Raw genomic sequence first — 136,479 nt, 5'->3', positions numbered from 1 at the left:
AGCCAACAATTACCCACTTTTGTTGCAGAACCAGCCACTCAGTCAAACTCGTTTGTAGGGACTGAAGAATACATTGCTCCTGTACGGTGATGCACTTGACGTTTCATCTCTTGAAATCTTTGTTTGCATCTGTATCTTCAGTGTGTGTGTCAGGGTTTTGAGTATTCTATTCATGGTTTTTATCATCTCAGGAGATAATCACGGGTTCTGGACACGCGAGTGCTATTGATTGGTGGGCACTAGGTAGAATCTTCCCCCACCTCATTATGGTAACAACTTAGGTTATAGTCTGTTGTTAATATGCTGATGTGTGTATATTTGTTATAGGTATATTGTTGTATGAGATGCTTTATGGTCGCACACCTTTCAGGGGTAAGAATAGGCAGAAGACGTTTGCCAACATCTTGCACAAGGATCTCACCTTCCCCAGCAGTATCCCTGTGAGCTAACTATCTTGTAACAACCTGTTGTGTCTTTCAAATCGCCCAAATAAAAAAAAATACTAATTTAACCATGTACTGGTGCAGGTAAGTCTTGTATGTAGACAGTTGATTAACATGTTGTTAAATAGAGATCCAAGCAGCCGGTTAGGATCCAAAGGTGGGGCTAATGAGATAAAGCAGCATGCATTCTTCTGTGGGATCAATTGGCCTCTCATACGGGGCACGGTAGGACTATAACTAATATAATATCTTTTTATGTATCACATTTGTGTTTTGTTGGGCTAACTTATGTAGAGTGATCGCAGGAGCCTCCACCATTGGATGCACCGTTGCGTATAACAGAGAAAGATCCGAATGCAAAAGATATAAAGTGGGAAGATGATGGAGTGCTTGTGAATTCGATGGACATTGACATTGATCTATTCTAAACACTCACTCTTTTACCTTATTCTGTCTGAGCCTCATTTTAATGCAAAACTCTTCTCAATAAAGAAAAAGGTGGTGTATTCTAGTTGACATTGTTAGACCATTTGTGAATGTAGCATAGATCGCAACTTTTGGTGTGGATTGATGACTGAAATAGTAGGAATGGTCACATGTTTTCTGATGAACCAAGTGATAGTGAGTTAGCCTCTAAGGCCTACACAAGAAGATTTTTCGACCACTTATAGTATATAAACCACTAGGGTAGGGGGGGGGGGGGCAGGTTAATAAATAATAAAAATACATTTATATAAAATATATGTTTACTTTCATTAAATAGTTGAAAAATAAAATGTTATTCTAAAATAAAAGTTATGGTGTAAAGTTGAAACCAATTTTCTTTTTTAAATTACATTGTAAATTTTGATAAGCATTTTAAATAATAGGTTAGTTTGAGTTAAAACTAACATTAATATTCACTATTATATTTTGTTAGAAAGTAGAAAATTATATGTCCATTTAAAATTCCAAAAAATGCAACGCTTATAATTTTTTTATTGAGGTAATTCCTTTGTTGCAAATAATAATATACACTGAAAAGAATGTACATCATAAATTATTATAATGTTTTTTATTAAACATAGTTAAAAACATTAATCTAAAATTATGATAACTAATATTCTATTTTTTTGGAGGAGTTTCAAGTTTAAATATTGTGTATGCTAATTATTTCTTTCACCATAACGTAACAAAATTTGATAAAATAATAAAATTTTAAATTTTAAATACCATATAAATAGTTTCAGTAATACTGAAATAATAATTATATTTTTTTATTAAACAGAAAATGATGTTTGTCTCAATTCATATTTAAGTTTCAATTTTAATGGAATTTGATTAATTTTACTGTTTCTACTATTTATGTTTTGAAATTATTTGAGCATCGGTTGAACTTCGCTTTATACCAAAACTATCTCTTGAAAATTTATCTGATGCTATTATAAAATACTAGTAGTTTGCCCGCCCTACGGGCGGATAAGTTACACAAACTATTTTGTAATATAATTTTATGAAAAATTAGAAATTTACTTTAAATTGTAATAATAAATATAAAATGTTTTCTAAAATCATATTGTAAATTTTATTGGTTTAATTTGAGAGGACCACTAAAATTTATTTTTTCGTCAGAAAAAACAAAATTATTAAATTTAAAAATTCAGGAAAATGTAATGATTTATATTTCTTATTCTTGATTTCTGTTCACTTTGATATAGTTGAAAAAAAAAATTCTAAAGTAAGAATAACTAATTTTTTCTTCTAAATATTTTTTTTAAATATTCTTACGTTAATTGATTTTCTCACTATAGTAAATTAATCCACCTCCAAGCTAAATCATTTGAAAATATAATGTAACGTAATAAAATTATAGAAGTAATTTTACAAAATAATATATAGATAGTTTCAATAATATCATTAATAATAAATATATATTAATTAACAACTAATGATGTTTATAATATATGTTTATAGTTATATTAGATTTTCAATTTATAATGAATTTTTCTTTAGTTTTTAGTGTTTACTAATTATTTTTTGTAAATTATTTTGGCATTTTTAAACATTTATGACAAAACTAAGTTTTCTTCCACACTACGTGCGAATAATTACTATTTAAATTTTACTAATGATTTTATTGTGTAAATATCAAATATTGTAAAATATTTTCGTGTTCATAAATTTTCTAGGGTGTTGGATATATTATAAGAGAAGAGACATACTCTGATATTTGTTGTTTGAATTTTGCATATATCTTTATTTCTCGCATTTTTGTAATAAAATATTTCTATTAGTTTGATATATACCAAAATCGAGTTCAAAATACATAGACAGCTCGTATGATGTTGCACGGAGTTGTGTTTTCTCAAGATAATCTTCTCAACTTTAGATGGAAGGTCTATCTCAAACTGATGTATTGATCTGTAGATCACTTTGTCATCATCTCAAATCTCGAATTGGTCTTACACAATTGTGTTTAGCAAAGCAAAAGATGGCATTTATTGTCCATTGTATGTTAAATTTATTATTTTATAATCTTGTGTTTTACAGTGTATTTGAATTTATTTTAAATTTTAAATTTGAAATAAATAACATTTTAAAATATAATAGCTGAATTATTTGACTGAAAAAATATAATAGCTGAATTATTTAACTGAAAAATATAATAGCTGAATTATTTGACTGAAAAATATTTTTTCAGTTACACTTAAATGAATAATTTTATTTTATTTCCTATAACTTTAGCAAAGTTTGGTTTATAATTTGTAGATGTGTTACTTTGTAGTCAAAATTTAAAAAGTTTCACTCTTGGAATAGGATATGTCCAATACATTTTCTTACTTACGTATGACCAGTGCTAAATAACAATCATAGATAGCTTTCACGTACTCTCCCGAATCTTACTGCATGTACATGAAACTTTATAGCCCGAATATGAGAAACCTCTACATGATCTATACGAAGTAACTTGATAGCTACCCCATGCCATCATAACGATAAATACAACACATACACTCCTCAATCAAACCAACAGATGAGTCTGAGAGTTAGTCTTTCTTTTGTTTCTCATACAAACCCTTCTATTTGTACATCATGTGGCTGCAACACTCTCTGTTTAAGGTAGGGAGCTGACACAACACCTACAAAATTTTTAACTTGCACTTGTTTAGTATGTTAAATAAACATCTACAATAATATAAGCGAGTTGAATACCATTCATCTAAGTTGTAAAAAAGAAAGCTAAAATTTGAGAAACCATGTAAGCTATGTATCGTATCATTCACACAATTTGGAGACAATACTTAAGAAAATATTTGTGATTTTAACAGAAAACATAATTTAAAAAAATTATGTAGCTCATTAGCTTTTGACGTACACATTATTTTGGGTCTATACAATGGAGTTTTGAGTTAGGATTTCAGAACCTTGTAGCCAGAGATTTCTCAGCCGATGCATTTGACAATGGTTCCATCAGGGTTTTGCCGATGAGGTATTTCAACTCGATCTCCCCGGAAAACCTTCTTATTTTAATGTAAAGAACACCTGCAAAGAAGAATCATTGGATTGAATTAGCTTTACTAAGTTTGACACTGATACGTTTGGCCTTTGGTACAATAGCAGCACATAAAGTGATCTGATATTGCACCCATACATTCTGTAAGTGAACTAACCGATTCCCAATTGCAGATAGCTTCAGAGACCCATGAGTTTTTTAGAAATGACTGCAGGAACTTACCGAGAAGCCAACTGGGCCCATATCTATTTTTCCTCACAGGACCATGCAGGAAGGTGTGCGATTCCAATCATGGGAAATATATGCTCACATCCCATTATGAGACCAATAACTCCAATCTGAGCACCTGTCACAACCTTAGCTAAAAGGCTTTTCGGCCACCAGCTCTAATAAAGGAAAAGCTGTCTCTATCATCTTCCTCATGATTACTGCAGTTCCCTTAAATCAAAATAAGAAGAAGAAAATGAACACTAAGAATCTGCGTATCCTGGAGGAGTACGCATCAGTGTACCAGTTACATGACCCAAACTTATGCTTGAAAACTATTGGCATGTATGAATTTAGAGCCATTGAATGGTTCTTGAAGCACTCCTTCTCGAGTGTGGTGGGCTCTCTCGGATATCAGGTGGAAGGTCAACAACTTCAAGTCCTACTCTCCATGCCAGATCACACAGTTTGTGCTCTATTGTGCCTGCACACATTGACACCAGTTCGCTACAAACGGTGAGATTCACTGACACATATGATTTAAAAGAAGGATTTGTCACTGACACACCCAAAAAAAAAATATCACTTTTTACATATGGGATGATGCTTATACCTAGATCTAATTATACCTGTCGTATCAAAAAATATATCACATTAAACATTAGTCTTGCTTCAGTTTCCTTTTGCTAATCAATTGAATTGTCCATTATTTGGTTAACTGGAACAATTAAGCTTGGTGCAGAGATACAAACGATAAGAGGAAAAAAGTTTTTTGAGGAATGATAACCTTATAGATTTTTTAAGCTGAAGCCAGTTGCCATAGATATAGAGATGGTTTCCTAGAAGTGATTGTCACTTACACTTCCGCTGCTGAAAAATAGTACTATAATTTTGCAGTCTTTTAAGAATTAAGATGGAGAATGACAACATCTGAAGGAAATAAAATAATACATTGATTAAGGTATACACATAAGCTAATCAATAGTCTAAAATCCATTACGTCTACCTCATAAGATTAACATAACACTTGATCCTTTGGAACATAAAATTTAAGGAGGATCTATTCTTTATAAACACCAAAACAAATTATATATACTGATCGAATCATAATAACAGAGGAAAAGGATATTCTTATCGCTTTAAAGAAAAATATAGAGACCATACCTGCAGATCTTTTAAATGTCATTATTCGATTTTAGAGAATCTTGCAAGGGTCTTAGACTTTTAGTCTATCGATCATTAGGATCGTGGAAGGAAGGATTTAAAGAGATGATAAATATGAGGGAGAGGCAAATAAATATGAGGGAGCGGCCATTATAATCATAATTGAAGTTGGGGAATCACGATTAGAAAATGGAACTGCTGATTTTTGTAGATGTGAGGAGACATCAATCTCCAAGGAATAAGAACCGTCCAAATTATTTTGTTTGAGATATTTTACCAAAGTTATAAGAATATATGTTTGTTGATATATATAATTTTATTGACTAATTATTTTAAGTAATGCGGACAAATTATTGTCTGAAGTGGACAAATTAGTTAAAGTCCACACTGAATAACCTACACTGAGAGTGAAATTGATCGATTTGGGCTAAGGCAAAATAAATTAAGCCCACACGGCGAAATTGATACGACGTGGCAATAAACTTGTTTCTGATTGGTTAAATTTTTTATATGATGTGGACCATCTCTCTGCTCACCATATTCCCCTTTTAGTATAGGTTAGATTCTTACAAATTAATAATTTAGAAAAATAGATAAAATTGAAACTAGTGGTTTTGGTATAAAGCGAAAACAAACTCCAACGTCCATTTGTTTGTCCTAGACTCTTAGTTGAGTATTTTTTTTTTCATAAATATTATTCATATTTTAAATAACAAAGTCTCTTGATCTATTTTAAAATAACAAATCTCTTTATAAAAATTTCATACTCGTGTAGTTGTGAAGGCCAACTACCTAATATATCTTAAATTTCCAATCAATTGATCGCTTGTTATATTAAAGAAAAAAAGTAATACACAAATAATCTCAAAGAAAATATAGAGAACATCCGTTGTTGATTTTCATTTTTCCATTTCAACGTGTTTAAGGAATTATATATCTCTCTTCCCTATTCCTCTCGTTCCATTCGTGGAGGGTCCTTGGTTCAGCATGAACACATTACTTAACGATTCCAAGGGGTTCCTTAGCCATAAAGGTCAATTTGGTTCTGCTCTTCGTTTATTATTTTTTTTTTTGGTAACTCTGGTATCTGGGTAGCCACATTCCCAACTATCCTCCCGTAGGGGGTCCAGCGCCCCAACGGAATGGATGTTAAATCCGTTATGGTCAAGGTTCGAACCCGGATGGCGGGCAGTACAGCTGTACCTCCTTTACCACCAAGCCACGAGCGCTTGGTTTGCTCTTCATTTATTTCAACCACAATAATACAAATCGTCTTAGTATTCTTTAGTTGCCCTACTAGAACTTATTGTTGTTGTACCAGTAATTTTAATAATAATAACTTTATGGGTTGAACTTTTTATAGTGACTGTGCTCACCTCGAAAGGCCACCTCGCCAGAAATCCCCGTAGAGATTTTTTAGCTAACCCAGTACCACCCCGCTTTCTCCGAGTATCGAACTGGCGACCTCAGGTAGTCGTGTGTGAGAAACGTTCAGTACTGCCGCTAGGGGTTCTCTAATTTTAATAATACATACTTTGCTTTAGTCATACTATAATTGTTTTAATAGTACCTAAATTTTTTAAGTTTAGCTTCGATTTAATCTTTTTACATGACAATGAACATGTTAAACAACGAACATATTTTCTAACACCAGTGTAATGGTTTTTGTTTGTTTCAAAATCGTGTAAAATAAACCAAATCATCGTCCTTAAAATGTCATTTTTATATTTGTTTTCAAAAACTCCGGTTTCATAACAGAATTTTAATTTCTTACATTACCCATATCAAGTATATAATCTATTAATAAGATAATTTCACGAAAATGACAAAAATTTACCTTTAAATGGAGGTTCAAAATTGTCAAATGTAGAATGGTGGGTGAGGAGAATTATGGCGAAGGGTGAAGAATGTTAAGATAGTGGAATCCTTGTTGAATTGTTGATGAATATTTAATTTGAAGTTTAATTTTTAAGTTTAATATAGATAATAGGTAAGATGTCAATTATATTACAAAGAAAAGAATAGGTCATGAGAAGAAATAAATGGTATAAATCCCCTATATATTAATTGAGAAGCATTTGAAAAATTAGAACCTTAATTTTGTATTAATTAAAAAAAACCTCAAATCCTAGGTGGCACTCTAAATGCCTTCTAAATTTTATTTCAAAGAATTCTAGAGCATCTAATATAAAGTATAGTTTAATCTAATGGTGTCACATTATTCCATAATTATATAACACTAGAGAAATTATATTAACCTAAAATATAGGAAGTGTGTATTCTTTCCTTAAATAAAAGCTATGGAATTACCTAATATGATCTACATATATATGGCAATTAATGATTATGAATAATAAAGATTTGATAACAATTTATGCATCCTTCTTCATTTTTGTTTAAATTTATATTATTAAAAAAAATTAAACAATCACATTAACCATATAATAAAAAAATTAGATTTTTTCTTATATGTTATATTTTGAATTTCTTAAAATGACTTTAAATTACAAAAATAAGGAAACCTTATATGTTATATATATATATTTTTTAAAAAGACTTTAAAATACAAAAATGAGGACACCTTATATGTTATATTTTTCTTATATGTTAGAATTTTCTTATATGTTATATTTTGAATTTTTTTAAAACAACTTTAAACTACAAAAATGTAAGTTTTCCTTAAATATACGACTAAAAACATTAAAATGACATGTATCAATTCGATGGTTGATTTGAAAGCTTTCAAAACCATTTGGAAGATAAAAGTCAAAATAATTTAACTGTGGAAACAATACTGTTCACTTTTTTCAAGAATGTGTTCGATGGAAAAAATAAGGTTTTTATGTCATAATTTGTTTAATGTCCACTAGAGAACATTATATTAACCTAAAATATAAGAAGTGTGTATTCTTTCCTTAAATAAAAGCTACAGAATTACCTAATATGATTTACATATATATGACAATTAATGATTATGAATAATAAAGATTTGATAACAATTTTTGCATCCTTCTTCATTTTTGTTAAATTTTATATTATTAAAAAAAATAAACAAACACATTAACCATATAATAAAAAAATTTGATTTTTTCTTATATGTTATATTTTGAATTTTTTAAAATGACTTTAAATTACAAAAATGAGAAAACCTTATATGTTATTTTTTTTAAAACGACTTTAAAATACAAAAATGAGGACACCTTATGTGTTATATTTTTCTTATATGTTAGATTTTTTCTTATATGTTATATTTTGAATTTTTTAAAACGACTTTAAATTACAAAAATGTAAGTTTTCCTTAAGTATACGATTAAAAACATTAAAATGACATGTATCAGTTCGATGGTTGATTTGAAAGCTTTTAAAACCATATGTAAGATAAAAGTTAAAATAATTCAACTGTGAAAACAATACTGTTCACTTTTTCAAGAATGTGTACGATGGAAAAAATAAGGTTTTTATGTCATAATTTGTTTAATGTCCACTAGAGAACATTATATTAACCTAAAATATAAGAAGTGTGTATTCTTTCCCTAAATAAAAGCTACGAAATTACCTAATATGATTTACATATATATGACAATTAATGATTATGAATAATAAAGATTTGATAACAATTTTTGCATCCTTTTTCATTTTTTAATTTTATATTATTAAAAAAATAAACAATCACATTAACCATATAATAAAAAACTAGATTTTTTCTTATATGTTATATTTTGAATTTTTTAAAATGACTTTAAATTACAAAAATGTGAAAACCTTATATGTTATATTTTTTTTAAACGACTTTAAAATACAAAAATGAGGACATCTTATATGTTATATTTTTCTTATATGTTAGATTTTTTCTTATATGTTATATTTTGAATTTTTTAAAACGACTTTAAAATACAAAAATGTAAGTTTTCCTTAAGTATACGACTAAAAACATTAAAATGACATGTATCAATTCGATGGTTGATTTGAAAGCTTTCAAAACCATATGGAAGATAAAAGTCAAAATAATTCAACTGTGAAAACAATACTGTTCATTTTTAAAAGAATGTGTTCGATAGAAAAAATAATGTTTTTATGTCATAATTTGTTTAATGTCCGATCCGATCAACCCATGATGTATTAATTATAGTTTTGTTCCATTATTTTTAATAAAAATTGATCCGATCCATCGGAAAGAAATTATATAATAACAACAAAAAATATTTTATATATATAAATAAAATGATCAAATATATAAAAGAAACTATCGATAATATATACAAATAAACTCACTCTCCGCAAGGCGCATGTCTTATTCTAGTAGTAAGATTATTAAGGAGTAGTGAGATTAAAATGTTTCCTATTAAGGCATTTTAGTTACTTGTCCATTATTTTTGCCTTTTGGGTTATTATGGACCCATAATAAAGATTATTTTATTATAATCCAAAAATAAATCGACTTTTCAATCCCTATAAAGAGTTTTCCATTCTCTGCTTCTTCTCTCATGCAACTCGTCGTGTCTCTTTGGGTCTTGAGAGTGTCTTACGTAAACCTTAAGTTACTTGCAGGTTTGTACTAAAACATCTGAAATTTTTCTCTCTCTCACTCTCCATCCTCCTTTTCTATTTTGTTCGATTAGTTTCTTTTATCTTGTTGTTGAAATCTGAGTGTAACTTTTTGGGTGGTTACGTACGGTTTTCCTCCTGCATACATTTCATGACCAATAATTACATAAAAAATTGAAACTTTTGTACTGTATGCTGTAAACCCTAATCTTTACCCATTACTTGCGTGGTTTGTGGTCTTGGAATCAGCTTCTTAATTAGCTATTTACTCTTTCTTCTTCTTCTCTTTGTGATTCTTGCTTGATATGATATGTCTAAACTTAGAATGTCTGAACATGTAATTAATTGTCTGAACATGGAGATGTGTGAACTTGAAATGATGTGTGAACTTGGAATCTGCGAGTAGTGTTTGGTCTTTTAGGCTAACCAGTAACATATTTCCTTTTTCTTTTTTTTTGTGCAGGTTGATTTACTGATTCACTAAACCACAGCTGTTTCATATGTCTGAATTAATGGAGCAATTCTTGGCGCTCTCAGTGTCTCCTCCTCTGATTCCGTCACTTCCAGACGACGTCACCGTTGATATCGTAGCTGCTCGGGTACCCATAAACCATTACCCGGCTCTCTCCCGCGTTTCCAAGAGTTTCAGGAAACTCATTGCCTCTCCTACGCTCTACAAGAGGCGATCCCAGCTAGGCATCACCCAACACCGTGTCTATGCTGTCCTCCACAGCCGCAAAACTCGTGCTTCCAGTTTCTACATCCTCCACCGGAAAGTCGACGACTGCAGTAACCGCTTGGTGGTTGTCCGGTCAATTACTCTCAAGTCTTTCTGCGGAAACTATGTCCCGGTGGGTTCGAAGGTGTATGTGTTTAACGATCTCGATGCGCTCAGCATTGACTGCACCTCTCACACGTCTCAGTCCATCCCTGAAATTCCTCAGCGCATGGCTTATAAAGTGGTTAACGTGGTTGACGAGAAGAAGATTTATGTAATCGGTGATTCGGTTTGTCATGTCGTTAAGGAGAAGGGTGGTATGTTGCGGGAAACGTGGAAGAAGGCAGTCACGGTGTTTGATACAGAAACCCAGTTGTGGGAGCCTAAGTTGGTAAAGGAAGACATGTTTGTAGGTGTCCTTTGGTCTGATTCTGTGGTGATGGATGGTAAGATTTACATGAAAGATTACAGCAAGGGCAACTCTTTTGTTTATGAACCAGATGAAAGGAAATGGGAATTGATGGACGAGGTGTTGAATTCTAAGGCCTGGGAGGGTGCATGTTGTTGACATGAAGAATTAAACAAAGGGAAGTAGTGGAGGAAGTGGGAGAAGTGGCCATATCACTTACCAAATGGGGAGGAGTGGCTAGTCCACTATTAGTTAGTGGAGGAAGTGGGAGGAGTGGCCATATCACTTACCAAATGGGGAGGAGTGGCTAGTCCACTACTAGTTATTTATTCTTCCACCATTGAGTGCTTATTGCTTTTGTTTCCTTTAAATACACCATGTATGTTACACAATTAAACACACAATTCAATACAAACATTTCTTTCATTCTCTCAATCTCACAAATTCTCTCATTCTCTTAAATTCTCAAATTTCTCTTCTCTCTCAAATACTTACGGTTACTTCACTCCTTTTTTACTTTGTTCGTGTGCTTCATCACGGTTAAAACACTTAGAAGCTCTCATAATCCCACAAATTATCATGGTATCAGAGCAGCAACAATCTTGAAACCTTTCTAAATTCCGCAAAATCAAAACTTTGTTTCTAGTTCTTAAACTCTACCTCTGGCCAAGTAAATCTCCAAGATGGAGAACAACAACAACAATAACAACAACCGCATCAGCATACCTGTGACCCTGAAGGGGATTAACTACCTCTTGTGGGCCAGGATGGTGAAGATTGCCCTTGGAGGAAAGGGTTTGTGGAGTCATGTCTCAGCAGAAGCAGCTCCAAAACAAACCACCCAAAGAGAAGATGGACAGGAGATTGTGGTAGCTACTGATAAAGACAAATGGGCTCAGAAAAAATAAGGTTTTTATGTCATAATTTGTTTAATGTCCACTAGAGAACATTATATTAACCTAAAATATAAGAAGTGTGTATTCTTTCCTTAAATAAAAGCTACAGAATTACCTAATATGATTTACATATATATGACAATTAATGATTATGAATAATAAAGATTTGATAACAATTTTTGCATCCTTCTTCATTTTTGTTAAATTTTATATTATTAAAAAAAATAAACAAACACATTAACCATATAATAAAAAAATTTGATTTTTTCTTATATGTTATATTTTGAATTTTTTAAAATGACTTTAAATTACAAAAATGAGAAAACCTTATATGTTATTTTTTTTAAAACGACTTTAAAATACAAAAATGAGGACACCTTATGTGTTATATTTTTCTTATATGTTAGATTTTTTCTTATATGTTATATTTTGAATTTTTTAAAACGACTTTAAATTACAAAAATGTAAGTTTTCCTTAAGTATACGATTAAAAACATTAAAATGACATGTATCAGTTCGATGGTTGATTTGAAAGCTTTTAAAACCATATGTAAGATAAAAGTTAAAATAATTCAACTGTGAAAACAATACTGTTCACTTTTTCAAGAATGTGTACGATGGAAAAAATAAGGTTTTTATGTCATAATTTGTTTAATGTCCACTAGAGAACATTATATTAACCTAAAATATAAGAAGTGTGTATTCTTTCCCTAAATAAAAGCTACGAAATTACCTAATATGATTTACATATATATGACAATTAATGATTATGAATAATAAAGATTTGATAACAATTTTTGCATCCTTTTTCATTTTTTTAATTTTATATTATTAAAAAAATAAACAATCACATTAACCATATAATTAAAAAACTAGATTTTTTTCTTATATGTTATATTTTGAATTTTTTAAAATGACTTTAAATTACAAAAATGTGAAAACCTTATATGTTATATTTCTTTTTAAACGACTTTAAAATACAAAAATGAGGACATCTTATATGTTATATTTTTCTTATATGTTAGATTTTTTCTTATATGTTATATTTTGAATTTTTTAAAACGACTTTAAAATACAAAAATGTAAGTTTTCCTTAAGTATACGACTAAAAACATTAAAATGACATGTATCAATTCGATGGTTGATTTGAAAGCTTTCAAAACCATATGGAAGATAAAAGTCAAAATAATTCAACTGTGAAAACAATACTGTTCATTTTTTAAAAGAATGTGTTCGATAGAAAAAATAATGTTTTTATGTCATAATTTGTTTAATGTCCGATCCGATCAACCCATGATGTATTAATTATAGTTTTGTTCCATTATTTTTAATAAAAATTGATCCGATCCATCGGAAAGAAATTATATAATAACAACAAAAAATATTTTATATATATAAATAAAATGATCAAATATATAAAAGAAACTATCGATAATATATACAAATAAACTCACTCTCCGCAAGGCGCATGTCTTATTCTAGTAGTAAGATTATTAAGGAGTAGTGAGATTAAAATGTTTCCTATTAAGGCATTTTAGTTACTTGTCCATTATTTTTGCCTTTTTGGGTTATTATGGACCCATAATAAAGATTATTTTATTATAATCCAAAAATAAATCGACTTTTCAATCCCTATAAAGAGTTTTCCATTCTCTGCTTCTTCTCTCATGCAACTCGTCGTGTCTCTTTGGGTCTTGAGAGTGTCTTACGTAAACCTTAAGTTACTTGCAGGTTTGTACTAAAACATCTGAAATTTTTCTCTCTCTCACTCTCCATCCTCCTTTTCTATTTTGTTCGATTAGTTTCTTTTATCTTGTTGTTGAAATCTGAGTGTAACTTTTTGGGTGGTTACGTACGGTTTTCCTCCTGCATACATTTCATGACCAATAATTACATAAAAAATTGAAACTTTTGTACTGTATGCTGTAAACCCTAATCTTTACCCATTACTTGCGTGGTTTGTGGTCTTGGAATCAGCTTCTTAATTAGCTATTTACTCTTTCTTCTTCTTCTCTTTGTGATTCTTGCTTGATATGATATGTCTAAACTTAGAATGTCTGAACATGTAATTAATTGTCTGAACATGGAGATGTGTGAACTTGAAATGATGTGTGAACTTGGAATCTGCGAGTAGTGTTTGGTCTTTTAGGCTAACCAGTAACATATTTCCTTTTTCTTTTTTTTGTGCAGGTTGATTTACTGATTCACTAAACCACAGCTGTTTCATATGTCTGAATTAATGGAGCAATTCTTGGCGCTCTCAGTGTCTCCTCCTCTGATTCCGTCACTTCCAGACGACGTCACCGTTGATATCGTAGCTGCTCGGGTACCCATAAACCATTACCCGGCTCTCTCCCGCGTTTCCAAGAGTTTCAGGAAACTCATTGCCTCTCCTACGCTCTACAAGAGGCGATCCCAGCTAGGCATCACCCAACACCGTGTCTATGCTGTCCTCCACAGCCGCAAAACTCGTGCTTCCAGTTTCTACATCCTCCACCGGAAAGTCGACGACTGCAGTAACCGCTTGGTGGTTGTCCGGTCAATTACTCTCAAGTCTTTCTGCGGAAACTATGTCCCGGTGGGTTCGAAGGTGTATGTGTTTAACGATCTCGATGCGCTCAGCATTGACTGCACCTCTCACACGTCTCAGTCCATCCCTGAAATTCCTCAGCGCATGGCTTATAAAGTGGTTAACGTGGTTGACGAGAAGAAGATTTATGTAATCGGTGATTCGGTTTGTCATGTCGTTAAGGAGAAGGGTGGTATGTTGCGGGAAACGTGGAAGAAGGCAGTCACGGTGTTTGATACAGAAACCCAGTTGTGGGAGCCTAAGTTGGTAAAGGAAGACATGTTTGTAGGTGTCCTTTGGTCTGATTCTGTGGTGATGGATGGTAAGATTTACATGAAAGATTACAGCAAGGGCAACTCTTTTGTTTATGAACCAGATGAAAGGAAATGGGAATTGATGGACGAGGTGTTGAATTCTAAGGCCTGGGAGGGTGCATGTTGTTGACATGAAGAATTAAACAAAGGGAAGTAGTGGAGGAAGTGGGAGAAGTGGCCATATCACTTACCAAATGGGGAGGAGTGGCTAGTCCACTACTAGTTAGTGGAGGAAGTGGGAGGAGTGGCCATATCACTTACCAAATGGGGAGGAGTGGCTAGTCCACTACTAGTTATTTATTCTTCCACCATTGAGTGCTTATTGCTTTTGTTTCCTTTAAATACACCATGTATGTTACACAATTAAACACACAATTCAATACAAACATTTCTTTCATTCTCTCAATCTCACAAATCCTCTCATTCTCTTAAATTCTCAAATTTCTCTTCTCTCTCAAATACTTACGGTTACTTCACTCCTTTTTTACTTTGTTCGTGTGCTTCATCACGGTTAAAACACTTAGAAGCTCTCATAATCCCACAAATTATCATGGTATCAGAGCAGCAACAATCTTGAAACCTTTCTAAATTCCGCAAAATCAAAACTCTGTTTCTAGTTCTTAAACTCTACCTCTGACCAAGTAAATCCCCAAGATGGAGAACAACAACAACAATAACAACAACCGCATCAGCATACCTGTGACCCTGAAGGGGATTAACTACCTCTTGTGGGCCAGGATGGTGAAGATTGCCCTTGGAGGAAAGGGTTTGTGGAGTCATGTCTCAGCAGAAGCAGCTCCAAAACAAACCACCCAAGGAGAAGATGGACAGGAGATTGTGGTAGCTACTGATGAAGACAAATGGGCTCAGGAAGATCTCATGGTTCTCACAGTGCTCCTTAGCTCCCTAGAACCCGCCATCATGGAGTCTTACTCCTACTGTGAAACTACCAAGCAGCTGTGGGATACACTCTACAAAGTGTATGGAAATACCTCCAACCTTACAAGGGTCTTTGAAGTAAAAAGAGCTATCAATACCCTCAACCAAGGAGATATGGAGTTCCAGCCTCACTTTGGCAAGTTCCGGTCTCTTTGGGCAGAGATGGAACTACTCAGACCACATACTACCGACCCCGCCACTCTCTTAACCAGGCGTGAAGAGGACAGAGTGTTTGGACTACTGCTCACGCTTAATCCATCTTATGGGAGCTTAATCAAGCACATCCTGAGAGCTGACAAGTTACCTGACCTGGATGAAGTATGCGCTCAAATTCAGAAGGAAGAAGGCTCTGTGGGCTTATTTGGAGGCAAGGGAGACTTAAACATGGCACATCAAGCTGAACGAGCCGTGTCAAACAAGGCAGCTTACAAGCTAGATGAGAAGAAAAACTTGACCTGCGATCACTGCAAGAAGAAGGGCCACATGAAGGACAAATGCTGGATACTACATCCGCACCTCAAGCCCAACAAATTTAGGGACAACCGCCCTCAATACCAAGATGCAAGAGCCAACTTCTCAACTGATGGTGCTGAGCCAACAACACCAATCACCATGGGTATAAGCAACCTAGGTGTGGGAAGAGCTACTGCCTCCACATCAGGCTATGCCACGCCAAGAGCCAATCTAGATGAGACCATCAAGAAGTCTGACTTAACCGCTCTCATCAAGGCTCTCAAGGAATCTGGTATATCTAAAACTCTTGGTATCTCCCTTAATGCTTCTCACAATGCAAATGGTTCTATGAATAATTTTAAATCGGCTAAGCCCTTAGTTATAGACTCTGGTGCTTCTCATCACATGATAAGTGATTTAGAACTGATTAAGAACATAGAACCGGCTTTAGGAAATGTGATGATAGCAAATGGAGATAAAATTCCAATAAAAGGTGTAGGTGAACTTAGATTGTTTGATAAAGAATCTAAAGCTTTCTATATGCCTACATTTGCCTCAAACCTACTGTCTGTTAAAAAAGTAACTAATGATCTCAATTGTCAAGTTACTTTCACGCCTAACAGTGTATACTTTCAGGATATTGATTCTAGTAAGTTGCTTGGCAAAGGTGTTACCAAGGGAGACTTGTACTTACTTGAGGACACAAGACCTGTATCTCAATTATCGTGTGTGTTTCATTCTGTTTCTGAATTCCCTAAAGATGAAATCTGGCATGCTAGACTAGGACATCCCCATTCTCGTGCCTTGAACATCCTGTTGCCTAGTATTTCTTTTAAAAATGAGTGTGAAGCGTGTATATTAGGAAAACATTGCAGAACTGTGTTTCCTAAATCAAAAACCCAATATGAAAACTGCTTTGATTTGATTCACTCTGATGTGTGGACTGCTCCATGTGTATCTAGAGAACAACATAAATATTTTGTGACATTCATTGATGAAAAATCTAAATACACATGGATCACTTTGTTGCAATCTAAGGATAGGGTGCTAGAAGCATTTAAAAATTTTCAGAACTATATTACTAACCATTTCAATGTTAAGATTAAAATTCTTAGATCAGATAATGGTGGTGAATATACTAGCACAGCCTTCAAACAACATCTAGCCTCACATGGAATCATTCAACAAACCAGCTGTCCTTACACACCCCAACAAAATGGTGTGGCTGAAAGAAAGAATAGACACTTGATGGAAGTGGCAAGGAGTATGATGTTCCATACAAATGTACCCAAGCGGTTTTGGGGGGATGCAGTAGTCACAGCCACCTACCTAATCAACCGCACACCTACAAGAGTCCTCTTTGATGCCACCCCATATGAGGTACTAAACAAATCTAGACCATCAATTGATCATTTGCGTGTGTTTGGGTGTGTGTGCTTTGTTTTGATTCCAGGAGAACTAAGAAACAAACTGGAGGCAAAGAGCACAAAGGCAATGTTCATTGGATACTCTACGCACCAAAAGGGGTACAAATGCTATGTACCAGAGACAAGGAGAGTCCTAGTATCCAGAGATGTTAAGTTCATGGAATCCAAGGCCTATTATGATGAGAAGAGTTGGGAGGAACTCAAAGATCTATCTCATTCTGCCTCGGACAGAGCTAACAACCTGAAGATTCTTATGGAAAGACTCGGCATTAACCTAGAAAAGGAACCAGAGAAAGGCCGGGACACTACTCCTTATAAAGAGACCATGGTTCATAACACTGAAGACTCTCATCCTGACCATGAAGGGGGGAATGAAGATCAACCGGCGCAAGCTCAACCTGAAGAAAACCCAGTATTATCTCATGATCAAGATGAGATGGGACAACCAGACACTGAAGCTCAAGAAGGAGAACCAAGCAGCAGTAATGAACCTGAGCAGACACAAGTCCTAAGGAGAAGTACAAGGATCAGAAGACCAGCCTCAGATTGGGTTAAAAATGATTTTGTTTACTACAATGCTCAAGCTGTGGCACATCCAGAAAGTGGATTATGCTCCCTAGCTCACTATCCAGAAGAACATCAAGTCTTTATGAGTTCATTGGACCTGGAATGGATACCAAGAACATATGCAGAAGCTATGGAAGATGATGAATGGAGGAAATCGGTGGATGATGAAATGAGGGCCATGGAGAAGAACAACACCTGGTATGAGACAGAACTTCCAAAAGGGAAGAAAGCCGTGACCAGCAGACTCATACATACCATTAAGTATCTTGCAAATGGGAAGCCAGAAAGAAAGAAGACCAGACTGGTGGCAAGAGGATACACACAAGTGTATGGAGAGGACTATCTAGACACCTTTGCACCAGTGGCCAAGCTTCATACAATCCGGATTCTACTCTCATTAGCAGTGAACCTAGAATGGGACCTTTGGCAAATGGATGTGAAGAATGCTTTCCTGCAAGGAGAACTAGAAGATGAAGTGTATATGAAACCACCTCCGGGGATGGAAGAAATGGTGAAACCAGGGAATGTCCTTAGACTCAGAAAGGCAATCTATGGCTTGAAGCAATCACCAAGAGCTTGGTACCACAAGCTAAGCACTACATTGAATGGAAGGGGATTTGTGAAGTCTCAAGCGGATCACACACTCTTCACTCTCACCAGCAAGCAAGGAATTACGGTAATTCTAGTCTATGTGGATGACATCATCATCACGGGTAGTGACAAGGAGGGGATCAGTTTAACCAAGACATTTCTCAAGGCCGCATTTGACATCAAAGACCTGGGAGAACTGAAGTACTTCCTTGGCATTGAGATGTGCAGATCAAAGGAAGGATTATTCATGTCCCAAAGAAAGTATACCCTGGACATATTAAAGGAGGCAGGAGATCTTGGAGGAAGACATGCCAAGACACCACTTGAAGAAGGTTACAAGGTATTGCGAGAGGGGGAGTATGAAGACACTCCATTTGAAGATGTCAAGCAGTATAGACGGATGGTTGGGAAGCTGATCTATCTAACCATCACTCGGCCAGATGTGTGTTTCGCAGTTAATCAAGTGAGCCAGCACATGCAAACTCCCAAGGTTCATCACTGGAACATGGTGGAGAGGATTCTAAGATACTTAAGAGAAGCGCCAGGACAAGGTGTATGGATGGCTTGCAACAAGAACACTGAGGTGATAGGATACTGTGATGCAGATTGGGCTGGAGATAGAGTAGACAGAAGGTCAACCACCGGTTATTGTACATTCATTGGAGGGAATCTTGTCACTTGGAAGAGCAAGAAACAGAAAGTAGTATCTTGTTCAAGCGCAGAAGCAGAGTACAGATCAATGAGGAAGCTAACCAGTGAGCTTATCTGGATAAAGGGGCTTTTAGGCGACTTGGGAATTGAGATCACCTCTCCCATGACCATGCACTGTGACAACCAAGCCGCAATACACATTGCATCCAACTCAGTCTTTCATGAAAGGACAAAGCACATAGAAGTAGACTGCCACAAGGTCAGACAAGCAGTGGAGCAGCAAGTGATTCTCCCATGTTATACAAGAAGTGCGGATCAGCTGGCTGACATCTTCACCAAGGCGGCCAGTAGCAAAGTTTGTGAGTCCATTCTTCCAAGACTTGGACTCATAAACCTTCCATGTCAATGATCTCCTCACCGTGGAGTATTCTACTCTTTTTCCTTTGCTTGGTTTTTATCCCAAGTGGTTTTTCCAAGAAAAGGTTTTAATGAGGGAATACTTCATGGCTTTCCAAGCTTGACACTCACTACTGTCAAGCTTGAGGGGGAGTGTTGACATGAAGAATTAAACAAAGGGAAGTAGTGGAGGAAGTGGGAGAAGTGGCCATATCACTTACCAAATGGGGAGGAGTGGCTAGTCCACTACTAGTTAGTGGAGGAAGTGGGAGGAGTGGCCATATCACTTGCCAAATGGGGAGGAGTGGCTAGTCCACTACTAGTTATTTATTCTTCCACCATTGAGTGCTTATTGCTTTTGTTTCCTTTAAATACACCATGTATGTTACACAATTAAACACACAATTCAATACAAACATTTCTTTCATTCTCTCAATCTCACAAATTCTCTTATTCTCTTAAATTCTCAAATTTCTCTTCTCTCTCAAATACTTACGGTTACTTCACTCCTTTTTTACTTTGTTCGTGTGCTTCATCACGGTTAAAACACTTAGAAGCTCTCATAATCCCACAAATTATCACATGTGTGGTTGACAACGTCTTGTACTATCACGATTTGAGGGCGTTGAGGGCGTATGATCCAAAGCAGAGCTGTTGGAGTGTTGTCAACGGTTTGGGAGATTTTTTGGTGGCTAAGACTGCTCGTTCAAGGTGGTGCCATGCGGTGAACTATGGCGAGAAGAAGCTGGCTCTCTTCTTTCATAAAAACCATGAAGGCAAAGAGGTCATTTTCTGTGCAGAGATTGCTTTGGAAAGGCGCCAAGGAGGAGAGATTTGGGGTCAGATGGAGTCGTGTGATGTTGTGATTGAGGATGGGCTGTTTGACATGGTCAAATTTGTTTCGGTTTCCCTTTGATGCAGCATACTAATTAATATCTCTATTTAGATCCCTTCGTATTTTAAATTATCCTAAATGCCATCTCTTGTGGTCGTAAGTTTGCTAACATCGTTTATGTTAGACAAAACCTTGAGTGTGTTGTTTTATGTTTTCGTTTAAAACTTTGGGCTATGATCTGTTAAATTGCTATGTTTTATTCTTGGATAATTACCTTAGACTTGAAGTTTCCCTCATCACAGCCTCTTCACAGGTTAAATTTTACGAGATATTTATGTTTGGTTCCCATGTTCAACTATGATGCAAGCAGTTAATAGAGATGAATTAAAGAAAGGGAAACATAAGAGTTTGAGATGAAATAAAAACCTTAAACAAACATACACTTACCATGTGACTAATGAGAACTCCATGTCGAAGAGATTCTTCAAACGGCTGTTTCCTCCTCCTCCTCCGGCTCGACGCATCATCATGAGGCGGCATGGCTCCTTGAAGCGGAAGAGGGCGGTGTGGGTTTGGATAAGATCTGGCGATTCTCTAAGAGTTTCTCTAAAAAGTACGAGCTTGGTTATGAAGTTTGTCGTGGCCATTAACCAGCTGCTAATGTTATTCACAAAGCAAATGTTACTGCTTTTTGATTTAATGTCTTCTGGTTCTGTATTAGTTATGAGATCTGTTAGATTGATCAAAAATTACAAAAAAATATTGATACCATCTATCAATAAAAAATCTTGTTATCCTAATTTCTAAATCACAATCCAAAATGTACAAATTTTTCTAGAAAAATGATAACTTTCCCAAAATAATAGGTTTTGGAAAATTTATTTAAACATTACATCTTATTGATAAAAATTAATAAAACTACACCCATCTATCAACAAAAACTCTTGTTATCCTAATTTCTAAATCACAATCCAAAATCTACAGTTTTTTCTACAAAAATGATATCTTTCCCAAAATAGTAAGTTTTGAAAATTTTATTTAAACATTACATCTTATTAATAAAAAAATTATATAACCATATCCATCTATCAACAAAAACTCTTGTTATCCTAGTTTCTAAATCACAATCCAAAATCTACAATATTTCTATGAAAAAATGATAAATTTCCCAAAATAGTAGATTTTGGAAAATTTATTTAAACATTGCAACTTATTGATCAAAAACTCTAAAAGCATACCAATCTATCAACAAAAACTCTTGTTATCCTATTTTCTAAATCACAATACAATATTTCTCTACGAAAATGATAACTTTCTAAAAATAGCAGTTCTTAGAAATTTTATTTACAAAATATAACCTATTGACCAAACATTACAAAAGCATACCCATCTATAAACAAAAAACCTTGTTATCCTAATTTCTAAACCACAATCCCAAATCTATAATAATTCTTTACAAAAATGATAATTTTCCAAAAATAGCAGGTTTTCAAAAATTTAATTTAAAATGATAACCTATTGATAAAAATTTTTTAAAACCATACCCATCTACCAACAAGAACTCTTGTTATCCTAATTTATAAATAACAATCCAAAATCCTCAATATTTCTCTAGAAAAATGATAACTTTCCCAAAATAGTAGGTTTTGGAAAATTTATTTAAACATTATAACTTATTGATCAAAACTTCTAAAAGCATACATATCTATATAAAAAAATTCTTGTTATCCTAATTTATAAATCACAATCCCAAATCTACAATATTTATCAACAAAATTTATTAAAAAAAAAATTATAACCTATTGATCAAAAATTCTTAAACCATACCTATCTATAACCAAAAACTCTTGTTATCCTAATTTCTAAATCACAATCCCAAATATACTATATTTCTCTACGAAAATGATAATGTTCTAAAAATAGCAGTTCTTAGAAATTTTATTTAAAAAATATAACCTATTAATCAAAAATTAGAAAAGCATACTCATCTATCAACAAAAAGTCTTGTAATCATAATTTCTACATCACAATCCCAAATCTATAATATTTCTCTACAAAAATAATAATTTTCCTAAAATAGCAAGTTTTCAAAAAATTAATTTAAAATAATGACCTATTGATAAAAATTATAAAACCATACTCATCTATCAACAAAAACTCTTGTTATTCTAATTTCTAAATCACAATCCCAAATCTACAATATTTCTCTACAAAAATGATAACTTTCTAAAAAAGGCAGTAGAAATTTTATTTACAAAATATAACCTATTGTTCAAAAATTACAAAAGCATACACATCTATCAATAAAAAAAATCATTTTATCAAAATTTCTAAATAACAATCCCAAATCTATAACATTTCTCTACAAAATAATAATTTTCCAAAAATAGCAGGTTTTGGAAAATTTATTTAACATTAAAACCTATTGATAAAAAAATATAAAACCATACCCATCTATCAACAAAAACTTTTGTTATCCTACTTTCTAAATCACAATCCAAAATCAACAATTTTTTCTCTAGAAAAATGATACCTTTCCATATTAGGTTTAGAAAATTTATTTAAACATTACATCTTATTGTTAAAAAATTATAAAACCATACCCATCTATCAACAAAAACTCTTATTATCCTAATTTATAAATAACAATCCAAAATTACAAAAGCATACCCATCCATCAAAAAAAAACTCTTGTTATCCTAATTTCTAAATCACAATCCAAAATCCTCATTATTTCTCAAGAAAAATGATAACTTTCCCAAAATAGTAAGTTTTGGAAAATTTATTTAAACATTATAATTTAATGATCAAAAATTCTAAAAGCATTCCTATCTATCAACAAAAATTCTTATATCTTAATTTCTAAATCACAATTTCAAATCTGAAATATTTATCAACAAAATTACAACTTTCCAAAAATAGCAAGTTTAGTAAAATTTAATTTAAAATGATAACCTATTGATAAAAAATTATTAAACCATACCCATCTATCAAAAAAACTCTTGGTATCCTAATTTCTAAATCACAATCTCAAATCTACAATATTTCTATACAAAAATGATAACTTTCTAAAAATAGCACTTCTTAAAAAATTTATTTATAAAATATAACATATTGATCAAAAATTACAAAAGCATACCCATCTATCAACAGAAAATCTTGTTATCCTAATTTCTAAATGATAATCCTAAATCTATAATATTTCTCTACAAAAATGATAATTTTCCAAAAATAGCAGGTTTTGGAAATTTTAATTTAAAATGATAACCTATTGATAAAAAATTGTAAAACCATACCCCCTATCAACAAAAACTCTCGTTATCCTAATTTTTAAATCACAATCCAAAATCTACAATATTTATATAGAAAAATGGTAACTTTCCCAAAATAGTAGGTTTTAGAAAATTTATTTAAAAATTACAACTTATTGATCAAAAATTCTAAAAGCATACGCTATCTATCAACAAAAACTCTTTTAACTTAATTACTAAATCACAATCCCAAATCTAAAATATTTATCAACAAAATGACAACTTTCCAAAAATAGCAGGTTTAGTAAAATTTAATTTAAAATGATAACCTATTGATAAAAAATTATAAAAGCATACCCATCTATAGCCAAAAACTCTTGTTATCCTAATTTCTAAATCACAATCCCAAATCTACAATATTTCTATACAAAACTGATAACTTTCTAAAAATAGCAGTTCTTAGAAATTTTATAAAATATAACCTATTGATCAAAAATTACAAAAGCATACCCATCTATCAATAAAAAATCTTGTTATCCTAATTTCTAAATCATTATCCAAAACCTACAAACTTTCTCTAGAAAAATGATAACTTTCCCCAAATAGCAGGTTTTGGAAAATTTATTTAAACATTACATATTATTGATAAAAAATTATAAAACCATACCTATCTATCAACAAGAACTCTTGTTATCCTAATTTCTAAATCACAATCCAAAATCTACAATATTTATATAGAAAAATGATAGCTTTCCAAAAAAAGTAGGGTTTGGAAAATTTATTTAAACATTACAAATTATTGATCAAAAATTCTAAAAGCATACCCTATATATCAACAAAAACCCTTTTTTATCCTAATTGCAAATCACAATCACAAACCTACAATATTTATCAACAAAATGACAACTTTCCAAAAATAACAGGTTTTGGAAAATTTATTTAAAAATTAAAACATGTTGGTCAAAAAAATTTAAACCATACCCATATATAGCCAAAAACTCTTGTTATCCTAATTTCTAAATCACAAACCTAAATATACAATATTTCTCAACGAAAATGATAACTTTCTAAAAACAAAAGTTCTTAGAAATTTTATTTATAAAATATAACTTATTGATCAAAAATTACAAAAGCATACCCAACTATCAACAAAAAATCTTGGTATACTAATTTCTAAATCATAATCCCAAATCTATAATATTTCTCTACAAAAATGATAATTTTACAAAAATAGCTGGTTTTGGAAAATTTAATTTAAAATGATAACCTATTGATAAAAATTTACAAAACCATACCTATCTATCAAGAAAAACTCTTGTTATCCTAATTTCTAAATCACAATCCAAAATCCTCAATATTTTTATAGAAAAATAATAACTTTCCCAAATAGTAGGTTTTGGAAAATTTATTTAAACATTACAACTTATTGATCAAAAATTCTAAAAGCATACCCTATCTATCAACAAAAACTCTTTTTTATCCTAATTGCAAATGACAATCACAACCTACAATATTTATCAACAAAATAATAATTTTCTAAAAATAACAGGTTTTGGAAAATTTATTTAAAAAATTATAACCTGTTGATCAAAAATTCTTAAACCATACCCATCTATAGCAAAAAACTCTTGTCACAATCCCAAATATATAATATTTCTCTACAAAAAAGATAACATTCTAAAAATAGCATTTCTTAGAAATTTTGTTTATAAAATATAACCTATTGATCAAAAATTACAAAAGCATACCCATTTATCAACAAAAAATCTTGTTATCCTAATTTCTAAATCATAATCCCAAATCTATAATATTCTCTACGAAAATGATAATTTTCCAAAAATAGCAGGTTTTGGAAAATTTAATTTAAAATGATAACCTATTGATAAAAATTTATAAAACCATACTCATCTATCAAAAAAAAATCTTGTTATCCTAATTTCTAAATCACAATCCAAAATCCTCAATATTTCAATAGAAAAATGATAACTTTTCCAAATTAGTAGGTTTTGGAAAATTTATTTAAACATTACAACTTATTGATCAAAAATTCTAAAATCATACCCTATCTATAAACTCTTTTTTATCCTAATTGCAAATCACAATCACAAACCTACAATATTAATCAATAAAATGACAACTTTCCAAAAATATCAGGTTTTAGAAAATTTATTTAAAAATTATAACCTGTTTACCAAAAATTCTTAAACCATACCCATCTATAGCCAAAAACTCTTGTTATCCTAATTTCTAAATCACAATCCTAAATATATAATATTTCTCTACAAAAATGATAACATTCTAAAAATAGCAGTTCTTAGAAATTTTGTTTATAAAATATAACCTGTTGGTCAAAAATTACAAAAGCATACCCATTTATCAACAAAAAGTCTTGTTATCCTAATTTCTAAATCATAATCTCAAATCTATAATATTTCTCTACGAAAATGATAATTTTCTAAAAATAGCAGGTTTTGGAAAATCTAATTTAAAATGATAACCTATTGATAAAAATTTATAAAACCATACTCATCAAACAAGAAAAACTCTTGTTATCCTAATTTCTAAATCACAATCCAAAATCCTCAATATTTCTATAGAAAAATGATAACTTTTCCAAAGTAGTAGGTTTTGGAAAATTTATTTAAACATTACAACTTATTGATCAAAAATTCTAAAAGCATACCCTTTCTATCAACAAAAACTCTTTTTTATGGAAATTTTATTTAAAAATTTATAACCTGTTGATCAAAAATTCTTAAACCATACTCGTCTATAGCCAAAACCTCTTGTTATCCTAATTTCTAAATCACAATCCCAAATATATAATATTTCTCTACAAAAATGATAACATTCTAAAAATAGCAGTTCTTAGAAATTTTGTTTAAAAAATATAACCTATTGATCAAAAATTACAAAAGCATACCCATTTATCAACAAAAATCTTGTTATCCTAATTTCTAAATCATAATCCCAAATCTATAATATTTCTCTACGAAAATGATAATTTTTCAAAAATAGCAGGTTTTGGAAAATCCCTTATATACTAAATCACAAGTCATTCTACCAATCAAAATGTAACATATGGTAAGTGTTTACAAAATTAAAAAAAAAAAAAACAAATAACAAAAAGTTTATTGGATCATAAATATTTTAACTGCTGACAAAAGCTATTTTTTCAAACTAGCATCATCACACGTTCACAGAAGTTGTGTAACTTCAAGTTATGTCAAGCAGTTTCATACGGTATATAAATTTCAACCAATTTTTTTAGAAAATTGAGTCAATCAATTTTTCTGCATTTTTATTCTAAAAAAAAAACTTTTCTGAATTTTTATGTCTTTTTATCCACAGTTCATCTTCTTTGGCTTGATTTTACAAAGAAATTCTTTCATAATTTTTCATAAAAAAAGAATATAATATTGTATTCAAATTCTTTCTTAGTTTTTCATAAAAAGAATACAATATTATTCAATCTACATGATTTAAACTGACGATGTTATTAAAATGTATTTTTATTATGTAACATTTCTTTAAAAAAATTTGAAAAAATGTTTTGGCAACTCGAGTCGCTTTGTTTGAAGGTAGTTATTTCTAAGTTTATATAACAATGTGTTCGGTAGGTTTAGAAGATATATATAACTATAATAATAATTTGTTACTGATAAGTCATTGCAATTTTATGATTGTATAATTTGGAAGACAATAAAATTGGTTCGTGCTTAGCACAGGAGGTTATACTAGTTTAATATAAAATGATAACCTATTGATAAAAAATTATAAAACCATACCCATCTATCAACAAAAAGTCTTGTTATCCTAATTTCTAAATCACAATCCAAAATCCTCAATATTTCTATAGAAAAAATGATAACTTTCCCAAAGTAGTAGGTTTTGGAAAATTTATTTAAACATTACAACTTGTTGATCAAAAATTATAAAGCATACCCTATCTATCAACAAAAACTCTTTTTTATCCTAATTGCAAACCACAATCACAAACCTACAATATTTATCAACAAAATGACAACTTTCCAAAAATAGCAGGTTTTGGAAAATTTATTTAAAAATTATAACCTGTTTACCAAAAATTCTTAAACCGTACCCATATATAGCTAAAATCTCTTGTTAACCTAATTTCTAAATAACAAACCCAAATATACAATATTTCTCTACGAAAATGATAACTTTTTAAAAACAGCAGTTCTTAGAAATTTTATTTATAAAATATAACTTATTGATCAAAAATTACAAAAGCATACCCATCTATCAATAAAAAATCTTGGTATACTAATTTCTAAATCATAATCCCAAATCTATAATATTTCTCTACAAAAATGATAATTTTACAAAAATAGCAGGTTTTGGAAAATTTAATTTAAAATGATAACCTATTTATAAAAAAATTATAAAACCATACCCATCTATCAAGAAAAACTCTTGTTATCCTAAATTCTAAATCACAATCCATAATCCTCAATATTTCTATAGAAAAATGTTAACTTTCCCAAATAGTAGGTTTTGAAAAATTTATTTAAACATTACAACTTATTGATCAAAAATTCTAAAAGCATACCCTATCTATCAACAAAAACTCTTTTTTAATCCTAATTGCAAATCACAATCACAAACCTACAATATTTATCAACAAAATGACAATTTTCTAAATATAGCTGATTTTGGAAAATTTATTTAAAAATTATAACATGTTGATCAAAAATTCTTAAACCATACCCATCTATAGCCAAAAACTCTTATTATCCTAATTTCTAATTCACAATCCCAAATATATAATATTTCTCTACAAAAATGATAACATTCTAAAAATAGCAGTTCTTAGAAATTTTGTTTATAAAATATAACCTATTGATCAAAAATTACAAAAGCATACCTATTTATCAACAAAAAATCTTGTTATCCTAATTTCTAAATCATAATCCCTAATCTATAATATTTCTCTATGAAAATGATAATTTTCCAAAAATAGAAAGTTTTGGAAAATCTAAACTATTAAAACAGGAGTACATTTAGTACTTGACCCTAAGTTTTCCTCAAAAATTACTATTCTATGCCATTACTGTAAAACACGGTCGTTTTACATTAATCGCTAACCAAATCGTTTTAATTCCTAGACTATAAATTCGCTAACCAAATCGTTTTACATTCCTAGACCATAAATTCGTTAAAAACCATAACTTTGCACTATCTACTTATGTGTTACTAAAACAATTAATGCAATCGTGACAAGACCTCGGTGTCTCTTGGTCTACTTAATCAAAACCATCAATAAATACATTTATACATACATTTTCATAACATGACTAAACCATCAATTTCCATTGGGATAATAATATTCTAATCTTGATCTGCAGAATCAAAACCAGTATATTAGATAGATACAAATTCATTTGATTACATTAAAAACAAAGTTGTGTTCATTGGTCTATTTGTTTGTCATATTATGATCGTAACATTATCAACAACATGTTTCTCATATAAGTTTTGTTCTCAATTCTCATGTTCCTTTGTATGAACAATCGTATGGTTCATCAAATATGTATAAAATAATTTATTTGGTTCTATATACTTAATTCGGTTAGTTAATACCTAAAATAATATAGTGCATATCATTATATATTCACGGTGAAAATATTTAAATTAATCAATACTAATTTTTTTTTCCTTAATAACATTCTAAAAATATTCCTATTTCTACGCAAAAATAAAAAACAAAAACGATATCAATCAATTAACACAATTTTATTATTAAGTTGACAAAACTTGCAAATCAAGTATGGATAATCTCTAAAAACAAATATACTATATATAATTATTATTTCTTAGTTAACTCAATAACATTCCAAAATATACTCCTATTGCTACGGAATAACCATAACAAAAACGTTATGAAGATGTGTGGGTAATCTTTAAAATCGCATATATTCTTTAAAAGGAACGTATATTAAATTACTGAAAACATATATTCTCTTTTGAATGCATTCAAATCATATCATAACTAACTAAATATTTTGTTATAATTTCTCATTTACCCTACACTTTCCGATGCCAACTATATACATCTCATATCTATTGAGTAAAAGGAAAATCATTCTAAGCAGAAAAACCTAAACACATGTTTAAGATTACAGCTTTTACTCCTCACAAAACTCAGACCTTTTAAAAACTCATGGCAGGTTCAAGTTAAATGTTTACGTTCATGGAAGTAACACACATCGTTTGGAGGAAGTACCTTCAAGATTGTTTTAGCCAACCAATTGGTATCTTATGTTTCTAAAAGTTTGTTACGTTCTCTGCACTTTCTTCATCTAATATTTTCTTGCTATTATCTAATATGATGCGTGTTTTGATTGAAGGGTAACAAAATCTATGCTACTTGCAAAAGAACTCACATGTACCGAGTTCAACGAGCTGCAATGTTTATAACGATTTTGATCTCGCCTCACAAACAATTTCAATTTTTACTATATTTAAAAAACAAACGATCTTAATGTATCACTTTATGAAGGTCCTGTTAATATTTTGCACAGAAAGAAATCAGAATTGGTTTGAGAATGTAAAACAATTAGTTTAGTATTGTATACTAACCATCTTATTGGTCAGATACGATCAACTGCAATAATCCATAGATAAGCATGATCTCCTTCCATTCTGACACAATTGATGTTTGCTTTTGTTGTCGGTTTCTTCTTACATTCTTCTTTTTCTAAGAAAATATATATCTATCAGTAATTCAGACCCTGTCCTGGAAATAGATACGGGTAAACTAAACTGAGTTAAAATCAGTCAGCATAATAAACCAAAAGCGGAAGCGTTTTAGTTGATTCGTTACTAATCTGAGACATGCATGATTTTTTTTTCGGGTTTAGTTTGCTCATCATGTCTAACCTTGAGGTCAAAAGCGATGGTATATAGCAATAGCTATCTGATTAATTATACAATACTAGCCATATTTCTAAAGCGTATAATAAATAAGATCGCGGAGCAAAGGATCCGGTGAAGAGAAAGAGACAAGACAAAGAAAGAGTTCAATGTAAAAAAGGAAGTCAGTGGAACGAAACAACCGACGGTAACCTACTTTCTGTTTTTTTTCCCAAAAAAACATTGAAAAAAAAACATTTTGGGCTTGGCCATTACAAATGAATGAGGTCCACAATGTTTGACAATTTTTTTCATATATTGGGCGAAATTTTAAAATATATTATAATATAACTAATTTTCAAAGCAATACCTAAGTTTATTTATCTAATACTATAAGTTTATCACATTTAATCATATACAAACTATCTAATTTTACAATTATACATAAATATAAACAATCAAAACATATAACAAATAATAATATTTTTTTAAATCATATATAAATTGTCTTAAAATAAAATTTGAACTATATATACAAATTTCAAGTTCAAATAACCATCTTTAGATTTAATAAAGGACAATTCTCTCAAATAGTTTTTTTAAAGTTTTTGTCACAACAATAGTCTTCAAAAAATAAAACCTATTTTAGTCATTTTCTTCTTTAGAAAACTACTTTTGTGAAAATAAACCAAAAAAAACTATCTAAGAAAATTTATCTTTAATAAAATAAAAAGTATACTTAGAACTTTAATATGCTTCTTTTTAGTGTTATTTTGTCAAAATAAAATAAGCAAGGAACTCAGGCTGTTGAAAACAAACAATCTCATTAAGATGACAAAAAAAAATTCAATAAGAAATAAGTTTATTAGCTAAACATTAACAAACAAGTTGAGGAAATTCTAAAAACATATAAATATGGACATTCTAAAATGTTAACCATACAAAATTGAACAACTACCCGCGCGGGCGCGCGGGTCCAATCCTAGTTTAATTTAAAATGATAACCTATTGATAAAAATTTATAAAACCATACTCATCTATCAATAAAAACTCTTGTTATCCTAATTTCTAAATCACAATCCAAAATCCTCAATATTTCTATAGAAAAATGATAACTTTTCCAAAGTAGTAGGTTTTGGAAAATTTATTTAAACATTACAACTTATTGATCAAAAATTCTAAAATCATACCCTATCTATCAACAAAAACTCCTTTTTATCCTAATTGCAAATCACAATCACAAACCTACAATATTTATCAACAAAATGACAACTTTCCAAAAATAGCAGGTTTTGGAAAATTTATTTAAAAATTATAACCCCATTACAAAAAATTCTTAAACCATACCCATCTATAGCCAAAAACTCTTGTTATCCTAATTTCTAAATCACAATCTTAAATATGTAATATTTCTCTACAAAAATGATAACATTCTAAAAATAGCAGTTCTTAGAAATTTTGTTTATAAAATATAACCTGTTGATCAAAAATTACAAAAGCATACCCATTTATCAACAAAAAGTCTTGTTATCCTAATTTAGTAATCATAATCCCAAATCTATAATATTTCTCTACGAAAATGATAATTTTCTAAAAGCATGCCTATCTATCAACAAAAACTCTATTTATCCTAATTGCAAATCACAATCATAAACCTACAATATTTATCAACAAAATGACAACTTTCCAAAAATAGCAGGTTTAGTAAAATTTAATTTAAAATGATAACCTATTGATAAAAAATTATAAAAGCATACCCATCTATAGCCAAAAACTCTTGTTATCCTAATTTCTAAATCACAATCCCAAATCTACAATATTTCTATACAAAACTGATAACTTTCTAAAAATAGCAGTTCTTAGAAATTTTATAAAATATAACCTATTGATCAAAAATTACAAAAGCATACCCATCTATCAATAAAAAATCTTGTTATCCTAATTTCTAAATCATTATCCAAAACCTACAAACTTTCTCTAGAAAAATGATAACTTTCCCCAAATAGCAGGTTTTGGAAAATTTATTTAAACATTACATATTATTGATAAAAAATTATAAAACCATACCTATCTATCAACAAGAACTCTTGTTATCCTAATTTCTAAATCACAATCCAAAATCTACAATATTTATATAGAAAAATGATAGCTTTCCAAAAAAAGTAGGGTTTGGAAAATTTATTTAAACATTACAAATTATTGATCAAAAATTCTAAAAGCATACCCTATATATCAACAAAAACCCTTTTTTATCCTAATTGCAAATCACAATCACAAACCTACAATATTTATCAACAAAATGACAACTTTCCAAAAATAGCAGGTTTTGGAAAATTTATTTAAAAATTAAAACATGTTGGTCAAAAAAATTTAAACCATACCCATATATAGCCAAAAACTCTTGTTATCCTAATTTCTAAATCACAAACCTAAATATACAATATTTCTCAACGAAAATGATAACTTTCTAAAAACAAAAGTTCTTAGAAATTTTATTTATAAAATATAACTTATTGATCAAAAATTACAAAAGCATACCCAACTATCAACAAAAAATCTTGGTATACTAATTTATAAATCATAATCCCAAATCTATAATATTTCTCTACAAAAATGATAATTTTACAAAAATAGCTGGTTTTGGAAAATTTAATTTAAAATGATAACCTATTGATAAAAATTTACAAAACCATACCTATCTATCAAGAAAAACTCTTGTTATCCTAATTTCTATATCACAATCCAAAATCCTCAATATTTTTATAGAAAAATAATAACTTTCCCAAATAGTAGGTTTTGGAAAATTTATTTAAACATTACAACTTATTGATCAAAAATTCTAAAAGCATACCCTATCTATCAACAAAAACTCTTTTTTATCCTAATTGCAAATGACAATCACAACCTACAATATTTATCAACAAAATAATAATTTTCTAAAAATAACAGGTTTTGGAAAATTTATTTAAAAAATTATAACCTGTTGATCAAAATTCTTAAACCATACCCATCTATAGCAAAAAACTCTTGTCACAATCCCAAATATATAATATTTCTCTACAAAAAAAGATAACATTCTAAAAATAGCAGTTCTTAGAAATTTTGTTTATAAAATATAACCTATTGATCAAAAATTACAAAAGCATACCCATTTATCAACAAAAAATCTTGTTATCCTAATTTCTAAATCATAATCCCAAATCTATAATATTCTCTACGAAAATGATAATTTTCCAAAAATAGCAGGTTTTGGAAAATTTAATTTAAAATGATAACCTATTGATAAAAATTTATAAAACCATACTCATCTATCAAAAAAAAATCTTGTTATCCTAATTTCTAAATCACAATCCAAAATCCTCAATATTTCAATAGAAAAATGATAACTTTTCCAAATTAGTAGGTTTTGGAAAATTTATTTAAACATTACAACTTATTGATCAAAAATTCTAAAATCATACCCTATCTATAAACTCTTTTTTATCCTAATTGCAAATCACAATCACAAACCTACAATATTAATCAATAAAATGACAACTTTCCAAAAATATCAGGTTTTAGAAAATTTATTTAAAAATTATAACCTGTTTACCAAAAATTCTTAAACCATACCCATCTATAGCCAAAAACTCTTGTTATCCTAATTTCTAAATCACAATCCTAAATATATAATATTTCTCTACAAAAATGATAACATTCTAAAAATAGCAGTTCTTAGAAATTTTGTTTATAAAATATAACATGTTGGTCAAAAATTACAAAAGCATACCCATTTATCAACAAAAAGTCTTGTTATCCTAATTTCTAAATCATAATCTCAAATCTATAATATTTCTCTACGAAAATGATAATTTTCTAAAAATAGCAGGTTTTGGAAAATCTAATTTAAAATGATAACCTATTGATAAAAATTTATAAAACCATACTCATCAAACAAGAAAAACTCTTGTTATCCTAATTTCTAAATCACAATCCAAAATCCTCAATATTTCTATAGAAAAATGATAACTTTTCCAAAGTAGTAGGTTTTGGAAAATTTATTTAAACATTACAACTTATTGATCAAAAATTCTAAAAGCATACCCTTTCTATCAACAAAAACTCTTTTTTATGGAAATTTTATTTAAAAATTTATAACCTGTTGATCAAAAATTCTTAAACCATACTCGTCTATAGCCAAAACCTCTTGTTATCCTAATTTCTAAATCACAATCCCAAATATATAATATTTCTCTACAAAAATGATAACATTCTAAAAATAGCAGTTCTTAGAAATTTTGTTTAAAAAATATAACCTATTGATCAAAAATTACAAAAGCATACCCATTTATCAACAAAAATCTTGTTATCCTAATTTCTAAATCATAATCCCAAATCTATAATATTTCTCTACGAAAATGATAATTTTTCAAAAATAGCAGGTTTTGGAAAATCCCTTATATACTAAATCACAAGTCATTCTACCAATCAAAATGTAACATATGGTAAGTGTTTACAAAATTAAAAAAAAAAAACAAATAACAAAAAGTTTATTGGATCATAAATATTTTAACTGCTGACAAAAGCTATTTTTTCAAACTAGCATCATCACACGTTCACAGAAGTTGTGTAACTTCAAGTTATGTCAAGCAGTTTCATACGGTATATAAATTTCAACCAATTTTTTTAGAAAATTGAGTCAATCAATTTTTCTGCATTTTTATTCTAAAAAAAAAACTTTTCTGAATTTTTATGTCTTTTTATCCACAGTTCATCTTCTTTGGCTTGATTTTACAAAGAAATTCTTTCATAATTTTTCATAAAAAAAGAATATAATATTGTATTCAAATTCTTTCTTAGTTTTTCATAAAAAGAATACAATATTATTCAATCTACATGATTTAAACTGACGATGTTATTAAAATGTATTTTTATTATGTAACATTTCTTTAAAAAAATTTGAAAAAATGTTTTGGCAACTCGAGTCGCTTTGTTTGAAGGTAGTTATTTCTAAGTTTATATAACAATGTGTTCGGTAGGTTTAGAAGATATATATAACTATAATAATAATTTGTTACTGATAAGTCATTGCAATTTTATGATTGTATAATTTGGAAGACAATAAAATTGGTTCGTGCTTAGCACAGGAGGTTATACTAGTTTAATATAAAATGATAACCTATTGATAAAAAATTATAAAACCATACCCATCTATATCACAATCCAAAATCTTCAATATTTATCTAAAAATTGATAACTTTTCCAAAATAGTAGGTTTTGGAAAATTTATTTAAACATTATAACTTATTGATCAAAAATTCTAAAAGCATGCCTATCTATCAACAAAAACTTATGTTATCCTAATTTCTAAATCATAATCGCAATTCTACAATATTTATCAACAAAATGACAACTTTCCAAAAATTGCAGGTTTTTGAAAATTAATTTAAAGATTATAACATATTGATAAAAAAAAATAATGAAACCATACCCATCTATAACCAAAATCTCTAGTTATCCTAATTTCTAAATCACAGTTCCAATTATACTATATTTCTCTAAGAAAATGATAATGTTCTAAAAATAACAGTTCTAAGAAATTTTATTAATAAAATATAACCCATTGATCAAAAATTATAAAAGAATACCCATCTCTCAACAAAAAATCTAGTTATCCTAATTTCTAAATCATAATCCCAAATCTATAATATTCTCTACAAAAATGATAATTTTCCAAAGATAACAGGTTTTGAAAATTTAATTTAAATGATAATCTATTGATAAAAAAATATAAAACCATACCCATCTATCAACAAAAAAATCTTGTTATCCTAATTTCTACATCACAATCCAAAATCTTCAATATTTCTATAGAAAAATGATAACTTTCTCAAAAAAATAGGTTTTGGAAAATTTATTTAAACATTACAACTTATTGATAAAAAAATTCTAAAAGCATGCCTATCTATCAACAAAAACTCTATTTATCCTAATTGCAAATCACAATCATAAACCTACAATATTTATCAACAAAATGACAACTTTCCAAAAATAGCAGGTTTTGGAAAATTTATTTAAAACTATAACATGTTGATCAAAAATTCTTAAACCATACCCATCTATAGCCAAAAACTCTTGTTATCCTAATTTCTAAATCACAACCCCAAATATACAATATTTCTCTACGAAAATGATAACTCTCTAATTATTGATCAATAATTACAAAAGCATACACATCTATTAACAAAAAATCTTGTTATCCTAATTTCTAAATCATAATCCCAAATCTATAATATTTCTCTACAAAAATGATAATTTTCCAAAAATAGCAGGTTTTGGAAAATTTAATTTAAAATGATAACCTATTGATAAAAAATTATAAAACCATAACCATCTATCAACAAAAACTCTTGTTATCCTAATTTCTAAATCACAATTCACAATCCTCAGTATTCTCTAGAAAAATGTTAACTTTCCCAAAATAGTAGGCTTTGAAAAATTTATTTAAACATTATAACTTATTGATCAAAAATTCTAAAAGTATTCCTATCTATCAACAATAACTTCTGTTATCCTAATTTCTAAATCACAATCTCCAATATAAAATATTTATCAACAAAATGACAACTTTCCAAAAATAGCAAGTTTAGTAAAATTTAATTTAAAATGATAACCTATTGATAAAAAATTATAAAACCATACTCATCTATCAAGAAAAGTCTTGTTATCCTAATTTCTAAATTACAATCTCAAATCTACAATATTCTATACAAAAATGATAACTTTCTAAAAATAGTAGTTTTTAGAAATTTTATTTATAAAATATAACGTATTGATCAAAATTACAAGAACATACCCATCTATCAATAAAAAACCGTCTTATTCTAATTTCTAAATCACAATCCAAAATCTATAATTTTTCTATAGAAAAAATGATAAGTTTCCCAAAATAGTAGGTTTTGGAAATTTTATTTAAACATTACAACTTATTGATCAAAAATTCTAAAAGCATACCCTATCTATCAACAAAAACTCTTTTTTTTATCCTAATTGCAAATCACAATCACAAACCTACAATATTTATCAACAAAATGACAACTTTTCCAAAAATAGCAGGTTTTGGAAAATTTATTTAAAAATTATAACATGTTGATCAAAAATTCTTAAACCATACCCATCTATATCCAAAAACTCTTGTTATCCTAATTTCTAAATCATAATCACAAATCTACAATATTTTTCTACGAAAATGATAACTTTCTAAAAATAACAGTTCTTTCCAATTTTATTTATAAAATATAACCTATTGATCAAAAATTACAAAAACATACCCATCAATCAATAAAAAAATCTTGTTATCCTAATTTCTAAATCACAATCCCAAATCTATAATAATTCTCTACAAAAATTATAATTTTCCAAAAATAGCAGGTTTTCGAAAATTTAATTTAAAATGATAACATATTGATAAAAAATTATAAAACTACACCCATTTATCAACAAAAACACTTGTTATCCTAATTTCTAAATCAAAATCCAAAATCCTCAATATTTCTCTAGAAAAATGATAATTTTCCCAAAATAGTAGGTTTTGGAAAATTTATTTAAACATTATAATTTATTGATTAAAAATTCTAAAAGCATACCTATCTATCAACAAAAACTCTTTTTATCCTAATTTTTAAATCACAATCTCAAATCTAAAATATTTATCAACAAAATGACAACTTTCTAAAAATAGCATGTTTAGGAAAATTTAATTTAAAATGATAACCTATTGATAAAAAATTATAAAACCATATCCAGCTATCAAAAAACTCTTGTTATCCTAATTTCTAAATCTACAATATTTCTATATAAAAATGATATCTTTCTAAAAATAGCAGTTCTTAGAAATTTTATTTATGAAATATATATTAAAAATTATATTAGTATTACTGATTTTTTAGTTTATAAAATATAAATATATTATATGTATCTCGCAGTTACACTGTTCATTACATTTTGTTTTTAACCGCTTCTTTTAGATGAACCGTACTTGTCCCGCAGTATTCGTTTTTCTACCATAAACCGCACCGCACCACTCAATCCGCTTGTCCCGCACCACTCAATCCGCTGTTACCATTCGGAACCATAGATTGGAGACTCATTATTTGGATCTTGAGATTGCTTTGTTGTTGGTTTTGAGTTTAGTATATAAACCATTGGAGACTCTTTTTTTTAAATTAGTCTCCGTTTGAATATTATAAATTTATGTGTGGGTTTTGAGTTGAGTTATTCTGGATCTGAATGAGTTCGGTTCTGATGTATAGGAACCTAAAAATATCTAAATAACAAATGTATCTAAAAGTGGATCTAAAAAGTGTCAGAATATTTGTACCAAAAATAATAATATTATCTGATTCGGTCCAAATCTTTTGAATACAATCCAAATTATGAAAACCAAATATCAATCTATAAAAATACGACAACCATTACCCGCACGACATGGAAAGGAAAGAGACACACCTTCTCTTTGTCCCTAAAGTTTCCATTATTTAGTTTGACCACAATTGAATATTTTAGCTTCCCATATTAGCTTTGACCTTTTCCCTCTTCCAGGAAACCTACAACACACGACATGGAACACCATTTCACATCATTATTAACACATTCAAAAAGTCAACTTTCCGCTTCAGATCTGGAATCCTAACAAAGTGGTAAACGAGAAGGAGAAGGGGTTTAGGAGTTTGATAAAAAAAATGGACTTGCTTCGCAAATTGTTCAACCGCAAAACTCCAGATGGTTTACACGAGATATGCGACCAAGTGTTCGGTCTGTTTGTTTCTCTCAGTTCCTATGCTTTTCTTCTCTCTGTTTTTGGCGCAAAGTTGTATCTACTTCCCTTGTCTTCTGAATCTGACTGTCTGAAAAATCTTATTTTTCATTTTTTATGATATGATTGGCTTAAGAGACAAAGGGTTCTGTCTTTGTTTGTAGTCTTCGGCAGCTGCCTCTCCACCGATTCTTTGGAAGAAGAGAACTACAAAACTTATCTGACGGGAGCTGTCAACCAGCTACAAGAGCACTTCCCTGATGCATCCTCTCTTGTCTTTAACTTCCGTGATGTGGTGGATACTCGGAGTGTGATGGCTGATGTCTTGTCAGAACACGGCTTGACCGTAATGGATTATCCTCGCCACTACCAAGGCTGCTCATTATTGCCTGTGAAAGTTATGAAAAAATTTCTTTGTTACTGTGACAGCTGGCTCTCACTCGGCCCAAGTAAATTGATACTATTGCATTGTGAACGAGGGGCTTGGCCGGTTCTAGCTTTCATGCTAGCTGCACTCCTTATTTACCGGAAGCAATACAGTGATGAGTACAAGACCTTGGATATGATCTGCAAGAAGGCTCCCGTTGAGCTTATGCATTTGTTCTCGCCCCTGAACCCTATTCCTTCTCAGCTTCGGTATCTACAGTATGTGTCGAGAAGGACTATGGTCTCTGAATGGCCTCCAACGGAAAGGGCTCTCACCGTGGATTGTGTTATGTTGAGATGTCTTCCTGATGTTAGTGGACAAGGAAGCTTTCTTCGCCCAGTCTTTAGAGTATACGGTCAGGATCCCCTTTTTGTAGATGATGATAAAAAGAAGCCTGAGCTCTTGTACTCAAGTGCCAAGAAAGGGAAACATCTTAAAATCTACAAGCAGCTCTTCTCAAACAAGGTTCCATAACGTTTTTCACATTGCATCTTTCATCCTAAGGTCTTAGATGATAAAATTAGCCTTATTCTTGTGCTTTTTAAGCTTTTTATTTGTGCTTGTTTGGAACATGATTCGGTAGCTTTTTTTCTTCTGAGTGTTCTTTTGTTTTGTAGGTAGAACTAGTCAAGATTGACGACATCAACTGCCATGTGCAAGGTGATATCGTGATTGAATGCCTCAGTAATGACATGGAGGTCATGATGTTTCGAGCGGTTTTCAACACAGCTTTTATCAGATCAAATATTTTGACGCTCAACCGTGATGAGGTTGACACATTATGGGATATAAAAGAACAGTTTCCAAAGGGGTTCGGAGTTGAGGTAATGTACACTATTCGTGTTTACATGGTATATGGTTATAGCTTTGTACTCACAAAAGAGCACTTTCTTTGTGAAGATTCTCTTCTCGGATATGGATGATGACTCGTCTGTTGATTTGACGGAGAAAGTTGGTCTTCCAGTAGAAGCTTTTTCCAACGTTCATGAGTTCTTCAATCCAACTGACTGGGATGATGCTACTCGCAATACGCGTCAGCATTTAGCTATTGCAAATGGTGTCCAGGAAATACCAGATGGGAAGTCAAGCCCAGTACTACAAGGGTTAAGCCCTCCAATAGGAGCTCCCAATGATGTGGCTTCCCTTCTTGGACAACCGGTGAAGTCACCTCCTCCAGTGTCTAAATCAGACAAAACAACTGCATTACCTCGACCACCACCACCACCACCTCCTCCTCCTCCTCCTCCTCCAGTGCAGCATTCAGACCAGAAGACAGCCGCTAGAGTTTTCATTCCTATACCACCCCCATCACCAGCTACAGCTGCCTCTCCTCCCCCTCCCCCTCCCCCTCCCCCTCCCCCAGCTCCTCAAACTACTCCACGGATTCCTACCTCTTCTTCCCCTCCTACCTCTATACCACACCCAACACTAGCTATCTCTGCCTCTCCTCCTCCCCCTCCCCCTCCTCGTCCTCCTCTTCCAACACCTCCACGGCTTTATACTTCTTCTACCACGTAATGTTTATCTCTTGAGATCTTTATTTTCAGCTTCATCTTCAGTGTGTGTCAGATTTTGTGTATTCTATTCATGCTTTCTTCCGTGGGATCAATTGGCCTCTCATACGGGGCATGGTATGACTACACCTATATATCAGCTAGTGTCACACACTTGTTTTTTGTTGGCTAACATATATAGAGTTATTGCAGGACCCTCGGCCACTGGATGCACCGTTGCGAATAACAGAGAAAGATCCGAATGCCACTGGGAAGATGATGGAGTGCTTCTGAACTCTATGGACATTGACATTGATCTCTTCTAAACACTCAACTCTTTTACTTTCTTCTGCCTTTGAATCTTATTTTAATGCAAAACCAATAAAGCAAAGGTGTTGTTACATAACATATATAATGCATCAGCAATAAACAGCTGTATCATGTTATTAGAGAATATCACACAATCTTCCATTAGAGAATTTGAAGGAAAAAAACACTACAAGATATCTAATAGTACTTAGGGCATTGGTATTGGTGGTACTCAACCCACAGGCCCTTAGCATATTTTAATAAGGTTATATGTTAAGGGACCTAAGCTATGGACATTGAAAAATTTGGTAGATTATTAGTGGTAATTTGCTGGTCCCTTAGGTTATTATTTAATTAATTTATTATTTTAATAATGAATAACATATAAAAAGAAGTTTTAAATAAAACATATAAAAGAGAAGTTTAACATTAAAATTGAAATCTTAAGAAAATTACAACGTTGAAAAAAAAAATACCAAACATCATAATAAAAAAAAACACACACAAACATTTATTCCAATACAAATAGAAACTTATAAATTATATGTTATGTATAAGATGTCCAAATTTAGCCCATATATTTTCAATCAAATCATTTTTTAAATGTTCATGGACTTGTCTATTCCGAACGCTCGTTCGACGATCAATTGTATTCACGATAGGTGAAGGCATATTGACGGAAAATGTAGTCACCTCTTCTCTTTCTTCAAATTCATGAACGTTGCCCTCAGTTCCTGATGATCGTTCATCTTCGACAATCATATTACGGAGTATGATACATGCTCTCATAATATTTTCTATTTTTTCTTTATCCCATATATTAGATGGATTTCTAACAACGGAAAACCTAGCTTGTAGGACTTCGAATGCACGCTCGACATCTTTTCGCACAGCTTCTTGGGTTTGAGCAAATAATGAATGCTTCTGACCTTGTGGTAGTCGGATAGATTGAATAAAAGTAGCCCATTTCGGATAAATACCATCCGTGAGATAATATGTCAAATGGTATGGATTACCATTAACATAGAAGTTAACTTGTGGTGCTATTCCGTTAATAATGTCATCAAAAACGGGTGATCAATCGAGAATATTAAGATCATTCATAGTACCTGGAGCTCCAAAAAACGCGTGCCATATCCAGAGGTCATATGAAGCTACCGTCTCCAGGACAATCGTTGGTTTTCCGGTTCCTCGTGAATACATTCCTTTCCAAGCCGTGGGGCAATTCTTCCACTCCCAATGCATACAGTCGATGCTTCCAATCATCCCTGGAAACCCACGTTGTTCTCCAATATATAGTAGTCTTTGCAGATCCTCCGGTATGGGACGTCTTAGGTATTCATCGCCAAACAAGTGGATTATTCCCGCTGCAAAATTGTGCAAACTTCTTCGAGCTGTTGTTTCACCAATTCGGACATATTCGTCAACTGTGTCAGACCCACCACCATACACCAATTGACGAATTGCTGCGGTACATTTTTGGAGCGGAGTTAGACTCGACCGTCCGGTTGCATCTACTCTGGGTTGAAAATACTCAACTTCTGTAGAGAGACGATGCACAATACGCAAGAATAATGTCTTGTTCATTCGAAACCGTCGCCGGAATACATTGTGCGGGTATGTTGGAGTTTCGCTAAAATAATCATTCCAGAGCTTCTGATGGCCTTCCTCCCGGTGTCTCTCGATAAAAGCTCGTGTTTTTCGCTCTTTTGGTTTTGGATTGAAATCAATTTCTTCAAATAAATCTTCAAATACGTCATCTAATTCATCATCATCATCTTTGTGGTAATGATAATGGGAAGAAGAAGCCATTGATAATTTTTACAAGAGAAAAAAAATGTTTAGAAATTTAAGAGAAGATGAGACTTTGCACATTTGTAATGAGAGAAGAAGTCTCAATACTTATATGATAAAGAATAAGTCTCTACGAATCCTCCCGTGAATGAATATTGGTATAAACTCTTTAGTACATCTTGTGACTTATTGGTAGAAAGCAAAATAAACATGTGGCTTTGGATCATGTGACATATTGGTACAAAGAAACTCAACTTGTGACTTATGGTTATAAATGAAATAAACATGTGTATAAACAATATAACTTATTATGGTTACATCTTGTAAAAGAAAGTATATGTCACTTATGGTCAGCTTGGTCACGAGCTATATGTTACAAATAAGAAACTTGTGATCATGTGACTTATGGTCAGCCATTCTATTTGGGCACGAGCACAAATAAAAGAGTACAAAACCATATCGGTTACTTCGGAGAAAATAGAAAACCATGTCGGTTACATCCGAAAAATACATCGATTACATAGTTAAAATTATCCAAACATAACCACCAAGCCTATTACAACAACAAGAACAACTATGCCTACTACAAAGCACTCAAACCCATAACTAAAAGAAGATTTCTCCCTAGCCATATCACCCACAATCTTCTCTAGGTTTCGTATCTTCTGCTCTGTGTCATAGTCAGTCAAAAGGGTTAGGCTTTCTACCTTTTCACCCAGCTGAAGCACGTGTATATCTTGGGCTCTCATCTCCTCCATCAACGCCTCATCTCACCATTTGTAGACATGGCATTCGCCGTCGTCTTTCTTCGCACAAGTGTAATATCTTCTCCTTGTTTCACATACGCAAAACTAGCTAAGCACATACACAAACTAGCACATAAGCAAGTCAGTAACTAACTAGCACATACCTTGATCTTGCCTAGTGTTAGACGTTGCAAGCAGTGGCTTAGCACCACAATAGCAAACCTGCGGGAAACCAAACTCAACCTCCGGTTGCGGAGGGTAGTGAACCTGTGAACTACGTTCCAAGCTTAACTCAGCTTCGTCACGTCGTATGAGATCATCCGTCTCGCTGTAGTCACTGTCGTCATTGTTTCCAAATAAATCCTCGTCATCTGATGGCTGCGTATAGCTGTAACGTCCCATTTTTACTTAACCTGCATACATTGTCGAAATTTAAATTAGATACACATAGAGCTATACAGTTACAAACATAGAGCTATACACCAAACAAGAACATAGAGCATACAGAAAATTAAACCCATTTATAAAAACTCATTTAAGGAAACCGGAACTACATAGAGCAAACACCAAACAAGAACATAGAGCATACAGAAAATTAAAGACATAAAGAGACGTCTTCTTCTTAATTTTTTTCAGAATAACTCGGCTAAGAGCTTATTCTTCACAACTTCTTCCACCTCACTCAATGGTTGAGTCTTGGCAAGGAGAGTGTCTAGTATTGCTAGCCTCGACAATCTCTCCTTCCTCACCAAATCGTCCTTCTTCATTTCCCAAACGGTCGCAATCTCAGCCAAGGACTTCCCTTTACCCGTATTTCTTTTAGCCTTAGCAGCCTTGACACCTTCGGGCCTGCTCTCAACATCAACGAAGCCTTTGTTGGTAGAAGTTTGGGAATTTATCTCCACATTCTTCCTCTTCGAAACGCCACCAGCCGTGGGTGTGTTAAGGCTGAGCCACTTATGTTCATACCTCAACACACCAAGCATGTTCAAGTGTGAACTTGTGCTCTTGATCAGAGAAGAAAATGTCATGCGCCTTCTTCAGAACGTCAGTGTCAGTCTCACCACTGCTCATTTGTCGCTCTGCTGCCGAGTATGCGGCACAAAACTTGTTAACATCTTCATTGATTCTGTACCACCTCTTCTTGCAACAACCGTGCTCTCTCACACCATCCTCTCTTCCATGAGGACTTGATGCATAATAAGCAGCAACCCGTTTCCAGAAGGCCCCCGACCTCTGCTCATTTGCAACAATAGCATCCTTGGAAGTGTTAAGCCACGCACTGATCAGCACCTCGTCATCTGCTGGATTCCATTTGCGTCTTACAACACGGGCTGCTGGTGTCTGTAATGGTGTCTCTACTGGTGCGTCTTGAGATTGTTGTGAACTGAAAGCCGGAAAAGTCTGTGATTCTCCAAAGTTAACACTAGAATGAAAACTTTCATAAGGAAAGTTTTCATGGAAAACGCTACCTTGTTGACTGTGAAGCAGTCCTACGTAGCTAGAGGACTGGCTACGAAGATTGCTTGGATCTATAACAGTAAGAAAATATAAGAGATTTCTTGGAGAAAGACTAATGAGATGATAGAAGAGAGAAAAGATAAGAGATTTAAATAGGAGGAAGTGAAGAATACAAAGTACATCACCGCCTTAATGACAAACTCCGAACAAGAAATGTCTAATCCCAACGTATTACACAACTAAAAAGCTATCAACTTTCTTTTAAAACATCAGTGACTTAAATATATATCTAACATTTAATATTTCCAACCACAAAATGTCCAACACAAGACAGAGAAACAATCAGTTGAATGCATTACTATTGCAAGATTAAAAAAAAACATTAATCAATAAACTACGAACTATGGAAAATGCAAAGTGTCATGAAGAAAGCTAATCAAGACAAATGACATGAGATATTTAAATCTATACGAATCAAACTCTAAACTATTAGTCTATACGAATCAAATCTATACAAATGACATGAGCTTATTTTCACAGATTGGAATTTGCACACATATGAAAATCTAAACCAGTTAAAAAATTAATCTCGAACCATAGAAATCTATATGAAACTATCATACAGTTGTTCAAATCTATACTAAACAATCGAACATAGAAATTTGAACCGAACAAGGATATTTTTTACCAACTAAACAATCATACAATCAAAACGAAACAATCACACAAGCTACAACGAAACAATCATACAATCGAACCATAGAAAGCTTTTGAAATCTATACGAACTATCATAAATTGCCGAACCCTAGAATCTATACAATAGTTCTCAAACCAATGAATCTATATCTTTTTACCATCGAATCTATCAAACAACATCGGATAAATACCATTTTATTCGCCGAATTTCGACAAAACCCTAAAAAAAAATTTCGAAATCAGATCGGACTTGAAAAACAAACCTTGTTAAGATTGGGACGATTCTCAAAGGTTTTGGGGAGGATTGGTTCTCGTCGAATTGGAACGGAAGCGAACCGATGTGGATTGAGCTTTGGAGGAGGATCTGGGGATCAAACGACGACGGAAGCTGCGACCTCGCCAACGGAGATAAAGAGATCTCCCACTCCAGTGAAAGAGAGAAGACGCAGGGTTGGCTTTCGATTTGAAGAGATGGATTTGGAGATCAAGGCTTCACCATCGCCATCGCCATCGCCATCGAGCTTTTGATTTTGATTTCGATTTCGGAATTCTCGAGGAGAACAACAGCCGCACAAGTCACCGATTCCATCGCCCACTCCCGTGCTGCCACGTCGTCTACGGGACGAGCCCGAACGGCCCTTACTAAAGGCCCGTCCCACTCTCTTTTAATTTCTTTTTCATTATTCCCGACCTATTTATATTTACGGGACGGGCCTAAGGGCTCCCGATACCGATGGCCTTACTACCTGAACAAACCAGAGCAGAATTAGGCGGGCTTTACTAACAGGCTTCACTAAAACCTCATTAACAACCAAATGGGCCTGAGAGATGAATGCCGGTTCATCCGTGACTGAGAAGACACATGTCAGGCCGGTGGAGAGATGGCGGCTGATCATTGGATCCACGTCATCGAACCCGCTAGCTTGACCTTTTCCTCTTCCAGGAAACATACAAAACACACGACATCCAACGCCTTCTTTTTCCTACGTTAAGTAAAAGCGAACACCTTTTGACATCTTAAACAGATTCAAAAAGAGGCAACTTTCAGCTTCAGATTCTGGAATCCGAACGTTAACAAAAGGTTCTCGGTTTCGAAACGAGAAGAAAGGGTTTAGGAGCTTGATGAAATGGCCTTGTTCCGCAAATTGTTCTACCGCAAACCTCCAGATGGTTTGCTCGAGATATGCGACAGAGTTTTCGGTCTGTTTCTCTCTATACCTCAGCTTCATGTCTCTGTTTTGCCTTGTTGATTCTACTTCCATGTGTTCTGTATCTGAGCCTCTGAAAAAATTCGAGCCTTTCTACGTTCATTTGGCGAATCTGCGATTTGTTTGAGAAATTTTTCATTTTTTTTATGATATGATTGGCTTTAAGACACAAAAGGTTTTGTCTTTTTGTTTGCAGTGTTCGACTGTTGCTTCTCCGACGACTCTTGGGAAGAAGAAAACTACAAAACTTACATGGCCGGAGTAGTCAATCAGCTACAGGAGCACTTCCCCGAGGCATCCTCTCTTGTGTTTAACTTCCGTGAAGTGGGTACTCGGAGTGTGATGGCTGATGTCTTGTCAGAATACGGCTTGACCATTATGGACTATCCTCGCCACTACGAAGGCTGCTCGTTGTTGCCTGTGGAAGTCATGCACCATTTTCTTAGGTCCAGTGAAAGCTGGCTCTCCCTCGGCCCAAACAACTTGTTGCTAATGCATTGCGAGCGAGGGGCTTGGCCGGTTCTAGCCTTCATGCTAGCTGCACTTCTTATTTACCGGAAGCAGTACAGTGGTGAGTACAAGACCTTGGACATGATCTGCAAGCAGGCTCCGCGCGAGCTTATGCATTTGCTCTCACCGTTGAACCCGATTCCTTCTCAGCTGCGTTATTTACAGTATGTGTCGAGAAGGAATGTGGTCTCTGAATGGCCTCCTCTGGATAGGGCTCTCACCATGGATTGTGTGATTTTGAGATGTGTTCCTGATGTTAGTGGGCAAGGAGGTTGTCGCCCAATCTTTAGAGTATATGGTCAGGATCCTTTTTTTGTTGATGATAAAAAGCCTAAGCTTTTGTACTCAACTCCTAAGAAAGGGAAACACCTTAGGATCTACAAGCAGGTATACTGTTATAACCTCTGACTAAGCATGTGCTTGATAAATTTAGATTGCATCTTCATCTTAAGGTCTTGATCATTAATTACCCTTCTGTTGCTTTTTAGCTATTCTTTGTCTTTGTTTGGAATATGATTCTGTGGCTTTTCTCTGTTTGTTTTATTGATCTCTTTGTTTTGCAGGCAGAATGTGGACTAGTCAAGATTGACATCAACTGTCATGTGCAAGGTGATATAGTGATTGAATGCCTCAGTTTGAACGATGACATGGAGAGAGAGGTCATGGTGTTTCGAGCGGTTTTCAACACAGCTTTTATCAGATCAAATATTTTGATACTCAACCGTGATGAGGTTGACACATTATGGGATATAAAAGAACAATTCCCAAAGGGGTTCAGAGTTGAGGTATGTAATGTACTCATGGTGCTCAATTTCTCTTCACATTCCTTTGTAGCATATTACTCACAGAGAGTACTTTCTTTGTGAAGCTTCTCTTCTCGGATATGGATGCTGCCTCGTCTGTTGATTCGATGAACTTTTCATGTTTGGAAGAGAAAGATGGTCTTCCAATAGAAGTTTTTTCCAAAGTTCATGATTTCTTCAATCAAGTTGACTGGGATGATCAGACGGACGCCACTCGCAATGTGCTTCAGCATTTAGCTATTGCAAATGCTGTCCAGGAAAGACCAGATGGGAATTCAAGTCCAGGACCACAAGGGTTAAGCCCCAGAAATATCCATGATATTGTGAAACAGACAGCAATTGAGAATAATGCAAAACTAAAATTGTCGTCAGTGTCCGAGGTTGAAACGGTCGACACGCCTGAAAACCGACCTTCCGGTTCGGTAAAGAAGCTTGTAGCAGAAGATATGCATTCTGTTCTTCAGATAAGTAGCCAAGCAAACACCACCAGTCATGAGTCCCCTTCTCTCAAGCTTGTGCATCATTCTGCCACAGTTAAACCTTTTGTAGAGAATTCATACTTCTCTGAAAATGCTGAGGAGAATATCTCGAGTCCTCGGGAAAACAGGAGCACACTGTCACCACCTCACGCGGAAAGAACGTCGTTGGCTCCACTAGGAGCACCTTCCCCACCTCCTCCACTTCCAACTGTTGCTTCTCAACCTTCAGAGAAATTTCATCATTCTGTTGTCCAACCGGCGGAGACACTTTCACAGGGAAACGCATGGGTGTCATTAGCTGGCTCTACATTTCATCGAACAACTCCAAACGCAGAGCATCCTATGACACTGCCTTCAACATCTCTTCCCCTTCCTCCTGCATCTAATGTTCCTACTCACGAGTCTTCGAAAATAACAAAATCATCTTCAGCTCTGCCCTCTCCTATGTTATCAGCTACTACAGCCAAACAAATCCAAACTGAGTCATCAGGTTCTTTCTGTCCTCCTGGTTCATCTTCAATAGGAGCTCCCAATGATGTGGCTACACCTCTTGGACAACCGGCTAGGTCACCTCCTCCAGTGTCTAAATCAGACAAAACACATATGTTACCTCGACCACCACCACCTCCCCCTCCTCCGATGCGGCATGCAGACCAGAACACTGTTGCTAGAGTTTCCCCTCGTATACCACCCCAAGCGCTAGCTACAGGTGCCTCTCCTCCCCCTCCCCCAGCTCCTCCAACGCCTCCACCGCTTCCTACTTCTTCTGCTCCCCCTCCCCCACCTCCTACAACACCTCCACGGCTTCCTACCTCTTCTGCCCCTCCTCCCCCTCCCCCTCCAAAAGCGCCACCTCCACCACCAATAGGTCAGATGAAGGCACCGTCAGCACCACCTCCACCACCACCGTTGGGTCAGATGAGACCACCATCAGCACCACCTCCTCCTCCTCCTCCTCCAAAGTTAGGAACAAAGTCATCCCCATCTACTGGTTCTAGTGTGCCTCCAACACCTGCCTTACCAGCTGGACCTCTTTCATCAGGAAAAGGGAGAATGTTACCTGTAAATTCAAAGAATAACACAGCCAAAAAGCTGAAGCCATATCACTGGTTGAAACTGACAAGAGCTGTCAATGGGAGCTTATGGGCTGAAACACAAATGTCTAGCGAAGCTTCTAAGTATGGATTGTTCATCTTGTCGTTAGCTATTTCAATGATACCTCCGGTTCTTGTATTATACTAAGCTATTAATTCTTATTTGTTACTTTAGGGCTCCTGAGATTGACATGAAAGAGCTTGAAAGTCTTTTCTCCGCATCAGCTCCAGAAGAGGCAGGAAAGTTAAAACTAAATAGCTGTCGTGGACCTAAACCTGAGAAAGTCCAACTGGTAAATCATGTGTTTAATAGTTTACATGCGTGTACTTGTTTGTGTGTAAAGTGACTGTTTTGTCTATGGTTAAACATACTGAATACTATGAGAAACTCTATCTTACAGATTGAACACAGGCGAGCATACAACTGTGAGATTATGCTTTCAAAAGTGAAAGTACCTCTGCAGGATTTGATGGTAATATCAAGCTCTTTAATCGTGTCAGTTTTTCCTGGTAAAATGTCAATGAAAATCAAAAGCTAAATTCTCTCTCAAAATATTGGCAGTACTCAGTGCGTAACCTGGAGGAATCTGCTCTTGATGCTGACCAGGTTGAGAACCTAATTAAGTTTTGTCCAACAAGAGAAGAAATGGAATTACTAAAGGTATAATAAGTGCACTCCTTAAACTAAAAGTTCATCGAATATTTTGGGTATTATGTGATCCACCTTTTCCTTTGATCTATCTTCATTTTATGTTGCAGGGTTACAATGGTGACAAGGACAAGCTTGGAAAGTGCGAATTGGTACAAAACTTAGAAAAACTTTTAGTTTTATTGGAGTAACCATTAGAGCTGATAACAAAAAATATGCTTCTTGAAATTGTTTGAACAGTTCTTCTTAGAGATGATGAAAGTCCCACGAGTGGAGACAAAGCTCAGGGTGTTCTCTTTCAAAATTCAGTTTCGTTCTCAGGTCTGATAACTGATATGCTGCTAATTACCTATTATGCAGAGCTTTTATTTTGGTACTTATGGTCACTAGTGAACACCTTTTTAGATTTCTGAACTCAGGAATAGTCTAAGTGTTGTTAACTCCGCAGCAGAGCAGGTCAGTCAGACTCAAATTGTCGTCTGGATGACCTCACAACATGATTAAAACATGCATCACCAAGGCTATATTCGTTCTCTTTTCATCAGGTGAAGAATTCAGAAAAATTCAAAAGAATAATGCAGACTGTCTTGTCCCTCGGAAACGCCCTAAACCAAGGGACTGCTAGGGGTGAGTTTGAAAATGGAACGCATAAGCTCTGGGTTTTATCTTCTATCCTGCTCTGGCAATAGTTTTTTTTGTGTAGGTGCTGCGGTTGGGTTTAAACTGGATAGTCTGCCAAAACTCAGTGAAACACGGGCGCGGAATAACCGTATGACTCTGATGCATTATCTATGCAAGGTAAACTGCTATTTTCTGCGCTTCTGTAGCTTTCTGGATGTATTACTAGTTGAAGAGAAAGATATAGTCTGATGGATTCACTGCAGATTCTTGCTGAGAAAATGCCAGAAGTCTTAGATTTCGCAAAAGATTTTTCATCACTGGAGCCTGCAACAAAGGTACTCAGCTTTCACATCTCATGTGCAGTTTATGCTTGCATCAGTAAGAAAAAATTAAACTGTGCTTATTTTCTTGAGTTTGTTACAGATTCAACTGAAGTTTTTGGCTGAGGAGATGCAAGCTATAAACAAGGGACTAGAGAAAATCGTACAGGAACTCTCCTTGTCCGAAAGTGATGGCCCAATTTCACACAACTTTAACAAGGTATCTCTGTTTGATCACTAGTTCTCTCTTCAAGGCTTTCTTAAAGGAAACCGAAAAAATGTGTAGATGTAAATCATATAAAGTGCGGACCGTTTACTGGGAGAACAATCAAGTCCCATAAGAAATAAAAGTCAGTATGAGATGTGATCCTAGTAAATTTTGAATGGAATGTGTATAACCACTGACTAACAAACAATGCAACAAATGTGTTGACAGTGCAGCTGCATGGACGCCGCTCATTATTGATTTATTGTTGGATCATATATATCAGTGTCTATTTTCTGTTTTTGTTTGCAGATATTGAAGGAGTTCCTTCATTATGCGGAAGCAGAAGTAAGGTCCTTGGCTTCACTCTATTCGGGAGTGGTATGTCCCCAATAGTCCAATGTGCAAGACATAAGTGTATATTACCTGATCTTATCTATTCTCAGAATAATTAAGTTATGTATGCAGGGAAGAAACGTTGATGGCTTAATTTTCTACTTTGGTGAAGACCCTACTAAGTGCCCTTTTGAACAAGGTATGCATATACAAGATGGTTTATATATATATGTAGCTTTTATGTGAAACATGGTGTTTCGAAGTTGTCTGAATCTAGCTAGTGGTTACAAATTGCAGGGGTGTCGACTCTTCTAAACTTTGTAAGACTGTTCAATCGTGCTCATGAAGAAAACGTAAAACAACTTGAAGCTGAAGCTAATAAGAAGGCTGAGGAGGAGAAATTAAAAATAGGCCGGTTAGATAAAGAAAGCAGCAAGCCCTTATCCTTGGAGAAGGAGAAAGCAAAAATAAGTGGGTCAGATCGAGAAAGCAGGAAGCCCTTGTCCTTGGAGGAACAAGTTAAGAAGGAGAAAGAAAAAATAAGTGGACTAGATAAAGAAAGCAGCAACCCCTTGTCCTTGGAGGAACAAGTTAAGAAGGAGAGAACAATGATGAGTGGGTTAGATCAAGAAAGCAGCAAGCCCTTGTCCTTGGATGAACAAATTAAGAAGGAGAAAGCAAAGATAAGTGGATTAGATCAAGAAAGCAGGAAGCCCTTGTCCTTGGAGGAACAAGTTAAACAGGAGAAAGCAAAAATAAATGGATTAGATCAAGAAACGAAGGAGCCACTGAATGAAAGAACAGCTGCATGAAGAATAACCAGTTCTTCATATTTCTTAGATAACAAAGGACGTAAGAGCAGAAATAGTTTATCTTCTTTTAACTTGTCACCTAACGGCAAATTAACTTGTAAAATAGGGAGGGGTATAAACATTGTAATTATAGGGGTATAAACATTGTAATTATAAAGCAATAAACACAAATACATGTGAGTTGTGACATGTCTGGTCAAATATCATTCTGGGGGTTAAGCTGGCTGCAATAAGCAGTGTCATTTGATTTACCTCACGTGTGTTCCCATTCTATTCTTCAGGGCTCTACAAGAGGCAAAAAAATCTTTCCCTCTGTATGATTTCTTTTGGAGAGCAAACCTTAGTCGTGGGGATTTGTGATGGAAGAGATTTGGTAGTTTTGACTATGACGTTTGAATGGTTAATGATCATCTTCTTATCGCATTAGGATCTGTTCTTGTTCTATTGTTGTCTACCCTTGCGTTATTGCCGTCTACCTTTTGAGGAAAAGTCTAGGAGATATTCAAGAGGAGAGCTGGAAAGGTAATTAATTGTTTGATTCATTCATGTATCGATGTTTCAGCAACTGAAGACTTACCAGTATATCTTTCAATTTGGTAAAGGAGCAAGTAACACGTTGTAGAGAGAGGCGTGAACCAGAATACATGTTATGTAAGCAAAGGAAGAGATCAGGTAAAGTATCTCCAAGAATTTCCTATGATCTGATTACGCAAGACCTATTGGTGATTTGATAATTAATGTTTGTCTTTTGCAGCTTTGCTATCTTAAGAGAGCATTAGCTCCAGGAAGTGTGGTAGACAAGGTTAGTTGGGAAAACAAAAAGGAGAAAAAAAATGTACATGGGTAGATTATTACAATCTCTGATCTAATCAATAGTCCTACACAATTAAAAAGGCTTGTTCAGACCTTTAATCGCAGTGTGCATGTGTATGTATATTGTGGTAAAGTATATGATACAGACATATGGCATTAGTGTGTCAACGAGAAGGGTGTGGACTAGTACTACGCGGAGAGGAAGATATTACAAAATTTCCTTCAATTTGTATTAGGCACCAGCACATAGGAGTAGTCCCAAGGCCAGCATAGCAATCAAGGAAAGGCTGAGATTAGCGGTGGTGGCTATGGTGCCTGAACGAAGAGAAGCTGGGGGAGCTCCTCCACTGGCATTGTTGGTGGCCAAGTTAGCAACCGGGGGCAGAGGCGGATCAATCACGTCTTTAGCGTCAAGAGGCGGGTTTGGGGCACTAGCTGGTGGCTGTGCTTCCTTGGATGCCACGGATACTAGAGTCCCTGCCTTTGCAGGTAATATGGCAAAGGGCAGCTCTCTGTATAAATCTGAGCATGGACTCCCTGCGTTTGCATCAAGTATATATATTACCAGCCTTGTCTTGATTGTTGTTTCATGATCTTTGTAGAGGTTTAGAACTTACTCAAGTATCTGGTGGCTGTAGCAGGGAACTCCGTGATGACTCCATCAACGCCATTCCCTGCAATGAATGTGGCAAGCTCTACCGTAGGATCAGAGAAGTAATCGAACGTTATGGAGAGGTACTCGTTTCTCAGCACAGAGACGTAAACAGAGATATTCCCCTTGTGCATTGCCTCCACTACTTTAGTCTTCCCTGTGGCAAAGCTTTGGGAGATGGTGACAAGAGAACTTCTCAAGACATTGACTGCATCTGCATGCTTCTTGATTTCTTCAATGGTTGGTTTGGGAGCATCTCCTATTTCCTTGTCGATGCTCAGTACTCTAGTGTATTGAGGGGCAGCCTTAAAACTGTCCAGAACAGAACTGTCATCTGACTGAATCAAAACCTTCATGTCAAGTTTGGAACTGGTCAAAGCGGACTTGACTGCGTCTACGATTCCTAGGCCTTTCTTTGATGCTAAATAAGCAGCATTCTGTCAACAAACCAAGGCGTTAGTGAGTGGAGATGCCTTGAGTAAGTTAAAGAGTTAATAGTGAAAAAAGACTTGCCTGGATGTTGATGAGAACTCCAGTGACTGCCTTTGCTTTACTGAACTTGAGGAAGTCAGCGAGAGTCATGAACTTCCCTGCATTCTTGTTTTTTGGGTTTCTTGGGAATCCATCAGCAGCTAAGAAGGGGCTCTGGATTTGAGCTGGAGAAGTAACTTATTAGCTGATAGTTTCAGAATAGTTGTTAAAAATAGAAACCAGTTTCTTACGCTTTAGAGACTGGATCTCCGCCCATGTGAGATCAAAAGAGAAAATGCCATTTTTGGACTGGATCTCAGGAACGCTGGTGGCTCGGGTCATGAGAGTGGTCGCTGCAGTGGTGGTTGGTATGAGGTCTGCAGAATCAAGGCAGAAAGCCATTCCATCTTTGGTCATCTGGACAGAACAGTCTATCACATCTGCTCCATCGTCCACCGCCTTCTGATAAGCCAGATCAGTGCAGCCTGGATAATCTCCACTTGCTCCATTGTGAGTTATGACCAACGTTTTGCCTATTTTGGGAGTATCTCTCTTTTGGTGAGCAAAGCAAGCTGCAAGAGAACAGAATCGTCTGCCGTTAGCTTCAAATTTTTGAGGAGACATATATATATATATGTGTGTGAGGAAATCATCTCACAGATGGCTTGTGATGCTGTTGGCGGAAAATCAGAGATGAAGCCATCAACAGAGAACTGGCCGTTGTCCACAAACTGGAGATACTCAGCGGAAGGATCATAGCTGTAGTTATAGCTGGTGAGCATATCATTGACAAAACCTGAAGCGTAGATTTCTAGACCTGCTTTGTGGGCATCAGTTACAACGGTGGTTGGCGGCTTAAGGTACTTGGCCGAGTCAATGGGCCAAATGTAGTCTTTGGGAACAATAATGCCTGTGGCAAAGACCTTGATGGCTGCGAGATTCAGCAGGATCTCGCTGTACTTTTTGTTGGTGGTAGGCTCGTTTGCCTCGGGGTCTTTGAACTCGAATATGAGCTTTGTCTTGGCCCTGCGTGCATCTTTCCCAATGCTCTTCAAGAAACCGATCTCTGGAGACGAGATGACGTTAATGCCATTGAAACGCAAGCTTCTAATGTACTCGGCTGGGCTTAGCTTGTGTTCCATGTAGAATGCGTCATACTGCACATTTGTATTGTTTGTTGTTTATTAGATTAATCAACAAGAACCCTCCTTAGGTTTGTTACTCATACCTGAACGCTCAACCAGAACTTGGGAGGCTTGGTGTCGAGGACGTCCTCCACGGCTGCAATTGCCATCTGGCCGTCGAAAATGCTGGGCCGAGAGAAAATGTTTTGAACAACTGCTCAATAATACAGAACATGTAAAGGCATGGTGGTGGTGGGGAGCATTTGAAGGGAGAAAAGGAGAGAGAGAGAGAGACATACGGGAGACGTTGGAGAAGATGGTGTCAGCAGAGTAGTCAAGAGCAAACCAGCCCTTGAGGTTTTGACCATAGACTTTGTAGGCCTTCTGGCCTTTGGGGAAGAAGGTGGAGATGGTGGTTGAATTGTCAAGCCTGATATCAGACAAGCAAAAGCCCGCACCGTCTTTTGTCAACTGAAGGTTGCACAACATTGTGAGATCAGGGGAGCTGGAGCTAATAGCCAAGTCGTTTGCAGTGGCGCTTGACTCTGGGAAAAGTCCTGAGAAGCCGCCTCTCGCTACAACCGCAGGCTCTTTTCCTGAAAACAAACAAACAACATGTATGGGTTCTTAAACACAAACAAACAAACAACATGTTATGTAACATGAGCATGTGCTAGCAACTAAAAATAGAGACGGGTTACGGAAAAGTATACCGCTAAGGGTGAGCCATTTCTTGGCAGGTAGAGTTCCAGCAGCAGCCTTAGTTTTGGGGGGCGCAACACAAGAGTGTATGAGAAGAGAGAAAAGGATGAGAAACCTCAGCATGATTGATCCTGCATGTGTGTAGCGTAGCTATTATGAGATACATAATGTTTTTTTTGCGATACATAATGTTACATTTAAGAAACTGTTAAAGAGATGAGGACAAGTAAAGAGATTCGTACAACGTGAAATCAAGAACATGTGCCCTTTCCTTCCTATTGTGCTTCCTTGTGGTTCTTTCCCCTGTTTCCGTTTTTAGATTGTGAAAGAAAAGATAAGAAAATATGATAGCAGCTTGGGGCCGAAGAAAGAAAAAATGTTTTAAAATTGGAATAGGGAAAAAAATAAGTTTAATTAGTGGTTAAAGCCATGTATGGCTCAGAACTCTTTTTACATTCTATTTTTGTAATTTAACTTGTTACTCACTCAAAGAAAAAAAAAGAAACTAAATAAAAATTAAAATAGTCCCCTCCATTCTTCAAATGTTTTGCACTGGTTTTCAAATTTTTAATCCTAAACTATCAGATAAATATATTTTTTTTATTTTTTTTTAAATACTTATTCATTCATGTTTTTTCTTTTCCAGAGTACCTTTATATCAGATAAATATCAGATAAATATTCATTGAGCCTATTTACTATTTTAAAGATTATCCCTTAGAAAAAGATTAGTTTTTTCTACTTGATTTCCTTTTTACTAATAGATTATCTCCTCTTCTCGCTGCTTATATGATTTGTACCCTCTCTAACTTGCTTCTTCTCTGTCTCCTTCAACCTCTCTGCTCCAACACTGTCTCTCTCTCTCTCTCTCTCTTGATTAAAAGGTTGTGTGCTCATTCTAGTTTCTATATATGTTTGTGTTGTGACAAAATCTGTCTCTTGCCAACTATGACCTAGTTTCTGTCTCACTATGATTCTCTAGCTCTTACTAATAGAACTTCATTGTTTTCAGTGATCCACCAGAGTTAATTATGAGTATCACGGCCTTGCTTGTTCTCAAGTGCACTCCCGATACTCCAAACCCAGTTATCCTCGCTCACGCATTCGACTTCTCTGGATTCAACTATTTCTACCACCCTAACATCTCAGAGTTCGTTCGCTTCTTCGGTAGTACTGTCGCTGGCCGAACCCTTCCTTCTCAGCGCCAATCTGTTAAACACAAAGGTTCTTGTTCTTATTCTTTGCCTCTTGCAATCTCTTATCTCTGTCTTAGTTTTAAGGTTTATAATTGAACTTGATGTGTTTGAGCTATAGACGAAGTAGTGCATTCTTACAACAGAAACGGCCTATGCGCCGTGGGATTCATGGACGACCGTTATCCTGTTCGAAGTGCTTTTTCTCTTCTCGATCAGGTACTGCGAAAATCCTACGTACATAGCTGGTTGATGCATGTAGCTTCTTGTTTGCTTAAGGAATGTATATGGTTTGCGTTGACATTGTTCTTTTTGGCAGGTTCTTGATGAGTACCAAAAGATATTTGGTGAGACATGGAGGTCAGCAAAAGAAGTCTCTAAGCAGAAGTGGCCATACTTAGTAGAAGCTTTAGAAAAATTTAAGGTATTCTCTACATACTTTACTACTGCTACTATTTGAGCCTTTGTAGTTTCTATAAAACTTGTTAGAAACCTTAGGATGTGAGGTTCTTCAATTATTCTTACTTATTATGGAATAAATATCCTATTCAGGACCCGGCTGAAGCTGATAAGCTGTTGAAAATACAGATGGAGCTGGATGAGAGCAGTATTATATTTGTAAGTGCAGTATAGACCATTCCATAAACACTTTGTCTGCTTTGCGTTTTTTTTTTTCAGTGAACCATACGTACACATATGGTCCCTTTGTTTCCAAGATTTCTTAAACACTTGTCAGTGAGTAGAGATTTTGATTTGTGTAACAGCATAAAACCATTGATGGTCTCCTAGCCCGAGGTGAAAAGCTGGACAGTTTAGTGGAGAAGAGTTCAGATTTAAACAAGGCATCAAAGGTAACATTCCACCCTAATATACGTAATTACTAGTGTTTCTTTAGAAGAGTGAGGTTTGGGAGATAGTTTCTGACATGAGAAAATTGGTTTTATGATGGATGATGAAACAGATGTTTTACAAGCGAGCGAGGAAAACAAACACATGCTGTACAATTCTCTGAAGCTGCAATGCAACTCTTGGATCTCCCTATCTGCTATATAGAATAGGGAAATGTGCATTTACATAATAACTTATACGACAAGGAAGAAGCTGTTCCCTGTCGGTTATGAGAATTTCATAAGACAAGGATAACGTGTTATGGAAGATATGGACAATCTATGATTTACTGTTCTCAGTGTTAATTTAGTTTCTGTTTTCTTTTGTTATGTGGCTAATCTATCAATGCATTTTTTTTTTTTGAAACAATCTCTATGAATGCATATATAATGGAATATTCAGACATACACAGCACATAAAGAGACGCTAATTATATAGAAGAATAAATCTGAAGCACATTATTAAATTGGTGGTTTAATGGAAGTAAAGAGATCGAGTACTACTATCATAATTGTCACCCCATACTTAAAAACTGCTCGTCCCTTTAACTTTGTGTCAGAGGAGGTGCGAGTTGTGAGCAAAGCCGATAACGACGTAGTTCGTATTTGCAGTTAATTTTTCTTTTTTGGGGGGCGGGGGGTGGGGGAGGCGCATTGAATCATGTAATGCGGGGCAGGAAACGGAACCAGTACAAACCAACCCCAACCAAACATAAGTGTATTTCTAAATCATTTGGTTGATGATCTTGAACAAATAGACTAATGTTTTTATTTAATTAACTTAATCTAAACCCATGTTTTTTAGTGTTAATTTCCCTATACATAAATCAAACCAAAAACCAATCCAGATTGAACCAAACTCAACATAACCAGCTGGTTAAGTTCAAAACCGAATTAATCAAACCGAGTCCGAAACCGAATCTGAAATTGAACCGAAATTCCCATATGTATGTGGAAAAAGAGAATCCATAAATTTGGTATTAAATAAAGGGGGACCCACAACAGTGCGAAGAAAGTCTTTTAAAATTCTCAGAAACCTTCCGATCTCGCTCCCTCTCTTCTCTCAGATCTCTCTCCCTTCGCATGGATCCCGCTTCTTCCAGAACTCAGCCCAACCAAATCGTCTCTTCCGGTACACTCTCCTCTCCGTTTCCCTTTTCTCTAATTCGCATCTCAATCAACAAAATCCCCAATTCCAAACCCTAGAGCTTTTTTTTTATAGAGCCGTTGATTGCTCCCAAATGTTCGTTAACGAGATGTGTTGACTTTTCGCAGGGGAAAGAGCCGTCATGGCGGATAATGTCGGCGGCGACCACCACCAGGTACTCGTTCCTCGTCACTTTTTCGATTTTGATTTCTGTAAAGCCAAATCTCACCTTAGGTCTAATCCATTTGACCAGCAGGTTTCTCCCGGAGATGAAAGGATCGTCTCTTCTTCGTCTTCCTCCGTTGCTCCTCCTGATCCCTACTCTTATTACAACGTCCTTCAAAGCCCTACAAATCTCTATCATCCTTACGATTGGGATGCTGTACATTCTGGTAAAATACGCTCTCTTCTCTCTTCCTATGTAGAGAAATTTCAAGTGAATCAGTGAGTGCTCAATTGCATTGTTGTTTTTTTCTTAGGTTATACACAAGGATTCAACAGTTGGGATGGGTATCCACAGTATGCTGCTACTACCCCTGAAGGCATGCATGTCCCACAGGTTAGGAATTAACTTATCCCTATTATACTGTTATCTCTCTTGCTCTTGCTACATAGTTCCTTTTTCGTTGTTTCTCAGGTTGTCTACGATGGGAATTCATCTTTTATGTACCACCAACCTGGTTTTGCTTTCAACCCTTACCCACCATCCATGATGATGGAGGGCCAAGTCCCATTCTCCCCAGCGTATTACCCGCAGTATGGTGCACCTTCACCTATGCATTTCACTCAGTCAGAAATTGGTGCTGACAATTCCCGTTATGACCCAACATCTGCTTATATGGTTCCTTTTGCGGGATATGGTGGAGGCAGTTTATCTGGTAATCAAGGGGGTAACGCTTTAGCATCCCCTATACCTTATCCTCAAACGATGGGCATACTTGGGCCTTACGACCATAATGCTTCTCAGGTTAAAACTCTCTTCTTTTTGCCTCTTGTGTTAAAATTTTATGGGCTTGATCTGCAAATCTTTTGTTTGCCTCTGTATCAACTAGCGCTTTTTGTGAGTTCATGTCTCTAGATACACACAAACACAATCTAGAAGAACCAATGATTTTTTTTACATATATAATTAAGTGGTCATATTCTGTTTTGGCGTTGAATCTTTAGTTTCTTTCTTCCATGTAATGGTTTCGGAGAATGAAAATCTCCTTAAATTAGTTTACAGTTCTATGGGCTTCTAACTTTTCTTTTGGCACTTTTCTATCAGCTACCGGTGCATGGGAGTGGGGTTGCTTCAAGTTCTTCTGTGGGAGGATATTATCATGTAGGATCTTACCAGACTCCAAATGCTGTTGGGTCATATTATGGAGCTGATAATTCAGTCAGGTCAGCCCCTGACATAGGTAAACGGCGAGAGTACAGTTCTGTACCTACCACAAATGATCTGTATGGCAATCGAGGACCAAGAGCATCCAGCAGGATAGAGAGCAAGAACAGCTCCAGACTTTCCTCTTCTGCTGGTAATTCAGCAAATGGTTCGAGTACAGCTGGACCAAATCCCAGTTTGTACAACAGTCCAGAATTTGTGACGGATTACAAGAATGCCAAATTCTTTATCGTCAAGTCATTTAGTGAAGACAATGTTCACAGAAGCATCAAGTATAATGTCTGGGCCAGCACGCCGCATGGCAACAAAAAATTAGATACTGCTTATAGAGATGCTGAGAAGATGGGTGGAAAATGTCCAATCTTTCTGTTCTTTTCGGTATGGCTCATTCTCTCGATGTGGATAAGTTTCTTTTTAGAGCAATGATAAGACAACTCTTTGTTGCTTCAAGGATACATAGAGCTTAACCAGAGTTTGAATGTTACAGGTAAATGCAAGTGGACAATTCTGTGGGGTGTCGGAAATGGTCGGGCCTGTAGATTTTGAAAAGGACGCTGGTTACTGGCAGCAAGACAGGTGGAGTGGGCAGTTCCCAGTGAAGTGGCATATTTTGAAAGATGTACCGAATAACCGGTTTTCTCATATTCTTTTACAAAACAATGACAACAAGCCGGTAACGCACAGCCGAGACTCTCAGGAGGTGGGTACTTATGTCGTAACCTTGCATGTGTTGCTTTATGATCATTCATTTACCTACTGTGTGCCATTTATGATCTGCGTATGTTTGCAATTGCAATATTTTGTCTGGATAAGTCGTTTGTACTTTTGGGTATGATTGTTTCAATACTCTCTTGGGAACTAGACCGATTGGCATGTAAGGTTTGGTAGAAGAAACCTTTCACCTGTTATTAATATAGGTATCTAGAATGGGACATTACGCAAAACATTAACATAAAAGGGTAGGGTTATAGTGATAGGAAGAAGGATTTTGAGTGGAGTTAACACATGAACTGGGCATATTGCATTGCATTGCGTTTGTACTAACAGAAACTTAAAGTTTGTGGTGAAGTTAACTAATTGATTGATGAACTGTAACAGGTGAAGCTGCGTCAGGGGATCGAGATGCTGAGAATATTCAAAGAATATGAGGCACACACATCTATCCTGGATGATTTCAGCTACTATGATGAGAGAGAGAGGCAAAAGGTGGGAGAGGATGGTGGGAGGAAAGAAGACGGGGAAGAAGAGACCTCCTCTGCTGTGGAGCAGTTATCAGAGCGTCTTCAAGCTGTCACAGTAGAAGATGGAAAGGAAGGGGAAAAAGAAGACTTGATATAACTGATTGATGCAGTAATAGTAAGTAGAAGCATTCTTTTTGGTAAACAAGGTGGAAGGGGTTCTCTGTTTCTTTTCTTCTTCTTTTTTTGGGTGGGGGTGTATACTGAAATGTCAAAAAAATTACAAATCCAATTCCTTGTAACTTTTGTAGCATTATGCTTTTTTCTATCATTGAACAGCTCAGGTGTTTTAGACTTTTGTAATCTGAATACAACCATGGCAGGTAACGAACCAATTGAAACGACGACGTAACGTAGTATAACGTAGTGTTGCAAACCGATTGTATCATGTCATTTTCGGGTCAAATCCTGATATACTTTGAGGTGGTATCAGGCCCGGCTTAAATACAAAGTGGACCTTGTGCTGAGTTGATTTTTGTAATCTTAGGTATATTATTGTAACTTCCACAATTAATACCCTAATATTTATATATTTTTGTAACTAAACAGGATCCTGATTTCTTAAAGAAAAATGAAGAAAGGAAGACTTAATTGCAAATGCACTGTGTGCACTGGCTCTAAGGCGGCACTCGATGGTATTGGTTAGAAGAATTCAACTAAGTTTGTAAGAATCCATTTCAAAACATAAGTAATAGATTCTGAAAGTTTCACAAGATTTGATGAGGATTTTAATGCATCTATCTAATTTTCTATTTTAGATTTTAAATGAATGCAAATAAATTTGATAAAATCAATTCTTTTAAATTCCATTAATCGTTTTGAATAAGAGTTGAACCTAGAATCGAGTATGAGCTAACACTAATATAGAGGACGGTTCTTTCTGTGAGATTCTGTGAGATATTTTGAAAGGTTTTATGGACTTTAATCATTGTACATAAAGAAAAGTCAAATAAATTTTTGACTAATGAACATACAAAAAACAAATTATCTCTATCAGATAAATAAAGTTACTTCGGAAGAAAGTCTATAAGAACTTGACTAACATATTCAACTATTTCTATATCTTTTTTTAGAACTAATTTTATACACGACAATTCTCTCAAATAATTTTTTTTAAATTTTTGTCACAAAAATAGACTTAAAAAAAGAAAATAATCATAATAGCATTTTTTATTTTGAAAATTTTAATATTATTTTTTTATTTTTAAAAATTTGAAATCCTATCCCGAAAACTCTACCCCTTAATTCTAAACTCTAAGTCTTGATTAGTTAATCCTAGGGTAAAAACACATTTTTACCTTTTAATAAAATTTATTTTGGTCATTTTCTTCATTAAAAACTATTTTTACGATAAAAACTTAAAAATTACATATAAATTTCCCTTTTATATATCTTTTATGTCAAGAACCACTAAAACTAAGTACATAAAAATAAAAGAAAAGGAAAAAGTATTATCACGACTCTTTTTTTTTTATCATATCACGACTCATTCTGAATAAATTTGGGAAAGAAAATAATTTAATAATAAGTTTGTTCGATCATTGCAAGAGAAATTAAGACAGATAATATTCTTTCAAATCTCAGCTTTAAAGCATATAATTTGTTATTTACATTCTGTAGTAAAATATTCATTAAATTATTTTCAAATATAAAATATCACAAAATTCACCAAAAATAAATAACATGTATATTGATAAAATTATAAAATTATTAAATCGAATAACACTAGAATTTTTGAAAACTAAAATAAAAGATTTACAAATATGTAATCTAATAACAGAGGTAAATTGTAAAGAACTGATGAATTAGAAATTTGAATAGCACTGAAAATTAAATTTCTTTCATTTCAGTTCAATTTCTAGATTCAATACCCTCACCTCAATTCCTTCATCTTCACAAAAGCCTTTCCTTTTATACAATTTCACACCTCCTATTCTCTACTCTCACACAATCCCCTGTGATTTTGCAGCCGCAATTGGTGCTCTTCACAGGTAAAGGCTACTGTACCAAGAATTGATTTTTAATTCAAAGTTGTCTACTTTTCTCTTTTATACTACCTTATAAAACTGTCAGGTGATTTTGGTGAGGAGGATGTGCCACTTGTGCAGAGCGTCGCTGCTCTTCCTTTCCCTAAAGCTGTTATTTTGGGCAATCATGATGCTTGGCACACCCAGAAATTTCCAAAGTGTGTCTTAAACCCTTCTCTGCTTTACTTTCTTCTTGAATTGTTGGTCTTGCTCTTTGATTATTAACCGTGGGTTTCTCTTTTCAGGAAACAAAACGGTGTCCAAATGCAGCTTGATATGTGAGTTTTTACCACTGTTTACTTGTGCTTTTCTTCTTTTTTTACTCTCATGCTATATTTCACCCAGAAATTGCCAAAGCGTGTCTTTCATGAATTGTTGTTAGTCTTGTTCTTTGATTATTAATCGTGGGTTTCTATTTTTCAGGAAAGAAAACGGTGTTCAAATGCAACTTGATATGTGAGTTTTTGCCACTGTTTCCTTGTGGTTTATTACTCTCATGCTATAAACATACCTGTGATACCACTTACTGCGTTGAGGCTTTTGAGTCACCTGCGGAATCTGCTTTCTCCTCCAGTTTCTTGGGATAATACATACACTGCTGCTCTCTTTTCTTTGTTATTGTTTACCAGGTTTGGTTATTTAATGAGCATCCTGTCCAAACGCAAAGTCGATGTTATGCTTTCTCGTGATAACTGTCTTGTAGTTCGAATATGTTTAACTCATTGGTTTAATATATGGAGGAGACAGTACTCGTTGTGAGACCCATCGCTAGTCATAGAGAAATGGTTTGTTGGTTTGTTTATAGGACTTTCTTTAAAACAACTTATCGTTTTTCTGTTTCCCGCTGCAACCAACAACAGCCTTGGTGATGAGCACGTAGGATATCAACGCATGGACTTCCCCTCACTGAAGCTCAGTGTTGTTGGTGGTCGCCCCTTTTCACATGGCGGAGATAAACTGCATCGTGATAAACTGCTTTTAAAGAGGTTAGCGTTTATCTTCCATTGCGGAAATGCATCTTCATGTGTGTTCTATATACAAATATTTATTTATCCAAAATAGATATTGTTTTTCTTGGAAGCAAATATTTGTATGTACAGTTGATAGCTTTTTTTCCTTTTTGTGAGTGTGGTGGTGATAACTGTGAAGGTACAAGTCTTATCTCGTTGACACTTTTATCTCTTTCTAGGTATGGAGTTCGTAATATGAATGCCAGTGCTGGGACTATTTGTCGAGCTGCACTTGGAACACCTGAAGATCATGTGGTTATAGTTCTTGCGCATAACGGACCAACAGGTGCATCAGCTTTCTGAGTGGTCTAGTCTTTGGCCAGTCAGGTTGAACATATAAGGATTAACTAGTGGTTCTTTATGTCTTGCAGGTCTTGGTTCTCAGGCAGAGGATATATGTGGAAGAGACTGGTCTGCCGAAGGCGGTGACCAAGGTGATCCAGGTAATGTAAGCTGCCATCTTTTTCGATTCTTCAGAATCCCTACCCTGGAGTGCTGATTATGGTTGGTTTGGTGACAGATCTGGAGCAGGCATTACGCCAGTTGAAGGAGACAACGGAACTGTCTGTTCCTTTAGTTGTGTTTGGACACATGCATAAGGAGCTTGGAGGTGGGAAAGGAAACCGAAAAATGGTTGTGGAAGATAGTGACAACAAGGTTCTTTATGTGAACGGTGCAATAGTCCCCAGGGTTATAGAGATAAAAGAAACACCGGTTGGAACAGCGGAATCCGAGAGTGGTGGCACAGTAAGAGCTTTTACGTTGGTGGAGATTTTAGATGGAAAGATCAAGAAAGTAGTTGAAAGTTGGGTACAAGTAACCGGAAGTGTGGCCAAGATTGTGGAGGAAATGACATTGTTCGAGGATGTAACTTGATCTAACAAGGGTACTTGTGTTGTTTGCTAAACAATTATGCGACCTTTAATTCATCAATGATCAGTTTAGTTTACATATAGAACTATGTAAATACTCCTGACATTTGAGGTTTTCTGTATGTAGAATCGGTTCTACAAGTTGTTTTCTTCCATTTAAGTAATCAACTGGTCCCTGATCCGCGCGCCATCGCGGTTATGAATTTTCGGTTTTTGATTATTTAATTTATTAAATGATCTATTTGTAATATTTGATCATGTTCACTAAATAAATATTTTTTTGCATCTTAAACTATCTATTTTTTGACGAATATGCGATATCATATAAAAATTAAGTATATACAGTTAATTAGAAAATTGTAAAAACATAATTTTTTCTTTCGTGTGCGATATCATATAAACAATGATCCGCCCAGTTAACAGAAATCATGATTAACATTTTAAATTATAATTATCCTAAAATATGATTAGTTTTGATGTAAACGAAAACTAAAATTATGTCAAAAATAATTATATTCAATGATAATAACAATTTAAATTGATCTTTTTAAAAATATATATATATATATATATATATAAATATTGTTAGAAAGAAATATTCATTCATCTTTCAGATATAAAATGAAAATATTATAAATAAAAGCCATAAATTTAGCAAACGACAAATTAGTTATATTATGCTAAAATTTTGTTTAAATTTATACTACCAATAGGAGCAAATACCATATAATTTTTTTAAAAACATATTCATTCTTAAATATTTTTTGAATAAATAATAATTTTTAAATTTAATCAATTGAAAAATAATACCCATACGATTATGTGGGTTAAAATCTAGTTTTATTGATGCATGTTATATATTAGTGCTGCAAGTTTTAGATAACATTTTAATGATGCACGTTTTGAAAAATCTCCATTATTAAAATTATGCACGTAAAGATGACTTATGAGTTTTTTTTCTTGATTAAATGACATTACGTCCAAATTCATTTAAAGATATTTCATTAATGTAACTGAAAAAGATAATCAATAAAATAGGTAGTTTAAATTCATTTAAGGATATTTCATTAATGTAATTAAAAAGACAAGAAATAAAATAGGTAATTTAAATTCATTTAAGGATATTTTATTAATGTAACTGAAAAAGACAAACAAAAAAATAGAAAGTTTAATTAATGAAGTAAGAATATTTTCAAATGGGTACTTCTCTTTTAATAATATAGATGAAAATAGCAGAGGAATGTTTAAGAAACTCAGAGACTAAGGAAGAGGAAAAGTTGGCGCACTTAGTAGTCAAGAGCCAGAGGCTGACATGTCTTGAAGGAGCTGCTGTTTCAGTCAATGTTTTGCTTCCTGAGTGTGTTGTGTATGTCTCTCCCTGGCTGTTTGGATACTTAAATTAGTTCATTGATGATTATCTTGTGTAATGAGTAATGGAAACGAATCATTTCAAGTTTGGCACAGGGTTAATTTGAATTCTTTTCAGACATGTTTGAGAGAAAGGGGATGGTGAGGTCAAAACAGAAGAGAATGCAAGTGCTTGGAGGTGCAAACGCTGCATTAGTACATTGTTCTACAAGTTCACAAATACAGATTTTTATTTTAAAGCAATTTTGATAGATAACAGTACCACCAAATGTATTAAAGACAGTGCTCTAGCTCCCACGGTATGTGGTGAAAGAAAATGGTGAAAGCAACAGGGGGACGTGGAAATGCTCCAATTTCTGAGACTCTGTGACCTCAAATGCAATTGAAACATATGGGAAGAAGCCTCCTGGGCAATACTTTCCAGTGTTGAAGCTTATTCTATACGTCCCTGGGTTCAAAGACTCGACCAAATCCATCAGTTGCCCGCTACGCCCATCTTTATCAGTAGCTGAAGTTCCCACCATGGACCAGTCCCCACGACCTCCATGACCAAAGGAAGGACTCGTAGTACCATTCCACACCTCCAAGTGAACTTCAACACCTGCAGCTGGAGCACCACGTGAGACGTCTAAGACGTGAGTCGTGATGGGTGGCCTGCTTCTCTTGGGAGCTTCTGCAACATTCAAATGCCCTCCTATGATTCTCAGACGATCTTCTAAAGCAAGCAAGAGAGTAGAGAAAAGATCACAGATAACACAAGCATTCCAAAAGATACATACTTTATTATCAAACCGGCTTCTACTAGATTCAAGCCCCCTCACAAGCAAAAGATTTGGTAAAATCAACGAAGTACCTTGAGGTTTAGTCGACTCAGTTTGCGAAACAACTTTAGCCTTTTCGGAGAAGAGCTTTGCCATCCGGAGCTCTGTGATTTTCATTTGCTCCTTAGCAGCAATCTCGAGCTCAACTATCGGTCTGTTTGCATACCTTCCCTGTAAAAAAAAGAAGCGGTTTAAGGAAACATGTAACTCTGTAGAGTGCATTCCTTAACTATAAAAAGACAATACACAAGAGACCAAAGATACAAAACATGCAATATACGTGAAGTAAAGTTACAAATCAAGAGATGTTGAAGATCACTGTATTTCATATACTAAAAAGTTTTATCTTGAAAGTCTTGACTAGTTAACAGAATCATCAATCATATTTCTAAAGATGGTCTCAGCTATTTGTTTGATCTTCTTCACATAAATGTAAACAACCATAACAACTCCAAGAATCTGATTATCAAAACTTCTTTATAGTTTGGTCTAAGAAGCTGACCTTTAACTCGGCGAGCATCTCGGCGTGAGTCCTGCCGGAAGCGCAAATAATGAAGATAAAGCCAAACTTTTGTCTGTACAGTACATTCCACTCTGCAAGCTCCTAAGAAAGCGAAGACAGTTCATCATCAGAAAGAAGTAAACTTTTACGAGATAATGTGGAGATCCGATCCAATCCGATCACCTCCAAGGCAGAAGCAGAGGTTGTGGCAAAGGCCCTGGACTGCTCCGTTACGCTCCGGCGAGCGAAATCGGAGTTGCTAGAAGGCGAAGGAGACTTGCCAATCTGAGGATGCGCAGCGAAGGCTTCAAGCCAAGCCGCAACGTTGACTTGGTTGAACCAGATGTCTCTTGCGGACTCGATCGCTGCTTCTAAAGAGTTAAAGGGAGAACCTTTCACCATCAGCTTCGCGAAATCAGAGCTTCCGCAGCAAACCTTCCAGTCGCCTTCCCTGATCTCCATCGCCATTTTTTTCTTTCTTTCACTGATCGTTATGTCGGGTAATGAAATTCTGCTAAACTGGGCCTCGTTCTGTAATAAAAATCTAATGAGCGGGCTTTACTTCTGTTGGCTAATGCAATGTAAGATGTTAAAAGGTTAATTCCAATTTTGACATTTTCCGTGGCGTTTTTTCCTATATAAACTTTGATATTGTGCTGATTTCACCGTAAACTAACATTTATTTTAAACAATCGCGGATTTTTGTTTTCATTTATTTTTATATAAATATTTTTTTTCAATTCTAAATTGGTATATATTATAATATATATGTGTCTATCAATTTTTAAAACATAATAAATTTACTGTATATTTTTCTCATTGAATAGAATGTTTCAAACTTTCACATGTATTTGTATATTCTTCTATATATATTTTTTCGGATTATTATTTCATTATTAAAATCAAAACTATATATATTAAGATTAGTAAAATATTGTTTTATTGTCATATTCAAAGATATTGTACCATTTCACAAATTTAGAAAGTTTTTTAAAAACTAAAATTTTCGCTTCATAGATTTATATTATCGAGTAAATAATTAAACATTTAGTTTTTGTTTAATTTTTAAAATAAACTATATAGTTTAAAATTTCTTTTCATTGTTTTAAGGTAGTAAAAATTAATCAATCTTAGATTATATGATTTTTGTTATTTAAAAAAAAAATCTTTATAATTTTAAAAGTTAACATCGACAAATATTTTAATATTTAGCATATAGATGTACAATATTACAACATTATATTATATATGTTTAATTTATACTATCTATAAATCCAATAGATCATTTATTGTTTAAATCCAATTATTGATAGCCCAATAAAAATATATTGTAGACCCAAAATTTAAATGATAAAATTAGATATTAAATGTAACATGACTTTCTAGGAATATGTCCATTAGGTCCATTTTTAAAAAAATCACACATGAATCAATGTTGTAACTTATGTTTTAATATATAAGATATGAGCCCGTTGCGTTGCAACAGGTTTTGTTTGATGTTTTCATTTAATAAAACCCATACAATAATAAATCATTTTATTATAGTTTTATGATTATTTTTGCATATGTTGTTTGAGATTTATTTTATAATTAAAATTTATTTTCACACATAAGTTCAAGTTAATATTTGTATTTTATAATCATGGTGTATAGATGAATTGTTATAAACTTTGTACTTATGATTAGAGAAAATATTATACCTAAACGTTTAAATTAAACACAACCCGAAATAAGAAATTAAATGAAAAGTAAAAAAAAATGAAAGTCAAATACATCAATCGAGTCAATGGCAACATTATACATGTTCTTATGTACTAATTTAATGTTTTATTAAATAAGTCTTTAAAACTTTATTTTGCTAGAATTTTTTTTAAAAAGGAAAACATTCTATTTTATAAATATCTTTTTTATTTAAAATAAAAAAAATAAAAAAACTAATATTAAATACTCTTTTACAATTTTGTTTAATATTTTAGAAAATGAAAAATTACTGTCATATAACCTATTACAATTATCTTCTCTTTAGAATTTCAGAAAAAAATATATTGCTATCAAATAATTATTTGTATTTATTAATAAATAATTTTAGAATTGCTATTTTAACAATTTGTATCAATACTAATTTTAAACTTCTTTTGTTAATTAAAATTTTTTTTGTATCATGTTCATCATCAAATACTCTCTTAAATATATTTTTACAATTCTCTTTTGGTTATGACATAAAAATATGATACAAATTTCTTTTGTTTAGAATTTTTTTTATAAAAAAAAAACAACTATCAAATATTCTTTTACAGTTTTTTAGGATTTTAGAAAAGAAAATTAATATTACATAATCTTTTACAATTATATTTTGTCTAGGATTTAGTAAAATAAAATTTCTATCAAATAATTATTTCTTGTTAATATTAACTATTTTTAAAAGTTGTCATTTTCAAAATTCGTTTTTTCAATATTTCACTAATATTTTTACCATTTTTTTGTTAATTTAATAATTGTTACTATCATGTTTATCATTAATTTTTAAGTAAAAATTACTATTAAATAAAATTTTACATTTGGTTTAGATTTTTTATAAATTATAATTGGTTAAGATTAGTTTTTTTTTTGGTTAATTGGTTAAGATTCGTTTTTGTTTAAAAATCTCTTTTGTTTAGAATTTTAGGAAAATGATAAGTTATTTCCACATAATGACATTTTTTATTGACACATTCACAATCTAATTTTTATATCATGTGAAATGTTTGAAGTTAATTTTGGTTTATATTTTCTTAGCACAAAATTATTAAAAAGTAAAGTGAGTTAATTATAAAAAATATAAGATTACTTTTATATTTTTATTTTATTTAGACTTTTAAAAAGGAAAGTAATTATTTTACAATTAGTTTTTCTTTTAGATTTTTATACAACTATTTTATTTTTAATAGAAACAAATTCTGTTTAATTATTTATATACTTTTTCTTATACATACAAACATATATTCATCATATTCACACATACTCATGTACGACAACAACATCAAAATTAAAAGTTATGTTAACATCATAAGATGTAATAAGAATAATAAAAATGTGAGTTGTATCAAGAAATTAAAAAAAAATACTCAGGTAATATTTTTTATGTAAATCCTATTGTGTTTTGTAAAAATAATATGTGGAACTTTAAACATAAATATAGATGTGAAATTTTTCAAGCTATTTTTGGTCATAATTTTTAACATACAATTTTCTATTTAAAAAGGAAGGTTAGTTACTTATAAGAAAATAATAAGAGTAATTTTACAATTTTCTTTTAATTAGGCTTTTAAAAAGAGTAATATTATTTATTTTAAAGTTATTTTTCTTCATGTTTTTTATCAGATAATTTATTGTACCTGTAGGATTTTACAATTCTTTTTTGTTTAACTTTTTTTCTTAAAAGTTAATATTTATCTTTTATAATTCTCAATTTGTAGTATCTTTTAAAAGAAACATTATAATAAAAGAATAATAATCATGATAATTAACAACATAGAAGAACCAAACTTTATATAAAAATAATAATAATAATAATAATAAGCCTATTAATTAATTTTTATGAAAAATATTTTAATTATTTTAGTATATATATTTTTGATTATGAGATAGTTTAACACATATTTTAAACATATAACAAACATATGTTAATCAGAAATTTTGAAGAACCAAGCTAGATATAATCTTTTATAATTATATTTTTTTATTAAAATTTTAGAAAATAAAAATTATATTAAATAAATTGTTTTCAAATTTATTTTCTTAGGATTTTCAAAAAGGAAAATTTCTAAAACAATTACTACTAAATATTTTTTTGAAAATTGTTTTTACTATTATATAATTTTTAAAAGATTTTTTTTTCTAAATTCGTTTTTATTATCTTATTATATATATATATATATATTTTTTTTTTTATCATTATATATTTAAACACATGTCACAATATTAGAAGGAAAATTACTATCAAATAATCTTTTGTAATTATCTTTTGATTAAGATTTTAAAAAAGGAAAATTACTATTGAATAATATTTTTAATTAATTTTTAATAAAATTTGTTTTTGTTAATGTCTTAGTATATATATTTTTAATTATGAGATATATTAACAGATGTCACAATTTTAAATATATAATTATCATTTGTCGCGATCATGTTAATTAGCAATTTTAAAGAACCAAACTTTATATAATAAGATAAATTATTTGAACTATTAAATAACACTAAAACCAACTTTTACCAAAATAATAGTGGCAAACCATTATATATATATATATATATATATATATTATTTGAGTACTCAATAACACTATAAAAAAATTAATAACAAAAATACGCTACTAACTATAAATATCAAAAATCCCAAAATATATCCAAAAATCAAAACTATATCTGAAACTCTAAAAATATAAAAACTATGAAACACAAAAAAATTAATACATAAAACATCTAATATATATAATTTTTTATTATTATTTGGATATAAGATAAAATTTTGGTAAGGAATCAAAACAATAACGATATACAAAATAAAAAAAAAATTACATGACCTGGTTCACATATGGATATTTTACTAGACAAATACATGAAAAATCATATGTATTACTTATTTTGATGTCATATTATATTTTAAAATATATGGGTTTTTATTTTCTTAAGTTTTCTTATATATTTGGGGTTTGAGTATGTTTATCATTTAATAAATTTATTTTTTGGTTATTTGAACATATATATATATTTTTTTGGGTATTTATAAATTTCACGAAATTTTGAGTATATTTTTGAGTATATTTTTGAATTTTAATTATTTTTGGTTTTTCTGATTTTAAATTTCTTTGTACAATTTTTTTAATTTTCTAGTAAAATATAGAGAAAATACATATGGCACTTGACTCACGAAAAATTATGCAGATAACTTTTGACGCATCAAATATTAAACACCTGCCCTCTAAAACTCAATACATAATAGCCATGTTTGTTTAATAATCGCCGTGTCCGGCGGCTGCGACAAAAAAGTATACTATGACGGCGACAAAAGTTACAGTGGCAAGAGGCAAGGTAGCAGCTAATAGATTGCCGTAGACAAAGAAAATTAGGCGCCGATGCCGCTGATTTATTTCGCGTCCGTTTTGTTCACTGTTTGTTGCCGTAGCGGCTGAAAATTAGTTAATCGTGCTTCACCATTGCTGTGTATTGTCGTCATTAAAGGCTTAATTTTCTGACGCTACAGCTGTGTCACCGATGATGAAACGAACTTGGTTAATATGGTTGACCAGCATCTTTTGGTCAAAACTGATTTTGGATTATAGTTGGAATACTTTATTTGAAATGAATATTAATTTGGGATGGAATCAGCACGAAAATAAACTCATCGTGTAAGAAAAATCACAAAAGAAATTATTGAGGTAGGAATTAATCATTCTCTAGATTTCCGTGAAAAAATCAAAATCGTATGAACTCGAAAACCTGAATCCATGAGAGGTACTAAAATATCTGAAGGTATTTAGTAGGATAGTATAAAATGCATTCAAACCCGAACGGTAACTAATAATCTAGAAATACATCCGAAAAATCTAAATTAATATCTAAAATAAATATTCAGAAACTAAATAACAAGGTCGTCTGCATAATTCTATATTTATTTTTTATATTATATATAAAAGTGCCTAAACACAAAATAAATTAGAAATGTATATCTGATCCAAAGCATTCCTAATTAAACTGACTCCTCCAACGTATTATTTTTCACTCCTCCAATATATATAAAATATAGAATTAGTCTCAAATAGTTTCAAAACATGTTTTTGTTTCCAAACTGGCAAACAAGGATCTAAATGTCAAATGACAAGTATATGTTTTCTATGAATATATTAAATAAATAAGTAAGTAACACTTATATTTTGACAATTTTTTTCAAAACTTTTTCAATTTTTTAAGGAAACCGTTTTTCTTGAAAAGAGTAGAAACATCTCCTAAATGTGTGTGATATCTTTCTGAATTTGACTTATATGCATACTTAATAAAAATATTACTGAATAAATATAATATCTTATTAATATTTAGGAAGATATTGATAAATATGGATAATATCTCCATAAAAGATATTATACATATTCTGGAATATCTTCCTATATATATATATCATAAAAATAATTCCAGGATTTTGAAAAATAAAAACTTTTGAAAAAAATATTTTTCCAACTAAATTTATCTATTCATATAATGTGAAATTACATAAACTACTAGGCATGAGTATTCGGGGTCCAAATCAGGTTTTGGTTTTATCCATACGGGTTTTGATTTTTCGGGTTTATCAAAATCAACCCCATTCGGGTTATATAAAAGTTCGGTTTGGGAGCGGTTCGGGTTCTATCGGGTTCGGGTCGGGGTTAGTAAATCATCAAATAACCGGTATAACCCATTGTACTTTCGGGTTCGGATCCCAATTAGTTCTTCGGTTTAAAAATACCTGATTTGTACATATTTTGTAACTAAAAACATAAATGAAATCGGTTCTTTGGATTTAAAATACATGATTTGTATATATTTTAATAGCCAAAACATAAGTAAAATCGATTCAAAAATAAGAAAAAACATCAAACGTGATCATTCAAAATCAAGCGAAAGATAAACATAGTTAGTGATAGAAAGAAAACCAGATAAATGAAATCATAAAACAAAAACTAAGTTCTCATGAAATGAGAGACATAATTCAATGAAAACAAAACCAAAATCTAAAAACTTTAGGCTTCAACCGCCACATTCCACCATCAACCTTCATGTAATAGATAATTATTTTAGAAGTTCAATTATATCTTAAAGTATTTTGGATACATATTAAGAATTAAGATCATATTTGGTAGAAGTTATTTTTGTGATTTTAAATGTTTCGGGTTCTATCGGATATCCATTTAGGTCCGGGTTCGGTTCGGATAATACCGATAACCCAAAATACCAAAAAACAGGATCCAATCGGTATTTATGTCGGGTTCAGATCGGTTCGGATTCATTTTTATCGGATTGGATTCGGTTCGGATTTTCGGGTTCGGTTTATTTGCCCAGCCTTATAAACTACAAACAATAACAAAAATAAAATGAATTTTATAATTAATACGAAGGAACAACAACACATTTGACGATAGTTTTTCATTAAAGACTATATGTGTTATCTGAGCTTCAAATAAGTTAACTAAATCAGTTTTCTTCTGTTTGTTCACTCTCGATCTCTTATGATTTCCACGTTTGGTTATTATCCATAAAATGAAACTCCAAATCTTATATCGCAACATAATTATTATAAACACCAATTTCAGATTTAAATATATTTTCCAAAAAGAATCCAATATTTGGTTCTTTTGAAAGGATAATAAATTGAATTTGCTAATTTTCGACGATTATGAAGACATCACTCACTATACAACGAAAGAACTGCACCTTCGATTTTCTACCATTGTCTCTTCCATGGCTATTCACAATCACATGGTTTCATTTAGTAGTTCTGTTTTGCTCATATTCCTCTACCATATATGTTGTATCCAATGAGCATTTATAGATTCTTCCTTCTGTGATGCTAGTAATCTTATTCTTTTGGCCATTAAACTCTCACCGTCAAACATTAGTTGCTAAAAATAACAAGTTGCCTTCAGTTCAAAATGATCTTCTCCAACGAATTTTAAAAAATATTTATTTATTTGTATATATTAAATAAATAATTAATTCAAATTATAAATGAATATATATAGTTGTCATTCATCCAACTAATAAAGTATATTTTGGTCAACCTGATCTTTTAAATCTATTTAGAGGGAAATAATTTAAAATGAACTATTTAAGAGATTTGTTGCTCTAAAATGAAACATGACCCGGAGACACGTACGTACATGAATGTCTTTTTACTGGGCCTTTTATAAAACCGGCCCATTATATCAGTCCTCCTTAGTCCTCTCCTATTACTTCATCTTCTTCCCGTTGTCAATTTGCTATTTATACAGAGCATAGATCACCCTCTTGTTTAGGGGTTTTTTTTGTCTTCTACTTGTGGCGGGAACAACAAAGCATAGGCGGAAATGGCGAAAGACGACGAGGAGATGCGAGAAGAGATCGAGGAGCGACTGATCAGCGAAGAGTACAGGATCTGGAAGAAGAACACTCCTTTCCTCTACGATCTCGTCATCGCCCACCTCCTCGAGTGGCCTTCCCTTACTGTCGAATGGCTCCCCGACCGCGAGGAGCCGTCCGGGAAAGACTACTCCGTCCAGAAGATGATTCTCGGCACCCACACCCACGTGAACGAGTCCAATTACCTGATGCTGGCTCAGGTTCAGCTTCCCCTTGACGACGCCGAGTACGACGATGAGAGGGCCGAGTTTGGTGGGTTTGGCTCCGCCACCGGAAAGGTACAATTTTTATTTTTCTCATGTCCAAAGTTTTAGGGTTTCAGTGAATTGAATGAACAGAACGTTTGAATTTAGGGTTTCGGTGAATTGAACGAACAAAAGTTTTGAGTTTATGAAATTGAATGAACTAAACATTTGAATTTAGGGGTTTCAGTGAATTGAATGAACAAAACATTTGAATTTAGGGGTTTCCGTGAGTTGAATGAAAAAAATATATTGAATTTAGGGTTTCATTGAGTCGAATCATGAAAAAGTTGGCTACTTTGCGCAGGTGCAAGTTATTCAGAAAATAAATCACGAAGGGGAGCTGAACCGAGCTCGCTACATGCCTCAGAACCCTTTCATGATTGCTACCAAGACGGTTAATGCGGAGGTGTATGTGTTTGATTACAGCAAGCACCCTTCTAAGCCAGCGCTTGATGGTGCTTGCAACCCTGATCTGAGGCTCAGAGGTCACAGCTCTGAAGGGTATGGCCTGTCTTGGAGTACGCTCAAGCAGGGTCATTTGCTCAGCGGCTCTGATGACGCTCAGATCTGCTTGTGGGATATTAACGCCACTCCTAAGAACAAGACTCTTGACGCTCACCAGATCTTTAAGGTACGCTTTGAGTCATGTCTCCCTCTTGACTATTGCTTTACATGATTTAGAAGAAATATATTCAATGTGAGAATGTTGATTATTTCCGTGTTTCCGTGTTGATTATTTAAGGCTCATGAAGGCGCAGTGGAAGATGTTGCATGGCATCTGAGACATGAATACCTGTTTGGATCCGTTGGAGATGATCAGTATTTTTTTATATGGGATCTGCGTTCTCCATCTGCCAGTAGACCAGTACAGTCTGTGGCTGCTCACTCCATGGAGGTGCGTTTTGTTTTTATACACAGATTAAACTCTGAGCCTAAGGCTATAGTATGCTTGGTCCATCTTAGTGATCTCTTTCTTACGTAAACACAAAATGAACCATATAATCGTATTGCCTCGTTTGTGTTTGCTGATTCTTGCGTTGTTTGAAATGCCTCAGGTTAACTGCTTAGCCTTCAATCCACTTAATGAGTGGATTGTGGCGACAGGGTCAACTGATAAGACTGTTAAATTATTCGATCTGCGGAGGTTAAGCAATGCTCTTCACTCATTTGATGGCCATAAGTGAGAACATTTTACTTTTTGAGACATATTATCTGTTACAAATAACTATTTAGCGCACAATTACTAACCTAATATTTGTTTAAATCTCCAGAGAGGAGGTTTTCCAAGTTGGTTGGAGCCCGAAAAACGAGACTATCTTAGCCTCATGTTGCTTCGGTAGAAGACTTATGGTTTGGGATGTTAACAGGTTTGTGCACTAGACTTTGTTGTTTGGTTACTGAATGTTCTTGTTTACTTACTCACGGAGAAACAATATTTGATGTGTGTGAGGGTGTCTTTATGACAGGATTGATGAGGAGCAGACAGCAGAGGCTGCGGAGGACGGCCCACCAGAGCTGCTGTTTACACATGGTGGTTACGCCGCCAAAATTTCAGATTTCTCATGGAACCCTTGTGACGATTGGGTAATTTCCAGTGTATCTGAGGACAACATACTCCAAATATGGCAAATGACTGAGACCATATATCATGATGAGGATGATGCTCCAGGGGAAGAACCATTAAGAGGTTCCTAGCTTATTGTTAGGTTCCTGTCTTGTTTGATACATCTCTTCTTTTGATCTGCTCCCGTATTTATTGTAATACATCTCTTCCTTTGAGCTGCTCCCGTATTTAGTGTAAGTTATGTAAAACTAGACATGAGATTTCCTTGTGACATGTTGGTTAAAAGAATTGTTTGTTGCGATATCATTAAGAACTGGCAACCAAAACTAAAACGCCCAAGTTAGTTCCTAGATTTGGCGGGATAAGAAAGATATTACAAGTTTGGATTGAAGTCTCCAACATCAGCCTCAACAGAGGTAGGCCTATACAGAGGGATGCTTGTCACAATGGTCTTATTATTAAAGGCTTCAACGCCACTGGATAATTATAACTAGCCATGAAAAAATCTGAATTACTAGCAGAAAAAATATTCAAAACTTTAATAAATATAGTAATGAATAGCTTTATTGATTATGTTTTTTTTGAATGAATGTAAAATTATTGTTCAATCAAACTGCACTACGTTTAATGCTTTTGGTTTCTTTAACTATAAAGAATCAAAGAATTAGAGACTAAATGATCTTTGTCACTTTTCTTGTGCTGCAAACCAAGCCATCAAACCCCCTTCAAGATGCTTGTGCCCTTTTCCTTTGACTGAGAGTAGTTTCAGCCTAATGGTTTTGTCAATGAACTTAATCAAATAAGCCACATCACGTGGTTGTTCACCATGCCTACGCGAATTCTTCTCCCTCCATATTGTGTGCACTGTTAGGTTTCTCTCACAACTCGGTGTTTTTAAGATTGTACTACTTGATCTCGTGCAGCTGCAAGAGAGGTTTGGATCCAAAATTGAGGTTAGCCTTCCCGTGGATATTTTGGCATATTTGAAAACACGAAATCATCTCCAAAGCTTTTGAAGAAGCATCAGTATGGCTGACGTTAGATTCTCATGAGTCCATCAAACCAACATGTTCGAATGTGAATGTTGTTAAGTTAGATGGACTTCCAACCTAAAATCAATGGTATAAGAGTCCGATCCAAATAGTCTAACCCGATCCACATCGATCTGGCCCAAAGTTGGTCCATCGATTTTTGCCCGAACATTCCGAGATTGACGTTCAAAGAGCCACATCTCGAAGGAGTGTATTAGACACAAAGTGTTCCACATCGGTAGTTGAAAGGAATCCTAAGCAATATATAAGATAGATGTGCCACTCCTCTTATCACCAATTACTTTAGGTTGGAAACCATCTAGCTTAACAAATATTGCTCCTCCCAAGATATGGAGAGAGCCTCTAGTGGGCTTTGTGAAATGCAATGTTTGTTTCTCGTGCCTACTTGGTTTGATGTAAAACGATCCGGTTACATCTGCTTGCAGTCAAAGCAAGAGGTCACACCTACTTGGAGAGAAGTCTGCGTCCTTGGTTTGGCACGAGAGATGATCCAACACCCTCGTAATGGCTGTATAGAATCTTTTATTTTTATAGCCTTATGAGTACATAAATAAAAACAGAAGCACAAAATGTAACACAGTTTTTGCTTGAATATAATTTTACATTCATTAAAAAAAAAAATGTTTGTTTCTCGTGGTCTTCTATCTCGTAGTCCTTTTTGTGAACCAATAAATTCCAAATCTGCAATTTGGCAACTTCCATGGACCGGTCATGTTGTAAAATTATACTTGATGTATATATCGTCTTCCGGATTATTTATTTCACCATTTATTTCAGATGCAAAACCTTATGTTGGTTTTAAAGGGTGATGATCCTTTTTGGATTATAAGTGATGTTGATGCTTATGGGTTTTCCGCTAATATTAAGGGATTCATGGCATGAGGGCATATCAGAACATATGAAATTTCCACCATTGTTGCATCAATTTGGAGATGTTGGCATTTTTATTGCAAAGTTTAGGTTGGAATTTGAGGATATTGAGAATTTAAGAGAAGTAGAAAAAGATATAGTAGTTGCACTGGAGTTAGGTTGTACGGTCTGGAATCGCTATAAAATCTTAAGATATGGTAAATACTCTTGTAAATCAGTTATGGAAACAGTGGAGTTTTGGTGATGATGTCGCATCACTCTTTGTAGTGGCATCAATGATGCTTTGGTTATGCACTTATCCGCAGTGTTAACATAGTCATTAGTGTTATTTTAGGAAGATTACAATGAGACAATATCTTAAAGGAATCTTGGTACAGAATATTTGGCAGCAACGTGTCTATTTTCTGGAATTTCATTTGGAAATATCTACGTTGAAGATTTGGTTTGTCAAAATAAAGTTCGGCTTGATGTTGCATACAAATCATATTAGAAAAAGAAGAAATACGAAGTTAGACGATAACATATCATATAACCTGTTAGCATATAAGACTATTTTTCCAAAAACGTAGTTAAAATTATTTATGCTGTATTTTCTTCATTTAAAGCATATATATCGGGCCTGAACTAGTAATTTGTTTATCAAGTAATTGTGATAATATTTGTTTTTGTAATTACGAGTTGAAATTAAAGAAGATTTGTTTGTAGGCCGTAAATTATATATCGGGCCTGAACTAGTAACCAAAGGCCCAAACCTTCTCAAGGAGACCACCCTTAAACGAGTTTGGATGAGTTTCTAACACAACCGTCTTCTCAATCGAACGTTTCTTCCTCTCCACTCCAGAAACTCCGTTAGATCTCTCTCAGACAATGGCCGCGGCGATGGTTCTCGACCCTAAACCATCTCCGTCCCTAATAGATCTCTCCACGCCCGACGAGGAAGATCCCTACTCCCGTCTCAAATCCCTCGAACGCCAGCTCGAATTCACCGACATCCAAGAGGAATACGTGAAGGACGAGCAGAAGAATCTCAAACGCGAGCTCCTACGCGCCCAAGAAGAAGTCAAACGAATCCAATCCGTGCCCCTCGTGATCGGGCAGTTCATGGAGATGGTCGATCAGAACAACGGCATCGTCGGGTCCACCACCGGGTCCAATTACTACGTCAGGATTCTCAGCACCATCAACAGAGAAGACCTGAAGCCTTCTGCCTCCGTGGCACTTCACCGCCACTCGAACGCCCTCGTCGATGTGTTGCCGCCTGAGGCTGATTCTAGTATCTCGCTTCTTAGCCAATCTGAGAAGCCTGACGTCTCCTATAATGTAAAGTTTCCTCTTTTAAGAATCTTTAGGGTTTTGGGTTGTTGAAAGGTGTTTGCTTTTTGTAGGATATTGGAGGGTGTGATATTCAGAAGCAGGAGATTCGTGAGGCTGTTGAGTTGCCGTTGACTCATCACGAGCTTTATAAGCAGATTGGTATTGATCCTCCACGTGGTGTGTTGCTCTATGGGCCTCCTGGTACTGGGAAGACTATGTTGGCTAAGGCTGTTGCTAACCATACAACCGCTGCTTTCATTAGGGTTGTTGGCTCTGAGTTTGTGCAGAAGTATCTCGGCGAGGTAAGCTTTTGAAAATTGTTTGAGGTTTTAGTGAGTGTGTTCTGTTTGATGTCTGACTTGCTTGCCCTTCGATTGCAGGGACCTCGTATGGTTCGTGATGTCTTCCGTCTTGCCAAGGAAAATGCTCCAGCTATTATCTTTATTGATGAGGTTGATGCAATTGCTACTGCTAGGTTCGATGCTCAAACCGGAGCTGATAGGGAAGTTCAGCGTATTCTCATGGAATTACTTAATCAGGTGTGAACAGTGAACAAATAAGCGTATCATGATATTCTCTTAAGAGTTTATTTTAGATTTTATGCTGTAGACTGATGGAGTCTAGAAAAGAACTGTCTTGTCGTATTCTTATAAGTGGCATGATGCCTGACTTTTAGATTGAGTTGTGTTCTAAACATGTCTTGTTAAATTCGATGTAGATGGATGGGTTTGACCAGACCGTGAATGTCAAGGTCATAATGGCAACCAACAGGGCAGATACTCTTGATCCTGCTCTCTTACGTCCTGGGAGACTTGATCGTAAGATTGAGTTCCCCCTTCCTGATAGACGTCAAAAGAGGCTTGTTTTCCAGGTAAGATAAACTACCACAAGTAATTGAATGTTGAATTAACTTGTGAAATAAATATGAAAACCAAAAGTTATGGTAAAGAATATGTTTACTGTTCTTTCTCTCTCTCTCTCATTAAATACAACACATATATGTTTGTCACAGTTTATGTCTTATTGACTGTTCTTCCTTGTGTAGGTATGCACCGCCAAAATGAACCTCAGCGATGAGGTTGACTTGGAAGACTATGTTTCACGGCCTGATAAAATTAGCGCTGCTGAGGTTAGTTTGCTAACTTATATTCTATGCTTCCCACTAGAGTTACTTTTCAGATGTATATGTAGCCTCCATAGTTTCTAGATCATCACCTAATAAGAGCTGTTTTGAGCATTATGTATGGATGTTAGCTGAGTTATCTAGTCTTTGTACATTAATTCCCTGAATTGAATTATTTAGAATCTAATTTTGAAAGTAAGATAGTTTGGTTTACCTAATCTGGCGGTAATGTACATGGGAACTGACCCTAGAAGGATTGAATGAAAGATGAGTATTGTGCAGCCAAAGATGATAGATATTAGATAAAACATTAATTCAATATTGTGTTGAACAATGCAGATAGCAGCAATCTGCCAGGAAGCTGGAATGCATGCAGTGCGTAAGAACAGATACGTGATATTGCCCAAGGACTTCGAGAAGGGTTACCGCTCAAACGTGAAGAAGCCAGACACGGACTTTGAGTTCTACAAGTGACGGAGAAAGCTGAGAATGGGAATCAGAGTATGCGTGTTGTTAAAATTCCTTTGTTTATTTAATGGACATGGATACGCAGTTTAATGTATGAACTTCGTTGCATCTCTAGTGTATGAAGCTCAAATTCACTACTGTTTGTGTTTAGCCTCTCAGCTTTTACAGTTCAATTTATAAGAAAACAGTGGCAGTTCAATATATGAACTAAGTTGCGTCTCTAATTCGTTGAGCTCTCTCAGTGGATGATGTCTGAGAACTAGCAAAAGCATAGTACCAGAGGAAGCACCCGGTAATAAAAATGTGTGTGTGTTTTTTTTTTCTGATTAAAGAGAGCGCAGCTGGGTTTATCGTGTGTTGGGATTTGGTAGATGATGACATAACTAGTTTCACTTTGACATGGTATCCATAATCAAGAATGATGCAACTGGAGAGAAAATAGTGACAAGAGTAGTTGGACAGGTCAGGACTATTATTACAATCACCAAATGATTACTTTACGAATATAAAAATCTAAGGCTCTTATATATTAATAACAATATTTTGCGTTTGGCGGAGTGTATTTGTCAGTTTGTTTTATATCTTAAGAATCTTAGACTTGGTCAGTCTCTGGGTCACTCTCTCTACTCTTAGCGTTTGTTGCGGTCTTAACACATTAACATGATTTAATCTAACGACTCACTGTCTTATCCTTAATAAATACGTCTCTTTTTGTTTAACTTCACTATACTTTTCTTCCATCTCTTTCGTCTTCCTTTTCTGCTTCTTCTTCTCTCCGTCTCTCCCACTAGCCCCCACACGCATTGCCTTTGTCTTCTCTCTTTTCTTTCACCATTTCAAGATTGAGCTATAGCATCCACAAGATTTCACCATTGCCTCCTCTTTTGGTTTCCTGACTTCCTCATTGCCCACTACTCTCTCAGGTTCATCTTTCTCTCTCTTCTTCTTTTTTTGTAAGTTTCTGTAATTGCTAGTTGTGGAATTATACTTAAAATCGCCATTTTCTCCGGCTAGGTGGGTAGGAAAAGTTTGAAGACTTTTACAGTCTTAGTGACGTGGTTTTGTTTAGTTCCCTGTTTTTGCTCTTAATACAGGTTGTTTGTTCAACAACTCTGGTAAAACTGAACACTCAAACTCATCTTTATTTACTTAGCGACGTTGTACACATGATGGACACACCACTGTTTCTTTCTCTATACCTTTGACAAAAAGGAGTTGCTTTTTTTTAATGCACATCAAAGTTTTGTGTTAAAGTTTGTTCTTTAGCTTTATTCCTTTTGCTTTGCTTTTTTTTTTATTTTAGTTGGATGCTTCAGTCTGTTATCTTAGCCTCTGGCATTGTTTAATCTCCCAATGATAAAAGATAAAGATAGACAATGACATACTTTTTTCTTCAAGATCTAATTTAGCATCTTTATTTGTTTTTGCTGATATGATTACTTCTTTCAGAACTATATAGTAGTTTCTAGCATTAGATTTCAACTTACATTTTGAAGATTAGACTGGGAATTGCTCATTATCTTCTCATTTTCTTTAATACCAGGAGGGACAAGAAGTCATGCTGATGATGCAGCTCCATTCCATGTTTGATGTTGGTCAAGTCTTGTCTACTTGTCTTGTCTCTTTCTTGTTTGTCACAACTACTTTCTACTCTTCTGCTATTGCGGATTTGAACTCGGATAGGCAAGCTCTTCTTTCCTTTGCTGCTTCTGTTCCTCATCTTAGGAAGCTCAACTGGAACTCCACTAACCATATCTGTAAATCATGGGTCGGTGTCACTTGCACTTCTGATGGTACTGGTGTTCTCACTCTCCGCCTTCCTGGAATAGGGCTGGTGGGAACCATCCCTCCAAACACTCTTGGTAAACTAGAGTCACTCGAGACTCTCAGTTTGAGATCAAACCTCATTGGTGGCAACCTTCCTCCTGATATTCCAACTCTCCCTTCACTACGCTACCTCTATCTCCAACATAACAACTTCTCCGGTGAGCTTCCTCCTACCTTTTTGTCCCAAAACCTCAGTATCCTGGATCTCTCATTTAACTCTTTCACCGGGAAGATACCAACAATCTTACAAAACCAGAAGCAACTGACAAAGTTGAGTCTCCAGAACAACAAACTTTCTGGACCAATACCTATTCTTGATACAACAAGCTTGAGACTTTTAAACTTGAGCAACAACCATCTTAATGGTTCAATACCCTCTGCACTTGGTAAGTTTCCAAGTTCATCTTTTGCTGGAAACAAGATGTTATGTGGACTTCCTCTGAAACCATGTGCCACTCCCTCTAGCCCCTCTCCTCTTATCCCACCCGTCCCCTCACCTCCTCCGTTGCCGCCGTTTCCTCACAAAGAAGGTCCCAAAAAGAAATTACATGTAAGCACTTTCATTCTCATTACAGCTGGAGGGGCTGCCCTGCTGCTCTTAGTCAGCGCAGTTATCTTATTCTGTTGTGTCAAGAAAAAGGACAAGAGGGAAGACAGCATAGCAAACGCAAAGACTCTGACTGAGAAAGCAAAGCAAGAATTTGGAAGTGGTGTACAAGAGCCTGAGAAGAACAAGCTGGTGTTCTTTGAAGGATGCTCATATAACTTTGATCTCGAAGATTTACTGAGGGCATCAGCGGAAGTACTAGGAAAGGGTAGTTATGGGACAGCATACAAGGCTGTCTTAGAGGAATCCACTACCGTTGTGGTGAAAAGGTTGAAGGAAGTTGCAGTTGGAAAGAAGGAGTTTGAACAGCAGATGGAGATTATCAGTGGGGTTGGGGAACACCCTAACGTTGCTCCCCTTCGTGCTTATTATTACAACAAGGATGAGAAGCTCATGGTTTGTGATTATTACCCTGGTGGTAACTTGTCATCACTCCTTCACGGTTAGTCTTCTTCCCATCTTTGTTTAATGGTTTATATTCACCTAGTTGGATTACTTACTGTTACTATTATGAACAAACGCGAACCTATTTAAAGAAAGCAAAGAACTCAAGACTCAAGAGCAAAAATGATTGAGATAAATACATGTTTAGAGTTTGTATATTATTATATGAATTTATAACTTTACAATTCCTTAAACCCATATCTATATTAGTCTCAAAAACCGATTTTGTTTTCCCTTTGAGAATACATATTTATCATAGACAAAGTAAGTTTCTGTCCCAGATGCTGGCATTTTACTGGTGCACAGAGATTAAGACAATTTCAGAATGAACACTTACCAATAGCTTGGTTTTGATATCATGATAGGTAACCTGGGAGGTGAGAGAAGGTCTCTTGACTGGGACTCAAGACTGAGAATCATTCTCGCTGCTGCAAAAGGTGTAGCTCACCTCCATCAAGTTGGAGGTCCAAAGTTCAGTCATGGAAACATAAAGTCCTCAAACATGATTATGAAGCAAGAGAGTGATGTGTGCGTTTCCGATTATGGGCTGACCTCTCTGATGGCTGTGCCAGTAACCCCAATGAGAGGTGCAGGCTACCGCGCACCAGAAGTGATAGAAACAAGGAAACACACTCACAAATCAGATGTTTACAGTTTCGGTGTACTTATACTAGAGATGTTGACTGGGAAGTCTCCAGTGCAGTCGCCGAGTAGGGAGGACATGGTTGATCTCCCGAGGTGGGTGCAGTCAGTGGTGAGAGAGGAATGGACAAGTGAGGTGTTTGATGTTGAGCTAATGAAGGTTCAGAACATTGAAGAAGAAATGGTGCAGATGCTGCAGATTGCTATGGCTTGTGTGGCTCAAGTGGCTGAGGTACGACCAAGTATGGATGATGTGGTTAGGATGATTGAAGAGATACGAGTTTCTGACTCTTCTGAGACAAGGCCATCTTCGGATGACAATAGCAAAGCCAAGGACTCTATTGTTCAAACCACCCCTTGATTGTTATTATTCCCCATTTTCTTTTATGCTTTTGAGTTTGTAAGTCTTTTCTGTTGATTGTTTGAAGATAAGTCCCTCAAGTAGTAAGACGCGGTTACATAGCAATTATTGTAGGATCCTTTCTTGTGTCTCATGATATATATGAATATGATCCAATTTTATTCAGTTAGCTATTAAAAAGATAGATTTGGAGGAGTTCCAAATAGATGTGTAAAGAGAAATCAGGGCGAGATAGAGGAGGCTGCTTCAAGGAGGATTTTGTAGAGAGCTTCAGGTTGGGAGAAAAATGCAGAGTGATCACTCTCTTCAAGAAGGAAGTATTGAGCAGGAGGCCACAGGGTAACCATTATAGTCCTGTTCGTTTGGTTGGCGCAGGTTTCGACGTCAGCGGCAGCGGCAGCGTCAGCGGCGGCGGCAGCGTCAATGAGGACAGTTGTTGTTCGTTTCGCAGACGCTGACGCTGACGCTGCCGCTGATGCTGCCGCATACTATATCGCGACCGCAGATTTTATCGGCGTCAGCCGCAGGACGCGGCGTCAGACGCAGTTTCCTGCGTCAACGAAACGAACAAGAGTTGACGCAGAATGTTGACGCTGCCGCTGCCGCCGGTACCTGCGGCAACCAAACGAACAGCCCTTAAGTCTTGACGACTTGACTGGAACATATTGTCCTTGCCTGTCTTCACATAGACCCTTGGGATTTTGTCAGCCTCTGGTGCTGCAGGGATATCCACTATGCCTGCGAATGCCATGATAGGGGCTGGACGGAGAAGTGTGGTGGCCAGTGTGTAATCCTGATTATACATGAATAGATGAATGAATAAAGATTCTTTGAAAAATGTTAGAGGCAAATGTTAATGAATAAATGAATTCCCACATCGGTAGTTGAAGAAATAATTAACTAATACATAAAGTGATAGAATAGAACCAATCCAGTTATTGCCAATTAGTTTTAAGTTGGAAGCTCATACTAATAGCAAAGTTCATATTAAAGAGTTTCTTAATAAAAGATAACCTCCATGGGGCTCTCGTTGTAATATTTGTCCCGGACATACTCAGGTTTCATCATCATAGTAGTGGGGAGATTACAGGGTCCATTTCCAAAAGTGAAGTCCCATATCTTCTCAGCTTCTGTCTCTATCATCCCTGAACATATCTTTAGTACTTCCTTGAGAATTGGGGGAATTATGGTACCAGGTTTGACCATGGCTGCTGCGACGTAAACAGCCATGGAGACTTTGGAAGGATACTGGCACATGGCAGCCGTCATGCTCCCTCCTCGAACGCTGTGGCTCACCAGGATGACCTTTTGGTCGAGGGGAAGTTGGGAGAGGAAGTCATTGAGAGGCTGGTTGTAATCATCAAGGGAGGAGACAGTGTTTGGATCAGTTAGGTTGATCCCAGCGCCTTTGAGGTCGATGCAGGTGGCCTTATGTCCATTCTCTCTCAGTGAATTGGCGATCTTGTACCAACACCATCCTCCATGTCCTGCACCGTGCACAAACACAAAATGATGCTCACTCATGTTCAATTTTTTTCTAATACAATTAGTATTTCTTTCTTCAAGTATCTTTTGTAGAGCTAGGTAATATCTGTTTTTATGGCTGTAATGTGTTTGTCATCATGTCAATTTGTCTTTATCCTTTAGAAGAACGACTTTGAATGCGGCTTTGTTCAAACTCACAACGTTTATCACGTTCTTCATTATCCTTACCAGTCCCATCTTGAACTCTTGTTCTGTAGTGGAGCTGTGGAGCAGCTTCGGAGGTCCATATACACATATTCGAAACCAAAGCACAAGTGGACCAAAACAAGACATGCAACGTTTACAATTTTTGTTCTTATTTTTCGATTTTTTACGTCTTCCAACTTTTTTTGATTTTTTGAAAAATATTTAGGCTTTCTGTTTGAATATGGGTATTCTCCTTTATCTCCACATCAACTATACTCTTCTCTTCTTCTCTTTTGTACGCTATAAGTTTTTAAATAAGCGAGAGTTTCAAAAACTAAATAAAATGGATAGTTGAACTGAAATAAATAAACTAAACTAAAATTACTAAAAGAGTTTTGCATGCTTCATACTTATCAAAGAAGTTTGGTGAAGTAAAATAGGTATAGTTTATATTTATCAAAGAATATTCTTGAACCAGGTTTTCTAAAATATAAATGTAAAACATTTTACCTGTTGATACCAAAACCACTATAGTGCAATAACATTGTATATATATTATGAAACAAAATAGTCATGATAAATTTACTATATATGTTTCAATCTTTTTATATGATTTTATTATATAATTCTTCCTAAAATTAACACAATAAGATTTGCAAGATTTGAGTAAAAGAAAAATCTTCCCGATTATATTTATATTTGCATTGACTAATCAAAAAGACTATCTTAAATCTAGAAGTTATCACAAAAAAAAAAATTACATTATTTAAAAGAAAACATAAAAGCATTAGTCGAAAATTTATATAGGGTAATGAGTTGTGCATGTCAGCAGTTGAAAAAAAAAAATATTTTAAAAATAATACTATATATTTTTAAAATAATACGTAATGTTTAATGCATTAAATCTGAAGTGCAATGAAAAGTTAAGGAAGTGGAGCGCCACAAAACAAAGTTTGAGTTGGCCTTTTGAGGCTTAAGACACACAGATAACGCGATTACTCCCGTAAACCCTGAAAAAGTCTTCCCATTTAAATACATTTCTTAAAAAGACGTGATTTTAAGACCAAAACCGCTTAGAAAAATGGTATTTTATAAGTATTCAAGGTCTGCATAAATTGATATTTTGAGTGGATGATGATCCACCTTCAAGTATGCGTGAATAGCAACATAACAATGGTGTTACAAAAAAAAAAGCAACATAACAATAATAATAATAATAAAAACGTGAGGAAATAGTCTTGGATGATCATTATTACTTTAATGAATAGTCGGTTGGATTAGTGGGAGAGAGGTCAAATTACAACCCCTATAAGTATACTCCTCTTCTTTCACCATATATATGGACACTGTGTAATTAAGTCCCAAATTACACACATAATACATAAATCACTTGGCCACGTTACAACTTACAAGTTAAGACCTGTCCGCATTATCTTTGTAAGTGTATACATTCTTTTGACTTTAAAACCCTCCTTGCATTGCATCATCTCCCTCTGTGCAAGCATCTGCATCTTCTTCTTAGTCTCAGGTTCTCTTTTTGTGTCTACGTATTTGCGAATTCTCATGATTTTTTCTCAACAGTTACACTATCCTTTTTTTGTATTATTTGTCTTCTTTTCCCATTGTCTCATATTGACTGTTTCTTGTGTGTTTCCAGGTTTGCTTAGGGTCCATCGATTTTGCAGCAATGGATTATGAACTGGTAACATCCAAAAAAACCTTCTTTCATACGAATGATCAACCATAGATTCTCATTCTTGATTCTTGAACTTGTCAGGTTCGTTCCAGGAAGAGTATGAAAAACAACAAGTGGCTCGAGCATAATCTCGATGGTGAGTAGTCAGTCCATCTCATTGGTGACATTGTCCTATTAAATCATGTGTTCATTTTCATAATAGAAAATATAAATGTCAATGTGTGTGTGGTGGTCAGATATGGACAGGAGCGTGAAACGTATGGTTAAGTTGATAGAAGAGGATGCAGATTCGCTTGCCAAGAAGGCAGAGATGTACTACCAAAAGAGACCAGAACTCATCAGCCTGGTCGATGAGTTTCACCGTATGTACCGTTCTCTCGCCGAGCGTTACGATGACCTCTCCTCCTCTGACCTCACTACTGAGCTCAATAACAATAGGTTAGGCCGTCCTCCTTCCCGCCGCGCTCCTGGTTTTGACTACTTCCTTGGCAATAACGGAGGAGGAGGCCTTCCCTCTGATCTTTACCACAAAGATGTAGATGATGCTGCTTCCGTTACCGACTCCGAACAGGAATGGGATGATTCCTCTTCCCTGGCTAGTTACCCCGGTTACGTGAGCGTTGGTTCAGACTTTCAGTCCATGACCAAGAGGGTCGCTGATCTCGAGATCGATCTGCGTGAAGCCAAAGAGAGGCTCAGGATGCAACTCGAAGGAAACACTGAGGGTTTGTCCTTGACAAGGGTGAAGAGTGAGAGTAAGTTTGTTGATTATCCAGCGAAACTCGCTGCTTGTGAGCAAGAGCTGAGAGATGCAAACGAGAAGATACTCAACTCAGAAGACCAAATCTTCATGTTGAAGAACCAGCTCGCTAGATACTTGCCATCTGAGTTAGATGATGAGAATGGCGAAGAAGGAGCAGATTCAACACAAGACATGGACGTAGAGAGTTTGTCTGAAGAGCTGAGGATCGCAAGCCTGAGGCTTAGGGAGGCGGAGAGAGAGAACGGCATGATGAGAAGAGAAGTTGAGAAGAGCAAGTCTGATGAGTTAAGGCTCAAGAGCCTCCAGAACATGCTCGAGTCGGCGCAGAAAGAAGCTGCAGCATGGAAGAGCAAGTCTACTGCGGATAGAAGAGAGGTGGTGAAGCTGCACGACAGAGTCTCCATGTTGAAACATAGTTTAGCAGGTAGAGATCATGAGATCAGGGATTTAAAGACAGCTCTGTCTGACGCAGAAGAGAAGATATTCCCTGAGAAGGCGCAGTTCAAAGAAGAGATAACCAGCCTCTTGGAGGAAAAGGCAAACCGAGACGAGCAGTTCAGTGAGCTGGAAGCGCAAGTGCGTTATCTCGAAGAGGAGATAAGAAGAGTGACTAATGAGAAAAAGGAAGAGGAGGAGAGGCTTAAGGGAGAAATCGAGGTGTTGACAATGGAAAAGGCAGTGAAAGAGATATGCATAGAGACGGTAAGCAACAAGGTGAGTAAGCTTGAATCAGAGATGCTTCTGCTTGAATATGAAATGAAAGCAAAAGACAGTAAGACAATGGAGATGGAGGAGGAGGTGGAGAAGCTGAGGAGTGAGCTAGAAGAAGTAGCAGAAGAGAAGAGGGAAGTGATAAGGCAACTTTGTTTTTCACTGGACTACTCCAAAGACGAGTGTAAGAGACTACACACGACGACTACTCAGGGCATCGACCACTAAGATCTTCCTCGATTTTTCGCTTTTTTGATTCTGATGTATAGCATCTATGTACTTTATAACTTTGTTTGTGTTACTCTTTCACAGAAAGAGCTGTTTTTGGTTTGTTTGTTTAATGAAAAGAATAATAAAAATCAAAAGATTTAGGAACAGTTTGTGTTTGACATTAGATATGGCATTTATCTAGTTTACAAACACTACTGTATATGACTTTTGGTGCATTATATAAATAAGAAGAGTTTCTTTAACTTATTTAGAACAATCAACATGAGTAATGTGGTGGGAGTGCTATGTACAGCTAACAACCCAGAAGAGAGTGCTTACTTGAGATACGATACTCACCACCCTCCAAAAATCAAACTTCACCAGGAAGCATGGTATCTACCGGACCAAGATCACAGAAGGCGATGCCCTGAAACATACATCCATGAAGCAACTAAGGTTGGCTTCTATCAAAATGGTTTCATTTGAATAAACAAGATAGATGCATACATCTCCAGTGAGGTGTGCAACACATTTCTTCTCAGCCAAAAGTTCAGCTTCAGACTGCACAACATTGTCATGTCTCAGTTTAGCTTTTAGCATTTAGAGACAAACCCCTCAAAAGACTGATATCTAAGAAGGCTATACCTTGGAGATTCGGTTGCGAAGGTAGTCGTCAAATTCTACATCCTTGACAAGCTCATAATCTCCATCTCCCTGGAAACAAACCAGGTTTTGAGAGTTCACCACTAGAGAAAAGCATTTAAGTAATAAGGATAGAACATACCGTTGATCGGCATGGCATGCTGAAGACAAGGTCCTCTGCAATACCATAAGGATTCCCATTTGTGTACACCTAAAATTTACATTATCACAACAACCCTATCAAAGTCTGAACCAATCTATCCTTTTGTTATCAAAATGTGTCTAAAAGAAGACGTACCCCAGTGGAAAACCAATCACCCTCAGGAGTAGGAGTCACAAGAGACTTTATAGCATCAACAATGGAAACAGCGGTAGAAGCAGCAGAAGACCGACCCCATTTCTGAATTAGTAAGCCACCTCTCTGTAAAACAAAAGCAACATACTCAGCCACTAGTGTCATCTCCCAATGCAAAACTCATTACAATATCGAGGAAATGGTATGTTACCTTCTGCACACTCTCAGTGAATCCCTCTTCTAACCACTTGTGATCTGTAATAACCTCCTTCACCGGACGGCCATTGATTCTTGCATTTAAGAAGTCTGGCACCTGATTCACCTCTCAAAGATAAGATAAACATCCCAAGATATAGTCAAACAGCAAATGGCACTAGAGAAAAGTTAAGACAAAACCTGAGTCGTGGAGTGATTTCCCCATATGGTCATATTAGACACTTTATCATAGAAGACCCCGGCTTTAAGAGCAAGCTGCAAAATGGACTTTTCAATCATATAAATGAAAAAAATGCATGTAATCACATATATGTGTGTGTGAGATGTGGTAACCTGACACTTGGCTCGATTCTCATCCAACCTCGTGAGGGCATGGAAGTTCTTTGCTGGAATGTTGGGAGCATTTTTAAGACAAATCAAGGCACTGCAGACAAAGCATACTTAAGATGATGGTTAAGATACCAAGAGTAGTGAATTAAGGAATGTTAGCTTACTTGGTGTTGCACGGATTCCCCACTACAAGGACCTTAACGTTAGGAGAGGCAACAGCATTAAGAGCTTTGCCCTGCTCAGCAAAGATCTGACCATTGATGTCCAACAAGGCAGCACGTTCCATTCCAGGGCCTCGAGGTTTTGCACCAATGAGAAGAGCCCACTCCACATCTTGGAACACTTCATACGGATCTGTTCCTATATCAACTTCTCGCAACAAGGGGAACAAGGAATCCTCGAGCTCCATCGCAACACCTTCGAGGGCTTGGATCGATCTCTCTGATCCAAGAAGTTTCAAAGCAATGGGTTGGTCTGGTCCAAACACTGAACCTGAAGCAAGCTACACAAGATAAGACCAAATGATTGGTAAGTAACTCTATCTTATGGAATAGTAATTAGAGAAAAAGAAAGAAGGAACAACTTACTTTGAAGAGAAGGTGGTTTGAAATCATGCCTGCAGCACCTGAAACTGCAATATTAATCATCTTCTTCCATGACTTCGTCTCCTCTTCCTGCAAACACACATATACATTTGGTAACTTAAAATCAAATAAGATTACAGATTTTGACAACAACGTTTATAAATATACTATGTGAAGCAGAGGATTATCTCTACTCTCTATATTGATTAGAAGGAAGGAGAAAGATTACAGCTTTAAGGTCATAGGTGAGACAGAACACTCCATAACACTCTTTCTTCGTCTTCACCGATCCATTGTCTTGAACCGCAACAGGTGCTTGGTTACTTTTACCATAGATTCAAAAACAAGCATCTGATCAGATATAAAGGTTGAAACTTTTCATAATTAAAGAGACTTACTTCTGAGAAACAGAGCAAGAGATTTTGGAGTTGGAAGTTGTGTGGAGCGGTGGGAGAAGAAGATGGCGAAACTGATTTGAAAGATGCAATTTTGATGAGAGGCTTAGCCGAGACGAAGAGTGGAGAAAAGGCGACGTCGTTTTGGGGGTTGAAAGCTCTGTCATGGCCATTATCGCACAGACACAGACTGTGAAAGTGAGAAGTCAGAAACGGAACTATGGGAGAAGAAGACAGTGAGCGCGCCAAGCCAGTGAAAGAGGATTAGGGAAATATAAGGCTCAGATCATGACACGTGTTAATTATTGACTTCAGGTCCATCCAGAGAAAGAAGATTGGGAATATAAAGCTCAGATTAATAACACGTGTCAATTATCTGCGATCCACACTGAATATCTACTTTGACTTTAGGCCCAACTTAAGGCCCATTAAAGAATATCCGTAACCGCTGTTCGGAGCTATTCGTCTTCTCCGGCTAAATTGCAAAAACTGCAAAAGTTTCAAATGGAGTTTATCGATAATTGGCTTGCTGAATTCTTCATCCGTCGTCGACATAATCCTAGAGTTTCCCCTACTAACCTACTTTCGGCGCTGAAATTTGGAGATTCCCCGCGACTGATCTCCTCGAGATTCTTGAGAAGCTTCTGATGCAGCAACGTTCGCCACTCACGGAGTCTCACAAGTCTGCTTATTGCTGGACGGCGGCTGAGTGCACGCTTAGATTCATGTGGCCATCGTCTGCTTCGGATGGTGTATTCACTGACGCCGTTGAGAGGATATGGACGAAACGGATTGGGATTCTGAAGGAGAGTGGGAGCGGTTTGGTGAATGGTGACTGAGGAGTTGTTGGAATGGGAGGCTGATGTTAAGATGGCACTTGAGGATCCTGATGTGTATCAGCGGATTCGTGAGATTAACGTTAGGTACACTGTCGTCTCCTTTCTCACTCAGCTTGTGAAAGAGCAGTGGGGATTACTCGGGAGCTCCACTCTTGAGTCAGTAGCTCAAAGGAGGTTTCTTAAGCGCAAGGCTGAGAACAACGTGGAGAGCAATAGGCCAAATGATGTTTATGAAAGCACTGAGCGTTTGGAGAGTGATACCATTGATGATGCCAATGAGCGGCGTGGAAGTGGTGAAGGAGAGACGGGAAATGGGGACAATATGGATGTTGAAGGAGTGGGATGTCTGGAGAATGATGGGATTGATAAGGTGATTGAACAACATGGAGCAGAAGAGGAGCGGACAATGGGTGCACAAGAACAGGAACATGAGTCAAGTCTTGATAAGGGGTATAAAACGGCTGCTCGGGAGCTGAAGGAGTATTTGTTAGAGATTTAACGACAAATCGATCCTTCTACTAAGCATGTGCAAGAACCTAACAATGCAATCGACCACTTGGTCGATGTCATTCATCAGCCTGTTAACAGGACTGGAACAAGCGGTCAAAACCATAATGAAAACACATGTGGGTGTTAGTGAGTTTTCCTTCAAGATACTTTCTTAACTCTTAATGTTTTTGTTCTTTGGTTCATGAAGTTGTGGTTTGATTGTGACGCAACAGGATAATGCAAGTGAGAAAAGTTCGGGTAGTCAGCGAACATGTTCTGGCAGAGTTCGGCCTCGTTTACCATCCCCCGTATCCTCTGTCAGAAGGCGAAAGAAATTCTGGACGCCTGAAGAAGTGGAAGCTTTGAGGGAAGGAGTAAAAGAGTATGTTTGCCAAGTCCTCTACTCTATTATCAAATACTCAATGCTGATACATCTAGGACCTAATCAAGTTTCAAAATAGTGAACTTGGCTCACTTATATGTTTATAGCATTCTCATTTTGTTGTTCTTGTTGTGCAGGTATGGTAAATCATGGAAAGATATAAAGAATGCAAACCCTGTAGTATTCGCAGAGAGGACTGAGGTAAGCATGTCCTTTTGTCTACATTCATTCTCATCATTTGCCTGAATGAAGTTATATGCGAAATGTGAGTGATATCAAGGTTGTAACTTGGCAGGTGGAAAATGGAGGAACTTAGTTCGGTAGAGAAGTAACATCTTTTCAAGAATAAATGGGGTTTTGCGTGCCAGACATATTAACTGTGGAGAAAGGGTTTTTCACATTTTGTATGGTGAATGGTAATGATGAAAGAGCACCTCGTGGGACAATTCAAACTTATACGGCTGTTCTTGTTGGCGATCTATTCTATCCTTATCTTCATTTTCCTACCAATTTTTTTCTATATGTCTCTCCTTTTCCACGTGTTAAGTAACATTTAAATCCAACGACGTAGTAGTCAAATATGCATTTAGATCTATGATTGCCTGTTAACATTCGGACCATCCGTAGACACAAAGCTAAGTAAGATGATGAACGTATATATTGGATACTGCATATTTGTTATGTGTTGCCAGTTTATTGCAGAATCCTGAACTCCGTGAGGGCTGAAGGAATTCGCCGCCAACAAGAAAGACAAATGTTCAACGGTAATGTCACTATCACTCCGTTCTCTTCTATTCTCGTCATGTTCCCCACTTCTGTTCTGACTTTTAGTCTCTTTTTGTCGTTTTATTTTTATTAATTACAATATTTTGAATTTCTGGTGTCCACCAAACTTATTGGTTCGATTGAATCGTGCAGTTTTCTCAAGCAAGGAAACTCTTTTTTTTTTTAAACTATTATCCTCTTTGCTATAGTGTTTGTGGTTCACAAAACTATTCATGGCATATTCCTTTTCCCTTTTTAGCTTGTTTAGCCATGTGTTTTTCAAAGTAGTGCACGTTTGGTTATTTCAATTATTTTCAATGCCGTGTCTCGAGTATATTTTATTGGCAACTAAGGTTTGTCAAAGTTGTATCTATATATATTTTACAACTGGGTCAATAAAAATGAAAATAAATGATTTTCTATAATATATGTGATGCAAGCTAGGTTGAGGCTCTTGTCTTTATTCATTGTATTACCAATGGGTGACTCAGGCCAAATACTGTTTCAGCATATTATCTGCTGACGCTTCTTTGATGAAGTAGAATAAGAAGAAGTAATAGGACGACTTTTGGCAACCAGAGATATCTCGTCGTCTCAAACATTGCCTGGGAGCATCAATCTGAGTTTTGGTCAACCATGAACATGAATCAGGTTTCTGAGTATGTAGAAACAGATCCTACTGGTCGATATGGACGTGTAAGTAGAGGAACAGACTCTATGCTGGAACAGTTAACAATTCAGACCTTTCTGTAACACTTGGTTTTGTTCTGGAACAGTTTGAAGAAGTTCTTGGAAGGGGAGCGATGAAGACGGTGTACAAAGCAATCGACGAGAAGCTTGGAATAGAAGTAGCGTGGAGCCAGGTGAAGCTAAAAGAGGTTCTCCGTTCCTCTGTTGATCTACAGAGGCTCTACTCTGAGGTTCATCTTCTCAGCACTCTCAACCACAAGTCCATCATTCGTTTCTACACTTCCTGGATCGATGTTGATTCCCATAATCTCAACTTCATCACCGAGTTGTTTACGTCTGGGACCCTCCGACAGTAATACTCTTACACCTTTTCTTCTGAAAATATTACTCAGTTTTTGCTTTGTATGATGCTGTCCCGTTCTTGTGCAGATACAAAAATAAGTACCTGCGGATAGATATCCGAGCAATCAAGTCTTGGGCTCGGCAGATCTTGGAAGGGCTTGTTTATCTCCACGAGCATGACCCTCCTGTTATCCATAGAGACCTAAAGTGTGATAATATCTTTGTTAATGGGCATCTTGGACAAGTAAAAATTGGCGATCTTGGTCTTGCAAGAATGTTGCGGGACCGCCGCTCTGCCCATAGTATCCTTGGTATGTTGCAAAAATCGTTTGCTCTCACTTCTCGTTATAATCATATGCGTAGACTTAGTTAGTGCTTCTTTTGCGTAGGCACTCCCGAGTTCATGGCTCCAGAATTATTTGAGGGAAACTACAACGAGCTCATTGACGTTTATTCCTTTGGTATGTGTTTTTTGGAGATGGTCACCTCTGAGTTCCCGTATAGTGAGTGTAACAGTCCGGTGCACATTTACAAGAAAGTTTCTTCGGTATGTCTTTCGATCTGTGAGCATATGGATGAAGCTATCATTTGAACCGGGAATAAGACTTGTAATGTTTTTTTTTCCAGGGAAAGCTACCAAGCGCCTTTTATAGAGTTGAAGACATTGAGGCACAGATTTTCATCAGGAAATGCCTCGTGCCTGCCTCACAGAGAGTGTCAGCAAGAGAACTTCTGCAAGATCCATTTCTCTCGTCTGACGAGTCCTGGATGGTGTACGCGAGAGGGGCTGGGAATCTGAAGCCCTTCTTGAATGAGAATGAAATGGACAGACTGAAGTTGGAAGATGATGAGTTAGGAAGGACCCAGATGACCATCACTGGGAGGCTGAAGGCTGAAGATAACACAATCTTACTGGAAGTAATAATCGCAGATGAAAATGGTAAAAGGGACCTAGTTTATTTAGCTGATGATTTTCTTATCTCTCAGTCACATGATTGTTTCTTTTTAGTTCCAGGTATGGCAAAGAAAGTGGCTTTCCCCTTTGGCATCATGAATGATACTTCCATTGATGTTGCAATGGAGATGGTAAAAGAACTTGAGATCACAGATTGGGATCCAGTAGAGATTGCTGAAATGATTGATGGAGAGATCTCTTCTTTGGTGCCTGGTTGGAGGTACGAGGAAGGTGATGAAACCCCTCATGTTTATCATTCTTCGTCATCCTCCCAAGCTTCATTCTCTAACTACATGACACGAGGCCGTCAAGATTGGCTACAAGGTATGGAAAGTAACTACCAGATTTAACGTGTGTAGTGTGATTCAGATGTTTACATAAAAGTTTTTTGATAGAAGATTAATACTGCAGATGATCTTCACGATGAGACGCATTCTCAGAGTTCTTACAGTTCAGGGTCTTTGTCCAACCTCAACTACACATATGTTGATGAGAACAGCTCCCAACCTCCTGCTGTGAATAGAACTCAGAACGTAACGAGGTTTCGCCCCGAAGAAAGCTATCATGTACGTTCTGGGAAAGCCAACATGCATGCAGCTTCCAGTTCGAGTAACTTGAGACAGGCTTCAGACAACCGCACACTTCCAAGGAACCGCTCGCTTGCAGACGTGCAGGGCCAGTTACTGCAGCGGTCGCTGACGGAAGAGGCTAGAATAAGAAGGTTGATCAGAACTGTTGGAGACGTGGAAACAGTTGGGTTTCAGTCTCCTTATGCGGTTTCCCGGAAGCCACCGAGTTTAAGGCGGTAGCTTCTCCCTTAGTTTGAAAATATACTCTAAATTTGTATTCATGTAATATCTATAGTGTAGTGTGTAAAAAACAAACTTGCTGCTTCAATAATATAAAAGGTTACACGTGTGTTTGATAAAGTTGCATGCGCATGGCTTCGGAGAGAGGGAGTTCTCAGGTGAGGTGAGACAAATGAAACCATGTCTTCTCGAAAGCCTTGATGATAATGTCATGATACTCACTCGAGTTCAGCGAAAGATAACACGCAAGAAGATCCTCCAGGTCTGTCTGTTCCTTCATCTTGTTCTCAACAATCATCTCAGCCATGGATTCTCTGAAATCTCTCTCTGGATCCACCGCAGTCAACACTATTGCGAAACTCAAGAGTTTCCCTTCCTCTTTGATGTGTAGGATGTTCTTCCCTTTGTCTTCCTTCTAGCTATCTTTGGTGAATTCGCCCGAATCCTTATCCCTGAAGAACCAGCTTTCGGTTTCTTCAGTTTCTGCTGTGTCCTCGTATCACATGTTTTTTTATTTACAGTCTCAACCAAGACAGGACTCGAGTTGTCTGAGATTGAAGGATCTTCAGAATCAACACGGTTCAAAGCCTTGATGTCAACTGACTTTGATTCAGGTTCACGGGAAAAGCCATAGTTTTGGTCAGAAGGAGATGATGACACAGGCTTAGACGAGCTTCCAACGGTGGACTTAGAGCGGTGATTCCAGGAAGAAGTGAGAGAAACATGAGAGTTTAGGGGAGGGTCCAGAATGATTGCATTTGCAGAGGTTAATACAGAGCGATGATTCCGATAAGTCGTGAGAGTAACATGAGAATTTAGAGAGGAGGAAGAGAGCTTGAGCCTTGAGGAAGGCTTGTGAACAGTTTTACATTTGATTTTTCTCTTGAAGGGAGGTTTGGGAGGTGGAGAAGAACCTTGAGGGTGATGAACAGATGAAGAAAGAAGAAGAGTTTCACGGAGCTTTCTTGAGGAAGAAGCATCAGTGGAGGAGAGGTGTAAGGAAGGCGTTTTCTGCTACTTCTGCTGATTCCTTTGAGCTTGTAGAGCCATGAGTGAGGCATAATGGCTGAAAATCTGAACTTGTGTGTCCCCATTTTCTGATTCATTTCTAACAGGATTTTGAAAAAAAGAAGTGTAACAGAAACTAAAGATTCTGGTTGGGGTCCACTCCCTCTCTCTCTCTTATGTTCCTCTGTTTTGTCTCTTTTAAATGGGAAATCATTGTCTCTTTGTCCCCCAAATGTCACCTTGATTCACAATCCAGAGTCTGTAAAGAATCAAACAAAAAGATCTTAAAGTTAACTTAAGACTGGTCGGATCGGGTAATCATGGATCCCACAATTACATGACGTGAACTCCACACTTTCTTCACTAATGACGTTAACTTAACATCAACATGATGAGTTTATCAATAACCATTCTCCTTCAACAGCCCATAAGGTCAAACAAAAGCCCAATAAGAGACATTTAACTCCAAAATCTCTCTCTAAACAGAGCATCGACGGCTAGCTAGACCCTGAATCTCATTTCTTCGAAACTACCAAAAGGTTTTCTCTGATGGGCATCGCGTTCGCCGCAAAGGTTTCACCCAGGGTTCTAAAAATTGGTCTAGGCGGCGTCTAGGCTCCGTCCCGCCTAAGCGGCAACTCGGTACTATCTGAAACGATTTTTTTAAAATCCGATTTATACCAATTTATATGATTCAAATTGGTTTAAACTGTTCTAAGTCGGTTTAAATCGATTTAAATTGATCTAAAATTAATCTGAATATGTTAAATTAATCAATAATGTTATTACAAATCTACAAATTTGTCTAATTTCTTTTGTTTTGTATAATCTAATTTTCAATAATTTATCATAATAATTTTATAATTAGACTTAAAAACTAAAACGTGTCATTTAAATATATAATATATATAAAATAAATAAAAAATTTGCAAAAGCCTAGGTCTCGTCTAGCTTCAAATAATCTGTCTAGTCTCTAGTCCTCTATAAAGCGCCTAGTTACCGGCAAGAGATTTTTAGAACATTGGTTTCACCTAACCCCTTACCATAGAAGGAAGAGGATTAATGTTTAATGATTACAGATGATGGTGAGTTCAAGATCAGGAGCTGGCATCAAAAGCTTTTCCTATCTTCAGAACTGCACTTTCTCCAAATTATCAAAAAGCTTTTCCTATCTTTATCACAAACGGAAATGGTAAGAAACTCATATACGTTTTAGCATCAGAGCTAAGAATATCCAAAAACTGGAACAAAACTTCTCAAAACTACAACGATTCTTCCTCCTGTTGCTGTTCTATCTCTTGCTGTGAAGCAGAGACCAACTCCTCATCTTTGTCGCTCTGCCAAACCCAAACAATATCAGCAAGAGCAGGCCTAAGATCCTCTTTCACCAACTTTTGATATTCCAGAGTATCTCCATTACATTTCTTCACTTCCACCATATGAAACGTCGGCGTCACTTGAAATATCTCCGCATCCATCGACAGTACTCCTTTCCTTCCCTCCTTCAAACGTTCCAGCTTGAACAAACCTGCTTCTCTCTTTCTTATCCTCAGCTTCAACCGTTGCGCCGCTTCCTCCAGCTTAGATATGATCACTGAAGCAGGCTTCTTAGATGTGAATCTAGACTCTCGCTTGTCATACACGTCACCAAAAAGTCCTGACAAATCAAACCTAGCAGACAATGCAATTACATCAAAAGCGTTTATACTTGTAGGCTGGTCTGTATTGCTCTCCTCTGAACTCATCTCTTCGACTCGTTTCTCCATCTTTTTCTCTTTCATGTGTAAACCTTTTCTAAACCAAGAACTCTCTCTTATTTTGGCAATAGTGATTCTTGTTTCAGGGTTAGGGTCCAGCATCTTACACAAGAGTCTCTTTACTTCAGGTGCAAACCAGCTTGGGGCCTTAAACTCTCCTCTTCCTATCTTCCTATACATCTCCATCAAGTTAGAGTCATGGAAAGGGAGATAACCAGCCAACAGAACAAACAAAACCACCCCACAAGACCAAACATCTGCCTTTGTCCCATCATATCCCTTTCTATTAATCACTTCAGGAGCAACATAAGCAGGAGTGCCACAAGTGGTGTGCAAGAGACCATCTTGTCCCTTGCAGTCAGCAAGGGCGCTTAAACCAAAATCAGACACCTTGAGATTGTCGTCCTCATCAAGCAATAGATTCTCCGGCTTGATGTCACGGTGATACACTCCCCTGCTGTGGCAAAAATCAACCGCGTTGATGAGCTGGTAAAAGTAGTTCCAAGCGACGTCATCTCTCAGTTTTCCTTTGGCGAGTTTGTTGAAAAGCTCTCCGCCTTTGCAGTACTCCATGACGAAGTAGATTCTTGTTTTTGTTGCCATGACCTCGTATAGCTCCACTACGTTGGGGTGTTTAGCTATACGCATTACGAATATCTCTCGCTTGATCTGGTTTTTAAGCCCAACTTTCATAATTTTTTCCTTGTCGATCATTTTGATGGCAACGCTCTGGTTAGTATGAACACTCCTTCCGTAGTAGACTTTGGCGAAAGTGCCTTGGCCTAGTAACCTTCCGACTTCGTATTTATCGGTCAAGACACTTGGTTTGTTTTCCATCTAATCTACAAAAACTTAAGCAGGCAGAGACAGAACACTACTTGAGAGTTGGTGGTGGTAAGACAACATTTTGAGTCTCTAGTGGATTGGTTGAGCGGTATGAATACACCTCTCAGAGCCTGTGATGCAAAAATAAACAAAGCAATGCGATCTCAGTTACAAAACACAAACTCTCAAACACTTGAGCCCTAAACCAGAACTCATCATTCTGGTTTACTTTCCTCCTACGTTACCTCATATATTGACACTTGGGAGAACATCTATTCGAGAAAAGATACAAGAAGTCACAATGAATATGGTTTAAGACAACCACAGCTGTTTCTAGAAACGAAGACGTGCAGATCTCCAAGGATCTTCTTTGTTTCTTTATGCTTATTTTTTAAGACGGAACAAAAAGGAAGAAAGAAGAAGGTGAAAAGGAAGTTAAACGTCATTGGCCGTCCACGCACATTAATAAAAAATATCAATCTAAAACTGTAGTAAATAAGGCAGAGAAGGCCACTTGTTCCTCTGTCTCCTTCGCCCATAATGTGCCTTTACACTTGTCTACTAATTGGCTAACTTACTTTTCACCCAACGGCTCCACCGTATTAAAATGAACTTTTATCAAATCTCTTTTTTTCAACTTTATCTAATCTCATGTTAAAAAAATTCAGTCTTGTGATATGTATGTACACCGCAAGAAAACACATGCTTAACGAGGAAATTTAACGAGGAAAAACAATCCTCGTAAATTTACGTCGATTTTACGAGGAACTTACGTGGAAAACTAAAGTCATCGTTATTTCCTCGTAACGTAACGACAAAAGTGTTTCGTCGTAAAGTGGATGTAATTTGACGAGTATTTTACGAGGAAAAACTAATTCCTCGTAAATACGACGTAAACTTTGCGTGTTATTTACGAAGAAATAGTTTACGTGTATTTAGCGAGGAAATTTTGAATCCACCAACTTTGTAGGTGTTACACGTTTTTTTTTGCCACCTAATTAATTTTCGTCGTAAATTCATAGGAAAATTACAACTACCAGATTCGAAATTTCCTATAAATATGGATGTTTGAACATCATTTTAAACACAACAACAACAAAAAACGTGAAAGAAAAAAAAATGGCTGGCTCCGGGACTATTTACGAGTTGCGGAAGTGGATGTATATGCATAGAGATGCTAACGGGAGAGTGACGAAAGAATACCTTGCGGGTCTGGAGACATTTATGCATCAAGCAGATTCAACACCGCTCGCCCAAGAAAGTGGTAAGATGTTCTGTCCTTGTCGGAAATGCAACAATTCGAAACTGGCAAACCGTGAAAATGTTTGGAAGCATTTAATAAATAGAGGTTTCACGCCAAATTACTATATCTGGTTTCAACATGGAGAAGGTTTTAATTATGATCAGAATGAAGCTAGTAGTAGTAATAGCAATTTTCAGGAAAAAGAACCGGTTGATCATCATTTGCATAATGAACATAGTTACCATCAGGAGGAGATGGTAGATTATGATAGGGTTCATGATATGGTAGCTGATGCATTCGTAGCTCATGATGAAGATGAAGAACCTAATATAGATGCAAAAAAGTTTTACGAAATGTTAAACGCGGCGAATCAACCACTTTACAGTGGTTGTAGAGAAGGTCTCTCTAAATTGTCGTTAGCTGCTAGAATGATGAATATTAAAACTGATCACAATCTACCTGAAAGTTGCATGAACGAATGGGCAGACTTGTTTAAAGAGTATTTGCCGAAAAACAATGTGTCTGCTGATTCTTAGTATGAGATTCAGAAACTGGTTTATAGTCTTGGGTTGCCTTCGGAGATGATAGATGTTTGCATCGACAACTGCATGATCTATTGGGGGAGATGATGAGAAGCTAGAAGAATGTCGATTCTGCAAGAAGCCACGATTCAAGCCGCAAGGACGGGGACGTAATAGGGTACCGTACCAAAGGATGTGGTACCTACCAATTACAGACAGATTGAAAATATTGTATCAATCAGAGCAGACTGCTGGAAAGATGAGATGGCATGCCGAGCATACTCAGACGGATGGTGAGATGACTCATCCATCAGATGCAAGAGCCTGGAAACATTTCAACAAAGTACATCCGGATTTCGCTAGCAATATCCGAAATGTGTATCTCGGACTATGCACAGATGGATTTAGTCCGTTCGGAATGTCAGGGAGACAATATTCATTGTGGCCAGTCTTTCTTACACCATACAATCTGCCACCGGAGATGTGCTTGCAACGGGAGTTGCTATTCTTGACCATATTAATACCTGGTCCGAACCATCCAAAAAGGTCTCTTGATGTTTTCCTACAACCACTGATAAAAGAGTTGAAGGATTTGTGGTCAACAGGGGTGAGGACGTATGACTGTTCAACGAAGATGAATTTTATGATGCGAGCGATGCTTTTGTGGACCATAAGTGATTTTCCTGCCTATGGGATGTTGTCTGGATGAACTACACATGGGAGATTAGCTTGTCCATATTGTAATGGAACGACAGATGCGTTTCAACTGAAGAATGGTAGGAAGACAAGTTGGTTTGATTGTCACCGTCGATTTCTTTCCATTGGCCATCCTTACCGAAGAAACAAGAATTTGTTTAGGCACAAAAGGGTTGTGAGAGACTCCTCCTCCATATCTAACTGGAGAACAAATTGAAGCGCAAATCGACTACTACAGAGCTAACGAAACAGTTCGTTGGGGTGGTAATTGGCATGTCCCTCGTAATATGCATGATTCTTACGGTGTTCATCACAACTGGCACAAGAAGAGTATATTTTGGGAGTTGCCATATTGGAAGGATCTTCTTCTGCGCCACAACCTCGATGTGATGCATATAGAGAAGAATTTCTTTGAGAACATCATGAATACAATATTGAATGTCCCATGAAAGACAAAAGACAACATAAAATCGAGGTTGGACTTGCCGGATATTTGCTCAAGAAGCGAGTTACATATTAAAAGCAATGGACAAGTTCCCGTTCCGATATTCAGATTATCTTCAGAAAAAAAGTCGGTGTTGTTCAACTGGGTGGCATCAGAAGTGAAGTTCCCTGATGAGTATGTTTCGAATCTCTCTAGATGTGTTGAAAAGGGTCAAAAGTTCTCCGGGATGAAGAGTCATGATTGTCATGTCTTTATGCAACGACTAATGCCCTTTGCATTTGCGGAGCTACTTCCAACAAACGTACATGAAGCACTTGCAGGTACGTAGTGTATTATATCACAATAATTTACAAAATAATATATGACTAACAATGTGTTTAATTTTTTTTTGGAATATAAAAGGCATTGGAGCATTTTTCAGGGATATGAGCACATACACTCTTAAAGAAGAAGTTGTGGAACAGCTTCAGGAGAACATTCTCATCTTATTGTGCAACTTGGAGAAGATATTTCCTCCCGGATTTTTTGACGTCATGGAGCATCTAGCTGTCCACCTCCCATATGAGGCATTGCTTAGTGGACATGTACATTACGGATGAATGTATCAGTATGAGCGAGCCATGAAAAATTTGAAGGGAAAAGCAAAGAACCTCGCCAAATTTGAAGGTTCTATAATTGCTGGAAGTTTGACGGAAGAAGTTTCTCACTTCACATCGTACTACTTTGCGTCAAAAGTACGTACCCGGAGAAGAGCTCCAAGAAGATATGATGATGGTGGTGTTGCGCCAACATATGCAGTTGCTGGTGTTCCAGACATCTTTAGCCAGATTGGACGACTCGGTGGGAAGTCTAAAGAGGTTTGGTGGTCGAGTGAACAAGACGCTCATAGTGCACACACCTATATTCTACTCAATTGCGAAGATCCATTGATGGGTTATTTTAAAAGGTAACATATATTGACACTTCGAAACACATATAAGTATAATTAATTGTATAATTGCGAGAGATTCATTCCTATAAAATGTGATTTTACAGCCTATTTATTTTTCAAGTCGAAGAAACATTTCCTGGTATATCCACAAGTGACGTAGACAAAAGGAAAGATCAACACTTCATTAAGTGGTTGCGGAATCAGGTATTAACTCAAACTCTTTTTTCATACATGATCTGTATTTCATTAACATTCTCTTTATTTTTGCAGGTTGATTATGACGACGACGATGCAGATTATCCTAAGTGGTTACACGAAGTAATTCAATCTCCACTTGTAAAGGTCACCACATCACAGATGTATTTCACACGAGGCTATACTTTTTTATACATATGAGTATGGTAGACAGCGGGCGACCAGTAACTATGGAATATGTGTGAAAGGGGAAACAGATTTCTACGGGATCTTGACGGAGATTATTGAAGTCGAATTTCCAGGGATACTGAAGCTGAAATGCGTCCTCTTCAAATGTGAATGGTTCGACCCTGTCGTCAACAGAGGTGTTCGGTCTAACAAATTCGGTGTAGTTGATGTCAACGGTAGACGAAGGTACAACAAATTCGAGCCTTTCATCTTAGCTTCACAAGCAGACCAAGTTAGCTTCCTTCCATACCCTCGGATGAGAGATTCAGGTATAAATTGGTTAGCAGTGATCAAAGTTACACCTCGAGGACGAATCATCAGTGGAGAAGAACCACCATTGCAAGAAGAACAGATAAATGAAGTCGAGGAACCTGAACAAGAAATTGATGACTTCCTTCTCATTGATCAGCATAATCACGAGTACGAAGATCTTACCGATGATGCCACAAACGAAGCTGTTGAAGACGAGTTTAATGAAAATGATGATGTTTCTAGTGATGACAAGAATGTCGATGTATCCGATTGATGTATTTGTTTTATGAATAAGATGAGGGAGTTTGTTTTATGAATAAGATAATGTGGGGTTTGTTTTATGAATAAGGTAATGTGGGAGTTTGTTTTATGAATAAGCAAATGTGGGAATTGTGGTTTGGAATGAAAATAAAGATGGGGTTTGGAATATATGAAGTAGAAAATAAGGAATATGGGGTTTGAGGTTTGGGGTTTCGGATTCTAGGGATTTAAACATAACACTCGTTAATTCCACGTAAGCACAAATCGTCGTTAAGGACTCGTAAGCCAACGAAGAAATAACGACGAAATATTAAAATAAAGAACGCGGGGCTCGTTAATTCCACGTAAGCACAAATCGTCATAAAGACCACGTATAAGAAATTGTCGTAAATTCCACGTAAGCAGAAATCGTCGTAAATACCTCGTAAGCCAACGAGGAAATAACGACAAAATTTAAAAATAAAGATGGAGTTTGGAATATATGAAAATAAGGAATATGAAGTTTGGGGTTTGGGGTTTAGGGTTTCAGGTTTGGGGTTTGGGGTTTGGAATATGGGGTTTGGGGTTTGGGGTTTCAGGTTTGGGGTTTGGAGTTTGGGGTTTAGAGGTTTCGGGGTTTGAGGTTTGGGGTTTGGGGTTTCAGGTTTGGGGTTTGGGGTTTGGGGCTTGGGGCTTGGGGTTTGGGGTTTGGGGTTTAGAGGTTTCGGATTTTAGGGATTTAAACATAATACTCGTTAATTCCACGTAAGCAGAAATCGTCATTAATACCTCGTAAAAAGATTTAAACAAAACACTCGTTAATTCCACGTAAGCCCAAATCGTCGTGAAGACCACGTTGGATGAAATCGTCGTAAATACCACGTAAGCAGAAATCGTCGTAAATATATCGTAGTGTAAAAACTAGAAAAAAAAAGAAAAGGATAAAAATACCAGATTAACATGTGGCAAGACTTCCAGTTATAATACGTAAGTCTCGCCCACATGAATTCTAATATCTTCTCATTTTCCTATTTTTTTCAAATATTTATAATTTGAATAGGATTTTGCTGAGGAATGTGATTTGAGATAGGGTGTGATTTGGGAGTTTGTGTGTGGTTTGAGAATGAGAGTTGCGGGTATATTTATAGGAAAGCAAGGCTCGTTAATTCCACGTAAGCAAAATCATCGTTAATATCTCGTAAAAAGATTTAAACAAAACACTCGTTAATTCCACGTAAGCCCAAATTGTCGTAAAGACCACGTTGGATGAAATCGTCGTAAATACCACGTAAGCAGAAATCGTCGTAAATATCTCGTAGTGTAAAAACTAGAAAAAAAAGGAAAAGGAGAAAAATACCAGATTAACATGTGGCAGGACTTCCAGCAATTATAATACGTAAGTCTCGCGCACATGAATTCTAATATCTTCTCCTTTTCCTATTTTTTTCAAATATTTATAATTTGAATAGGATTTTGCTGAGGAATGTGATTTGAGATAGGGTGTGATTTGGGAGTTTGTGTGTGGTTTGAGAATGAGAGTTGTGGGTATATTTATAGGAAAGCAAGGCTCGTTAATTCCACGTAAGCAAAATCGTCGTTAATACCTCGTATATAAAAACACGGGCCTTTGTGATTCCTCGCAATTTCCTCGTATTGAAAAACACGGGCCTTTGTAACTGCTCGCTATTTCGTCGTAACCTTACGACAAATTTGCGACGATATGTAATCTTATATATACCCCCGAGCGCTCACTCTTTCTTTCCTCTCTACTTCCTCTCCACTTCCTCTCCATTTCGTAGCAATGGTAAGCCTCTCTAATTTGGTTAGTTTAGGGTAAATTAGGTGGTTAGTATAGGGAATTTAGATAGGTTTACAGATTTTATGTTATTTAGTGTTCATTAGGTGAATAATGTTGGGAAATATACTGTTGATGTTAATTTTAAAAATTTAATTTTTTTCTCAGGTTCGAAAAAGAAGACTTACTGCCAATTACAGAGAGATCTTCGGTGAGCCGGGTAGTCGTTTAGACCCGGTTCTTCGGATCAGGAGACTGTCCCCGAGACTCAGTACACTCAGAGAGTCTCTGGGTCTACTTCTTCTAGTGCACCATCGGCTCCTCATGTGCCTTCCCCGATGGCTCATCCAACGATGCCTCCTCCTGTGCCTCCTCCGATGGCACCTCCGATGGCCGCCAATATTCATCCCGATTTGATGGTTCCTCCGAGTGCTCCTTACTCGCAGTACGATGTAGAGAACATTCTCTGTCTGCCAGGCAGAGAAGGTTTACCAGTCATCGACCCCGACCGACCGGACGGAACTTTGTGGTATGTTGCATTAATTTTTATTTTAATTCGTTTAAAATTCTTTTATAACATTAAAAAATAATTTATATTTTAAATTTGTATTTTCCAGGTGGGGGGTTGACGGATGTCTTGCATCGGACGTAACCGACACGATCAAAGGTTACTTCTCCATGGCACATCCGAACTGGAGTAAGACGCCTCACTACGTCAGAAAGACGTGGTTCAAAATTTACGCTGTAAGTTTCTATTAATTAATTATATATACTTTAATTTATTCATGATTTATATATATACTTTTTAAAAAACTAATTGTTAATTTATTTTTTCCAACAGCAAAAATATAATTGGGCCTTGGGGATTACTGAGAGGGTGAGGAAGAAGTTTAACGCGAAGGCAAAAGTTTGTTTATTGGACACGGTCTCCAACTGGAAGAGTGACTGGATCGTGAAGAGATATGACCGTGGCAAACCCGCTGAGCTCACCACGGATGTGTGGGATGGTCTCATCCGTTATTGGCGCCTTCCTGATTCCATTAGAATCGCCCAGGCTTGCTCTAACTCCCGTAACACGGTCGATGAGCACGGAAACGGGCCGATGCTTCACACTACGGGCCAAAAATTCCACGCCGGTGTCCATTTGGAAATGGTAATTAAATATTTTATTAAATAAAATTTTTAATATATATATTTTATTCTAACTTTCTTAAATGTTTTTTAGGCCAAAGAGACGGGACATCTCCCTTCTCTTATGGAACTTTACGAGAGGACCCACAAGAACAAGGCGGGCGTATTTGTAGATGGCAAGTCCGAGCAAATCTACAACGACGTGGTTGTTCGGGTTGAAGACCGCCAGACTCAGCTGACCCAGCAGTCTACCGACGGATTACCCGTCACCTTATCCACACTTGAAGTGGATAAGATTTACGAGGAGGTAAATTTTCAAAAATTTTAATTTTTTATTATTCATTTAATATAACTTTAAATTTTTACTAACAATATTTATTTTTTGTTTTTAAGGTTGTCCCTAAAAAAAAAGGGACGGACGTTGGGGATTGGTTCCGTCAACGATGTTCCGAGAGCGACATCGTCTTATGGTCAGCGACGGGATGATGAAGTCACTGAGCTGCGTAGAGAGTCCGCTTAGCTGCGTAACGAGTTGGCCGCGACAAAATCTCGTATGGGTGGAGTCGAGGGCTTCTTGGACGTTATAGCGGCCACAAATCCGGAATGGGAGTCCATGTTGAGGAACATGCGACAACAACATCCCATTCGAGGCGAGTCATCCGACGTACATAACGAGGCGGATGTTACGAGGAGGAGTGATGAATTCTACCAGGCGATGAACGATCCTTAGTTTTTTTTTCCGGTTGTTGTATTATAAATTCAAAACTTATTTATATATAAAATATTTTCATATTGATTTATTTTTATTTTAAATTTTAATTTTATTAATAAATTAAATAATTTTAATTATTTTTTAATTATATTTTTAAATTCTGTAAAATAATAAAAACGAAGTAAATTCGTAGCTAATGTACGACCTATTTACGTGGAAACCTTACGAGGAAATGACGAGAAATAGTAAACGAGTATTTTACGAGAAAACATTTACGAGGAAATAACGAGGAAAAATAAACGAGTATTTTACGAGGAAATCCTTTCGTGGTCGTTACGTGTATTTTGCGAGGAAACACTTTCAAGGTATTTACGTGTAGTTTACGAGGAACTCGTTTCGAGGTATTTATGAGGAAACTCGTTTCGAGGTATTTACGAGGAAATATAGCGACCTCCTTACGTGGAATATTGACGTGGTCTTTACGACGAAATGATCTACTTCGTCTTTACGACGAAATATATTTTTCGCTAAGTTACGACGAATTAGCGAGGAAATATGTGTTACGACAGATGAGTAACGAGCAAACGTGGTTCCTCGCTAATTCGTCGTAATTCCTCTTTTACGACGAACTCACGAGGAAAACCGCCCTTGTTAAGATTATGTTTTCTTGTAGTGGTAGTAGATGCATAGAGCTGAGTATGTTATATGTTAAATTTCGATATGTTATGTATCGATTCAATCTAAAAATGTTATATTTATAAAGTTTTTGAATTAAAAAAGATAGAAAAATAATCTCGATGAAAAATAGAAAATCATATCTACTATTTTGGAAAATTTTAGTATCTACTCTGATCTGTATATAAATATGTAATGTAATTATGTTATTAACATCTTATGATATATATATTTGGTCAATTTGTTTCATAATGTATTCTGCTGATTGGGGGAATATTCACGTTTTAGAACAAATCAACTACACAGTTGCATTTAAATTTTAAAGTTTATTGCTTTGAATAATTCTTATAGAGCCGAAGTGAGAGAAGATGGGAAAGTAAATGAAAACTGCATACCCACAAATTTCTATTCAGCAATCTATTGGATTGTGCTTATGAATATTTAAACAGTTAACGAAGAAGAAACACATACAGATTATAAAAATAAACACAGCTCAGTTACAAAAAAAATAATGATAAACACAGTTTGCTGAAATAATTGGTGAAATATAAGAATTATTCGGCCTGATGGTCTTTTATAGCACGAAATCTAATTGGGCCTGCGACAGTTTCTGCGGATCTGACCATGGGATCCAGTAAGGGGCTTAATATCGCCCATCTTAACCATAGCCCTTACGAAGTCACGGTAGAAGGTGTTCCGACTGCGGCTGTACGTTCCGACCAAGGAGTCGGTGGAACCGCCGTTGAAAAGGACCTGGTCTGATGTCAGGAGTCCCTTTTTATCGAGAAGCTGATTATAGTAGCTATGGTCAAATCTTGTGGGAGAGCCGATGTCGAGAGGGGCTTTCTTGTTGTCGCCAGAGCCAGAAGTAGCAGGACAGTGCTTACGTCTAGATAAGGCGAAAGAGAGGTCGATATTGCTTTCATTGTAGATACGGTTCCTGAAAGTGAGACAGTTGGCTTGTCCAATGGTGTGAGCACCAGATAGAGCGACCATGTCACGTACGGACAAGCCTTGGGCTTTGAATCGGTTGATGAGGGTTTTAAGTGTACTGAATGGAGAAGGAATGACGCCAGAATTGGCAGCTGTGAAGCCTGCCTTCTTGGAGTCTCGTCTTCCAAGCTTCACGCTCCATCTAGGCCCACCTAACTACGTAATCAAACAAGAGGTGTAAACATTAAGTTGATGAGAATTAATGTTTTTTTAAAATTAAATAAGGTTTGGGCTAATGTTCGAAACGGATCGTTATTATATTTAAACCAAAATAGTATGCAGAAATGTTATTACGAGAAACAATTCTATCCGACCATGATTTACATAAGAAAATATTACGTCTAGTTCTAACCTCCTTTGATATATAGTGAACTAGGTGTCTTTTTGCACCATGTGTAGTAAAAAAATTTAAAATTTAAAATATTTTTTAACAGATAAATATAAATTATATTTTAAAATAAAATTTTATTAATATTGTAAATTTTCTTTTTCGTATCAATATTTTAATATCAATTTAATTTAATTAAACATAAAAATTATATTTAAGAATATGCATGTATATATTTGAAATTATAATCTTAGATATATTTTTCTATCTATTCATTTTAATTAAATATATTAAATAAATTTGTAAAAGTTGCATAATTACCAAAAATTAAACAATATTTATAAAATTTGTAGATATATAAGAAAATAATGATTTTACGATTAAATTTTTATAATTTTCTAAAAAAAATTGTATACATTTTTAAAAAATTTAGTAATAAAATTGTATAATTTAAAAATATATAATTAAATTATATTTCGAAATTTATAATGCCATATTTGAATATATTTATTTTAATGATGATTTATGAGTTATTCCCATATTCTAAAAAAAAATCCAAAAATATAAATTGACATTAAATGTAATATATGAGTTATTACCATATTTTAAAAAGTTTACCAAAAATATAAATTAACATTAAATGCAATTGTCCATGTCATATTAACCTATAAGACATGTCATCAATTTCAGTAGTCATGTCATATTTGTTTTGTGAAATTGATTATAAAAAGGACATGTGACAAAATCACTTCGCAAATATAGTCAAGGGTATCATACACTACATTTGTATGGGGAATTTTTTTTATGAATTGTTTAATTTTAATTATTGTAAACCTTTGACCCAAAAAAATTATTGTAAAACTAAGTTCTCCTTGTCCATTAACATAAATATTACTGTTTAGCCACCTTAGTGTATTCACAAAATTTTCACTGAACGATCAGTAAGTACATATATATATATGTGACAAAGTAAATGCATGCAGATGTGCTAACCAGGAGGACGGAGTCACGAGCACTGATGGCGACAATGTCTGCACATGAGACGACGCCTGGGCAGAGTTTCTCAACCCTCGACTTGATTTTGTCTATCACTTCGAATCCTCTGACAGAGTTATTGTTGGGTCCTGCAGTTTTCTCCCCCCTAAAAGAGGATGTATCGTCCAACAATATGGATCCGTCACAGCCCTATAAAACCATAATATAACCAACATTTCCTTAGCATTTTGTAAGTTGACATTGTTGGAGTAATTCATGGAAAGATGGTAAGCATAAAGCACTTTTTTCCTTTTTCATTACTCAAAAAGAAGAGGAGACGTACATTGATGAAACAATCATGGAAGAACAAACGGAGGAGAGAAGCAGCCATGCGGCGCTCTTTGGCCACCGCCCGTTGCATCACCCCTCTCACGGCAGGGAATAGTGAAGGACAGCTCTCAGCGTAGAAGTCACTGCTCAGCTGAGCATGGGTTTGTGTCCCCATTATCATCAGAATCATCATAAACAACCCCTTTAGCATACTAATGATCTGCTTATTGTGGTACTCCATTCTCTATTTGCGTTCTATTTTTCTTTGTTTTAGAAGATGTGGGTCAAGAAAGCATGCAAGAGACTGGGGCTTTAGAGCATGATTATCCACAGAAACTCATTAGTGTTTCTTAAGGATTATTTAAATATATAAATGTACTTAAGTGGAGTTAAGAAACTCTGTTAAGAAACTGTTCGATTTTGTGCTTCCAATGGTAGTTTCTTAATTAAGAGTTTTAAAAAAAAAATTACAAATTTTTTTTTAAAGATAAAATTTATTTATTAAATAAAACAAATTAAAAGATAAAATTTTCAACATAGATTTTAAAATAAAAACATAAAAACAAATATTAGCAAAATAAACGATATTTGAGCTCAGTTGTCGTTTTCATCACGTCCAAATTTACGTTATACATGTTCAACCAAATCAGCTTTCACTTGTTGATGCATTTGTCTATCACGAATTCTAGTTTGAACACCCATCATATTGGCGATATTTGTAGGGATATCTGTAAAATACGTGAGATCCACATGTGAACTTCCGTTATCCTCGGTTTGTTGGAACTCTGAAATATCAAATTGAGTGTAACAAAAAACAAAGAAAAAAAAAGAAACAAAGAAAGAAAAGATAGAGAGGAAGAAAAAAAAACCCACCTTTCCTCGTTTAGTTGCTGACACGTGTCCCCAGAAACTCTTTTGTAATCGGTCACAAAAGACCCATATTAAGGATCGGTTACAAACTTTTTAATTAGTTATGATTTAATTAAATGGCTCGTTATTTTTAAAAACCCAGTGGAGAAACCTCGATAATGGTGGCCTTATAGAGATTACTTACTTACACCTAGGTGTTGTTTATTTACGGAGAAAAGTTTCTTCTCAAATATTTTACTCCTTTCATTTTCTAATCATCAAAAATAGATCTGTAATCTACTTGGTCCTTTTTTTCTTAAAAAAAAAAAATCTACTTGGTCCTTTACGCCACCATCTACCAACTCCTTGCTTTCCTTTCCATTTTTTCACCACATTCTCCGTTATCTTTCTTTTACCAATCATATACTCTCTATTAGCTGGATAGGTTTATTATGGGCGGACGCTATAGGTAAAAACACATTTTAATTTGAGGATATTTAAATTTATTTTAAATATTACTAGCCGCCATATCAACATCATGGTTAAATTGAATTGTTTTTATAAACCTTTCATCGAAAATAAAATGACACATGTAATATTTTTTTTTCGAACTTTACGACACATGCAATACGAGACATATTAGATTCAATCTAATTAATCACTACTAACAATTTTTTTTTTTGATCAATCACTACTAACAATTATGAATCGAAATCTCATTAATCTTCCCATGATATTAGAACCAGAACGGATAAGCTCGTTCGAGATCCAACAAACCCAATTAAACATATTAAATTTAATGGGATTTCAAATTACAGAGTAATCTAATCCATGTATATTAATCATTTTTTAAACTGTATATTAATCATGTTAAAATTTGAGAGAAGTTTTGTGAGAATGTGTTAGTATATTTCTTATTCCTTACACCAATACAAGGTGGAGTCAAATGGAGAATTGATTACAAAGATACTCTACATAATGACATGGTCAAACTCATAAAGACTAAGGTTAAATGGGTCTTCCATGTGGTTGGATGTAAACCTCCAATGGACTCTAGTCTTGAACTTGTATGGTCTAGGTTATGGACCATCCACTTCATGATTCATAACACTCTCCCTTGGATGCCATAACCATATAGGGCTTGTAACATGCTAATGTTGCCTCATTAAAACCTCTCCCGGAAAATCCAAAACCCAATGTGGTAAAAGAGAAACTAGAGAAAGGAAAAAGAGTACAAGACACATTACTCCCCCTGATTTGGACATCACTGAAGGTCCTTGAGTCTTCGCATGCCAATCTGCTGCGTGAGCTTCCTGAATGTGCTGGTGGGCAATGACTTGGTGAAGAGGTCGGCTGAGTTCTCACTAGACCGGATCTGAAGGACGTTGACCTCTCCAGCTTTCTGCAACTCATGAATAAAGAAGAACTTGGGTAGAATATGTTTGGTTCGGTCACCTTTGATATACCCGTCTTTGAGTTGAGTAATGCAAACAACATTATCTTCATATATGATGGTCAGATCATTGTCCTTGACCATTCCACTATCTGATCGGATGTGTTGGGTCATAGACCTCAACCATACACACTCACGACTTGCCTCATGCATGGCAAGAATTTCTGAGTGATTAGATGAAGTGGCTGCTATAGTTTGTTTCATGGAACGCCATGATATAGCAGTACCACCATGAGTGAACACATAACCAGTTTGGGACCGACCATGGTGTGGATCAGATAAGTAGCCTGCATCTGCAAAGCCTACCAAACCATCTTTGGTTTCATTGGTATAAAATAGACTCAAATCCTTAGTTCCTTGTAGGTAACGTAGGATATGTTTAATTCCGTTACAGTGCCTTTGGGTCGAACAAGAACTAAATCTTGATAGGAGGTTTACGGCAAAACATATATCTGGTCTAGTGTGGCTAGCCAAATACATTAATGCTCATATGGCACTGAGGTATGGCACTTCTGGACCCAGGACATCCTCATCGTCCTTCTTATGACCGAATGGGTCTGTGTCCAAATCAAGGGACCTCACGACCATTGGGCTGGTCAATGGGTGAGCCTGGCCCATATAAAATCTCTTGAGTACTTTTTCAGTATATGCCATTTGATGCACAAGGATTCCTCCTTTCATGTACTCAAGTTGCAACCCCAAACAGACTTTGGTTTTACCTAGGTCTTTCATTTCAAACTCTTTCTTGAGATATTCAACTGTTTGGGCGATTTCCCCAGAGGTTCCAATGATGTTCAAATCATCAACATACACTGCTATGATAACAAAACCATTGTTTGCAAACTTCTTTATAAAGATACATGGACTGATAGGGTCGTCCTTATAGCCTACTTTGGCAAGGTATTCGCTTAAACGATTATACCACATTCGACCACTTTGCTTAAGTCCATATAAGGATTTGTTCAGCCTTATGCAGTGTTCTTCTCGAGAACCTTTGTTAGCTTTAAGCTCAATACCCTCTGGTAATCTCATATATATTTCATTATCCAGTGGACCATAAAGGTATGCGGTTACAACATCCATCAACCGCATATCCAAATTTTCTTTGATGGCCAGACTTATTAAAAAGCGAAATGTAGTTGCATCCACCACAGGGGAGTATGTCTCCTCATAATCGATGCCTGATATTTGTGAGAATCCTTGTGCTACAAGCCGTGCTTTGTATCTTACAATTTCACCATGTTCATTTCTCTTCCTCACAAATACCCACTTATATCCCACTGGATTAATGTTAGAAGGCGTCAGGATAATCGATCCAAAGACATTCCTTTTCTTGAATGATTCTAACTTCACGTTTATGGCTTCTTTCCATTTGAGCCAATCAGATCTTTGAGTGCACTTTAGAATAGACGTGGGTTCATGATCCTCATTTAAGTCCATCATATCAAGGGCTACTTTATAAGCAAATATATTATCGATGTCGACATCTTTTCGGTTCCATCTTGTCCCAGACATAAGATAATTAATTGAGATCTCATCATTAGCACCTTCAGTACCATGAGGCTCGGCGTCCCGAGTCTCATTGGTTGGTACCTTAGGCATGGCCATTTCGGCCTTGTCTGGACAATCTATGACCTCGGTTTCTTTTGCACCTTTCTTTAATTTCTGAGGTCCTTTATCTTTGGAACCAATTGGTCTACCACGTTTGAGGCGTGCTTTAGACTCTGTAGCCACTTGATTGTGTCCATCATGGACATCAATACTTATTTGTGCATTACAAGCTGGTATATAGGACTTAGTCACTCTTTTCGGGTCAGCAAAGGAATCAGACAATTGATTAGCTAGATTTTGCAAATGAATTATTTTATGGACCTCTAAATCACATGATTGAGTCCGAGGATCTTGCCATGATAGGGATGTTTGATTCCATTTTATTGCTTTGCCCAGCTTGTTATTCTCTCCCCCTAATGTTGGGTACTCAGATTCATCAAAATGACAATCTGCATATCTGGCCTTAAACAAATCTCATGTTGTTGGCTCAAGATATTTAATAATGGTGGGAGAGTCAAATCCAACATATATTCCCATCCTCCTTTGAGGTCCAATTTTTGTTCTCTGTGGTGGTGCAATAGGAACATACACAGAACATCCAAATGTTTTGATATGGGACACGTCTGGCTCATGACCCGAGAGTAATTGGGATGGAGAATATTTGTGTTCACTAGATGACCTTATGCGTATCAATTCAGCAGCATGTAATACCGCATGTCCTCAAGCTGATACTGGAAGCTTCGACCTCATGAGTAATGGTCGAGCTATGACTTGGATTCTTTTAATGAAGGATTCGGCCAATCCATTCTGTGTATGTACATGTGCCACGGAGTGTTCCACACTTACCCCCATGGACATACAGTAATCATTAAAAGCTTGGGAATTGAATTCATTAGCATTGTCAAGACGAATAGTTTTAAGTGGAAAATCTGGAAAGTAGGCTCTCAGTCTTATGATCTGGGCCAGTAATCTAGCAAATGCCAGGTTTCTAGTGGATAGTAAATAAACATGCAACCATCTGGTCGATGCATCAATGAGGACCATAAAATATCGAAATGTCCCACAAGGTGGGTGTATTGGTCCACATATATCGCCTTGAATCCTTTCCATAAAGTTTAATGTTTCCTTAACCACCTTTACATGTGATGGCCTTATTATTAATTTCCCTTGTGAGCATGGAACACATGGAAAGCTCTTAGGGAGAATTTTCCTATCTTTCAAGGAATGGCCAGTTGAGTTCAAGAGTATTTTACGCATCATAGCCGAACCAGGATGGACGAGCCTGTCGTGCCATTAGTTAAAGGCTTCTCTGAACTCTTTAGTCATTGTGACATTAACCTCGATCAAGTTTATATGGGCACAATAAAAGCCCATAGATATAGCAGAGATAGTCTCTAGGACTTTCTTATGGCCTTGGACATTTTCATAAATCAAAAGGAATTCTTTCTTTCCCTCGCCCTTAGTTTCAACATGTAGACCATTCATACGAATGTCTTTGAAACTTAACAAATTTCTCTTTGATTTAGGAGAATATAATGCATCAGAAATTTCTAGATGCGTGCCATTAGGCATCATTAAGTGGGCCTGGCCATGGCCTTCAATAAGACTGGCTGTGCCTGCTATAGTATTAATATTGGCACTTCTTAGGGTGAGGTTAACAAAATATCTTTTGTCTTTTAATATAGTATGGCTTAATCCACTATCAACCACTAGCATGTTCTTGTCTTCTTTCATTTCTGAAAAATAGACAAGGATCATCATCTTAGACATTTCTTAAGTATAAGAATGTTTTATTTGGCTTTGTTTAAATGTTCTTAGGAAGTTTAACTGGATATATAAAATCAAATTTATTTCATAGATAGAACTTTATTTCAAAGTAGTAGAACAAAAACATAAAGCCAAAGGAAAATGCAAAGACAAAAGCAACATGATGTCGAAATCTTAATTGGCCTCTTTAAGGATATCTGAAGTCTCAAATTCAGTCTGATCATCATTGTCATGGGCTTGAACATCCTCATGGTCGAGATCATTATCATCATCATGATGGACCCAATGGGCCACATGGTTCTTTCCCTTTATGCTCTCATGGTAGAGTTTAACAAGATGACTGGGAGTTTTGCATCGGTTGGCCCAATGATTGGTCATCCCACACCGATGGCAAGAACATTTGGTCGAGCCATGGTTTTTGAAGTCGGACTTATACCCACGGCTAGGTTGATACCCTCGGCCATTACCTCGGCCATATCCTCGGCCTCGGCTACGACCAAGGTGTTCATGTGGTTGAAACCAACGGTCACGTGGTTGAAACCCACGGTTACGACCTTGCCATCTTCCACGGCCTCTCATACGGCCATGGTTTGACTCTTTCTTTGGAGACTCATCTTTTGGCTCTATGGCCGCATGTGCCTCAGGTAATGCCTTAGCACCAGGAGGCCTCATCTCACTATTCCTCATGAGTAACTCATTGTTTTGCTCAGCCAGCAACAAACAAGAGATCAAATTTGCATAGGTGGAGAAACCCTTTTCTCGGTATTGTTGCTGAAGCAAAACATTGCTTGTGTGGAATGTAGAGAATGTCTTCTCTAACATGTCAGCATCAGTGATAGTCTCTCCACACAGTTTCAACTTTGAGACTATCTTGAATAGAGCCGAGTTATACTCATCCACAGACTTAAAGTCTTGGATCCTTAGGTTCCTCCAATCATATAGGGCCTTTGGTAAGAGCACCGTCCTCTAGTGATCATATCTGGATTTCAGTTCTGTCCAAAGTTCCAGAGGATTCTCAACAGTGAGGTATTGGTCTTTGAGACTTTCAACAAGGTGATGGCGTATGATTAAGATCGCACTGTATCTATCCTTCTCAGATGACTCATTGCCATCAGTGATACAAGCACCAAGGTTTTTGGATTTCAAGATGATCTTGGTGTCAAGTGCCCATTGAAGGTAATTGTCTCCGGAGAGATTGAGGGCATCATACTCAAGATTGTTGATTTTCGACATCTGAATCAAATAATCCATAAAGGGATAAGGATTCATAATAAGATGATCAATGGGGATTTTGAATGTTTGAAATGTTTTTATATTTTTCAATCATCACTAAGAAAATTCAATCATAAAATCGATTTCAAGGTTGGTTTTAATAATAACTATGTGATCAAATGATAACTTTATAATCAAATGTTTTCAAAACAAGTATTTAAAATTTATTATATGATATACTAATTTTTAAAACTTGATTATAGTTTATAATATTTGAAATAAATATTTACTTTAGTCAAAGATTTTCATTTAAACAATCATAAAAGTTTTTCAAAAAAAAAATTTTAGTTTTCAAAATCAGACATCAATGGTCAAAGATTTTCATTTAAACAATCATAAAAGTTTTTCAAAATTTTTTTTTTCAGTTTTCAAAATCAGACATCAATGGTCAAAGATTTTCATTTATGGGTTTTAATATTTCATTTATTCTGATTTTGACTGATCACAAAAGATCAAAAACGATTTTGGCTTTAGGGTGATCATGATTGTTTTATTTATTTATTATTTTTTTTTTTTTTGAATTTTGGATATTGGATTTTGCTGGTTGTGAAACCAAGCAAGAGAAAAAGTTTGATGTGTGTAATGACCGATTTTATTTGGCAAACAACACATCAGTTTGGATTGAGGATTTTGATGGGGTTTTTGATTAGACCAGATTATACATTCATGATTTCACATCTGGTAATTAGGCCAATCAAAGGATTGAATCATGGGTGACATGGATGACAAAAAGGAGAGAGGAGCAGCCGATTTTATGAATGGCTTTTAGATAAGGGGATTTTCAATCTTTCAATAATTTTGTTTATGATTCAAAAGGTTCTTAGAATCATGATTCATATAGATCATGGATTCAAAATTAATATTTGAGATGATTTTAGATCTACAAATTTTTCTATTTTATAATATCTATAGATTTCTATTGTTTTATAAGTTTTAGGATTCATATAAAATTCAGATTCATATAGATCTTTATAATCAAAATTCAGATATGTGGTGTTCTTAGATTTTAGGGTTAGATTATTTTACCTTTTCACCACAAGGATTCTGAATGGACCACCTTAAAAGAGAGAGGAAGATGATCTGCGGATAGTGGAGAGAGGTGGAGAAGTGGCCGGCGTGGGGCTGGCCGGAGGAGAGGAGGTCGCCGGCGGAGAGCTTGCTCAGGTGGAGAGAGTTTCGTGCTGATAACGTGTTAAGATTTGAGAGAAGGTTTGTGAGAATGTGTTGTATATTTCTTATTGCTTACAACCACTATATATAGTGATTCATACAAGGTGGAGTAAAAGGGAGAATTGATTACAAAGATACTCTACATAATGATATGGTCAAACTCATAAAGACTAAGGTTAAATGGATCTTCCATGTGGCTGGATGTAAACTTCCAATGGACTCTAGTCTTGAACTTGTATGGTCTGGACCATCCACTTCATGATTCATGACAAATCAAGCTTATTCTTGATTTTCAATGTCACATTCCTATCACAATGATTGTTTGGTCGGATCGATTTCAAATCAGATGAGTCATGCACAATTTTGGGTTATTGTTTTCTGTTGGGCTGGCTAGTGTGAATTGATGTCTTGATCTGCTAAGTGAAGCAATGGTTAAAAAAAAATGTAATATCTTAAAAAAAAATTAATTTGATTATTTATGTTCTCAAAATGCATTTATTTTTCAACTTCTTTTTGTAACCACGTGTCATCACTACGATGATTATTAAAATCATTAGAGAAATATGTTGGTTCATCTAATTATATAATAAGCTTTTTATTAAACTAACCATAAATTTATTATTAATGGTCTTTATTATTTCCTTAAATAAAAATTACGAAATTGCCTAATGTTACAAAATTATATATGGCAATTAATGATTTTGAATAATAAATATTTGATAAAGAAAAATAGTGTATCTTTTATCATTTTTTCTAATTTAAACTATTAAAATAAATTAAGCAACCACATTAACCATATAATAAAAATTTATATTTTTTGTATATGTTATATTTTGAATTTTAAAAAATGACTATAAATTACAAAAACTATTAAAAGTCTCACACTCAAATTTTGTGATCCATGGTTGAAAACATTTGTTATAAAAAAATACAAATGATTACAAAAAAATATAAGTAAAATGTATAATTTAATTAATTATGAAGATTAAAAGATATATATTTATATATATTTCATTTTAAATTAAATTATATACCATATAAAATATAAATATCCTAATTTTGGAATTTACTTTGAACAATTTTGTTTTTGATAAAAGCTTTTGACGAACATTGACAACTTAATTTTTTAAAAAATATAAATTAGTAAAACTATTAATTCGATAATAAAATTTTTGTTATCTATTTATTATTTCATAATATGTAAAAATATATAATACATAAAATAGAAAAAAAATATTGTTTGGATTAATAAAATTGATTTATATATTTGCACCAATTTAATTATATATTTAATAGTTACTGATTTTTAATTATTAAATATATATTTATTATTTTATAATATATAAAAATATATAATACATAAAATAATTTATATATAATGTTCATCCCGCGTAAAGCGCAGATTTTAACCTAGTTACTTGCGCAGATTTCCTAGTTACACATTAAAGGGAGAACTTTAGATTTAAATGTGTTTAAACTAGAGTAGTTAAATGATATATGACATATAGGAAAGTGATTTGTAATATCCTGAGAACAATGTCATAGCTGTAGGCGGTCACACTTACAAAATATTATAAGACAATTGTATTACACTTATGAAGATAAAGCTACAAAATACGTTCACAGGTTTACTTATGATCTTTCCACAATGTTGAGTGATATCTTTTTTTTTTTTTTTTTGATAAGTATATGAATTTCATTTTTTCAAAAATGAGCTTGTTTGCTTAGTACAAAAGGTTTAAATCATTCTAGCTATTCTTTGCCAAAAAAAATAAAAACAAAGAATGGCCAACGGGAATAATTTCGGTGACTGCAGAGACTAGTCAAACTTCAGCCATAGTGACATCAGGTTGCGAAATTTCTTGCGCTCCCTTCGTGCTAGTATTGCGTTTCTAACCAACCGGTCTATCTTCTTGTAAGTAACTGTTGCAGGTGCTGATATGGAGTTATGGAGTCTTGTTATTTCTCTCCCACCATAAGGAAAAGACTGTTATTTGCGCGACCAATCTGCGGAGAGTGATATCGGTTTGTGATTTTAGTCTGTCTCAATCCATGTTGGGGCCGAGATCATATAACTAATCGAGGGAAGAATATAAGTTTGGATTTGTTCAAAAAGAAAAAAAAACATAAGTTTGGCAAAAGTAGCTGATCTTCCATGCATGCAACCACGACTTTCTCAGGATTTCACCTTTCACCTTTCATGTGGATTCGTATTTTAAAAGTTAAATTCTCGAAGTTTAGTTTATTGGAACATATATCCGGTTCAAAACTACAGTACTCCAACAAAATATTGTTATTATACTTAATGCATACCAAACCTAGAAAACAAAAGATGGCCAACGCCGCCTATAAATTAACCGTTAATTTATAGAATGTGAAGACTATAATCTATAACTAAACGACTATATATCTGCTCTGACTTGAAATTTAATTAGTATAGTACTTTGTAAGTTTTATCGTTAGAGGTTGCCACACCCACCAAAGAAGAAAGAAATAGTGATTATGACATGTTGTTTGAAAAGTAACAAAAAATCATCGCTGATATTACCGTGACAATATCAACGATCAACATACCACAACTCAAATCCAATATAAACTTCTCAAATTCAGACGATGTTGAATTTTCAAAGATAGGTGAGAAAAATATATATTTTTATAAGAAAGATGGAAGTGATAGCGAGAGGTTAACGAACAAAGAATCATTAGGTGAATTGATCTATCAGTAGTCTATCAGTTACTGTGTCTGTGCCCTTCCTCTACATTTTCATCCTCTCTCAAATGCCTGATTCAAATATATAGGAAAAACATATCTAGTTTTCTCACGTGGATTGTTGAAAGTTGAACCACAAATAGTTTGTATTTTCGCAAATGATTTTTGTTTTGAGTTTGAGCGAGGTCCACCTGTAGGTTTTGAGTGTTTGCTTTTATTATGTTGGCAAGTCATTGTAGATTGATGTCAATTCTCGAAAAAAAGAAGAAGTAATGGTAGATTGAGTTTGTTAAAAAAAAATCATTCGCCTGAAGAGGGTCCATCGATAGTTTTTAATGAGGCTATTTGCCATATATTGAACCTGAAGATATATATGGTTTTGGAAACCAATAAGTAGGATACACACTCGTCGAGTACGTAGGTATGCAATAATTAATTAGTGACATGTTTAAATCTCAACAACGTTATAAGGAGATGACGAAATTCTAGATACATGAAAAAGATATGATCCTTGTTGTGAGGAAGAGTTCGGTAATATACCATGATTAATGAAGAATTCTTAGGGTGGGGTTCTTAGCGGAATATAAGAAATCGTCTCTTAATTTTTAACTAAAAAAACTAAGAACCGGTTCTTAAATCTTTTATTTAAGAGCTGGTTCTTAGCTTTTTTAGTTAAGAGACGGGTTCTTATATTCCGTTAAGAATTCCCTTAAGAACTTCCATTAATCATGTTCTTAGAATACTGAAGTTCTCTTAAGTGTACGTAACACTAAAATAATGAAGGTGATCTTACATCGGCATATTAAACCAATTAAGTAGATACGAGTGTAAGATGGTGGGATGTATCTGAATAAAACACGACAAGTTTTCATATCACGACTTATCAACACAGCCCTTTAAAGGCTGCTCTACCTCTTCAATCATTTTAAAGTCATACTAGATTTTGATCTGGACGGATGTTTACTTGATTTTTTATATAAATATATATTTTTAGGTAATTAGATAGTACCATTTGTATATTTTAAAACCGGCTCAGATATATAATTTTTATAATGGATTTCCTTAATAACTTAAGCCCATTACTTTTGTTAATATATTGTTTTCTATGTTTCCAAACAATGTTTTTTTTTTTTACTGCTATCCATGTTTCCAAACATGTTTTAAAAGTACTTCTACTTTAATAAGATAGATATAACAAATAATTCCAAATCTCCAATCATGTAGTAAAATCACAAAATAATGATATTGTAGATGTTATCATCATGAATTTTATTTTATTTTTGGTGCCAGAAAAAATAAAAAAAAATATCAATCTGAAAGAAACAATACAAAATGCCATACTTTCTTTATGATAAAAAGTTAGTGAAATACAATACTTATATATACCTGGAATTTTGTTTTTGATAGTCTTTTCGTTAGACTGTTAAATTTATTTACTCTTTACACATCTTTTGAAGTTTAACAACAATGGTCTGTTAAAAAAAAGTCTGTAGCAGAAGCTCCCAAGGATCCTCGTTGGAGAAAGACAGTGGGAAGAAATTAATGCTCAGCAGGGGCACCTCACAGATGAAGATTTTTATGATGCAACCCCCGGGTTTTGAAGATAAAGGTAACCCTGCTGCAGTTTGCAAACTCCGGAAAGCTGTCTATGGTTTAAAACAAGCTCTGAGAGCTTGGTACAATGAACTAAAGTCTTATCTTTTGTCTTATGGTTTCAGGAACTCTTATGCTGATGCAAGCCTCTTTATCTACAACAAAAAAATGGTGTCTTCTTGTATATGCTAGTATACGTGGACGACATCATACTTGCCGCAACAACGTTGATCAACTAAACAGATTTGTTTTATCTTTTTCTCAACGTTTTTCTTTAAAAGATCTAGGAACATTATCATACTTCCTTGGTATTGAAGCTACTCATTCTCCAAAGGGTTTATTATTAACACAAAAGCGTTACATTGCAGATTTGCTTCACAGGACAAACATGAAGAACGCTAAATCAGTCGCAACTCCCATGTGCACACCCGATCAGCTCACACTCAACTCTGGCCATAAAATTGATGATCCAAAACAGTTTCGTGCAGTTGTTGGGAGCCTCAAGTACATGTCTTTAACAAGACCAGGCATCTCTTTCGCAGTCAACAAAATGTCTCAATATATGCATCAACCTACCGATGAACATTGGGCTGCTGTCAAACGAATCTTAAGATACCTTTCTGGAACCATGGTGCACGGTATCTTCCTTCCTCGCCACAACACTCCAACTCTCCATGCTTTTATCGACGCTGACTGGGATGGCAACAAAGATGATTACACCTCTACTGGCGCTGACATTGTATATTATGGGAGCCACCCCATTGCATGGTAGAGAAACAAACCGGTGTTGCAAGATCTTCAATTGAGGCAGAATATCGATCCATTTCATCCACTGCAGCTGAGGTCTGTTGGTTGATTTCCCTTCTCGCTGAACTCGGACTTCGCAGCTCCACCAAGCCGACCATATACTGTGATAACATTGGTGCTACATATCTCGCTGCAAATCTTGTCTTTCACTCACGTATGAAGCACCTAGCACCAGTGCCGGTCCGGACTTATCTGGCGCCTAAAGCGGTTGAGAAAAATGCTACCCCTTTACAATAACTAAAATTTACTGTATTTTAATTATATAATCAAAATTGTATCAAATATTATATAAAGCTAAAGTTGTTTTCAAAAGAAAATAACACCAAAACATTTTGCATATCACATTGTCTGCCTTTTTCCCTTCCTAGTTAGAGTTCACTTGGTTGATTTTCTAAAACTATTCTAATAGCTTTTTAAAACTAAATTTGGTAATAGCTTCTTTTTTTTTTACAAATCCAAATTAAGATTAAAAACAACAAAATGTATAATTTCTAGATAGGACAGTTTAATTGTTTTCACAGAAATTTAGAAAAATATTAAAACAATAGGATAGTTTTAAGTTTTTTTGAATTTTAAAAGTTTCTAACCAAATTACAAAAAAAAAAAATAATAATAATAAAGGCTGACTTATTCCGGCAAATCTTTCACAGTGAAACATTGAAACTGAGCAAATGATAATATAAGTTTATTGTTGTAATATGTTATATTCACATAGCTATTTTAGAAAAACTAAAAAAAATAAAAAAGAAAGATAGATGGAGAAGATAACTCACTTTTAATAAAACACAATAAATAATTGAGTTTTGTTTGATTAAATTATTTATCTTATAACATATTATTTAATGTAATATACATAACAAAAGAGTTAAGTTGTTAGGATATGTAAGCACAAGTCTTACGTATAACTCTGTTATTTTCAGATAAGGGAAAAATATTATTATCATAAAAAAAGAAGGGGAAAAAAGGAAGAAAGAAGAAAAATGAGAATGTGGGTTTCGAACCTTTAAAAAGAAGACATTAGCAGCAGGTTACAACCACTAGACTAAAGTACATCCAGACTGAAATGGCGCTCCTAAAATATTTAATATCTGTGGGCTCAAAACTTAAATTTTACGGGCTTTAGTCCAGAGCCAGTCCTGCCTAGCACTAGACTATCATTTTGTTGGCAACCATGTGCAGTCTGGTCATCTCCGAGTCTCTTATGTCTCCTCTGCTGATTAACTTGCCGAGGCACTCACCAAACCTCTTCCGCGGCCTCGATTCAACTTATTATGTGTCAAGATTGGCCTCACCAACGGCGGTCCATCTTGAGAGGGCGTATTAGACATAGAAACTATATCAATCACTAACGGTCTGATTCTCTCTTAATGTCGTATATATTCTAACTTCCTTACTTGTAATCTCATACTCTGTATATATTCTGAGCTATATGCTCATATCAATAGATGTACAATTCCTAAATCTAATAAACTCTTGCCTGATTTGCAAATTCTCACGCTGCTGTGCTCAAATCTCGGTGAAAATATTGGGAGATGACATCAACGGCGCAAGGAGAACTCAAACAGAACCCTAAAACTCCAGTTGCTTCTCGCTTCAGGTTAGTCTCTCTACTTTCTAAAGCAATTTTACATGATTCCCAGGGCAAAAAGTAACGATTTTTCAATGTGGGCGTATCACAGCATGAGGAGGCAGAAGATAGCAGAACATAGAAAGTCTCTTCCTATTGCTTCAGGTGCGAGTTATTTCACTTATATACCCTATTCATACTTGCGTCTCGATGTCCGTGGAGACTAACTATGATTTTTTTTCTTAATAACAGTGGAGAAACGTCTTATTGAGGAGGTTCAAAAGAATGATATTCTGATTATTGTTGGTGAAACCGGTAGTGGGAAGACTACTCGTAAGTTTTCTTAGTTACCTTATGGTCAATTCTTAACTAGTTTCTGTTGCATCATATGTTTTTTTTTTGTTTTTGACAGAGTTGCCTCAGTTTCTGTTCAATGCTGGATTCTGTCGGGGAGGAAAGATGGTAGGGATATCACAGCCGAGTTGTATCGCTGCTGTGACTGTTGCTAAAAGGGTAGCTGAGGAGTGTGATGTTCAATTAGGCCAAAGGGTTGGTTACTCCATTATGTTTGATGATACTACTTGTAGCTCCACGAGCTTAAAATACATGACTGATGCTTTATTGTTGAGGTAAATTCAGAAACTCTATGCTGCTCTTTGATGATAGATAATCCTGTGATTGTTCTTCTTCTCATCACTGTTTTTTTTTTCTGCAGAGAAGCCTTGGTGGATCCGCTTCTTTCTAGATATTCAGTCATTATTGTCGATGAAGCCCACGAGAGGACTGTTCATACTGATGTTTTACTGGCCTTGCTTAAAAAGGTGCAGCTGGATCGGTCAATTGGCAATAAAGGGTTAGAAGTAGAAGCAAAAACAAACGATGAGATTGGTGGTGTGTTAAGAGGGTGTCAAATATCTCCGTTAAAGCTGATAATCATGTCTGCAAGTTTGGATGCACGTGTATTCTCTGAGTATTACGGTGGTGCCAAAGCTCTTCATGTGCAAGGGAGACAGTTCACTGTGGACATTCTTTACACTGTTCATCCTGTAACAGATTATGCAGCTTTGGTCATCACTATATTTCAGGTTAATATATTGATCGTGTTACCCTATCCAGCATTTAAAACCTTAAATCTAATGTTTTAACATTTGTTTTTTATTTTATTTTAAAGATCCATTTGGAGGAGAAGCCAGGTGATATACTTGTTTTCCTCACTGGTCAAGATGAGATTGAATCTGTTGAAAGACTTGTCCAAGAGGAAAATACTTCCACTGGCTATCTTTTCTGCACTTCCATCAGATCAGCTGATGAGAGTTTTTGCTCCTGCGCCTATTGGCTTCCGTAAGGTTAGAAATGTTCAGTTCAGCAACAGTCATTGTATATGGTTGAGACGTTGATAACTAATCGGTATTTTTTCATATATTAGGTGGTTTTGGCCACAAATATAGCGGAGACATCGATTACAATTCCTGGAATAAGATATGTGGTAGACCCTGGGCGTGTTAAGGCACGAACCTATGATCCTAGCAAAGGAATGGAGACGCTTGATGCTGTTCCAACGTCAAAAGCACAGGTTCTTCAAAGAAGGTACCATGTTCTATGTTTCCACTTTTGATGGTTAGCTAGAGTTTTGAAGTTTTCATGCAATTTTTAAGCTTTTTTTCTTTTTCTTTTGGCTTTTACTTTAGTGGACATGCAGGACGTGAGGGTCCTGGCAAATGTTTTCGTCTTTATCGTCAGAGGGAATTTGAGAAGCTGGAGGATTCAACCAAACCAGAAATCAAGAGATGCAATCTCTCTAATGTCATTTTGCAGCTCAAGGCTCTGGGATATGATGATATTTTTGGATTTGATTTTATAGATAAACCATCAAGGTACTTCCTTTTGCCACATGGCTGAAGTATCTATTCACTTAATTGCTTTGGTTTTAAAAAGAGATTGTCATCTGATGTTAAACAGGAGCGCCATTGTAAAAGCATTGGCGGAGTTGCACTTGCTTGGTGCCTTGACGGATGATTGCAAACTAGAAAAACCGGCTGGTGATCAAATGGCACGGCTCCCACTAGATCCAGTTTACTCAAGAGCTCTAATTTTGGCGAATCAGTCCAACTGTCTTGAGGAAATGTTAATCACTGTTGCAATGCTCTCTGTGGAATCCATATTTTATGATCCTCCTCGTGAGAAGAGAGAAGAGGTGATTGAGTAGAGATTATCTCTTTTTTTTTTCTTTATATATACAAGTTCATGAAAGCAGCTGTATCTTTGTTTCGCCAGGCAAGAACTTCAAGAAACCACTTTGCTAGCGTTGAAGGGGATCATCTAACTTATCTTGGTGTTTATCGAGAGTCGAATGAGTTCTTGGAGGCGGAAAACAGTGAAGAAGCCGAAGTTGATCAAACTTTGAGAAAATGGTGTAAGGACAACTTCGTGAATAGCCGTTCCTTGAAACATGCTCGTGACATTTATAGGTATGTCATGTCTTCTTTTTGCACATGATTTTGGTTCCGTCTTGTGATCAGTTTTGAAAGCTATGCACATATATGCTTGTTGTGCAGAAAAATTCGTGGGAACGTTGAACAGATGGGTTTTAATGTGTCTTCATGCGGAAATGACATGCTTGAGTACCGTAGATGTCTTGCTGCATCGTTTTTCCTTATAGCAGCTCAGAGACAAATGGATGGTACATACAGGTATATATAGTTAATGGTTCATTTGTTGTTTAAACATGTAAGAACAAAACTTTTGTAATCATGTCATGCCTTTGACAGGGCTTTGGAAAGTGGTGAGATTGTGCACATCCACCCAACTTCTGTTTTGTTCCGTTCCAAACCAGAGTGTGTTTTCTTCAACGAGCTTATGCAAACCAGCAAAAAGTACATCAAGAACCTGACAAGAATTGATCCCGTATGGTCGGCTCATCATCATTACAACACAGAAGAGTGACTTAACTCTTCTTGTTAAAACACAACCAGTGTTCCTAGAGATCATTTTTTGCAGACTAATAAATTTTACAATACCACAACCAGCTTTCTATGATGTGGATTAGTGATTCTATTCTATTTTTTTTATTGAACAAGAGTTATTGTTGTTTTTGTAGTTTATAACCTTCAAAACTCAAAAGGGCTATATTCCCTTTGTGCTTAATCAAAGTGAATGATTGAAAATTTACAGAACTGGAAACCAATTTACAGAGTGGCCCTCTTTTTGCTTTACACAAAAAGAGAGTAAATAAAACCCATTTATTTACTCTCTTTTTGTGTAAAGCAAAAAGAGGGCCACTCTGAAAACAAGGAAGCAAAGAGTACCTCTTGTTATACTCTTAGAAAGTTAATTCTATCAATATCGCCATTTGTCTCCAACCACACAATGTTTTGCATGACTGTATCTGTCCATCGTCTATATATTTGTCTAATATAATATATAATGCTCGAAGGATGTGCCCTCCATGTTTCTCCATTATATATGTCTCCATCTTGGCCACCAAATTTGTTTATGTAAACCGTACACCACGCAAAAAATCATACAACCACACAAGACAACAAAGCCACACCACCATAGTAACCAAAAATCAACACCTCTAAAAAGGAGGGCTCACTTACTAACGTTGAATCCCAACATCACTCGATACAAGGTAGAATCCTTCATCGGAAAGTCACACCAAAACTACATCGGAGAAACAAAAACCAAACACAGAAAAATCAACTTAAACTTGAAACGACAAGGAGGAGGAGGAGGAGACCCTCCCACAGCACCGGTGTAGAAAACCGGACCGGAAAGGGCCTCAGATCTGAAAAAAACGAAAAAGTGTTTTAACGGCCGAGATAACTATGGCTGCGACTTTGCTCTTCTGTTAGAAAATCATAAAATTTAATATATAGTATTTATGATCGATAAAATTTTGAATATTTATATTCGTAATGTTGGTAGGATATATTTATTAACAATGAGTAGGTATATTAGTAAGTTGCTAAACAGAAGAATAAATGGTAAATGTCGACTAAATTTTAAAATGTTTTGCGTGAACCATATCAACATGATACCATTTTAAGTTGATAGATAAATTGGAAAAGGATATATAGGTTATTACCCATTTGTTGAATTCCAAATATCAATCAGTTGTGATATAAAATAACGAAAAATATTTTTTTTTAAATTTAATATAAAATTTCTAAAAAATATGATTGTGTAATTTTAAAGTTGTTAGATAGAGATAAAACTGATATTTTAAAAGATATAAAAATATTTTTCTTAGGAAAATCTCAGCATGATACAAAATCAATTTAGTAGATTAATTGTAAAAAAAAACTAATAGTCATGAAATAAAACTTTTTGAATTTATTTATATACTATTTTTTATTTTAAATTAGAATTCATTTGGAAGAATTTGATAATTTGTGAGAACTAATAATTGTATTCTATAATATTTCATGAATCTGACAATATATAGATTTATTAAGTTTCAAAAATTATCGTTTTGAGATTACATATAATCGATATAGGATTTAGGTGTTTATGGTACTGGTTTATTTAAAACTTAAGAAGATGGTGAAATTAAAATAATAATGAAAATTTTGAAAATAGTGTTCAGTTAGCTATTCATGTAGCCTACGAAAATACAAAGTGAACCAAAATATTGATTTAATTCTAGGGTTTTTTGCAAAATTGACCTACAACTTAAAGTCAAACACAAAACTAACCTCTTTTTTTTTAAAATTGGTTTTGCCCTATTCACCCCACAAGTTCATATAATTTACGAAAATGCCATCAATTTTTTTTTTCTTTTCGAAAATGACATCTTTACTCTCTCACCCTCATCATCTTCAAGTAATTACAAGATTGCCATTGTCATCAATACCACAACCACCATGAACAACCAATTTGAAGCTCTTAATGCTCCCAAAATCGATTTACCCTTCTTCTTTTTCCATTCTTGTGAACTAAACACAACATATCTCTCACTTTCTCTCCACAATGAGCTAAAAAAACCCAAGATTTTGATTTTAAAATTTTTATGGTTCATAGAGTCATAGAAGCTAACGATTCTGGGTGGGTGACTTTCGTTTGTGATTTTGTGTGCTTGGAGAAGCCTTATGTATGCTAAGGAACTTATCTCACCAATTTAAGGTATGACATCAAGTTTTTTTCCAGATCTGTTCGTCAGACGACTTACTTGGGAAGTCGTCTGACTGTAGACGACTTACCTGGAAGTCGTCTGGCTGTAGACGACTTACCTGGAAGTCGTCTGGTCAACGCAAAAGTTATTTTTGCAATTGACTTTGAAATCTGTAACCTGAGACGACTGAAAGTTAAGTAG

General features: G+C 35.1%; 22 protein-coding genes, 1 long non-coding RNA gene and 2 pseudogenes across 43 annotated transcripts in view; 15 read left to right on the top strand and 10 right to left on the bottom strand.

Annotated features, from left to right (window-relative positions):
• LOC106388363 (phototropin-2-like) overlaps positions 1-999 on the top strand; it is a 5,161-nt gene extending 4,162 nt beyond the window's left edge. The window contains exons 18-22 of one of the 3 annotated variants that reach the window (XM_013828415.3): positions 1-81; positions 192-243; positions 328-440; positions 528-668; positions 749-999. The exon at positions 1-81 is cut by the window's left edge and continues 149 nt beyond it. In XM_013828415.3, the coding sequence (XP_013683869.2) occupies positions 1-81; positions 192-243; positions 328-440; positions 528-668; positions 749-871 (510 nt within the window). In that variant the 3' untranslated portion in view covers positions 872-999. Of the gene's footprint in view, positions 87-191; positions 244-327; positions 441-527; positions 669-748 lie in introns of those variants that run through there. The other 2 variants (XM_048747068.1, XR_007319122.1) reach the window with 2 other exon arrangements.
• A 2,201-nt stretch (positions 1,000-3,200) lies between these two features.
• LOC111202859 lies at positions 3,201-5,691 on the bottom strand. Of its 6 annotated transcripts, none has more exons than XR_007319124.1 (6): positions 5,308-5,691; positions 4,931-5,073; positions 4,448-4,627; positions 4,094-4,374; positions 3,848-3,965; positions 3,201-3,562 (listed from the first exon to the last, which is right to left on the bottom strand). It is a non-coding gene; the product is annotated as an uncharacterized LOC111202859 (long non-coding RNA). The 6 variants fall into 6 exon arrangements; XR_007319125.1 differs by having other exon boundaries at positions 4,094-4,364; positions 4,931-5,013; positions 5,308-5,689; XR_002655746.2 differs by having other exon boundaries at positions 4,094-4,627; positions 5,308-5,689.
• Positions 5,692-9,929: 4,238 nt separating this feature from the next.
• Positions 9,930-11,405, top strand: LOC125581503 (F-box/kelch-repeat protein At4g38940-like). The gene has a single exon (XM_048747072.1). It carries the CDS (start codon positions 10,353-10,355, stop codon positions 11,136-11,138), a length of 786 nt encoding a protein of 261 aa, XP_048603029.1. The 5' UTR covers positions 9,930-10,352; the 3' UTR covers positions 11,139-11,405.
• A 2,639-nt stretch (positions 11,406-14,044) lies between these two features.
• LOC106408014 (F-box/kelch-repeat protein At4g38940-like) lies at positions 14,045-20,895 on the top strand. The gene is made up of 2 exons (XM_022696394.2): positions 14,045-14,878; positions 20,365-20,895. The coding sequence occupies exons 1-2, from the start codon at positions 14,103-14,105 to the stop codon at positions 20,696-20,698; spliced, it is 1,110 nt and encodes a 369-aa protein (XP_022552115.2). The 5' UTR covers positions 14,045-14,102; the 3' UTR covers positions 20,699-20,895.
• Positions 20,896-38,675: 17,780 nt separating this feature from the next.
• On the top strand, positions 38,676-41,932 carry LOC106388336 (formin-like protein 13). Of its 2 annotated transcripts, none has more exons than XR_007319123.1 (5): positions 38,676-39,537; positions 39,703-40,430; positions 40,583-40,789; positions 40,866-41,596; positions 41,672-41,932. XR_007319123.1 is itself a non-coding variant. In XM_048747069.1 (5 exons), the coding sequence occupies exons 1-5, from the start codon at positions 39,465-39,467 to the stop codon at positions 41,703-41,705; spliced, it is 1,656 nt and encodes a 551-aa protein (XP_048603026.1). In that variant the 5' UTR covers positions 38,676-39,464; the 3' UTR covers positions 41,706-41,932. The 2 variants fall into 2 exon arrangements, 1 of the variants encoding a protein (XP_048603026.1); XM_048747069.1 differs by having other exon boundaries at positions 40,866-41,479.
• Positions 41,933-44,939: 3,007 nt separating this feature from the next.
• LOC106407996 (glutathione S-transferase T3-like) lies at positions 44,940-47,054 on the bottom strand. The gene is made up of 3 exons (XM_048748673.1): positions 46,962-47,054; positions 45,308-45,711; positions 44,940-45,255 (listed from the first exon to the last, which is right to left on the bottom strand). Exons 1-3 carry the CDS (start codon positions 47,052-47,054, stop codon positions 44,940-44,942), a joined length of 813 nt encoding a protein of 270 aa, XP_048604630.1.
• Positions 47,055-47,401: 347 nt separating this feature from the next.
• LOC106388326 (formin-like protein 13) lies at positions 47,402-53,640 on the top strand. The gene is made up of 17 exons (XM_022695924.2): positions 47,402-47,665; positions 47,870-48,570; positions 48,747-48,968; positions 49,052-50,643; positions 50,735-50,852; positions 50,961-51,032; positions 51,122-51,220; positions 51,319-51,360; positions 51,449-51,529; positions 51,614-51,664; positions 51,754-51,835; positions 51,912-52,006; positions 52,093-52,164; positions 52,253-52,369; positions 52,667-52,735; positions 52,823-52,889; positions 52,988-53,640. The coding sequence occupies exons 1-17, from the start codon at positions 47,593-47,595 to the stop codon at positions 53,500-53,502; spliced, it is 4,068 nt and encodes a 1,355-aa protein (XP_022551645.2). The 5' UTR covers positions 47,402-47,592; the 3' UTR covers positions 53,503-53,640.
• A 786-nt stretch (positions 53,641-54,426) lies between these two features.
• On the bottom strand, positions 54,427-57,650 carry LOC106407985 (glycerophosphodiester phosphodiesterase GDPDL6-like). 2 transcript variants are annotated; one of them, XM_022695376.2, is made up of 9 exons: positions 57,507-57,599; positions 57,276-57,395; positions 56,862-57,158; positions 56,667-56,776; positions 56,097-56,595; positions 55,690-56,010; positions 55,481-55,623; positions 54,933-55,404; positions 54,427-54,852 (listed from the first exon to the last, which is right to left on the bottom strand). In XM_022695376.2, exons 2-9 carry the CDS (start codon positions 57,385-57,387, stop codon positions 54,548-54,550), a joined length of 2,259 nt encoding a protein of 752 aa, XP_022551097.2. In that variant the 5' UTR covers positions 57,388-57,395; positions 57,507-57,599; the 3' UTR covers positions 54,427-54,547. The 2 variants fall into 2 exon arrangements, with proteins under 2 accessions (XP_022551097.2, XP_013704276.2); XM_013848822.3 differs by having other exon boundaries at positions 57,276-57,650.
• A 307-nt stretch (positions 57,651-57,957) lies between these two features.
• Positions 57,958-59,682, top strand: LOC106417771 (VAMP-like protein YKT61). The gene is made up of 7 exons (XM_013858524.3): positions 57,958-58,147; positions 58,276-58,487; positions 58,578-58,675; positions 58,776-58,880; positions 59,009-59,074; positions 59,221-59,307; positions 59,418-59,682. The coding sequence occupies exons 1-7, from the start codon at positions 58,053-58,055 to the stop codon at positions 59,466-59,468; spliced, it is 714 nt and encodes a 237-aa protein (XP_013713978.2). The 5' UTR covers positions 57,958-58,052; the 3' UTR covers positions 59,469-59,682.
• A 649-nt stretch (positions 59,683-60,331) lies between these two features.
• BNAC02G10870D (YTH domain-containing protein ECT1) lies at positions 60,332-63,411 on the top strand. 2 transcript variants are annotated; one of them, XM_013828367.3, is made up of 8 exons: positions 60,332-60,475; positions 60,619-60,665; positions 60,747-60,882; positions 60,970-61,049; positions 61,128-61,457; positions 61,758-62,255; positions 62,365-62,577; positions 62,976-63,411. In XM_013828367.3, the coding sequence occupies exons 1-8, from the start codon at positions 60,427-60,429 to the stop codon at positions 63,213-63,215; spliced, it is 1,593 nt and encodes a 530-aa protein (XP_013683821.2). In that variant the 5' UTR covers positions 60,332-60,426; the 3' UTR covers positions 63,216-63,411. The 2 variants fall into 2 exon arrangements, with proteins under 2 accessions (XP_013683821.2, XP_013683812.2); XM_013828358.3 differs by having other exon boundaries at positions 60,337-60,475; positions 60,744-60,882.
• Positions 63,412-64,994: 1,583 nt separating this feature from the next.
• On the top strand, positions 64,995-67,227 carry LOC106388294. The gene is made up of 8 exons (XM_048747067.1): positions 64,995-65,106; positions 65,189-65,300; positions 65,388-65,420; positions 65,566-65,598; positions 66,003-66,128; positions 66,332-66,438; positions 66,524-66,595; positions 66,673-67,227. Exons 3-8 carry the CDS (start codon positions 65,407-65,409, stop codon positions 67,026-67,028), a joined length of 708 nt encoding a protein of 235 aa, XP_048603024.1. The 5' UTR covers positions 64,995-65,106; positions 65,189-65,300; positions 65,388-65,406; the 3' UTR covers positions 67,029-67,227.
• Positions 67,228-68,547: 1,320 nt separating this feature from the next.
• Positions 68,548-70,317, bottom strand: LOC106388274 (uric acid degradation bifunctional protein TTL). Of its 3 annotated transcripts, none has more exons than XM_013828315.3 (4): positions 69,899-70,317; positions 69,716-69,817; positions 69,246-69,384; positions 68,548-69,104 (listed from the first exon to the last, which is right to left on the bottom strand). In XM_013828315.3, the coding sequence occupies exons 1-4, from the start codon at positions 70,181-70,183 to the stop codon at positions 68,680-68,682; spliced, it is 951 nt and encodes a 316-aa protein (XP_013683769.1). In that variant the 5' UTR covers positions 70,184-70,317; the 3' UTR covers positions 68,548-68,679. The 3 variants fall into 3 exon arrangements, with proteins under 3 accessions (XP_013683769.1, XP_013683764.1, XP_013683776.1); XM_013828310.3 differs by having other exon boundaries at positions 68,548-69,107; positions 69,899-70,242; XM_013828322.3 differs by having other exon boundaries at positions 68,548-69,065; positions 69,899-70,240.
• A 7,356-nt stretch (positions 70,318-77,673) lies between these two features.
• LOC106388250 (histone-binding protein MSI1) lies at positions 77,674-79,960 on the top strand. The gene is made up of 6 exons (XM_013828280.3): positions 77,674-78,123; positions 78,395-78,721; positions 78,833-78,985; positions 79,146-79,270; positions 79,362-79,457; positions 79,557-79,960. Exons 1-6 carry the CDS (start codon positions 77,794-77,796, stop codon positions 79,783-79,785), a joined length of 1,260 nt encoding a protein of 419 aa, XP_013683734.1. The 5' UTR covers positions 77,674-77,793; the 3' UTR covers positions 79,786-79,960.
• A 2,369-nt stretch (positions 79,961-82,329) lies between these two features.
• Positions 82,330-84,682, top strand: LOC106388256 (26S proteasome regulatory subunit 6B homolog). Its single transcript, XM_013828288.3, has 6 exons — positions 82,330-82,896; positions 82,962-83,192; positions 83,271-83,429; positions 83,609-83,761; positions 83,936-84,019; positions 84,353-84,682. Exons 1-6 carry the CDS (start codon positions 82,444-82,446, stop codon positions 84,485-84,487), a joined length of 1,215 nt encoding a protein of 404 aa, XP_013683742.1. The 5' UTR covers positions 82,330-82,443; the 3' UTR covers positions 84,488-84,682.
• Positions 84,683-85,075: 393 nt separating this feature from the next.
• LOC106388240 (probable inactive receptor kinase At5g58300) lies at positions 85,076-88,527 on the top strand. Its single transcript, XM_013828271.3, has 3 exons — positions 85,076-85,404; positions 86,025-87,357; positions 87,725-88,527. The coding sequence occupies exons 2-3, from the start codon at positions 86,040-86,042 to the stop codon at positions 88,360-88,362; spliced, it is 1,956 nt and encodes a 651-aa protein (XP_013683725.2). The 5' UTR covers positions 85,076-85,404; positions 86,025-86,039; the 3' UTR covers positions 88,363-88,527.
• LOC106388266 (methylesterase 18) lies at positions 88,501-89,935 on the bottom strand. Its single transcript, XM_013828300.3, has 3 exons — positions 89,377-89,935; positions 89,002-89,155; positions 88,501-88,711 (listed from the first exon to the last, which is right to left on the bottom strand). The coding sequence occupies exons 1-3, from the start codon at positions 89,884-89,886 to the stop codon at positions 88,584-88,586; spliced, it is 792 nt and encodes a 263-aa protein (XP_013683754.2). The 5' UTR covers positions 89,887-89,935; the 3' UTR covers positions 88,501-88,583.
• Positions 89,936-90,130: 195 nt separating this feature from the next.
• On the top strand, positions 90,131-93,602 carry LOC106388219 (protein NETWORKED 4A). The gene is made up of 4 exons (XM_048747064.1): positions 90,131-91,470; positions 91,691-91,735; positions 91,811-91,865; positions 91,966-93,602. The coding sequence occupies exons 2-4, from the start codon at positions 91,721-91,723 to the stop codon at positions 93,429-93,431; spliced, it is 1,536 nt and encodes a 511-aa protein (XP_048603021.1). The 5' UTR covers positions 90,131-91,470; positions 91,691-91,720; the 3' UTR covers positions 93,432-93,602.
• LOC106388230 (malate dehydrogenase [NADP], chloroplastic-like) lies at positions 93,554-96,138 on the bottom strand. The gene is made up of 12 exons (XM_048747066.1): positions 95,879-96,138; positions 95,710-95,803; positions 95,484-95,570; positions 95,061-95,398; positions 94,900-94,990; positions 94,747-94,821; positions 94,562-94,663; positions 94,354-94,476; positions 94,198-94,266; positions 94,059-94,127; positions 93,921-93,974; positions 93,554-93,840 (listed from the first exon to the last, which is right to left on the bottom strand). The coding sequence occupies exons 1-12, from the start codon at positions 96,046-96,048 to the stop codon at positions 93,784-93,786; spliced, it is 1,329 nt and encodes a 442-aa protein (XP_048603023.1). The 5' UTR covers positions 96,049-96,138; the 3' UTR covers positions 93,554-93,783.
• Positions 96,139-96,379: 241 nt separating this feature from the next.
• LOC125581502 lies at positions 96,380-98,252 on the top strand (annotated as a pseudogene).
• Positions 97,532-101,266, top strand: LOC125581500 (probable serine/threonine-protein kinase WNK4). 9 transcript variants are annotated; one of them, XM_048747056.1, is made up of 11 exons: positions 97,532-97,585; positions 97,723-97,786; positions 97,881-98,001; positions 98,288-98,349; positions 98,893-99,046; positions 99,127-99,392; positions 99,470-99,693; positions 99,772-99,929; positions 100,010-100,322; positions 100,392-100,661; positions 100,749-101,266. In XM_048747056.1, exons 5-11 carry the CDS (start codon positions 98,987-98,989, stop codon positions 101,144-101,146), a joined length of 1,689 nt encoding a protein of 562 aa, XP_048603013.1. In that variant the 5' UTR covers positions 97,532-97,585; positions 97,723-97,786; positions 97,881-98,001; positions 98,288-98,349; positions 98,893-98,986; the 3' UTR covers positions 101,147-101,266. The 9 variants fall into 9 exon arrangements, with proteins under 9 accessions (XP_048603013.1, XP_048603016.1, XP_048603015.1 ...); XM_048747059.1 differs by having other exon boundaries at positions 98,842-99,046; XM_048747058.1 differs by having other exon boundaries at positions 98,795-99,046.
• Positions 101,163-102,629, bottom strand: LOC106388181 (annotated as a pseudogene).
• A 237-nt stretch (positions 102,630-102,866) lies between these two features.
• LOC106417760 (CBL-interacting serine/threonine-protein kinase 10-like) lies at positions 102,867-105,501 on the bottom strand. Its single transcript, XM_022695919.2, has 2 exons — positions 104,982-105,501; positions 102,867-104,867 (listed from the first exon to the last, which is right to left on the bottom strand). The coding sequence occupies exon 2, from the start codon at positions 104,746-104,748 to the stop codon at positions 103,417-103,419; it is 1,332 nt and encodes a 443-aa protein (XP_022551640.2). The 5' UTR covers positions 104,749-104,867; positions 104,982-105,501; the 3' UTR covers positions 102,867-103,416.
• An 8,317-nt stretch (positions 105,502-113,818) lies between these two features.
• LOC106449371 (peroxidase 67-like) lies at positions 113,819-116,682 on the bottom strand. Its single transcript, XM_013891141.3, has 3 exons — positions 116,440-116,682; positions 116,115-116,306; positions 113,819-114,949 (listed from the first exon to the last, which is right to left on the bottom strand). Exons 1-3 carry the CDS (start codon positions 116,665-116,667, stop codon positions 114,389-114,391), a joined length of 981 nt encoding a protein of 326 aa, XP_013746595.2. The 5' UTR covers positions 116,668-116,682; the 3' UTR covers positions 113,819-114,388.
• Positions 116,683-122,220: 5,538 nt separating this feature from the next.
• On the bottom strand, positions 122,221-123,279 carry LOC106373505. The gene is made up of 2 exons (XM_048748672.1): positions 123,067-123,279; positions 122,221-123,012 (listed from the first exon to the last, which is right to left on the bottom strand). The coding sequence occupies exons 1-2, from the start codon at positions 123,277-123,279 to the stop codon at positions 122,221-122,223; spliced, it is 1,005 nt and encodes a 334-aa protein (XP_048604629.1).
• Positions 123,280-130,667: 7,388 nt separating this feature from the next.
• Positions 130,668-134,338, top strand: LOC106388151 (pre-mRNA-splicing factor ATP-dependent RNA helicase DEAH10). The gene is given in 13 exon segments (XM_013828159.3): positions 130,668-131,195; positions 131,278-131,330; positions 131,418-131,498; positions 131,578-131,794; positions 131,881-132,250; positions 132,337-132,416; positions 132,418-132,511; positions 132,592-132,752; positions 132,854-133,039; positions 133,125-133,359; positions 133,440-133,633; positions 133,721-133,855; positions 133,934-134,338. Coding segments are annotated over 13 exon segments (2,046 nt in total). The 5' UTR covers positions 130,668-131,130; the 3' UTR covers positions 134,109-134,338.
• The last annotated feature ends 2,141 nt before the right edge of the window (positions 134,339-136,479 follow it).

The sequence above is a fragment of the Brassica napus genome, chromosome C2 (assembly GCF_020379485.1).
Source record: "Brassica napus cultivar Da-Ae chromosome C2, Da-Ae, whole genome shotgun sequence".
Taxonomy (NCBI): Eukaryota; Viridiplantae; Streptophyta; class Magnoliopsida; order Brassicales; family Brassicaceae; genus Brassica; species Brassica napus.
The sequence above is the reverse complement of the archived record's forward strand: the minus strand, read 5'-3'. Positions and strand labels throughout refer to the sequence as shown.

Bases quoted from the DNA above. Each gene is read 5' to 3' on its own strand.
- LOC106417760 (XM_022695919.2), bottom strand. From the start codon at position 104,748: ATGGAAAACAAACCAAGTGTCTTGACCGATAAATACGAAGTCGGAAGG.
- LOC106388240 (XM_013828271.3), top strand. From the start codon at position 86,040: ATGCTGATGATGCAGCTCCATTCCATGTTTGATGTTGGTCAAGTCTTG. The intron at 87,358-87,724 runs GTTAGTCTTCTT...ATATCATGATAG, and splicing joins CTTGTCATCACTCCTTCACG to GTAACCTGGGAGGTGAGAGA.
- LOC106388294 (XM_048747067.1), top strand. The intron at 66,439-66,523 runs GTGCATCAGCTT...TATGTCTTGCAG, and splicing joins TGCGCATAACGGACCAACAG to GTCTTGGTTCTCAGGCAGAG. The intron at 66,596-66,672 runs GTAATGTAAGCT...GTTTGGTGACAG, and splicing joins CGGTGACCAAGGTGATCCAG to ATCTGGAGCAGGCATTACGC.
- LOC106388326 (XM_022695924.2), top strand. From the start codon at position 47,593: ATGGCCTTGTTCCGCAAATTGTTCTACCGCAAACCTCCAGATGGTTTG. The intron at 48,969-49,051 runs GTATGTAATGTA...TTCTTTGTGAAG, and splicing joins CAAAGGGGTTCAGAGTTGAG to CTTCTCTTCTCGGATATGGA. The intron at 51,665-51,753 runs GTCAGTCAGACT...TCTTTTCATCAG, and splicing joins TTAACTCCGCAGCAGAGCAG to GTGAAGAATTCAGAAAAATT.
- LOC125581503 (XM_048747072.1), top strand. From the start codon at position 10,353: ATGTCTGAATTAATGGAGCAATTCTTGGCGCTCTCAGTGTCTCCTCCT.
- LOC106388219 (XM_048747064.1), top strand. The intron at 91,866-91,965 runs GTGAGTAGTCAG...TGTGGTGGTCAG, and splicing joins GCTCGAGCATAATCTCGATG to ATATGGACAGGAGCGTGAAA.
- LOC106388274 (XM_013828310.3), bottom strand. From the start codon at position 70,183: ATGGCGATGGAGATCAGGGAAGGCGACTGGAAGGTTTGCTGCGGAAGC. The intron at 69,818-69,898 runs GTGATCGGATTG...TCGCTTTCTTAG, and splicing joins CCTCTGCTTCTGCCTTGGAG to GAGCTTGCAGAGTGGAATGT. The intron at 69,385-69,715 runs GTCAGCTTCTTA...TTTTTTTTACAG, and splicing joins AGATGCTCGCCGAGTTAAAG to GGAAGGTATGCAAACAGACC.
- LOC106407996 (XM_048748673.1), bottom strand. From the start codon at position 47,054: ATGGAATCGGTGACTTGTGCGGCTGTTGTTCTCCTCGAGAATTCCGAA. The intron at 45,712-46,961 runs GTGAAGCCTTGA...GGAGAATCACAG, and splicing joins TGGCGATGGCGATGGCGATG to ACTTTTCCGGCTTTCAGTTC. The intron at 45,256-45,307 runs GTTCACACTTGA...TAAGTGGCTCAG, and splicing joins TTCTCTGATCAAGAGCACAA to CCTTAACACACCCACGGCTG.
- LOC106388250 (XM_013828280.3), top strand. From the start codon at position 77,794: ATGGCGAAAGACGACGAGGAGATGCGAGAAGAGATCGAGGAGCGACTG. The intron at 78,722-78,832 runs GTACGCTTTGAG...TGATTATTTAAG, and splicing joins ACGCTCACCAGATCTTTAAG to GCTCATGAAGGCGCAGTGGA. The intron at 78,986-79,145 runs GTGCGTTTTGTT...GAAATGCCTCAG, and splicing joins TGGCTGCTCACTCCATGGAG to GTTAACTGCTTAGCCTTCAA.
- LOC106388256 (XM_013828288.3), top strand. From the start codon at position 82,444: ATGGCCGCGGCGATGGTTCTCGACCCTAAACCATCTCCGTCCCTAATA. The intron at 83,193-83,270 runs GTAAGCTTTTGA...CTTCGATTGCAG, and splicing joins TGCAGAAGTATCTCGGCGAG to GGACCTCGTATGGTTCGTGA. The intron at 84,020-84,352 runs GTTAGTTTGCTA...TGAACAATGCAG, and splicing joins ATAAAATTAGCGCTGCTGAG to ATAGCAGCAATCTGCCAGGA.
- LOC106407985 (XM_013848822.3), bottom strand. From the start codon at position 57,387: ATGCTGAGGTTTCTCATCCTTTTCTCTCTTCTCATACACTCTTGTGTT. The intron at 56,596-56,666 runs GTATGAGTAACA...ACAAATGTGCAG, and splicing joins AGTTCTGGTTGAGCGTTCAG to TATGACGCATTCTACATGGA. The intron at 55,624-55,689 runs GTAAGAAACTGG...TTACTTCTCCAG, and splicing joins GGAGATCCAGTCTCTAAAGC to CTCAAATCCAGAGCCCCTTC.
- LOC125581500 (XM_048747056.1), top strand. From the start codon at position 98,987: ATGAACATGAATCAGGTTTCTGAGTATGTAGAAACAGATCCTACTGGT. The intron at 99,930-100,009 runs GTATGTCTTTCG...TTTTTTTTCCAG, and splicing joins TTTACAAGAAAGTTTCTTCG to GGAAAGCTACCAAGCGCCTT. The intron at 100,662-100,748 runs GTATGGAAAGTA...TTAATACTGCAG, and splicing joins CCGTCAAGATTGGCTACAAG to ATGATCTTCACGATGAGACG.
- LOC106449371 (XM_013891141.3), bottom strand. From the start codon at position 116,667: ATGGAGTACCACAATAAGCAGATCATTAGTATGCTAAAGGGGTTGTTT. The intron at 116,307-116,439 runs GTACGTCTCCTC...ATGGTTTTATAG, and splicing joins TCCATGATTGTTTCATCAAT to GGCTGTGACGGATCCATATT. The intron at 114,950-116,114 runs GTTAGCACATCT...TTGATTACGTAG, and splicing joins CTCGTGACTCCGTCCTCCTG to TTAGGTGGGCCTAGATGGAG.
- LOC106388230 (XM_048747066.1), bottom strand. From the start codon at position 96,048: ATGGCCATGACAGAGCTTTCAACCCCCAAAACGACGTCGCCTTTTCTC. The intron at 95,804-95,878 runs GTAAGTCTCTTT...CTATGGTAAAAG, and splicing joins TCTTGCTCTGTTTCTCAGAA to TAACCAAGCACCTGTTGCGG. The intron at 94,822-94,899 runs GTTACCACATCT...TCCATTTTGCAG, and splicing joins AGAATCGAGCCAAGTGTCAG to CTTGCTCTTAAAGCCGGGGT.
- LOC106388266 (XM_013828300.3), bottom strand. From the start codon at position 89,886: ATGAGTGAGCATCATTTTGTGTTTGTGCACGGTGCAGGACATGGAGGA. The intron at 89,156-89,376 runs GTTATCTTTTAT...ATGTATAATCAG, and splicing joins ACAACGAGAGCCCCATGGAG to GATTACACACTGGCCACCAC. The intron at 88,712-89,001 runs TAAGGGCTGTTC...CGAACAGGACTA, and splicing joins CCAGTCAAGTCGTCAAGACT to TAATGGTTACCCTGTGGCCT.
- BNAC02G10870D (XM_013828358.3), top strand. From the start codon at position 60,427: ATGGATCCCGCTTCTTCCAGAACTCAGCCCAACCAAATCGTCTCTTCC. The intron at 61,050-61,127 runs GTTAGGAATTAA...GTTGTTTCTCAG, and splicing joins AAGGCATGCATGTCCCACAG to GTTGTCTACGATGGGAATTC. The intron at 61,458-61,757 runs GTTAAAACTCTC...CTTTTCTATCAG, and splicing joins ACGACCATAATGCTTCTCAG to CTACCGGTGCATGGGAGTGG.
- LOC106408014 (XM_022696394.2), top strand. From the start codon at position 14,103: ATGTCTGAATTAATGGAGCAATTCTTGGCGCTCTCAGTGTCTCCTCCT. The intron at 14,879-20,364 runs ATGTTGTTGACA...ACAAATTATCAC, and splicing joins TCTAAGGCCTGGGAGGGTGC to ATGTGTGGTTGACAACGTCT.
- LOC106373505 (XM_048748672.1), bottom strand. From the start codon at position 123,279: ATGTCGAAAATCAACAATCTTGAGTATGATGCCCTCAATCTCTCCGGA. The intron at 123,013-123,066 runs GTTGAGAATCCT...TATGATCACTAG, and splicing joins TCAAAGACCAATACCTCACT to AGGACGGTGCTCTTACCAAA.
- LOC106417771 (XM_013858524.3), top strand. From the start codon at position 58,053: ATGATTTGTACCCTCTCTAACTTGCTTCTTCTCTGTCTCCTTCAACCT. The intron at 58,148-58,275 runs GTTGTGTGCTCA...CATTGTTTTCAG, and splicing joins CTCTCTCTCTTGATTAAAAG to TGATCCACCAGAGTTAATTA. The intron at 58,488-58,577 runs GTTCTTGTTCTT...TTTGAGCTATAG, and splicing joins CCAATCTGTTAAACACAAAG to ACGAAGTAGTGCATTCTTAC.
- LOC106388336 (XM_048747069.1), top strand. From the start codon at position 39,465: ATGGACTTGCTTCGCAAATTGTTCAACCGCAAAACTCCAGATGGTTTA. The intron at 40,431-40,582 runs GTTCCATAACGT...TTTGTTTTGTAG, and splicing joins AGCAGCTCTTCTCAAACAAG to GTAGAACTAGTCAAGATTGA. The intron at 41,480-41,671 runs GTAATGTTTATC...GAGTTATTGCAG, and splicing joins CTTTATACTTCTTCTACCAC to GACCCTCGGCCACTGGATGC.